Source organism: Lytechinus variegatus, chromosome 12 (genome assembly GCF_018143015.1).
Source record: "Lytechinus variegatus isolate NC3 chromosome 12, Lvar_3.0, whole genome shotgun sequence".
Taxonomy (NCBI): domain Eukaryota; kingdom Metazoa; phylum Echinodermata; class Echinoidea; order Temnopleuroida; family Toxopneustidae; genus Lytechinus; species Lytechinus variegatus.
In genome coordinates this window covers 27,806,678-27,950,856 of record NC_054751.1, presented here as the reverse complement: position 1 = coordinate 27,950,856, position 144,179 = coordinate 27,806,678, and the positions used below count along the sequence as shown (strand labels likewise).

The following is a 144,179-nucleotide window of genomic DNA, read 5'->3' as shown; positions in this document are numbered from 1 at the left end:
CTTGATATTATATCAAGTATAGTGGAGTATCATCCAATCTATTATGTAGTCATAGGTGAATTTTTTTTCAGACTTTGATTCTTCGTAAAAATGTGAATATTTAATTTCTGGATATCAAGACTGCCCTCTTTTGATAATAGTTTTTGTTTTTTATGCTATTTGTAGCTCATCTCCGGCCCGAAGGGCAAGATGAGCTTATGCCGTGGCGTCTGTCGTCTGTCGTCCGTCCACAATTTCAAAATGCTACTTCTTCGCCATTTCAAGTCCGATTTCAATTCTGTTCGCTTTATATGATAGTTTAAGGTGGGGATTCAAAACTTCTACACAGAATTTTGAAATTCATTAAATATGCTAATTTATGCGCATTTTTCAAAGTTCACAAAAAATGTTTCTTCTTTATTTGTTAACCGATTTTGATTTTTTTTTGCTTCCATCTAGTAGAGGTTCATGAGGTCCACCGAACTTCTACACAGAATTTTGAAATTTTGACGAGAACAATTTTTATGCTAATTTATGCAAAATTAATTTATGCATATTTTAAAAAGTCACATAAAATGCTACTTTTTCTTTATTTGTGGACTGATTTTGATTTTTTTCTTACACCTGTAGAGCTTCATGAGGTTTACCAATCTTCTACACAGAATTTTGAAATTTTGATAAGAACAATTTTTATGCTAATTTATGCGAAATTAATTTATGCATATTTTTAAAAATTCACATAAAATGCTTCTTCTTTATTTGTTGACCGAGTTTGATTTTTTTTTCTTCCATCTGGAAGAGCTTCATGAGGTTCACCAATCTTCTACACAGAATTTTGAAATTCTGATTAGAACATTTTTTATGCTAATTCATGCGAAATTAATTCATGCATATTTTTAAAAATTTCACATAAAATGCTTCTTCTCCTTTATTTGTTGACCGATTTTATTTTTTTTTCTTCCATCTGGTCGAGCTTTATGAGGCTCACCAATCTTCCCCACAGAATTTTGAAATTTTGACTAGAACAATTTTTATGCTAATTTATGGGAAATTAATTTATTCATATTTTTTTAAATTCACATAAAATGCTTTATCTTCTTTAATTGTTGACCGATTTTTACTTTTTTTCTTCTTCCATCTTGTAGAATTTTATGACGTTCACCAAACTTCTACACAGAATTACAAAAACATGTTTTTTCTTCTTCATTTGTTGATCAATTTCAATTTTGTTTGCCCTATATAATAGCTCGAGGTGGTGATACAAAATTTCAACATAGAATTTTGAAACTCATTAAATATGCTAATTTATTCATATATTTTCAAAACTCACAAAAATTACTTATTTATTTGTTGATTGACTTTGGTTATTTTTGTTCCATCTGAGAGCTACATTAGGTTCACCAAGGTTCTACACAGAGTTAAGAAACTTTGACTCGCTAATTATTAATACTTATTTCATATGAAATTTATTCGTTGATCACAAAAAATGCTTCTATGTCATTTCTTCATCAATTTCAATTCTATATCCTCAATTTATGTCATCAATATAATTCACTACAGTGTGAACTGAGCTGAAATTAAAATTGTCTTAAATTTTGTTGCGAGATGCCGGATGAGCTCCACATCATTGATGCGCTAGTTTTTGTAAAAGATGGTGATTTAATTTACTATCTTTTATTGAAATTCCAGCCAATGTAAGCGCTCAGTTAGATATTTTTTTTAGATCGGTTGAGCTGTTTTTGCAACAGTTTCTAGAACGTCGTTAATATAGCTTTCACTCATTCTTTCAAGGACTTAAAGAGGAGGATCAACCTGAAGAAAACTTTGCTGTAAAAATAGCAGAAAAAATAGTAAAGAATATTGGTGAAGGTTTGAGGAAAATCCGTTAAAGAGTAAGAAAGTTATTAGAGTTCAAAGTTTTGGATTTGTGACGTCATAAACGAGCAGCTGCCCCATGTGTTATGTAATATAAAATGCATGGATTTCAAATTTTGTATGGTTCCTCATGTCTTAATTTTGTTTTTTTATTCATGAACGGGTGTGAAATGAATTATCTATTGATATACAGAAGGTACAGTGAAAACCATTTTCAATTTTCTGAGAAAATGACATTTCATTGATTTTTTACCATTCGCTATGTAGGAATGCTGCTCGCATATGACGTCACGAATCAAATAATTGAAATTCTAATAACTTTAATTAATTGATTATTTTTTTCTCAAACCTTTGGCAATATTTTTTATTATTTTTTATTATTTTTTCTGCTATTTTTACAATAAACTTTTTGTCAGGGTGAACTTCCCCTTTAAACATGTTAATAAAAGGGTGACGTGATTTGAGAGTATATAATGATTAGACAAGGTCTTCGCTGGGGTTTATTTCCATTCGTCTAATGCTAATTCGTTCAATTGCCAACTCGTCTACTATCTATTTTGGTCTACCATCAGTTCGTCCACTTACCTCATGGTCTACTTTCATTTACTCTAATGCCATTCCGTCTAATAACCAGTTGGTCTAATAGCCATTTTGCCCATACCAAATGGTCTAATTGGACGTAAGTATTGTCCAAAAGGAACGAAAATGAAATGGATATTTGACCAACTGAAATGAAATGAAAGTAGACCATGTGATGAGTGGACGAGTTGGCAGTAGACGAATTGGCAATTTACCTTCTCTGGATATAGAATAGTAAGGATTCAAGCAATCAAGAGCGACGCAATCAAAGTTGAATAGAACCATATAAATCTGCACAGGACATGTGACGTGTTGCAACGTGTGTTCAGAGCAGAGTGATCTTATACCTAGTTTCCACACTGCAAAAACTCTGGTGTTGATAGCCCGGAATCTATATATATGATAATGTCCACGCCAGAGAAGTGTTAAACAACACCAGTTCGTTTTGGTCTAACACCAGAAAGGTTTTTATACAACACCAATTAGTATTAAAACATCATCGGTTTGATTCCAAAGTGGTGTTTTTTCAATACTTCTCTGGTGGGGACATTATTATGTAGATTCCGGGCTGGTGTTAAATTAACACCGAAGTTTTTTCAGTGCACTGTCACGATTTGCGCCATGATTGAAACGGTGATCTTACTCTTGGAGTAATCGTGGTCGTATCAGATCAGTCGTGGTATAATCGTATTGATCGGAGAAATATTTTGAATGGTTAAAAAAATTCGCGATCAGTTGCGAATGGTCAATCGTGGCACCTCGGAAAGGATCGTACGTCAGTGGGAAAGACGTGTACAACATCATTGAAATATATTAATTCCAAACAGCTTCGTTAGTATAAGTGTTACATAATATTTACTTCAAGTTAATTAGAGACTTAGGCATCGTTTGGTCCGGGTTTTTTTTCTATCTAATAATATCCCGCCACCGATTTGGTGACATAAAGTAATTTAAAAAAGAATTGTGGGCCTTTTCTCTCGTCAAATTTCTCATGGTGTACTTTGATAAGTGTGTATTCCAAAAGTGAGCTTTGTTTTATGTTTATTATAATAATAATAATAATTCGCTTTTACACATCGGAACGATACAGATAATTACCCCGGTCATCGGATCCTGGCATCCCCTGAACATGTCGTATTAACATTGTTTAATTGGTCCTTATCGTCAAATCAATAAAAAAAACCCAGGAATATTGCATAATTCAAACAATAAAATACAAAAGAAAAGACTGAGTGACGGACATCATCAATTCTAACTTTGGAATAAATATAACTGTTTTGTGAAAAATAAGCGGAGCTTTAAAATGTCAGAACTTTCCTATTTTACATCCGATTTTGATGAAGTTTCCATATGCTCGTCTGATATTTCTCTATTGATTCTAATCAACGTGCATTTTTTATGGGGTAGATGAGATAGATATGCCACGATTGCTACTTCTAATGCTACCTGATGCCGCTATACTACTACTTCTTCTTCTTTTCCTTCTTCTTCTTCTAATACTACGATGATGATGCTGCTGCTTCTACTGTTGCTACTCTATAGCCTAGTTGCTGCTACTGCTACCAGCTGCTGCTATAGCTTTTTTTCTGTATACTGTAATTTCTGCATTTAATATGTTGCTGTTTTAAACCAACAAGTACGTATAAGAGTCTAATGGCCTATTATTGAATGTCTTCCCAAACATGTGCAAAAGGCCAATCACTAGTTTGAATACGTGTACAACCAAATTTGTACACTATTCTCTGCTACCAAACTTAGGTGTTTCCTAATTTTAGGCAATATTGTGTCGAATTCACTGATACTTCCTTCTATAGTTGAATGATAGATCAAATATGAGTAATTTTGCCGGGGCGCGAAAGAGGGAGGGGGGATGGGTTATAACTCAACTTAACAAGAAGGACCGTGCAAGTTTATACATAACCATGGAGGTAAAAAAATCAAATGATATTGGGTTCATCGCAAGTTTGCATCATTATAAATGATTCTGGCATGCACCATCGCGCTTTTGGTGAGCAATACGATTTATTATGCCATGAATTAATTCGCTCATTTCAGAGGGGCTTGTGGGGGAAGCCCCAAGTCTTCACTGGGTTAATTCATCGCAAATACAATACAATGTTAGAACGAATTCCCAACATTGGTTTGTACGTGGGAAGCTGTGGCCATATAATTCAGTTGTGGTTGATGACAATCATACCAATACAGTAGACACAATAATTCATGACCGCAAATAAAATTTGAAGATATGCATGATATAAATCAGAGAAGTCGATAAAAAGTTAATTGTTTAATATTATGAAACCGGAGCTATTCATAAGGCCTTTTATTTATGTTTTAAAGACCTAGTTTAAATCTGAACTTTTTCCAGTTTGGTTTGGGTGTTGTCTTGATAATCTCTGACTGGGGTTTCATAATTCTTAAACAGGATAATTTATGCATGCACTAACTTCTACGAACATGACGAAAGCAGAGTGCTCATTGTATAACCCATTGCTTGGACACGCTTTTTAACTTTTATTCTTATTTGGAAGCCCCCCCCCCCCCCTTCCCCCGTTATTAATAATCGTTCAACTATATAAGTTATAATACATTGAAGTCGGAAATGGAACATTGCATGATGAATTATTCTTGTATTGTTCCATTGTATGCGTTTAGGTCTTTAAGATGCTAAAGCGCAGTATACTTGTGGTGGTGGTGATGATGATGGTGACGACGACGATGATGACGATGATGATGGTAATGATAATAATGATGATAATGTTATTACTAATGATCACCATCATCAGCTTGCGGATGTGACCGCGTGTATGCTTGATGATTATATAGAAAGGGCGTCAAAACAAAAACAAAAAAACATAAATACCGCACTATACCTTGTTGTTGTAAGAAGTAAATCCGGCATATATATTTTACAGAGAATGTCATCGATACATTATGTGAATGATAATGTACCCATGACGATGGCGGGATACTGGTAGTCTGGGTTTTTTCCCCTGTAAACTGATATTAAGCTTCTTAAAAGAAGATCATTCCTGGCACTAAACCATTTCAACGTATTGCGACTGCGGTTCTTGATGCGGGCATTTTTTTTTGTGGAGATAAACATTATTTTAGAATATACATACATGCAATTAATCAATATATTACCGTTCTGACTTCATCATGTTGATGGAACTGACTATGGTTAATTATTATACCGTGGACCTACTAGAGAACGCCAATAAAATATTATATCCTAGGACAGTGTTCCAGCTAGACCCATTTTGGTGGTGGTCGCTATATTTCACGGCATTACATTTTTTTCAGGCCGAGTTGGCGGTCTTCAGCCAAAAGTGAAGAAACGTCAATGTAATAACAATCTAACATTGGCGGATCTTTGAAAATAAACTGATATTGACTATAATAAGTTTTGATGTAAAATTATGCAAATAAAATAAGTTTAAAGATGGAAATAAATACAATGGAGTTAGAATTGAAACACTTATCATTTGAAATAAGTGGTGGAAGGGAGCAGTGTTTTTCATGATGAGTGGAGTTCAGAAATCTTCTGTGCCGGCTGAGCCCGACCAATGTCGTCCACTGTAGCTACACTCTTAAAATGTTGGGCAACATATTGTCCACACAACAAACAATTGGTTTTAAAAAATATCAAACTCTGAGTATTTTTTCAACCAATACAGTGTAGTTTTCACCAAAAACAGACATTATTGGTTTAAAACTAACCAGAATTGGATTAAAGTTTTAACCAATTGTTGTGTGGACAGTATGTTGCCCTACATTTTTAAGAGTGTATAACACTGTCCTGGGGGCTGTTTTTTAATTCTGATATATGGTGAATTATACTGTCAATAATGGATAATTTAATTGAATTTACAGGGTTTTTCAGATTTATTCAAGCTCATTTTCTTTATGAACGCAAAATAAGATTCATTGACGAGCGAAATGATGTACATAGATTATTTTTTGTTTGTATTTGAAGGAAAATATCAATAATGCTGTCAATATAAACAAGTGAATCAAATAATCGTATTGTCATACAAAATTAAATAATTGACAGCTCGATTGCCATAACGAAATGTATAGTTCTTTAAGATAGATTCTTTGAAGGGGAAATCCCTAATTCGTGCTGTGTGTTCCGTATTTGTGGTATGACGTCATTTTGTGTTGACGTTCAATGTATATTGCACAACATATACAAGGATTCTATCAGGTAAGTCAATTTCTGGTGCCTGGCTGGATGAATCACCCCCCCCCCTCTCCCTCTCTCCTTCTCTTTCTCTCTTTCTCCCTCAGTTTTTCTGTCTCCTTCCCTTCATCTATCTAGTACCAAAATCAAATTCTTGTCGTGGGCGAGGGTTTTTATTGTGTGTTTTCTCTCCTTTTTTTTTGCTTGAAGCAAACATGTTACATATATATAATCAAGACGTGATGTGACAAAAAAAAGAGAAAACACGTCTGTTCATGGGCATACATAATATATATATTGATTCAATGTATATATATGTATATATATATATATATATATACATATATATATATATATATATATATATATATATATATATATATATGATATATATATATGTATATGTATAATTTCTATGAAAGAAACCGTATAAAAAATAAATTTTGCCCTTAAAGGGCTTCAAAATGTTAAGAGAGTTCGGTTTATTTCATAGCCACTGGTATTTATATCCCATCGTTAAGAACGAAAATAAGTAATTTGATATTAAATAACTTTGTGTGGGGTTTTATCTTGGGTGAAACAAGTTTTAAACAATGGCATTGCCCGCTGAATATTGCGCACGGAGGACAAATTGTTTATAAAATATATATATATTCCAACACATAAACATCACACAAGGCTCTTAACCTATGTAAAGAAAAAAATGAAAGCTCATTCTGTTAAGGGTATGCAGTATATTTTTTTTTGTATTTTTCCCGACCGACTTCTTCGTGTCTTTTTGCCCTATTGTGTTTTTGTTATTCACTTTTCTTTAACACCTTCAGGTTTTCATTAGTGTAGAAATGTCGATTATTATGCGAAGTGCTCGATGCAGAGCAAAATACCCATACCTATATCATGTGTGTATATTGTAATCGTACACAATCATATCTAACCACCATATTGAATTTGTGGTTCTAATAGGACTTGATTTTCATTTGGGCAATTCCATAAAATGATCAACCGTCTTGTATACGTCCGACCTCCATTTTTCTCAAGTCTTACTTCACTTCATAAATATTGACCAATTCATGGTACTTGGGTAAAAAAAAACAAGAAATCAAAGACAGAAAATGTCATGAAGGTCTGTATATATACGGCACATAATGGGGTCGGACGTATATATTTTAGGGAATTGCCCATTATTTTGTGATGTAGGTCCAATGATTTTTTTTTCTTTTCCTTCATCCTTTTTTTCTCTTTGGTCGAACAATGTCAATGGGCTAAACTTGATTGTTTGTCAATTTGCCAACTGACAATCTTTCGTTGTCAAGTTCACATTTACCCGTTGTTGTAGGCTGGGGGATATTTCGTTGACTTGGTCAGGGGGAGATTTCCCGGGAAAATTTCCCTTCATTGCCCATTATTGTCTGAGTCGTCTGGATAGCAAACATATAGTTTCTAGTACGCATGCCCAGTGGGCGTGTCGAGATTGTGGCGAGCTACGTCACCGACAGGGATTTTTAGCTCATTCACGATTACTCACTCACTCCCATGCATGATAACACATTTTGTATGGGTTCACAGACAATGCACTGCATGCGATGCAGGCGACACTGGACGCGGGTTTCTAATAAAAAGGCCGGTCGGTTGCTTGTCGTGTCATTCTGCGTTGCTGATTTCAAAACAGGAACTTGTGAGCTCAAGTGCACCTGAAGTTGAGCATTTTAGAGAGAAATCTTTGATTTTGGGAACTGGAAGAATTCATCATCGATTTACAATTTTGCACCGAGTGCCGAACTATTTAAATTGATTTTATCATCATTGTGAGAACTTTGCAAATCATCTGATTTTTTTATTCTCTGATTAACTGTTGTCCAAGGAAGAAGAATTTACTGCTATTCCAGTGCAAGACAATATTCCTGAACATTTTAACAGCAAGTGAAGAAGAAAAACTCTTCCCAATTTGATTATTCGTGATATGAGCATAGTTTGCCAGTACACAGTCATGTCTCCAACCGCTGCATCCGCACCAGCCAGCCAGCAAGCCAGCCGCCTCAACCAGCGGCGTAACGCCATGCCCAACGTCTATGCCGGCATCTCGGCTGACGACATCAACCAGATCAAAGAGCAGGCCCCAGCCTGCCTGACGACGGCCCGGCCGACATGCCTTTCAACCACGGGTTCGCCCACGATGCAAGGAGAAGCGAGCAGCGAGGCGAGTGGACTGTCCGCGATGGCTTTCCAGGCTGGAGATCACCCGTCATCATCCCCTCTGCAGAGCCCGACCCTCAAACACCGCCGCAACGCCGTGCCCGATGTGCTTGCCGTCGTCGGTGAGGTAAACCTTGGTCGCATCCGAGCTGCCCGAGAAGCATCGCTCCACAACGAGCAGGAGGACGACCACCAGCATGAATTCACCTTCTGAGTGTCATCGATCTCTGGGGGATCATTATGAACGAACAATTGAACTTTTGTACTACTTTTTCCACGCATCATTTTTTACGTTGTTATCATATCAGGCACTAGTAATTAATTTCATTGTTTATTCTGAATTCATTACTTAATATTGTACAATCTATATCGATGCATTGATGATTAAGTTAATGCATTTAATCATCAAAATTATCAGGCCTACATTATGTTTATTAGGCGGGTATCATAATTATGAGCCGAATGTGAAAAGCTCAATGGATCTTTAATTTTATAAACATTTATTTTACCAGGTATGTCACGACACTCAATGCAACCGTTCAATTATTTTATACGATGTCAATTCGATGTATATTTCCCTCATTTTGCTAACCGAATTGTACCACTTGTAATTTGATTATGCTTACAACCATAATGCAAGCCGACATTAAGTATGACGTCACGCGGTCTCATGAGAAATGACCCGGGGGCGGAGTGGATGTCATGGTCTGATTTCCCTGAGGAATACTTCACCATAACTCCCCGTTTAATTTATGACCTTTTCTAATATCAAATTCATTATATTTACTGAATGGATGGAAGGGATCCAAGCCAAAGTGCCTGCGAGCAATTTTTGGTCACATTTCCATCTATTCTTTAGTGTGATGATGACGTCAGAAGAATTGAAGCGAAGCATTACAAATGAATCTTGCATTATTTTTGTCTAAACCTTCTAACTACCTTGTGCACAGCGGAGATGACTGAAGTCGTATCATCGCTGAGCAAGCGTAATGTGATCGTTTTAGTTTAGATAAATTATATGAATACATCATGCTAAAACTGTATTTTCCTATCATGTATCAAATTAGATCGCACAATAATGAAACAGTACTACATGTACGTCAAACAGAGATAGTGCGTTGATGGCATGCAGATAAGCCTTTAGAGTTTAGACTTTAAATTCCGTGACTCATAACGAGGAATACGGTATATGCATGTCCTAATCTTTTTAACTGATTGAATGTCAAGAAGCTTCTCATGCGTAACGATTTGGGCACAATGTACTTCCCGATCGATGACACTATATTGTTGGAATGTTATTGATAAAAGAAGTGCAAGTAGTTTACTATGTAGGCGTATGTATACATTGCCCGATCTGCTGTTCGCACAAACACTGTTTGCATTATGATTTACGTATTGAAGTTGAACTTTGAATGGACCTTATGTTTGTCCAACGATGTGCTGGTTCTTGGTCCATGGCTGATAAAAAAAGTCGTTTCATCTTTTCTCATTTTGTGGTTGGGTCTAACCGCATTTTTCTGATCAATTTCAGAGTGCAAAATTGTGATTTGTCATGCATGGAATGAAAAGAAAGTGTGCAATGATTAACCATGAATCACTGATACGATCATGAATTGTCTATGAATCAGATCACAACGATTTGATTTCATTTCGTTGATAATTGTGATGCTAATTTTTAAAGGATTGTTGATTTGATACTTAAGCAACTTTGTGTAATATAAATTTTGTATGTGTGTTCCTAAAAAGCATTTTCAATATGCCTACTTGAAATCAATTTGTTGACAGAACTATACTTAAAACGCATCTGATAGATATTTAAAAAAACACTCATCGATATCCATACTTCAAAGTCAACCCACTATTTAAAATATTTTCATTAATTGAAAATCACATCTATTAACCGCCATGATTGTTTATACTGAAATGATTATTGTACTAGCTGATGATATTGCCGACAACTTTGTACTATTTATTGAAAAATTGGTGATGAATATTTAATCACTTTCATTAAACTTGAAAAAAATATATAGATTGTTTTTCTGTCATCTTTAAAAGTATGGTCATGTTTGTGGATGTTGTATTTTAAGGCTGTTGAAATGAATGGAATCGGAAAATACTTTGATTGTCAGTAAAGGAAAGAAGATTGTGAGATGAGGAAACAGATGAGAAGTTATTTGTGGAATAATTGGGGGTAAGTTTGAGAAATGAGAGAGATTGGGGAAGAATGGGGAGTATATGCTTTGTACCTCCAAGATTAATATGTTAAATGAGATAATGATAGAGATGAGCAGAAATTTGTTGAATGGTGTGTTTAAGTTCGAGAACGAAGAAATAAATTGGGAAGCAACGGAGAGTGGGATGCGTGTGGAGAAAAACGGCTGCTGGTGTATATACGATCCAAAACTCAAATAATAAAGCTTTAGATGTAAAGCGAGATTTTCTTATTTGCTGACGAATCGAACGACCCCTCCCCACTCCCTTCCCCAAAAAGGTTTTCAGAACAATAATTCGGTCGGAAACTATAGTTGCTTTATTTTGGGGAGAAGAGGTGTGTATAAGCCTTAATATTATATGTCACATTTTATTTTTAAATTTTCAGTGGAGTATCTTCTCTGCATGTCGATCTCTTTCCCTTTTTTTTATCTCTCTCTCTCTCTCTCTCTAGGCCTATATTTTATATTTATCTTCCTCTTTTCATTTCTACATCTTTCTCCTGCCTCTGCTGCCTTGGTCTCTTTCTGTCTCTGTCTCCATCTACACTCTCGCTCTCTCGACATTTTTTATGATAGCCCCCTCCCTCCCCTTCACCCTCTCCCTCCCCCTCCCTTCCCCACCCTCTCGAGAGCCCTTTCTCAATCCCTGTCTTATCTGTATTTTCTCTCAACACTGCAAAAACTCTGGTGTTGATTTAACACCAGCCCGGAATCTATTATGTCCACACCAGAGAAGTATTGGAACAACACAAATTATTTGTGTTGTATAAACACCTTTCTGGTGTTAGACCATGAAACTGGTGTTGTTTACCACTTCTCTGGTGTGGACATAATATAGATTCCGGGCTGGTGTTACATCAACACCGGAGTTTTTGCAGTGCATAGACCTTTTTTATAGTTTTTTTAAGAGTTGGATATGTCCTCCTATGGCACTTCACTCTCCCCATACATTTCGCCATCCTCAAAATAATAAAAACTTACATGAAAATATGGAAAATACATGTCGACATCAAATTTTACAAGTCTCAAATACATCCATTTATTTCTGCCTTGAAACTATTCTTTTGTTTGAAATAAGAAGCTTTTAAAGATTTTGTTGAGCTGAGTCATAAGGTCTTAAATGTTAGACGCAGTTTTGTTATCGAATATTTTCTTCATTTCCTTCAACCTCACGCCTTATGGCGTCAAGATTTTACGATAATGAAGAAAAATAGAACTTACGTAAGATATGCCTGGAAGTTATTGGAATATCGCGATACATAAATGATCCTTCGTCATTATGGCGTAAACGAAAATAATGAGAGGATAATATTTTGACATGTTTGACTTGTTTATCATGTTTATAATGACCTTCTAAATTTTCGGTCAATATTTTTTTCCTATGACATGAAAGGGAAATTAATTCTAGTGAACTTTTTTTTCTCCCCCAAAAATCAAAGACGCAACAAAATTGGTGGTTGTGGTGATATTGAGGGTATAGTGTTTATATTGGTGGTGGTGTTTATCGGTTTTGTTGGTTTATTGTGTTGTTGATCTTGGTGTTATTGATGATTGTATTAACGATACTGATGATCAGGGTGTAATTGTCTGTGGTGTTAGTGTTGATGAATTTTGTTGATGATTTCTGTGTATTTTGATGGTGATGCTGCACAACATCGTTGTTAAATGGTGATGTTGATGTAAATGATGATGGTGCTGTTGGTGTTTTTTAAGATGGTGTTGATTTTGGTGTTCTGTTGACGTTGATGTTATGTTTGCATTGGTGTTTTTATTATGGGGGCATTGATGTTGATGATCTTTGTGTTATTGATGGTAATGTTAATGCGGATTATGATGAAGGTGTTTTGGGGTGATGTTAAGCATGTTAATGTTGATTTGGGCCTATTAACAATTTGGTTCATTTGCCGTTGATCACTATATACTTTGTAAAATGAAAATTGGGTTTAAAGAGGTTCATCCAATTGTCAGGACAGGTGGATATTCGACGAGATAGCTTAACAAGGATGGTTAATTGTTAATTTGTCTATTGCCTAGCTGATGCAAACCAATGGGCAAGTCACCCGTATTTTAACCAACTTTTGGGTTGATTAAACTTTTTTTTGAGTTCCAAGAGGGTTGCTCAAACTCACCATCAAGTAAAGCGATAGAGGGGGTAAATCATTACGTCATTGTGATTTGCCAGGTAATAAATTACAACCTAACGTGAATGACAAAATGTGCATGGGAAAAAAATCATCTTGATTTTGCCAAAGTGAAATAACACTCGTTAATTTTGTATAATCAATCAGTTAAAATTCGGTCAATATAATGGCATGTCTCGTGTCTTTACGTCATTTGCCATCGAGTCATCTTGTGAAAGTGGTACCTCAGGTTGAAATCAAGAATATCTAAATAAATAGATTAAAATTAAAGTGACTAAAGACTGAAAATTCATCAAAATATGACAAAAATTATTGAATATGTATATAAGGTCGACATCTTTTCAAAAATCAGTTTAATAAATGCCTCCGTGAATATGCAATAGGCGGACTGATGATGCCATGCCATGCCTTAATTCCCTTTCCTTATTCTATTACATGAAATTATAATTACTCAATATTTTCATAATAATGTGTGTAAAGCATGCCTCATTTATTGTAATGAAATACACAAAGGGTATCCTGAAATAATTGTCAGTCCATTCCTTGTTTGAAGATTGTTTATAAATTGTATATAAATCAGATGATTTCTAAAAACGCATCTGTTTTATTATTAGTCGGGATCCGGATTAAAAAGAATTCATGTAACATACACCCGCTGAAACACGTTTATATTTCATGTCATGTACGTATGGAAGCTTAAAAGTGCCACCGAGATGTTGAGATAATTATCTCGGGAAGTCGACATCTTGATAGCAAAAGATAAGATGACGAGATCCCAGATCTCATCATGTCGACATCTTTTAGAAGAGGTGATGAGATGACAAGATCCCGAATCTCATCATGTCAACATCTTTTAGAAGAGATGATGAGATGACAAGATCCCGGATCTCATCATGTCAACATCTTGTAGAAGAGATGATGAGATGACAAGATCTCGGATCTCATCATGTTGACATCTTTTAGAAGAGATGTTGAGATGACAAGATCCCGGATCTCATCATGTCAACATCTTTTAGAAGAAATGGTCAGATGACAAGATCTTCGATCCATGATCATGTCATCTAATCATCTCTTCTTAAAGATGTAGACATGACGAGTTGCGAGATCATGACATCTGATCATCTCTTCCAATTGATGTAGACATGACGAGATCCAAGATCTTGTCATCTGATCATCTCTTCTACAAGATGTCAACATGATGAGATCCGAGATCTTGTCATCTCATCATCTCTTCTTGTAGAAGAGATGATCAGATGACAAGATCTTGGATCTCGTCACGTCTACATCAATTGGAAGAGATGATCAGATGTCATGATCTCGCAACTCGTCATGTCTACATCTTTAAGAAGAGATGATTAGATGACATGATCATGGATCGAAGATCTTGTCATCTGACCATTTCTTCTAAAAGATGTTGACATGATGAGATCCGGGATCTTGTCATCTCAACATCTCTTCTAAAAGATGTCAACATGATGAGATCCGGGATCTTGTCATCTCAACATCTCTTCTAAAAGATGTCAACAAGATGAGATCAGGGATCTTGTCATCTCATCATCTCTTCCAAAAGATGTTGACATGATGAGATCCGGAATTTTGTCATCTCATCATCTCTTCTAAAAGATGTCGACATGATGAGATCCAGGATCTCGTCATCTGATCTTTTGCTATCAAGATATCGACTTCCCGAGATAGTTATCTCAACATCTCGGTGGCACTTTTAAGCTTCCATATGTACGTAAATATTTTGGAACGATGTCATCCTTTTTGAAGGATTTACAATCTAGGCTTTATATTCACGAAATTGTATGAGAACGACATTGCGATTAGTATCAAATTTTCGCAATTTTCCGTTTTGAAGATTGATGGAAACTTTATAAATAATAGTTTATATTCGTTTTTTTTTTCAAAATCCATAGCGGAGACGATGTCAATGCGCTTAATGGTATATTTTAGGGAAAATATCATTTTTTTAACTTTATAATAAAGAAAATGCTATCTTTTCTAAACCATCTAGAATAGAAATTGTGTTACACGCACATGATACACATAATTATTAAAAAGATACTATATAAAGCTTTAGCAACCGTTGTCTGGATGTGGGTCGGAAATGTTGGGGGTGAATTTGAAATATACACTTCAATTTCCCATCTTCCAGAGCAAGCTTTGTATGCAAGAGATTTTCTTTTTATAATTCTTCGTTTCTTTCGTGGAAAAATTCTTTCAGGATACATGTTGTGGGAAACAAGGATATGAGTCGAAATAATTTTTCCAAAATAGTGAGAAAAGGCAATGGTGATATGAAATTTTATGCAGAATAATATATATATATATGTGTGTGTGCGGTTGTATCTGGGGGATGTCTGTGCATCGTGTACTTGATTTGTTGGAAAAGTGAATTTTAGAATCTGGGACCGGCTTCGTGAGGAGTATAGCCCTTCTGTTTGAATTCGTTGCGTCACTAGATGTGCGAAGAAGCTGTTGTGATGACGCAATCAACACTACTTCACGCGCAATACAACTTCTGTCTCTTTTTACAGTAACCCCCCCCCCCCCGTCCTCGCGTTCTCCTTTTCTATTCCTTTGTATATCTAAACTGTCTCTCTATGACTATGTCACTGTCGTTCAGTACCTATGTCCCAAATAATTATGTTCCAAAATTATCTACTGCCCATTACTTGTGTGACAGCCGAAATATGTAATTGGTATTTATGTTCTTTTGTTCAGAGCGATCTTGCCATTTTTTTTTCAGTCCATGATTTCTCGGAACATAGGCCTAAAATATATTTATAGATTTATTATTTAGTATTTCTTTATAAGGTCTTCATTTCCTTCTTTCCATTTCCGTCTGTGTCTCGAGCTCATGATATTCCGACTAAATATAGGCCTACACAGATTGTTTCAGTCATAAAATTAGCAAAAAAAAATATGTGTCATTTTCTTGCAAAATGATTTATGTCCGTCACGCTTTTCTTAGAATTTCTTTTTTTTTTCTTTTTTTTTGGAGTATATATATTTTATGGCATCCTCGGTATTTCATTCCTCATGAACTTCCGTTTTATTTATAATCAAAAAGTGAATTTTAGAAGCAGATAACAGACAGTGTGGATCACTGAGATCGGAAGAACAATCGACCAAGAAAAACCGCTTTGGAATTGCATAGGCTGCATTAGTCTGCAATTCAATCTGTATAGAAAAAACAGAAATGAATGCATCATAAGTATTTGTTCAATATTTGCACAAATAAATGTTGACTTTGATTTTACATATCAAATATCTCGAGTCATTTTGTCATTTTATAGAAAATGAACAATAAATTGTAAGTCAAAGGCTTTCACCTCAATACGAATAGATAAGAGGCCTCTAGTCTTAGCCATGTCATAATTTGCATGTACTTTTCAAATGTGGAAAAGCAAGCGTTTGGTGTATAACAAAACACTTCAACTTTTATAGGTATGCTTTTTGCATAAATTAAAGAACTTCATCCTTATTGAAGGTCACACATATTATTCTAAAATACGAGAATCACAAGTGCTTCATCTTGTTAATTATGCTTAACTTGCCTGTCATTTTAATATGACTGACTTTTTGTGTGTCACTTTAAATTTAAGTCTTGCATCCAAAGACACATTCATAAATAAACACACCAGTCTTGAATAAGACTAATCAAATAAAACCTGCGTTACACGCATTCCATTCGATCATTTAAAGCTAAAAAATATGGCTTGGCAATTTCTAATTACATGAGCCTCTTTCCTTAAGCTCAAATAGCATTTAACCTCCAAAAGAAACATTTGACCTTGAGCTAACCTTCACACTTCCTTGAAGGATAATCTAAATGTGACTAATGTAAATGTATATAAAAAGTAGACGTATCTGCAACGCATCATTTCTATGCTTGTTATAGATTTTATACAAAACAATACACAAACTATTGTTTCTATCTTTTTGATAAATAACTCACAAATGCTTGGCTTTTATCCTTTGTATCAAAGCTAATAAAAAGTTAATGGCCTATTATCAAAAACCTATCCCTAAACAAGTAGGCTTTCATTGATAAATTATAAGCCTCAGAATATCAATATAACACTTCATCGTTCATATCAACGTAAAATTCAAACTTCCTTTTCTATCTGTTTCCACAAATTAATCGAAACCTTCAGTCAATATGAAAACTATCGGTATCTTTTTATATGAAACGACTCATTCATTGTTTCATGTTTGTTTATCTGAGAATGTAGTCTTCTAACCACTCTATGTTTGTAAAATAAATAATCGTTCTATCACACAGAATTCTGAACCATTTCTAAATTGACCTTATGAAATTCAATATCTTTTATCATAAAATGAGCGACATTTATCTCCATGTCATGTCTGTTTTATACCAAATTGATACATGTTATAATTTCAACTCCACCTACGTGTACGAGTACCAATATCGGTCACGTATCGCTTCATTTTTTATGCACAGCGAATTACCGTATCGTACTACGCACACATAGGTCAAGTAAATTCCAGTTTTCTTCCATATCCAACCAAAATATACATTTCTGGTTTATACATAATTATTAAATGATAATTTATCTTTACACTCACTTCTTGGGCGGCATTTCTCGGCAACTAAATTTCATCATAAGATGACTTTCATCTTTCAAACATCCCTTCAGCTTGAACATAACATGGCTTCTGCGAACACGTTTTCTACAGAACAAATTAGCATAAATTTCGAACGACTTCGTAGCCGTAAAATTTCCAATGGTGTCTCGTAAAAAGGAAAATGAAAAATTGGGAGATTCACAACAAAACACAGTGCATGGTTTCCATGACGAAACGTCGACTCTCGAACGGCTTTTACCTAGATTTGGTGATCTTTTCTTCCCAATTCAATTCACCATACTTTCTTGGCGGGAAGCCATCAGTACAACTACAGTATTCACTTTAAATGGAAAAAGGCCAAGGAGTGGCAGCGTTCTCTACTCTTATAAATTCAAAATGCTATCACTCCTCAACCCTTTTAAAGTAGTCTGTAAACGCAGACTCATAATTTGACAATTTAACTATTAACAGGTCTAGAGTTACGACAAGACGCTGTCTAAGAGCCATGCAGCAGTCATGACAGTATACATAGTGAATCTAGTCTCACTACTTCAGACTCTGAATTATGCAATATGCAAATTGCGAAAGCCAAGGATCTGTGTCTGCAGACTAATTTTTAAAGAATGATTTAACCCTTTCCATCCTTTCATTTTTTTAGAGTGCTCCTATCGACATGCGTGTCGCCAGAGTAAGTGGAGTTTGAGGAAGAGCGCTGTTGACAGATCTTTACCCACCAAAGATGTTCTTAAAAAGTCATTATAACTCCAGTTGCAAAAAACAATAATGATTTTTTTTCAAAATGATGAGTGAAAGTTACAGACTAATTTGTTACATGGGATGTCAACAACCACGCACGTCCGTCCCCATCCCATCACAACTCCAACTTTAAAGGACAAGTCCACCCCAACAAAAAGTTGATTTGAATAAAAAGAGAAAAATCTGACAAGCATAACACTGAAAATTCCATCAAGATCGGATGTAAAATAAGAAAGTTATGACATTTTAAAGTTTCGCTTAATTTCACAAAATAGTTCACATCCTCGCTGGTATGCAAATGAGAAGACTATGATGTCATCCACTCACTATTTCTTTATTTATTACATGAAATATTCTAATTTTCTCCTCATTGTCAAGTGATACTACAAATAATTCCTCCCTGAAGATGTGGAATTAGCATTGGTTAATATTAGATGGTTCAGTCAAGTTGGTCCTTATTTATTGTCAAATCCATAAAAAATGAAATATTGTATAATTCAAACAATTAAAACAAATAGTGAGTGATGGACATCATCGACTGACTCACCTAGTTGTGCATATCACTGTTTTGTGAAAAAAAGCGAAACTTTAAAATGTCATAACCTTATTTTACATCCGATTTTGATGAAATTTGCTATAGTTTGATTTTTCTTTATTAATTCATGTCAGCATATTTCTGGGGTGGACTTGACCTTTAATCTGTTTTTACATCGTTTGTGAAAAAAATAAAAATGATATGTAACAGAACATCAAGGAATTACGTTGAGATTAACAAAGAAAACCCAACGATCACAGGATATCGATTATAGGTCCCATTTCAGTGGAGGTGCCGTGGCCGAGTGGTCCAAGGCGCCTGGTTATACATGGAAAGTCCGGAGTTCGATCCGCGGCCGCGGCACCTATGCCTGTGAGCAAGGCATTTAATCTACAATGCTCTTTTATCCTGCTTTCAAATGAATGGAAATGCTATATGCATTATTGGTAACTAGGTGTGCACTTGTTTGTTTTTTGTTTTTTTTTAAATTGCGGAAGTCAAAGTGGACATTATTTCATGTAATAAATACATAACCAGGGTTCCGTTGATGTCATACCGGATTGTAATAATAATAAATGCACAATTTCTTTAACAAATTTACTATCAGTTAATCAGATTGAAGGATTTCAGTACCTGTAATAACATTTAATTATAAAACGGGCACGTGATTAAGAACTTTGAATAGAAACCTGTGTAAGATTCTCTAAGAAAAAATATTTTTCCAAAATCGATACGAAGTCATAGGCTTGATAGATCGGGTAATTAAGTCAGATGGTTTTATTCAACTAGTCTTATATGTTATGTTAAAAAAGAGTAATTTTACGATATGAACACTGTAAAAACTGTGGTGTTAAAACTGACACCAATTGGTGTTAATAGAGGACCACACCCTGAGGTGTTAAAATTACACCCTGAAGATTGAACATAACACCAAAGAGTGTAAATGTAAACAACCAAAGGTGTTGTAATAACACCTATAGGTGTAAAACTAACACCACCAATTTAACACCGGTGTAAAATAACTGGTGTGGTCCTCTATGTACACTGGTTAACACCACAGTTTTTGATGTGAAGGTGTGTTTAGTGCGCAGACATCCCCACCCCTTTCCACATGCATGCGTCCCTCGGTGACGCCATTACGAACCTTGGGTGTATATGCTTGAAGATGTTTAAGGAATGTCAAGTTGACGAGTCGCGGAGAACATGGTGTCATCGGAAAGCAATTGACAATGACATCATCATCAAGTGCTACACAAGTGTACTATATACAGTGGGTCCCAGAAAACAGGAAACCGTTATTTCCATGTCTTTTTTCTTCAAAGGAAAATGAATTATGATATTTCATTTACACGTCATCTAGTTCAAGTTCAATTTATTTATTTTCTCGCTAATTTTAAAAAACAATATACAATATGTACAAGAATGAAAATTACATGTATAAGAGAAAGACAGAGACTACTGTTTCTACAGTTGTAGCTCCCAGTAAATTAACAAGTCAATTTTGTTATTCCTCTATATTTTGATAAATAATAACTAATATAAGACGAACACTTCACACAAGACGAGTTTTAAATTATAATGTCCAAATCAGGTTGCGAAGATACGATGACCGTGCTTATTCTATAATATTGGCTCATCATTTCTTTTTGTATTCTTTGTCAAGTTTCACTCGATGATCCCTGAAATGAGAGTGGATTCAGGTTCACACGTGAGTTTCTGCGCAAATCATTTCTGACATGCCTCAATATCTATTGTTTAAAATCTGTCATGCGCGAACAATTTGCTAAGATATTGGCCTCATAGCTATTATTATTATTATTATTTTAGAGATGAGATTCCACTCTTATCATAAATATGAAATTTATAGCAAACACATATTTCAATAATTGTGAAATCTTTCTCTGAATAGGAGTTTCCTTTTTGGGGGGCGTATTTTAAAGCCAGCAAATACCTGGATCTTACATGCTCTCTTCGAAGAGGCGAAGTGTGCTGCCGACCTTCTAACATTGTCTGACCCATTATTATGCCAACTATGTTTGTGTCCAATGCCAAGGGCTCTTGTCACAATTTTTGCTGTGAGCTGCCGACCTTCTCACATTGTCTGACCCATTATTATGCCAACTATATTTGTGTCCAATGCCAAGGGCTCTTGTCACTTCAATTATTCAAGAATCAAGGTTAAATGCTCAAGACGATGTACCCCTTGACAGGAGACACAAAATACTTCCGTTAAGAGAATAGATTGGCCAACAATATTCTGTATACGTTCGGGAGACCATCTCCTGTGATTTTTTTTACAGGGAATGAAACTAACAGAAAAGAGAAGGAAAGGAAATAGAGGTGAAGAAGCGTGAAAACAAATAAAGTGGTTTGCCCCCCGCCCCCCCCCCATCGATTTAAAACATTCTGGTGCCGCCCCTCACTGTTGAAAATAATTCCTAAATTATACAAATTATTAATGAAGTATAATTAGAATTCTATTTAATAATAAGAAGTACAAGTCGAAGAGGTTAGCATATCCCAGGTGTTCAGGCAGTGGAATCACACAAAGGAATTTCAAAGTAATTTAAAATTCGAATGAGGCATCGAGCCCGAGTCTCTATAAAAGGACCCGCTGTCCGTACGGTATTCATCGTTCAAAGTAGATTGAAGGTTTAAAGAAGGTAAGAACAAAGAAGAAAGAAAGTTGATAGGTAAATATTTTCTTCCTTCACAAAAGGGAGAAAACACTCCCACTGTATCGTATTTTATTCATATAACAATCAAATCACTTTAGCATACCCTCAGACAATCTTTCATTCATGTTGAGAATTCACTCACGCACAAAAAGCATTCTTTCATGATAAGATATCACACACAAAACAGACTTTGTCATCTTCTGTGCTGAGTACGACATGAAAGGGAGGGGAAACAGAAGGAAAATATTTCCTGATTGTGAAAAGGGTGGGACCTCTTCGACTTGTACTTCTTATTATTAAATAGAATTCTAATTATACTTCATTAATAATTTGTATAATTTAGGAATTCTATTACATAACACTCGTACAAGTCTTCAGAGGTTAGCATCTTCAAAGCAATCACGCACAGAAGATGGCATGTTAAATCTGACGAAGATAAAAAGCACATTGAAACAATAAGATTATTTATTTAAGTTTATTTCATGCAGTCTCAATGCCGTGAGAACACGTTAAACTGATTTTTCTTCTTCAATTCCTTTCTTTCTTATTTGTTTATTCTCAAAAAATAAATACACAGAAAAGGAAAACAGTAAAATTCCTTACAAACAAGGACTCTCGTTTGTATAATGGAAACTACATAAAAATGATCATCTAGATGTTTGAAGCACTGTTCAGAATTGTAACGCCAAAAGATTTACTATTATCAGGGGGTTTTAGATAAATTCGGCAAATGTCCGAGCGTTAGACCAATCGGCTGTCTTCAAAATCTCGTTTAGGGTAACACCTTGAGCAAAAGCTAATGATGTCGATGCACTACGGAAACTATGAGCAGAAAAAATGCTCGTATCTATGCCAGATGTTGACAGAATGGCTTTCATCCACCTTGCTAAGGTACATGTAGTAACAGAATTATGTGGCTTTCTTGATGAGATGAAAAGCTTGGTCTCTTTGTTTACTTCCCTAAGAGGTTCAGTACGTTTGATGTATTCTTTTAGGGTAGTCAAAACACAAAGTTTTTGATTAGCGGGGTACGCTGGTAATTTTACAACTTGCTTGTTGATACCCTTTCGGGGTGTTGAAGTCTTAAGTAATTCTTTGACATAAAAAACTGCAAAGTTCTCAGACATCTGCATTGAACTAATATCTAGATACATAAGAGTCTGTGTCCGTTGGGCAGAAACAAGAGCCGTTAGGGCTAGTAACTTTTGACTCAAACTTAGTAAGGACAGGTTAACATTATCTGGGAGCGAAGAAAGGTAATCTAACACGGTAGACACATTCCAAGTATGATTATACTTTGGTCTAGGGGGGTCTCTGTTAAATACCCCTTTTAGTAAACGAACAACTAGTGGATGTTTCCCAATAGGAAAACCATCGATCGCCGTTAAAATAGACGAAAGTGCAGAACGATAAGAGTTAAGGGTTGAATATGTTTTCCCTAAGGAATGTTGATATGCAAGGAAATTAACAATGCTGTCTATAGATGGGTTGTACATATTAGTCGACCGTTCAGTACACCAACTACGCCATATCTGCCATGCAGATTCATATTGTTTGTTCCTGGTCGCCAAGAGAATTCAATGAGTTCGGCAGCTTGTTCCGAAATTCCTGTTGAACTCCATTGTTGGCGGAGATAAGCCAGGCGGCTAGTTGAAGTTTGAGTTTGTGTTGAGGGTGGGGTATGAGGCTGTCCTCTGGAAGCAGGATGGGGGGTGCTACCAGTAGGTCGAGGAGTATTGGAAACCAGACTTGTGCTTTCCAAACAGGTGCTATGAGAATAGCCAATTGTGTGTTGTCCTTTCTCACTTTGTTCAGAACTCTGCATAGAAGACAAAAAGGGGGAACATGTAAGGAAATAAATCTTCCCAAGACAAAGAGAAGGCATCAATAGCTATTGCCTCCGAGTCTTGTTTCCATGAGACGTATTTGGATAACTGATTGTTAAATTTTGATGCAAACAAATCTACATCTGGCAAAAGTTGAAATCTGTATAACAATGACTTAAAAACAAATGGTGAAAGGGTCAATTCTTTATTGACGTCGCGACGGGATAGTACATCAGCAGTACAGTTATCGGTACCAGAAACATGTGATGCAGAAAGCCAATTGTTTGATTCAAAACACCAAAGCCAAATTTGTGCGGAAATAGAATTTAATCTTGGTACACTCCCGCCTAGATTATTGATGTATGAAACAGCAGTACTATTATCCGATTTTACATGAATGTGTTGGTTCACACATGTGCCACACAGAGAAAGCAGTGCATTCTGAACTGCGAGTAATTCTAACCCGTTGATATGCAAATCTTGATGCTTGGATGGCCAGGCGCCTTGCGTAAAAGAGTCATCTTCATGTGAAAATGCACCCCATCCCGATCTACTTGCATCTGTAGATATTGTTATGCTAATAGAAGGATGCTGAATAGAGGATCGGAATTCCTCTGGTGTTTTAGAAAGCCACCATTGAATTTCAGCGCGTACATGGGGTTCGAACACAAAATACGCATCAAAATTATAATCAGAATTTTGTAAGGCTTTCGTTTTCGCAAATTCAAGAATACGATAATGTAATTTGCCTGGTGGGAAGGCCTCAAAAAACGAAACAATTAAGCCAATAAACTTTGCAAGATTTCTGATTCTGATCTCGTGGCTACTAAGAATAGTCTTCCCAAGCAATTGAAAATTCTTTATCTTTTCAATTGGCACACTGATCGTCATCTGCATTGAATTGACGACAAAGCCGAGAAATGTGATAGTAGTCTGGGGCATCAAACTTGACTTGGCATAATTAACGGCAAAGCCTAATGATTCTAACAAATTTACAACATATGACGTGTTATCCAAACTTTCCTGTCTAGAACGAGCAAAAATTAAAATGTCATCCAAATAAATCATTGCTCGTATGCCTCTTTCTCGAACTGAGGCAATGACAGGTTTCATAATTTTGGTGAACACCCGAGGAGCTGAGCTCAATCCAAAAGGAAGACATTGAAAACAGAAGAATTTTTCGTCCCATGAAAAAGAAAGATATCCATGTTGGCTAGGATCAATGGGTACAGAAAAATATGCATCTTTAAGATCGATCGTAGTTAGGAAATCGTTAGAAATAATCAAATCTTTGACCAAATTAAAATGCTCCATTTTGAAATGTTCGTATGTCACGAATTTATTCAAGTTTTTCAAATTGATTATCGGTCTCAAACCTCCAGATTTCTTAGCAACAGTAAATATTGTTGACAAATACATGCATTCACGTAATGGAATTTCTCTAACAGCTTGTTTCATTAGAAGGTCGGCAATTTCTGTATCTATTGCGACTTTTTCTTCCTGAGTAAATGAAATAATACTCGGATGATAAAACTGGAAGGGAGTAGATAAAAAATCTATCTTGTAACCCGAAATGGATGTTAAAATCCATGGGTCGGAGGTGATCTGAGACCAGGCATCTTTGAAAAACTTGAGTCTTCCTGCAAAAATTGGGGTACTCACTACTTTTTTGCCTGTCTATGAATCGAAGAGCCCTGACGATTCTGGTCCGCTGGAAAGCGTGGGGTGAAAGCGGTGGACGAGACACCGTTGCTGGAGCTCGAGAGCGGCTCCACTGAGACGATCGTTGTCCCTTGAAGTCATGGCGACGGTGAGTGGAAAAATCGGTTTGCTTCCTCTGGGTGTGGCGACGTGGGGCCTTCCCATGATGTGAGACTTTTTGTCCCACATTGTACGCTTCAGCCACATTTTTTAGGGTACTCTGTATATCTTTCCCAAACAACTTCTCATCCAAGGGAGTATTCCGGCTACACAAACCCTTGTATTTGGGGTTGATATAGGGCTTGATTTCCGCCCTCCGATACATGCTTAACTCATAAGAAGCATGCCCGCTTAAAGTGAGCCCATCAAGAGAAAACTCTTTAATGCGTTCAATGTTCACTGGCCTCTTCTGAGAAGTTGCTGCGTGTAATTCTTCCAAAATTTCCCCGTAGGGAAGAAGTCCCTGCACAACATTGTTTTGCAGTTTCTGGAGGCGAACATCGTTAGACCGAGCTCGACCCGAAATAGTTTGCCAAACCTCAGGCACAACGCGTGGCGTACAAGCTTCAGGGGCATTGCTGGGGGTAAGATATCGCGATGAAATCTTCTCCAAACTCTCTTTCTTGGGCGGGAGAGTAACCGCTTTAGTAAGCCTTTCGGCCAGCTTATCAAATTTGGCAGGGCCAACACTGATGCCAGTGTCGTATAAATCGGCATCCTCTCTGATATCGAGCTCCTTGGGTTCCAAATCGACGTCTGGGTCGTAGTGGACTACTGGGGTCACGGAAGATCCAGCATCCGACATAGCATCCAGCTCGTTGGGCCCCGCAAGGAGGCTTAATATGTCGTCATCACCCCGAGGGGGATGTTGTTGCTGCACAGCGTGCCAAGCACGTCTGCCGAAATGCTCACTAGGAGCTGAACTTTCATGATCCATATACCGAGACAACGTCTCAGTTAGCCGCTTAATCTCAGCAGCCTGAGAAGTCAGGCGTTGGTTAACATCCTCTCCTAAGGAGAGGAGCGGCTCTGCTCGTTCCGGTTGGGCTTCGTCGGCCATGGAGAAAAGATGTTACTGGTGTAGAACTAACGTCACTGCCTGCACACAAGGAAAAGATGAATACCGTACGGACAGCGGGTCCTTTTATAGAGACTCGGGCTCGATGCCTCATTTGAATTTTAAATTACTTTGAAATTCCTTTGTGTGATTCCACTGCCTGAACACCTGGGATATGCTAACCTCTGAAGACTTGTACGAGTGTTATGTAATAGAATTTTACATTAAATTCAAAATTTTAAGGAAAAGGAGGAAAAGAGGAAGAGGGGAGGAAGGAAGAGGACATATAAGTGAGATATTTCTAAGTGTATGAATGTAAACATATTTTAAGTGTTCCTCATCCTGGGCCTTAGTTTAAGATTAAAGGAGGATGAAACCTTTGGAACGAGATAGCTTGTGTGAAAACAGAAAAATCAAAGAAACAGATCAACGAAAGTTTGAAAAAACCGGACAAATAATAAGAAAGTTATGAGCATTATTGGGATCACTAATGCTATGGAGATCCTTATATTGGCAATTCGACAAAGATGTGTGATATCACTTGTTAATAAAGAGTTGTGGATAAAGAGTTTGTATCCAGTGGCGTAGCTACTGGGGGCACGCCCCCCCCCCCAACCTGAGATTTGGTGTGCCCCCCAGGTCCCCCCCCCCCCCAGAAAAAAAATGGCAGAGCCAAAAAAAGGGAGAAAGAAGAAAAGAAAAAAAGGAAAAAAAGAAAGACAGAAGAAAAAAAGGAAGAGGAAAATAAGAGGAGGAAGACGAGTGAATGAAATAATGTGAGGGGAAGACTTGCAACAAAAAATTCATGTTACTATATAAAACTTTTGCTTGCACTTCGCGCCAGAATTGCCTGTTCGATGAGATTCATATCTTGCTCAATATGCTGCTATGGAGCAAGTTTTGAAGTCAATATACAAAACATATTTTAGCTCAGACATCGAGCTTTCATTATTTTTTCATTTACAAATTTAAGTGCTCTGTAAAATGTCCGCTTTATGGTCTACATATCAGCATTTTAAGCTCACGCTGCGTTGTCACATTGTTTGATTTGCCAAGTTCTTATTGTCCACGTGTATTCCATAATGTTCCATTAAACAAATGTATTCAGAATGCCCAGATTCTAGGTCTAAATCTAAAACATGCGCGATAGCCTGCATGTTGTTTATTCAAAATGTACTTAAATTATCCAGTTTCACATCAGAATATCAATAATTGTCTGCTCACGCTTCTTGATCGCATTATTAATGATACCCAATTAACTATTATCCTATTAATGATTTACAAAATATGAATAGAGTGTCCTGCTTTTAGGTCTAAAATTTAAATTTTCTTCCTCTCGCGCTCGCATTAATAAAATTGTTTAGTTACATACCTATCCGATTTATTAATACAAAAAGTGCTTAGAATAACCATTGTTTAGGTCGGAATGTAAAAAAAATTGCTCGCGCTACGCGCTCGCATTATTGAAATATATACCGTCTTCGTGGGTAACTGTAAGCAGTCCTTAACAGGTACATTTTCGATAATGCTAGAACAGATAATACAAATTTCTGCTCGTGCATGGCGTTCGCAGTAACCATCTAGTTACATACGAATCTTGTTCATGAACAGGATCACACATAACATTGCCCAGAATATTAAATTTGGGACAAAGTACATGAAAAAAATTGCTCGTGGTTCGCGCTCGCACTTTTTATTAGGCTCTCGCGCTACGCGCTCGCATTATTGAAATATATACCGTCTTCGTGGGTAACTGTAAGCAGTCCTTAACAGGTACATTTTCGATAATGCTAGAACAGATAATACAAATTTCTGCTCGTGCATGGCGTTCGCAGTAACCATCTAGTTACATACGAATCTTGTTCATGAACAGGATCACACATAACATTGCCCAGAATATTAAATTTGGGACAAAGTACATGAAAAAAATTGCTCGTGGTTCGCGCTCGCACTTTTTATTAGGCTCTCGCGCTACGCGCTCGCATTATTGAAATATATACCGTCTTCGTGGGTAACTGTAAGCAGTCCTTAACAGGTCCATTTTCGATAATGCTAGAACAGATAATACAAATTTCTGCTCGTGCATGGCGTTCGCAGTAACCTAGTTACATACGAATCTTGTTCATGAACAGGATCACACATAACATTGCCCAGAATATTAAATTTGGGACAAAGTACATGAAAAAAAATTGCTCGTGGTTCGCGCTCGCACTTTTTATTAGGCTCTCGCGCTACGCGCTCGCATTATTGAAATATATACCGTCTTCGTGGGTAACTGTAAGCAGTCCTTAACAGGTCCATTTTCGATAATGCTAGAACAGATAATACAAATTTCTGCTCGTGCATGGCGTTCGCAGTAACCTAGTTACATACGAATCTTGTTCATGAACAGGATCACACATAACATTGCCCAGAATATTAAATTTGGGACAAAGTACATGAAAAAAACTCGCTCGTGGTTCGCGCTCGCACTTTTTATTAGGCTTATGAGATTATTTCATGTTTATGTTGTTTTATAAGAATAAAACTAAGAAGTGACTGATCGGGGAAAATATAGGTGAAGATAATTTCAGGCCCCGTCCCCTATTGGCGAAAGTCGGATCCGCCCTTGTGACACACACACACAAAGACCCACCGGAAAAAATGACCGGTGCCCCCCCCCCCCCGAAAAGGCAAGGACCCCCAGGAAAAAAATCTTAGTTACGCCACGGTATCACCATAAGAAAAGCAAAAAGAGACATTTTGGGTGAAATTTTAGTCCATCAAAGGAAAAGTTGTTCACATGTGACATCACACATCCTTGTCGCATTGCCAGTGGGAGGGTCTCCAGGGCATTAGTGATTGCAATATTCAAATGCTCATAACTTTCTCATTATTTGTCTGATTTTTCTCAAACTTTCTTTGTTCTTATTCTTTGATTTTTTTTGTGTTTTGACACAAGCCTACGTGTTCCAAGGGTTTCATTCCCCTTTAAGACAGATGTACAGCACCCACGTACACTCCCACTCCTTCATGCGTGAGATCCTAGCTGACCTTGTGTATAAAGATCAATAGAGTGGTATGTTGAAGGATGATGAACAGGTGATCAATAAGGCAGTAACTTGAGAAAGAGACTGAACGTTCGATACGTGTGAGGGAGGAGGTAGAAACGATAGAAACTCCAAAACACTCTTTTAGCTCAAGGAGACTTGTACATTCAGGGGAGGATGTAGAAAGGATAGAAACACCATATCAACCTTGAGAAAGAGACTGTACATTCATGGGAGGGGGTGTAAAGGGTAGAAGCACCAAAAAAATCTTGAGAGACTTGTACATTCAGGTAAGGGGTGCGGGAGGGGGTAGAAAGGATGGAAGCACCAAAACAATCTTGGAAAAGAGACTTGTACATTCAGGTAAGGGGTGCGGGAGGGGGTAGAAAGGATGGAAGCACCAAAACAATCTTGAGAAAGAGGCTTGTACATTCAGGTAAGGGGTGCGGGAGGGGGTAGAAAGGATGGAAGCACCAAAACAATCTTGGAAAAGAGACTTGTACATTCAGGTAAGGGGTGCGGGAGGGGGTAGAAAGGATGGAAGCACCAAAACAATCTTGGAAAAGAGACTTGTACATTCAGGTAAGGGGTGCGGGAGGGGGTAGAAAGGATGGAAGCATCAAAACAATATTAAGAAAAGGGACTGTACATTCATGTAAAGGGAAGGAGGGTGTACGAAGGATGGAAGTACCAAAACAATCTTGAGGAAAGGACTTGTACATTCAGGTAAGTGGTGCGAGAGGGGGTAGAAAGGATGGAAGCACCAAAATAATCTTGAGGAAAGGACTTGTACATTCAGGTAAGGGGTGCGGGAGGGGGTAGAAAGGATGGAAGCACCAAAATAATCTTGAGGAAAGGACTTGTTCATTCAGGTAAGGGCTGCGGGAGGGGGTAGAAAGGATGGAAGCACCAAAACAATCTTAAGGAAAGGACTTGAACATTCAGGTAAGTGGTGCGAGAGGGGGTAGAAAGGATGGAAGCACCAAAACAATCTTGAGGAAGGGACTTGTACATTCAGGTAAGGGGTGCGGGAGGGGTAGAAAGGATGGAAGCACCAAAACAATCTTGAGGAAGTGACTTGTACATTCAGGTAAGAGTTGCGGGTGGGGGTAGAAAGGATGGAAGCACCAAAAACAATCATGAGAAAGAGACTTTAAAGTTTGAAACGTCATGAAATAATTATTTCCGTCTGTAATAGTGCCATTACGATATTTTACTTTCCCTCTTCAACCACATGCCCAACCCTACACAGCAAAAATTGTGGTGTTAACTGGTGTACATCAGTTATTTTACACCGGTGTTAAATTGGTGGTGTTAGTTTTACACCTATAGGTGTTATTACAACACCTGTGGTTGATACATTTACACTCTTTGGTGTTTTAACACCTCAGTGTGTGGTCCTCTATTAACACCAGTTGGTGTCAGTTTTAACACCACAGTTTTTACAGTGTATGACTTTATTTAACATGTACTTGACTTTAGACTACCGACGCCTCTGCCTCAAAATCGAAATCAAATTGTCGAGTTGTCATATTGCTAGTTCAAGGATCATGCGTGCTCACTTGGGAATGAAATTCAAGAGTCAAAAGCGACCTACATACATCTCAACCGCCCCGCTCGCGATTTATTGTTTGTTTTCAGACTTTTAACTTGAACGCATCACGCATGCATCTCGTCCAAGTTCGATTTATTTATTTTCTCATCATAAAAGTGATATACAATACGTGAATGACATGTGACAAGTATTGGAGAAAAACTCCAGCAAAACATGCATGTATACATCATGGTTAGGGCGGGCAGCAGTGGACATAAAATTCGAAGGAGGGGGTTCTACCAAGGAGCTCCTTGATTCTTCTACTTTGTAAATTCACCTTCATATTCCTTATCTTTCCTAAAAGCTGGGTTGAAGATCATGATCTTCAATATTCTGATATGTCTTCAAGGACAATCCTTTACGAGTGATTAAAACTTGAAGTGTTTTTTTTTTATTATTTCATATATTGGATGCATAGTATCCTATTTATATTTTGATGTTTGTCACTGCATGGCATACAATAGGGTTTAGGAGCCAAATTAGGAGAACACGGAGAAAAGGAAAGAAAATGAAAGGGAAGAGGTGTGGAAAATTATATTTTTGTTCAACAAATTATCATAATTTATCACAGCCTCACGTTTTCATTTTAAGAAGGTCGAAATTTTCCCACATGGGCAATGTTGTGCCCCTGAAAATGTTATACACTGCATGATGTCAGTATGCAAATATGAGGTTCTTAAAACAATGAAAATTAATTCTGTGTCACTTCTCACAACCCTTAGAACTTTCAAATCTTGTTCCTTCTTTCACTTTGGCGAATATTTTATCGCGAATCGTTAAATATTAGATAGAAGTTAGCATAATTGTAAACTCCACGACGTCTTGTTTGCTGAATAGATTATAATGAGTCACAATTATATCCCACTGCGATTCGGGAAGGCTCATGACGTGGCTATGAAATGTCATACCAACATTGTTTTCACATTCAGTCAGTATGGTTATAGTGGCATGATAAGTTAAACAATTTTGAGGGGGGTGGGGGGGTTCTTGTAAACGCGAGCGAGCGAAGTCAGCCAGCAAAATAAAAATCGAATTAGAAATTACTTTGTGACAGTTTTTGAACACGATATTTTGTTTTTCTTGCGAGGGGGAGACTGCCCCCAGGTCCCCCTTTCTGTTCGCCAGTACAGTGGTACCAGCGCTGTGTATCCATTGTTTATCAAATTTAATATAGGGAGGAGGGGATATACTGTGAATCTATGAAAACTGATAGAAATTATTTGATTAATATTGTTTTATATAATTATAATGTACTGTTATGATTAGTTACAAAAGTTATAGTTATATAATGAAGTTTATAATAACATTTTAATTCAAATTCAATGGGGATGCTGATATCCCCAAATAAAAAGAAATATATGTTTTGCACTGGACATAAAATCTGTTTCCCTGCTCCCCTCCAGTCGTTCCTCATGTTTCAATTCAATTAAAAATGGTTTATTGAAGTAAAAAGTTCCATCGCAGCTCAGCGCCGAATTACAAAAAGCTTTTACTGTACTAAAGATTGAAATCATAAGGAATATGCATATGTGTAGAATATAACAACAAAAGCATAATACAATAAAGCAACAACTGCTTCTTCCTATGACACTCGTCACGGGTTCCCTACACAAACTTGAAGAAAAGCAGCATGCGCACCGATATTGAAATATATTGCATTATAATTTTATTGATGGCTGGTGTGCTACCAGGAACACAGTCATGACAGTGGGCCTATATTAACTCATACTGTGACATGTCCTTCACTCAATATTGGGTAAAAATGATCCATAAGGGTAATTACGTGTCCAACCAACATTGGGAATTTCTTTTGGGCATTTTTATTTACCCAGTGTGATGAAAATCTTGCCCATTCTAAAGTAATTGCTGCTTCTTCTCTTTTTAACTTACTGGACAATATGCTTCCCGCATTGGGTACGATACTGCCCAAAATTGGTTGGACACATAATTACCCTCGTGCTGGTTAAGAATTTACCCAATATCTTTTACAGTGTTGTTAATAATTATGGGCAAGGGTGAACCAATCGAATTCAAAGTTTATTGATTGAAAATGAACTTCATGGATTTTTTAAGCATATTTTTTCAGAAGAAGAAGAAAGGAAAAGAAAGAGAATTAATTTACCAATTAAGTAATTAAACAATTAAGTTCATAATATTTCTAAAGGAAAGGGAATTATTGACAATGGGAGACAGCTACAAACTTATACCAACAATGAAAACATAATTGAAAATCATGAGAGGGAATGAGAAGATATACAACTTGACCTGATCGAAAATTCGTACACATAAAGACGCATGAATGTCATAAATCATTGTCCCTAAAGGAGTTAACTCCGATGTCCTGACGACCCCTGTTGACCCCGAACTACCTACGTCATCGGTCAATGTGCAGCTCTATATAGAGGAGATGATGAGCGCATCCTCGAATCTCTGTATCATTTTCCTTGTATATACGGGGGAGTGTACATTCTTGAGAAGATACAATGGGATATCAACTTCACCCCCCCCCCACAAAGAAATAGAAATATAATTCAAAGAAAGTTGCCCACCCCCCCCCCCCCTTTCCACTTCCATGGCTTTCATAAAAAGAATACCATCTGTATATTGTGTGTTACATATCACACAAGATTTATATTAAAGCCGTTTTCCTTTTTTTTCTTTCTTTCCAAGTGGCCACCTTTGTGCGATTTGTATATAAGGTCATGAAAGATCATCATGTGTTTTGTATAAAGGGATGGTCCGGGCTCAAAATATAATAAATATAGTAAAATTCACAGAGCAAAATTCTGAGAATTTCATCAAAATCGGATGACATATGCCGAAATTATTGAATTTTAAAGTTTATCAATATTTTGTGAAAACAGTTATATGCACATCGTCATGAATATTCATTAAGAGGGATGATGATATCATATCCCCACTTTCCTTTTTCTCTATGTTATTACATGAAGTCATAATTGTTTAAAATTTTCATACATGTGTAAAAGATGTGTCTCCATTATGATGAAATAAGTTGCGGCAATAAATAACTAATGCTCTTAATCAGCTGTCAATCCAATTGTTTTAGTTCTTGGTAGAAAAATTTTGAATAAACATAATTTCATGTAATAAAATACAAAAGAACAAGTGGGGATATGACATCATCGGCCCACCTAATGAACATTCATGAAGACATGCCTAGAACTGTTTCTCCGGAATAATGCAAATCTTTAAGATTCTATAATTTCATTATTTGTTATCCAATTTTAATCGAATCTTCAGCGTTTTCTTCTGTGAACTTAATCTATTTATTGAGATATAAATATCTCCAACCTGGACCATCTCTTTAAGTCGGCAAGCAGAGAGTAATCGTTCACGATTATCGATGGCGGGTTGATTTTAATAAAGGGATGAAAATCATCAAACGCGCATAACACTAAAAATTTCATCAAAACCGAATGTCAAGGAAATAGTTACATTTTCTCTCATATGTGACATATTGTCATGATCCAGATCCGATAATATCACACAATCGCCAATATTCTGGTTATATATTTTAATTTGTATAAGATGTTGTAATGAAGTCTTTGAAGTATCCAAATCAGTTTAATATTAGGATGGATTTGGCTTCAACATTTTAAGCACATTACATCAATAGACAGTCATGACAGTGGCATACCTGAAATCGGGTGCCAGGTTCTTCTGGTAACCACAATTTCAGAAGGCACAATGATAAACCCCTCCCCCCCCCAAAAAAAAAAAAAAAAAAAAAAAATTGGGGGTCAAAGATCAGCTAGTGGTAATTTGTAACTGATATCAATATAGGCCTAGACATAATTGTGCGAGTTCGTTGACTGGCTTTCGAATCCATGTCAATCGGTTGCTATTCCATTGCTTTACCAATTTAATGAACCACGGGCCCTGTCAAACTCTTACTTGCCTTCGATTCATAACCATCACTCAGTGATCTTATGAAATAACATGAAACTTCATCATTTTCATCGATCACTTTCAGAATTTTGAATAGTTTGTGTGAGTGCGTCAGAATAACCACAGTCCCGGGTCCCGTCAACACAAAGATTAGCGATTAATCGTATGCTTGATTTTAAGATTGATTATACATTGTAGTCAATGGAATCAATCGTAGAAAAATGTTCTACGATCATTGCTTAGCTTTGTGTTACGGGCCCCGGGTTATAGTACGAATCAAACCATTAAAAGCTGCCACTTCTGAAGTCTAGACGTTTTTGCGTGGGTTTAATGAAACAGTATACTTCATACTGATAGTCATTATGATTTTATGACCACACATTAATTTGATAACGGCATTCTGCCGGAGAAAATATTCTGAAACAAACAAAAATCTTAAGTTTGCGGTTTCCTTGTACGTGTAACTATATTATCAAAGGAGAACAAAAACAAGTTTGCACGAAGAAGGGACAGATTTAATGAATAGAAAGGACAGATCCTGCTCGAGTTTTGGGTCACATGGCCAAGGTCAAAGGTCATTTAGGGTCAATAAACTTTGGTCAAGTTGGGGTAGTTGAATTACTATCATACCTTTGAAAATTTATGGATCTAGCTCATAAAACTTGGGATATAAGAGTAATCAAGTATCACTGAACATCCCCTGCGAGTTTCAGGTCACAAAACCAAGGTCAAAGGTCAGTTAAGGTCAAGAAACTTAGGCCATGTGGGTTAATTGTTGAATTGCCATCATAACTTTGTCAGTTTATGGATAGAGTGAATGAAATATGAATACGGATGTAGTTGACAAGTCTTAAGTCACCGTTCAAATGTCATGTATGGTCAATGAACGTGGTATTGTGTCATTGTATGAATGGTGTTTTTGTGAATGATTATTTTATTGTAATTTTCAAAGTTAGCACTGCTGCTATATCTAATCACGTAATGCAGGCGAAACTGCCAGAGGCGTTCCACTTGTCATAATACCTCGGTCACATTTGATATACAGCGAGTCGAAAACAGCCGTTTTATCATTTTGTACCAGCTGCACATGTGGTTTGAATGCAAACGAATAAAACGGCTGTTTTCGACTCGCCGTACGGCCGCCGTAGAGCAAATGTGACTGAGGTAACGCGATATATTTCCTTTTTGCTGTATATGAGCAGTGTTTTGGTCAATAAAATGTCCGACCAAAATATTTGTAAAAATGACCAATACCAACATAATATCAGTATTACCAGATTACTGTTCAAAACTTAACCAGAACTAGAACTTTGGTTGACATTGAAAAGTTGTTTTTGTCGGACACATCACTATTCACAAACACATTAGTGTTTTTGCCAATTCTGAAAAAATTTACTTTTTTCATAAAAAGTTATTTACGCCAGTGGTTTGGGCTCCATATACCTGCATTACACTTATAATCGTAGACATTCTATATCCGTTTGCCATATATAGTAGACATCTGTTTGTTTTTTCAATTCTTCAAGTCCAGACAATAATGAAGTGTGGTGGTTTCGCGTAAACACCCCTTACAGAATCAGAGACGAATTCAACGATCAGGTAACGATATAAAAATGGATTGTCATCATTGAAAACAAAACAAGTATCGCTCGCAGCATCATATTTCTAATTGCAATTACTTTTATATACAGAAGTCATTAATAAGCGTTTATAATGCATTTGTGTTAAAGCTTCAAAGACTTTGTTTAATTGTTTCGTTCATTGTATCTTTGTGTGCCTTTGTTGTTGGTGTTTTTTTTCAATCAGTTGGTTCTTCATCGCTCAAAAAACATTTGAAAAATTATTTGCGAATAGCATTGGCTTACTTGTTAGGGTTGAGGGGACTTCTGCCACCCCCCCCACCATTTTCACTACATTAGTTTGTTTACATATTATTATATTTTTCTGGATCATGATATTAATGAACTTTCTTTTGATGAATATTTGACCCATTAGAGATTAAGACGTCAAAATTTATCACTAATTCAAGATAGTTTTTTTTTCGATTTTGGACTTGCTCGCTTCGCCTCCTCGTAACACTACATCGTATCCAAAACTCGCCACCCCCATTTTTTTATACGCCTTATTCGTTTGAATTTTCAGAAGCTGAACCAAACATAAGTATTTCATGGTAGATAGATGTGTTTCCTGAGAACCCCTTTCCCGTTTGATGTATGTATTCCTCGAACTTAACCTTTGTCAATCATGTCAATGAGTATTCCATCCTGTGTGATGTTGGCAGCTCGGGATAATGAGAATATTACTGGCAAGTTCGTCAAAATAATATGAAGAAAGAAGCTTTATAGGCTGATGTGTTTATTTCCAATTCATCGCAATTGCCAACTCATCTATTATATCATTTGGTCTACTGTCAGTTCGTCCACTATCCACATGATCTGATTGCCAATTCGACCACTCACCATTTCGTCTATTAACCAGTTGATCCAATAGCCATTTAGTCCATATATACCATTTGGTCTAATTGAACCAAGTGTTAATTGCGCAAAATGAATTAAAATGAAATGGATATTAGACCAAATGGTTATGAGACGAAATGGTCATAGACGAAATGGTGATTAGGTGAAGTGATGATTGGACCAAATGGTTGTTAGACGAAATGTTGATGGACGGAATGACATTAGACTAAATGAAAGACCATGTGAGTGGACGGGTTGTCTGTACATAGAGTCTTAGACGAATTGGCAATTTATACCTTCTGATAGTGGGTATATTGTAAATACTATTATCAAAATAGCGACAAAGGTATTATTTCATTAAACAAAACATACGTCGAAGATCGAACTAACTTTGGAGTCATCATTACGGGGTGGTTGTGGGGTTGTTTTGGGGTTTTTTTTTGCAAATACGACGGACTTTTTCTACAACACAGAACATCTATTGTTAAAATCCCTTCATGACAAAGAAGTGTTTGTCGAACATCAGCGAATCAAAACAGCAGTTTCGTCCTGAACTTCGAATCGGACAAACGACATGATTTTCAATTTTTCGTCAGATCCGAATCTAACGACGATCAGCTGTGCCGGGTTCACAAATTGTTCATTGTGAATTATGACAGACATTTTCATTGATATTTTTTCGTAGACGTTAACTGTAAATAATAGAATGAATCCATGTAAGAAATTTGTATTGAAGGGGCGGTTCTCCCTGAAATGAAAGTTCATTTCCATTTTTTTTTCTAAAAGCACAAAAAACATTGCTGGTGAATGTTTGACGAAAATCCTTATAAGAATAACGGAGTTACCGATTTCTGGGGTTTTATTTTGTGACGTCACGTGTGAAGGTCCATCATGTCATGAGGTATGAAATCCATAAAATAGGACATTTTCTCAGAATGTTAAAAATAATTTTATCTCCATCTGGATTCAATATATCAACAGACATATGGTTTTCATACCCGCATTTTTGCGTGAGAAAGGTTTTTTCTGTCATGAAACATCATGGAGTATGGTATTTAGTTACAGTATGAGGCAGCTGCTTGCATGTGGCTTCAAGAAATACTCTTTTGGGCCCGGCTTTTGGGGGGTCGTGATTCTCTTGTTCTTTTATTGATTTTGTTCAAACCTTCACTCGTATTTTCTCCTTTGCTTTAATTCTTTTATAAAAAAAAACAGCGACGTTTCGGTTTATTTCCAATTCGTCCAATAGTCAACTCGACTAGGCCTACTATCATAATGGCCTATCTTCATTCGTCCACTATTCACATGGCCTAATTGCCAATTCGTCCACTTACCATTTCGTCTAATAACCATTTCATCCAGTAGCCATTTAGTCCACATACCATTTGGTCTAATTGGGCTAATAGTTACGAGACGAATGATCATAGACGAAATGGTAACTAGACAAAGTGATGAATGGACCAAATGGTTATTGGACCAAATGGTTGTTAGACGAAATGTTGATGGACGGAATGGCATTAGACTAAATGAAAGTAGACCACGTAGTGAGTGGACGAGTTGGCAGTAGACGAATTGGCAATTTACCGACTTATCGATGGAGTGGGAGCGAACGAAGCACCTGGGGAGCGTTTCTTGAAAGGATTTTATCCGACAAGTCCTGTTTCATCCAACAGTTACCATAGTAACAGCACTTCTCAGCCAATCAGAATCAGGGAAAGCTGTTAGATCTGACAACTTGTCGGATAAAATGTTGATGAAACGCTCCCCTGATTATGGTTCGAGTACTACTTGACTTATTGAAGGCATGGAAAGCGCTACATTGAAAGGAAATTCCCGATTATCTTTACCGCGAAATTCCTCACGTCAATTGGTTGGCATGCAGTGTAGTTTTTTTTGAAAGATCATCTAGAACTAGAAGGCAAGTAAGTAGCCTATGATAAAATACTTCAAAAAATAATAAAGAAGATAGGCTACTCGTTCACTACTTCTAAAAGTATTAGGAGTTCGGGCAAATCAGGCCAATTACATTAATGTTTTTTTTTATCAAGCGAACTCTCATCTTATGCGCATTCAAAACAAGAAGATTTTAGATATATTATTTCCCCATTTTCTTTAAGAATTATTGCTTTATTATGATTGTGAAGTTACTTATGCCCGAAAACGTACACTCTAGGCCAGATCGGCTATGGATAGTGACCAGCCGGATGTTGTATTTTTATTTTGAATCTTGAGGATTAAGTTTCAAATTTCAAAGGATTTTAATTCGAATCTCTTTTAGATTTATATTTAAATCTACAAGGTTTAAAACTAAATTTAATATTGGCTGGTCACTATTCACAGCCGATCTGGATTTATTTTAAATCCTTGATTTTTTTAGAGTGTATATCATGAAAACATTGAAAAACACAATCGTCGACAGTGTGATAATTATTTTAGGGGGCAATTATACTATGGACAGATACGTAGACCATCGTGTTGTCAAATTGTGATTGATTGCAACTTCCAAATCTATTTTGCATTTCATTTTCTGGTTTTCTTTAAAGTTAAGTGTAAATGAAATCGCCCGCTTGTTCCTCTCTCTCTCTCTCTCTACTTTTTTTTCTAACTTGTAGCATCTCAGGGCAGGGGCGGATCCAGGATTTTCCAAAGGGCACATTTTCCTAGAAGAAAAAAAATGACAAGGAAAAAAAGTTTTTCAACTAAAATTATGGAGATTTCCGTCCAAGATATAATTCAACAAGAAAAAATGGGTCTTCACTTTCACGGGGGGCACACTTCTGTTTCTACGGCATTTTTACATTACAAATTTTAATTTTTCATATCAAAAGGGGGGCACAGGCCGGCAGTCCCCCCCCCCCTGGATCCGTCAGTGTCTCAGGGGATCACATGTTGGTGGGTATAGGGTGGACGATAGACAAAAACGGTTTTCGGAAATCTCGGAAGTATTGTCGTCACTTTCTTCAGTGCACGGGTCTCACGAGCACGCAAAAGTTTTGTGAATGTGTATATTGATGGATGCAGAGAGTAAAAACAACTATTGTATTCTTCGAAGATTCGCGAAAATTGGCGCAGGTTTGGAAGTGTTGTCAAGTCTTGTTTGAGGGATGTGTGAACGTTTTTGGAAATTATGTGTAACTTGGGACAAGGATTAAGCGATTCGGCCCGATCCCCGTTTATTTTCAAGGATTTATTCTTCTTCTTTGCATATAAATGCGAATGTTTGCCTCAAGTTTCCCCTTCATTTTCGTCGACACTGAATCGTTCGGGTGTCCCATGAAAACCGCACTTACGTCAATGCGACACTGTTAGTTGCAGTTAAGTTTACTTTACCCCCCCCCCCCCCCCCCTCCCTTCCCACAATGAAAAAGTCATGAGTGTTTAGTTTACATCCAGCATGTCCAGGCAATCATTTCTCCATCCACATCCCTTTCCCTTTCATAGAAAGACGGCTTCCTCCATTTGGTTTCTCCTATCCCTCGCCTCCGAGACAAATTCAAAATGACAATTGTACCTTGCATGGGATCTTGCTTTGCAACAGTATTGCAAGTAAATACAATTAATTATTGACCTGACGTAGACATCTAGAAGATCTCTGAAACGTTTTTAGGTGGATTCCCCTGTTTTTTGCATGTCGTTGGAATGGTTTAATATCTATATAATGCTCCAGTCCTTTCTTAGAATCTCCCTATTTTTAATTTCTTGGTATTGAGATGTATTTAAAGTTCAATGATTTTTCGTGTTCTTCATGTTCTATCTCTTTTCCTGACACATGATGAAAACACACTGGTCAGTGACCGACCCATCTGCTGATGAAAAATAAAAAGAGTGAATTCTTCTTATCAGAAGCTACTTTTAAATAATCATTCTCCGTATAGCAAGTTAGGGGAAATGAATCGTTTGGAAAGTGCATTGAAAATTCACCTTTGTTAGAATGTGACATCACTCCTAAATTTCTTTCTACTCCTTACACCTCCTTCCCCTTCTCCTCTTTCTTCTTCTTCTCCTCCTCCTTCTCCTCCTTCTTCTTCTCCTCCTCCTTCTCCTTCTTCTCCTCCTCCTCCTCCTGCTCCTTGTTCTCCTTTTATGTGTTTTTTTATATTTTCTTAATTTCTTTTGTCTCTCAACTTTTCTGTTTTTCTTTTTTTTTCCTTTTTTTTCTTTTTTTTTCCTTTTTTTTCTTTATCTCTTCTATTCCTATTGCTATTTCTCCCTTTTCGAATTTCACTTTGTCTTTATATTTTTTCTTCTTTTTCTATTTCTTCTTCCCCTTATTCAGGGTGACCAGACGTCCCGTATTTCCCGGGATTGCTCCTTTGTCCCGGCGTCCCGACAAACCCTTCCCGGGACGCCTTTTTGTCCCGTATTTAAGAATATTGAACAAAATGTAGTTTAATGCATTTAAAGGGGTAAATTTTCGTCAAATAACCAACAAGGCAACAGATGACGAAGCAGAGATAACAATGAAACTAATTTGGAGATGTAATCGGTGGAACAAATTATTGAGTTTTCATAACTAGATCTTGTTGTTTCAGCTTTCATTTTGAGTCTTGTTGTGTATGATGCCGCTAGGCGCTATGTTTCATCTAATTTTTAAGGTTGACAATGTTTCACTTGAAATTTTACTCATTTCTAAATAATTTTAGTTTTTCAAAATTCTGAAAATATATTAGAAAACACCAAACTTCATTAGGATTTTTTTTAGATGACTTGATTTTTTTGTTTGCTTGAAGTTTGAACTTTTTTCCCTCTTTCTTTCTTTTGTATCATTCTTTGTTCATCCTTATATCCTTCCTGCTTGCCCTTTTTTGTTCCATCTTTCTTTATTTCTGATCTTTTTTTCCTGAACCGTTCTCTCTCTCTGTTCATTTGTCATTCTTTCCTTCTTTCTGTTACTTTTCTTTATTAAATTTCCATTTTTTATTTCCTGAATTTATTCATTCTTTCTTTCCTTAAACTTTTCTTTGCTTCCTTCTCCCTTCCTCTCCCTTTTTTTCGTTCTCTCCTTCCATTATTTTTTCTTTTTGTCATTCTCTCATCTCTTCATTCTTTCCTCCCTCTCTTTCCTTCTTTCTTTCATTCTTTATTTTATTTTTCCTTCCAATTCTTTTCCCTTATCATTTCTTTCCCTTCCTTCCTCCCTTCCTATTTTCTTCTTTGTTTGTTTCTTTCTTCCAAAGAATGAAGGAAAATTCTATTTCCTTCATTCTTTCTTTCTTTCCTCCCCTTTTTTCTCACTTTCTTTTTTCCTTTCTCTCTTTTATTTTGTCTTTCACACATCTATTCATCTTCCCTTCCTTTCTTTTTTGTCTTTCTATGTTCATTTCAAAGAATGACGGAAACCTTTTTTTCTTTTATTCTTTCTTTCATCCTTCTTTTATTCTAATTTTCTTTAATGTTTTTCTTTTCATTTTCCCCTTCAGTTCATTTTTTTCTTTCTTTCTTCATCTCTTTTCTTTTATCTTTTCTTTCTCTCCTTCATTCTTTCATTTACCCTCCCTTTCAATTCTTTATATTTTTCACATCCCATTGTGTATCTTTGTTGATCTTTTTTGTTGATTGTCCCGTATTTCATTTTGTGAAATCTGGTCACCCTGCCCTTATTTATCTCCTGTCTCTTGTTCCTATTACTTCTTACCCCCTCCCCTTGCTCACAAGGTTTGAGATTTCATTAATGACAATTATTCATTATTAACTATTTATCCTCTGTTGCTTCTTTAATTCATGTGCTTATAGGTTTTATCACAGATGATTTAATTCGAGTTGAAGAAAAAGGAGAGCAAAAGAAGTACATGGGTGTTTGTAAGCTTCCTGGAGACGATAAGAAGGTAATTTCTTGCCAATTTATTGATTTTTGTATAAAACAATTCTGAGCAGGAATTTTGGAAAAAGAATATGATTTGAGGTTTTCTTACCTCAATTCTGGAGGGGGACTAAATGGGCGTTTTGCCCTCTCCCGAGTCATAATTTTTTTCACTTATTGAGACAGGAAAAAGCTCTTGTGAGTTGTAACTCTAAACATATTGCCTATTAAGATGCATTTTCTTTTCTACTTTGAAACCCAGATTGATTATATGAAGAAATCAACATCCATAATATACAGTATGTCCCAGAAAAGAGAAAACCAACGTTCTCATTTATTTTTCCAGCATGAACAAATGATTCATGATATCTTATTAGCATTTCCAGGAAATTTTCTTTTGATGATTTATTTTGATTCTTAGTTTGATACAAAAAGGTTATGTATCAGTTGGGCGGAGGGACCATCAGGTCACAGTGATTAAGTTTGCTCTCCTCTTCTCTGGCCACCAACTGATACACTGGGCAAACTGCTATCAAATATTGCAACTTGTATAATTTTTTATGTCATTTTATGTAATGATTGATATTGCTTTTGTAATCTTGAATATGTTTGAAGTGCCGAATAATGAATAAATAAACAACCAGTGTGTCAAATTTGACAACAAAATAATGATAAAATTTGATAATTGTGATATATGATATGTCCCTGAAAGAGGGTTTCCTTCTTGAGGGATCCACTGTCTAACCAAAACTTTGTTTATTTCATTATTGATTGATTCAGAGTGATTTGTGTTTTGATTTTGTTGTTAGCATCGTCGTATTGACATCATAGTATCACCGTATAGTGAATACCCTTGTGCCCTTGTTCATTTCACTGGATCTGGCCACTTCAACCGATCCATGAGGGCGCTAGCCAAGAAAAAGGTAAATGGAAGTTACACTCCTGGTGGGTGGCTCACTGGCAGCTAAAATAAAGATTTGAAAACTTCAGATCAGTCAACCTATGACATGCAGATCATAATTTCTTGCTGAATACTGTGCCAAATTCTAGATTTCTGTTAAGATTGTATTTTAGATTTCCATGTAATGCTGAATGTGTATTTCAAATTTGTAAATAAATCTATCTGAAAAAAAAAGAAAAGAAAATGAGAATATGTAATTAAATCTGTCAATATAGCTAAAGAAAGTCCTTGATACTTTATCCTGAGATATTTCTTGATAGGATACGAGTCAATAATGCACTTTCATAGAGAAAAGAATGTATGTAAAAGAATTAAAGTGGAAGCGCCGTGGTGTAGCGGTTCTGACTCTCGCCTTCTAATCAGAGGATCATGTGTTTGAATCCTACCATGGCCTAGCGCCCTTTGGCAAGGCGTCAATCCGCACTTTGCCACTCTCACCCAGGTGCTAATTGGGTACCGGTAGGAAACAACTGTCATTGTGGTTGGTTTAGCAGGTTTGTGCCTAACAGGCTGCTTGGAATGCTATGAATCAGTGACCGGGTAATAATAATTGTGAAGCGCTTTGAACAGTCGTAGATTGATAAAGCGCTATATAAATGCCAATTATTATTATTATTATTGCTTAGATTTATTGTTTTTACATATATGTAAAATTGATTTCTTAAAGTAATTTGCCTCTTCTGTCTGTCATATCTGTGACTAAAAATATTAAATCATTCTTATTAATATTCGTGATTCTTTAGTACATGGTTCAAAGATTTGAAAATTGTGAAAGTTTTAATAAGATTTTCAAGTTATTTTATATTTAAGTTCATTTTCATTCTTGCTTTTATTTTATGTTTATCTGTGTCTGTATGTCTCTTTTTTACTTTCCCCTCTACCACTATTTATATTTAACATATTTGGAAACCCGCACTGAGGATAGCTTTTTAACTTACATTTCTGGGAAAAATCCCATGAAAAGGAGGCAAAATTAGAATGAAAATGGGAACCAATATGAACAAAGCACATAATAGCTTGTCAATGCTCATTTCCTTTTTATATTTTGTTTTGCCAAACGTCTTTTCTTTACATGTTCATCCTTTTCTTCCTCTGACAGGGAATGTCTTTATCTGAGCATGCATTACGGACAGGGGTCGTCCGGAGAGGTCAAGAGAAGATTCATGAAGGCACTCCTCTACCAGTACACAGTGAGAAAGATATCTTTGATCATCTTGGTTTAGACTATAGGGAACCTCAGGAGAGGGATTATTAAAACATAGTTTGACCTTTCTAGACAGGGGTTATCCAAAGGTCAAGAGGTCAAGAGAAGATTCACGAAGGTACTCCTCTACCAATCCACAATGAGAAAGATATCTTTGATCATCTTGGTCTAGACTATAGGGAACCTCAGGAGAGAAATTATTAAAACATAGCTTGACCTTTCTAGACAGGGGTTATCCAGAGGTCAAGAGGTCAAGTGAAGATTCACAAAGGCACTCCTGTACCAGTCCATAGTGAGAAAGATATCTTTGACCATCTTGGTTTAAACTCCAGGGATCCTCAAAGAGATTACTAGAACATTGATTGACCTTTCTAGATAAAGGTCATCCATAGAGGTCAAGAAGTCGATGGAAAATTCATGAACGTGCTATTCTCTATTTGATTGTGTGAAAGATACTTTGATCATCTTGGCTAAGACTAGAGGAAACCTCATGAAAGATTACAAGAACATTGATTGACCCATCTAGATAAAGGTCATCCATAGAGGTCAAGGGGTCAGTAGGAAATTATGAGAGCACCTCTCTCCAGTTGATTGTTTGAAAGATATCTTTGACCATCTTGGTTAAGACTAGAGGGAACCTCATGAAAGAGGTAACTAGAACATTGATTGACCTTTCTAGATAAAGGTCATCCATTGAGGTCAAGAGGTCAATAGGAAATTATGAGAGCACCTCTCTCCAATTGATTGTTTGGTTTAGACTACAGGGATCCTCATGAAAGAGAGTACTAGAACAAAGATCTGATCTGCAGAGGTCAAAGGTCAAGAGAAAGTTCAAGAAAGAATTCCTCTCCGAGTACAGTGAGAAAGGCCTCTATGATCATGATAAAACATTATTGTTTGTGTGGTGACACTCTTTTATTAATGAAATTTGATAATTTACTATTTAATGGCTCTTGAGATTGACACAGATGAAATCAATGTTTTAAAGTAATTTCTTGTTCACTTCAGCTGTATCGATGACAGTTTTAAAAACAAACTCAATTTTCATTTTGTATATTTTTGTAGTGAAACATTAAATTGAATTCATATTTAATTGCAGTACTAAATGAACAAATTCGTAATGACAAAAGTATAGTGTGAATTTTCATCCTAATATCAATGAATTCATGCAAATAAAATGATGCTTAGAAATATGACGTGCAATATGTTAACAAGTAAAATCACTTCAAACCCTGTAAAAAGAAAGTAACATTCTTAACTTGATGTCATTCATATTTGTTTAAAGCATAGGCGGCGGAAGCGGGGGGGACGTGTCCCCCCCTAAATTTTAGGTGGGGGGGACGTTCCCCCCTAAATTTTGTTTTGATAACCTTTTTTTTTTGCTTGTCAATTTTTTTTCCTTAAATTCACGTGGACCCCCTTGACACGTGTGTTGTCCCCCCCTAAAATTTAGGTTGATGACCTTTTTTTTTTTTTTTTTTTTTTGCTTCTCAAAAATTTTTGGGGCGCTTGTCCTATTTTTTACATGTGTCCATCCCAAAATTTCAGGTGGACACCCCCTAAATTTATTGGCTTCCGCCGCCAATGGTTTAAAGGCCACCGCACACTTTATGACCCAACTGGTCTGCGACTGGCTTGCGACTGAGTGAGGGGAGATGAATCGCAGGGTAGCCATAAGCCTCGACACCGTACACCTTGCGATCCGACTACCATGCTGTCCGCGACTCACGCATGCACTTTATGCTTTTTGTCATAGCGCTTACTACCGCATCAGGAGTTGTATACCATATACGCATCGTACAACTCTGCTGTCTGACTGGCTGGAAGTTAGATTGAGCTTAGGATCCAGTCATAAGGATTCCACATGTCAAATCCTTACAATTTTCCTTGTGACTTGTCTCTGACCGGTCTGCGACTCTCAAGCTGACAAGAGCTGTGACGTCACATATCCCCTCACTCAGTTGTAAGCCAGTCATAGACCAGTCGAGTCGTAAGGTATGTGGTGGCCTTAAGACATCTATGTGTGTAATGATATATAGACAGAGCTAACAGCCAGTGCTGTAATAAAATGCTTAACCCTTATGTGGTAAATGTTAGTAAAAACAGACTCCAACTGTGTGTGAACAGAGAAAATATCATAGCAACTGTCAACAATCCATTTTGATGTACTCAGTTGTGATTGGACATGAAAGATGCTCCGTTATCCCCCCCCCTCCACCCCGTTATCCTCTGTTAGCCCCCCCCTTGACAAAAACCAAGAATGATCTCCATTTATTTCTGGAAAATGCAGCCAAATGGATTTAACATTAATGTGGAGTAACCTCGCTATGTCAATCAGTGTTTAGTACAATATAGGATATGATAAAGAGAATGAATAGTTGAAAAGATAGATAGGCCAGGCATAGAGGTCCTTTTTAATAGGGATCATGTATTATCATGCAATTCAGTGTAGTACGACTGACAAATCTGTATTCCATCATTGTACAGTTATTTAGATGAAATGTATTAGTATCAATTCTATTTTCAATCAATTAACTCACTGAATATTGATCTCTTCATACATGAGTGTGAACATCGCATATAAATGTTTATTTTTGTAATAAAAATGAAAGTCAAGAAAATCACTTTGAAGTGAAAGTTATATGCAATAATTGCAGGTGTCATGAAATTCTGTTTTATTGTTGTTACATTTCAATTCAATATTTTCATCAAAACTTAAAACAATGGTAATACGTACATAAAAACAATTGACAGAAAATGCCCCCCCCCCCTCTCTTTCTTCCTCTTACTCTTGGTCTCAATACTGAATTACAATAGTCTATTCTGTTCTATTTTTCACTGTCTCACACTCAGTTCTTTATACCATTTTGTTTGTTTCTCTTGTTATTTCTGTTTTCCTCTGCCCCCCTTCCCCAACAGTCCATTCCCTCTCCTCTAAATCTGTCTGTTTTGTTTCATAATGATATCTCTGCAGTTATAACAAGTTAAAAATTTACACAAATAAAGTACTTTCAACTATAATCAATACTCTTCTATAAATCGTCACTAAAGCTAAACACCACTATATTCACTTCAACTGAACTATAACTGGAAATATGACTACACCTCATACAAGCTAATATTCTTGGGGCAACAATTATGTTTATTTCCAACAAGCATGTGTAATTTTGCATAACATTATCAAGTAATCAAAGTATATGACAGTTGAGAAATAACTTACAAACTATCAATGAATACATTTTACTAGTGGTGCAGGATTCATCTTTAATCACATGTTGCCAATCGAACCAACAATAATCAAAATCTTTTATTTCTCTGCAACCTGTACCCCAGAAAATGACTATTTCTATCGACAAAATATCACACCGAATTTTCAATGCTCTGTGCTAATATTACACTATGTAGTCAGCAGTGTATGTATGTACAAAATTTTTAGTTTATTCTATTTTACAATAAAGAGCAGCAACAAATATTTACACACTACACAAGTTGTTGATATTTTATCCAAGTCTTCAACAAAAGCCAAGTGGATGAATTTGGCAAACACACACGATGTTGAAATAAAATTTGACGGGTCCTCCTGAATTGAAGCCAAGATGTGATATACATACATAGAAAGGCCCATCGATAATACATTAAATGAGTGAAGTGCAATGAACTGAGCATAATGCGCAAAAACATGCATTCCTCCACTAATTTGACTTCAAGGAGAGGAAACTATCGATGTAAGGTCTGTTTTAAAGGTATAAAAGTTTATTGACCCCTCAAAGGAATGACCATTGGTGAAATAAAAAGACCGGCATCATTCCCTCCAGAATCTATGTCAATTCTTCGGCCTAACTGCATGCATGCAAGAATCTTTGACATACAAACAAATGAAAGAGTAAAAAAAATGAATAGTGATAAAATCAACAATTAGAACAAGCACTGCAGCACATTTATCAGTGTCACATTTTGAATCATGCATGTAACCTACACTGACTTCTTAACATTCCTAAACACAAAGGGAATTCCCCTCGCTACATTTTCTTAGAGTGCACGCCTGTCCATGACAAGACAGCAATAAAATGAGGAAAATAGCATTACAAATAATTTCCTAATCAAGGTAAATGGCTAAATTTCATGAATCTCAGCTTTTATCTTTTTTCACACAACTTTACAGCCTATTTTCTAATCTGTTGTCAATTCGATGATAAAAAAAGCCTATCATAATGTGCTCAATTACATTAATACCCAGTTATTATACCCCTTAACCAAAAACAAACAAGTAACTTTCAAAGCACCACCCACACTAAAAAGCTATACTTGTATGAAATATTATTAATCAAAACAACATGATCTTGACCCGATATTTCCTTGTCAAAAAATCATAATTTTGGTCCATATCATTGGGGGGACATATTCTTGGCTAAATACGAGTAAGACTTTCGGCTATTTGCACTTTTGAATAGAAAAGCAAGGATATACCTTTACTATACATTCCTTTAACATACATGGCATAATCTAAAGATAATGTGAGTACATCATATAAAATACTACAGAACCTGGCCAAACTTTGACCACAAACTGTCTTACACGATGGATAACATAGTGTACTGGAGACATGCTCATCTTGGGTAATTTCAAGTTTGGTGTTGACCTTTTTTTTGTGTTGGTGTTGTTGGATGATTTTTAACATGAGCAGTGAGCACAGCACCAAGCTTTCAATCAGGTTTGGTGTTGATGTTTTGGTGTTGGGACAGTTTTAACATCAGCCATGAGTACAGCACCAAACTTAAAGTTAATCTTATAACAAAACTCACTTTGTGTCAAGCTATTACTAACGAGATATGTTGGTGAACTCAGATTAGGTGTTGAACCTAGGTGAGGCAATCTAATATGTACTTCCAACACCAAACATAAACCAACCATCCATGGATAATGGTTCAGTCAAATCACCAAGTTAGTTGAACATTTCTGCTTGAATGCAAGTACTTTGGCGACCGAGCATCTTTTGGCTTCAAAAATAGAGGGCGCACTTGTATCCAGTTAATCAGAGCCATTAATAGAGAGTTCGGCCAACCCAGTTTCAAAGGGTTACCCACATGGCAAGTAATGCTTGTTAGGCAAGCCCAATTCAAAAGAAATTGCCCAAGTTGGTATTACACCCACTGAAAATGGGTTGGCCAAACTCTTGCTGTTAAGTGCTCTGCAGTTAATACACGAACAAATGACTTTTAAAGCAAGGAAAAAAGGTATGAAATGTAACAAGACTATTAATGAATTGATAACACTGGATTATAATACACATGCAATAACGTTAATATAGTATAATACCCAATCCAAGCCTCAATAAATCCAATTTGTTGTATTTGAATATGCCATAGTAATCACTGATTGTGCATCCTAGCTCATTTTCGATAGGATTTAACACCTGTTCTGAAATTTCATCATCATAAAACATTAACATGTACTGCTCCATAATGATGCCAAAAAAAAAATTTGCATTTTCAAAAACTTTTATCAGCAATTAATATCCAGCATTTTTTTAGCTCAGCTTGCACTTTTAGGACATTTTCATGAATAGTTGTGATTTTGAAATTCATAAAAATATGAATCCATGCCTCAACTATACAGAAATCCAGTATTTGCATTGTGGGGGGAAATTTGAAAAAAATTATCGGTTTTGTTTCTGTGAAACAGTTCATTTTCTCTCTGTTATTGAACCCCTTCTATGACTTCAATGATCCGGGGCCGATTGCACGAAAGGGTTTTTCCAAGGACCGTCTTTCGTGTCGCCCATCTTTTATGATACGCTGCAAGCAGGGTGTTTCTGAAATTTATGATAAAGAATAAGATTCGTTAGCTTGCTTTTAAATCAAATTTTATACAATTTCATGATATATCACATCATTTTATAAACAAATATTTTGTTTATTTTAGCGGACGAATGAAATGTATTTGCAGATGATTTATTTAACATGCATTTCACATGGCGCATCATAAAAGATGGGCGAAACGAAAGACGGTCCTTGCAAAGACCCTTTCATGCAATCGGCCCTAGGTTTATTTCTCGTGAGCTGTGATTTCATAATTAGACACATGGGCCTGTATTCTGAAGTCAGGCTTAACTTAAACGCTGGTTCAAAGTTGTGGTTTAAGTATGGCAAGCCAAAAGTATCAAAATTTTTATTAAGTTGTATGTTTCTTATGTTTACTGTGCTCTTTCCTGATTCATCAATGGTGAAGCCAATCATCTGTTTATACTTCCTACACTATTATGAAAGATTTGAGAGCCGAATGAGCTGAAGTATGGCATCTCTACTGTTAGTGATGATGTAACAACTGGCTGTCCATACTTAAACCACAACTTTCGGCCTGAGTTAAACCTACTTCAGAATACGGGCCATGGGGGTTGGTGTGACTTCAGGATATTAACATAAAGGCAAGTTTTACATTGGCTGTGGAATGCAAAGAAAACACATTAACGATCAAACCTATATTTACAAAATATTTGAATACAGCCAGTCTGAAGCTAAACGCTTCCTCTTTCCAATTCAAATCAGACACTACCAATATCAATGATACCAAAACATCAAGATCGAATCTCTTCCATAATGAATCAAAGCATTTCTTTTTTTTTTTACAAGATTTCAAACAAAGACACTGTACTAAATCTAAAGTTCTTAACATTTAACAAAATTCCTTGAATTCTAGATGATTTTGCAAGCGGTTGAATTGAAAGACACCTTAATTTTATACTCCCCTGAATACCTTGCACTGCACACCAAAATCTATTCCCACACTGGTAAACTAGTCTTGCAAATAAACTACAAAATACATGTAACTTCTATGAGCAAGACTTCTTCTAATGCCTTTCGTGTTGATAAAAGCAATGTTTTCAAAAGTCAAATATGATTTATACATCTGATAACCTCCATCCATTTGTTGTGTCCATACTTCAGACAGAAATAGCAAGGTTGTGAACCGGCAAGTCCACACCATTCGTGTAGTAGCCAGAGCATGGTCGATCAACTGATCAACCCTGATGGCCTTTATAGAACAAGCTGGCCCGACCTAGCACCAAATCGACTCCTTGATCGGGCCTGATCCAATTGGCAGATTAAGGGTTGGAGCTTAGTTGCTAGTAGCATAAAATACTACTAACAATTCTGAAGTAATGCACATACTAATATGAAAATTTTGCTTCTAAATCTAAATAAAGGGGGATATGATCTTAAAATGGAAATAGTGGATTAGCCATCATTGAGGTACATGTATAACCTAAATGAATGTTTGACGTCTGCCTTTTACACACACATTCAATGATTTAAAAAAAAGGATGGATGTTGTTTTCAATGTAGTATATTGTACAACATAATCCTTCTTGATGAGTGAAAAAAAAGACAATATATAAATCACAGTGGAACAGATACCAAAAAATTAATATACAAAGCCTTTAGATGATATAAAGCCATCTATTCATTTATGAGACAAAGATTTTGTTTGACTTAAACTTATAAAATTTTTCCACAGGCATGAACTTAAAGCATATCAATAGTTTACTACAGTACACTTGAAATTTGAAGAAGCGAACAATTCAAAAGACCCATTTCATGACCATTCTAATTCAATTAAACACTGCTTTCAGGTGCAATTTTATCGCGTTGATTTCTGGGCATATTATCAGAGGAATAATTCTTTAATTTTAAAACGCGACAGCAACATGGAAACCCCAAAACACACACAAAAAAAACATAAAACGGCGATATGAAGACCCAAAAATATATACCACCACTCCATTGAATCGTTGAACATAAATCGCATGATCATAGCCTTATTGTGTATTTACAAGAATTTTCTACAGTTTGGCTTTAACTCGAAAAGCTTTCCCAAAAATTAGCACTAACCCGTCATCATACTAGTAGTACAAAAATATACAAGGAGAGAATAGCCTAGCCACTCGTCGAGATATGCATTTTCCTAGAATGTCTACGGCTAGTCCAATGTAATAAAATAAATAAGACATCCATGTACAACATACTAAGCATGTGAGAGAAGGTACCCTAATTAATTTCTTAATTCTTATTCATTTCAAACGCGAAGAGAAAATGATATTATTTGAAAGAGCTATGACAACAACACACCATTTAGGGGCCTGTTTCATAAAGAGTAATTACAACTATGGTAATTTTGCCATGCTGTCAACTACCAAGGCTTAGCGGCCAATCACAATCAGTTTCTATGGCAGGTGCAACAATGGCAAAGTTGCCATAGTTGTGAAACAGCCCCCCTGGGAAGTTTCATAAAGCTGCTTGTAAGTTAAGAGCAACTTTAAGAACGTCTGGTGAACCTTTCTTACGCGCTAAACCATCGCCAGTGAACGTTTAGGTGTATACCATTTACCACAAGAAAGGATCACCAGTCGATCTTAAAGTCACTCTTAACTGACGAACAGCTTTGTGAAACACCCATCAGGTCTCATAAAATTGAAATTTATGAATGTTACCTGTTATAAATGTATTTCCATCCGCTCTACATCAGTACCTACAAATTACGTCTCCCATGCATACAGATTAAATCAAATCTATAGTCAAAAAGAAATACTGGTACATTGGATTAGTATCAGTATTATGTACGCTGTATTTTTAACCACGGGTTATCAAAATACAACAATATCTAGTCAGTATATGAATTTTTTTTTTTTTTGGGGGGGGTAAGGTCAGATATGTTAAAAATCCTAATCTATTCACTATTCAAAATCAGGCAATATTAATAAAGTTTGGCATTTCAAAGTGAAAAGTATTTCAGACCGCAAATGTAAATGGGTATACATGTGTTGAGACGGGAATATATCAAAGAAAGGTTAATGTTGTATACTGAAGATTAATTTCATTTTCTACTTTTCTAATTTTAGTGGCTCCAAGTTGTTTTGTAACGTACTGCCTCCATTAAAAATCTAACTTTTACAGTGTTCAGGGTGGTGGTGTATGTGTGGGGGGAGGGGGGGGAGTTTGTCCTGTATTATGACACCCTGGCAAGGTTGCCACCAGTGACTCTTTACTGGTGGAAATTTTCATCGGGCGACACTTTGTCTTAGAGGACAGAGCAACAACAAAAATAATCGGTTGTTATGCCTTAAACACCAATAGTATGATTTTCATATTTTTTTCTTTGTCATTGGGGAAATTAGAGTCTATTGGGAGGGTGTGATATTGCAATGAATACCAGTTGGAAAGGTTGAGTTGTAGAGAATCGTGACTGGTGGTGTTACAAGGACCTCCATTGCAGAATAATCAAGATGTCAGAAACTGAAATCTGGTGAAAGCCTGAAGATTGGTCTCCGATCAATTTGGACTGGCTTTACTGGCTTAAAGCCTCTAGCAGGTGAAACTTGGGTGTTTTTTTTATAATACCTTCACAGATAAACAGGCAGGTACAGATACATCAACTGGGCCCCGTTTAATAAAATACTTGCGATTGATCCAATCAATCAACGCTATGGAGAGCAAGTAATGTCAGCTTAGGAATGCATGTCGGTTGAAAATACTCTATATGAGTAATACTCATGCATTTACAATTTTCTTGACATATCTCCGTGTTCCTCATTATTTCCAAAGGGAGGCTTTTCACATTTCTTGTATGAAAAATTATGACAGTGATGAAATTCCATAGCTAAGATCAATTGGATCGATCGCATCTCTTTGTAAGACGGGGCCCTAAGAGATCTACAGGTGTTAGCTCTGTTGTATTACTCCAACCTATGACTGCTAATCTGTATGACAGTGTTTAACCTTGCTTTGATGCTAAACCATGCAACATACAATAATAGGTGATGTTAAGTTTGGTGTCGACCTTTCTGTGTTAGGGTTGGGTTGAGCATTACAAGAGCAGGGACCAAACTAGAAATGAAGCTGGTGTCGGGATTGATCTAATACGTGTTGAGTTTTCTATTTCAAAACTCACATCTGGTGTTAAACAATCTGATTGTGCTTTTAACACCAGCACCAGCGCCAAATTAGAAATCCCCAAGTATCAATTAATCTGACATCCGAAACCTGCTTTGACCTGAAAGAAAAACTTTCTTGAATCTTGCAAATATCTCAACATAGTTGAATAATTTGTTTTAAAAAGTGATGAACTTTATCTAGCCTTTATGCTGGCACTTGCAGCCCCTACTACCAGAACATAGGATAGACAGCCTTCCCGATAACCAAATACATCGATCTCGGTAACCAAACAGGAACATGAAAAGAAAACAATGATGAGTGCTGTGTATTGCCTTTCGTGGTACGTGGCGAAGACTGAATTGCCAGGTACAACCTTAAATAGGGCTATATAACAGTTCTTGGAGCAGACACAATTCATCAACCTTCAAACAGCCGATATTCTCCATGCTTCAGGCAGAGAAAATATGTAGAAAACACAATGATAGAAATAAATAATTAGCTAGACACCAACTACATTTACAAGATAGACACAATAATGCCAGGGCGTGCAGAACGATTTCCTGAAGACCCTCGGGAAAACTCTTTGGTGTATGTACAAGAAGAAAATATCTCCAGTTTGTGACAAGATACAAACATTTATGATCGTTCAGGTGAACACACGTCTCAGCGGCCTATAGTGTTCATGAAACATGCAGGGATGATGGATTGTGTCTGTTCCATTTATACTATAACAAAGTTATGTCTCGTGCAACTCTCATCTATCCTCTCTCACTCTCTCTCTATCTCTCTCTCTCTCTCACTCTCTTGATCAGGATTAAGTAGCTAGAGAACGTTTGTCTCTTCACGGTTTACTCTTCTTGCTCTCCGACATTCTTTGGAGGTGGCGGTAGTGATGGTTTGCATGTTGCATTTGGTCGTGCGGGGTCTGCGTGAGGGTGAACTGGTTTCCCGACACTTTGCTGGGGTTGTTCAGCGTCCCTCCCTGATTGGCCGACACCTTGCTGGTGTTGTTGAGGGCAGCCGCCTGATTGGCTGCCTTCTGCTTGAGCAACGTCCAGTCAAAGACGTAGTCATATTGATAGTTGAGGGTGCGGAACAGGATGCGGAACAGCTGCCTCAGGTACATGTAGTCCGGGGCTTCCTCGAACTTCATGTTCTTGCAGTATTTCAGGTACATAGCGAATTCGGCAGGGAAGCTCTGTATTACAGGATGGAAAATACAAGACAGCAGATTGATATCACATGAAACATAATGTACATGTATAAGAATTTAAGCAAGATAGACCATACATGCCAATCCTCAAATGATGGAATGGGAGAAGATATATCATACACATAAAAAAAAACTAAATTTATTTCTTCCATGTAAATACAGTTATACATGAACTAACAGGCCAAGGTTGTACAAGTATTTCCTTTCTGGTCAAATCTTATTTCATGGGTGCTAACATTTTCTTTTGAACAAATAGAACCAAATGTACATGGGATCCTACCACCCTGTCATAACTTTATCTACTACACTTGCTCCCATCTTCTTTTAAAACCCTTGTAAAGATTAAAACAAGTTTATTTTCAAGAGTACAATGTATTGAATAAATCCATAGAGCATACAACTACCATGTTGCCTCCTTTGTTCATTTTACTGCAATTGTCCCACAAGTGCATCATAAGCCAGTTCGTACTTCCTTTCAGCGCATGATCAGAGGAAGGTCATTGGTACTAAAGTGACATGGTGGTTTAAAATTTAATGAGATAAGCACCAACTTGAATGTCTTGATTATTCATATATTCGTTTGAATTGCGTTTTTCATTTACATCCACAAAAAACAACAATGCATCCACAAACGACTGGTATTGCACAGTTTGCCAAGTACATTGTGCAACATATATAATATACATTCAAAGTAGAAGTGCAACAAATACCTTCACAAAAAGTTCATAGGTGTGTTATTCTAGTCACCTGGTGGGTGTTTCATAAAGCTATTCTTAAGTTAAGATTGACTTTAAGAACGACTGGTGATCCTTTCTTACGCGTAAACCATCGCCAATGAACATTTTGGTTGTATGTCATTTACCACAAGAAAGCATCACCAGTCGTTCTTAAAGTCGCTCTTAACTTACGAACAGCTTTATGAAACACCCACCTGGTCTATTCAATTTCTTCATCCTGCTATGTAAGGCATCCTTACATAATATCTTGCTTTGAATCTGCCTATCTCAATGAAAGAAATGAAAGGTCATTTGACCAAAATTATCCATGAAGTATCTATGAACTGGTCTATTGTCACGTGTTTATTCAATGATACCTCAGTCGCTTGAAGGAACATTCCTCCACCTTTTCCAACCAAATGGCATATCAACATGTTGTCCTTTGAGCCTCAAAGGACAGTATCGATTTGTCTGCCTGGCACAAGAAGCTAGATGGGAGGAGATTTTTTATTACCTTGCAGAGTGTTTCCGGTGACGTTGACATCTTCTTCTCACTGATCTTCTCATACTTCTGCTTCTTGGTGGCAGCCTTCAGACCCTGCCACGGTAGACTTCTCCTATTGAAGTACATCATGACGTAGCCGAGTGATTCCAGATCATCTCTCCGCCTGGACAAGCAACAATCGGCAAACACAATGAGTAAGTAAAACCTTGTATCTAATCTCGTAATAATCACACTAAACATTTTTTTGTGTATGAGCCAATAATGCTGACCTTAGAACATTGGGGATGTGTTTCACAAGTAATTTAGTATGATTTTCAGTCGCACTTAAATGCCTCATTGTGTGTGTCATAAAAGGCAAGACCGTATTGGTCAGATCATGCCAAGAGGACACGCACTACTGCGTATTAATCAAGAAGATTGCACATTGCTTATCACATAAACGTCGGCATTAAATTGCGACTCTTAAGTCATTCTCATATCTTTGTGAAACACCCCCCTCCTGGACTGGTGCCATTTCATAAGGATGGTTCTAAAGTTACCCATGACTTTACCAATAATCAGAGACTCTTTTTTCTTTTTTTGAAATGAGCTACAGTACTCCAAGTTTTTCCTTTTCACGTAATGTGATTCAATTTCCTACATGAATATCGAAACCCTAATCAGACTTTCAAGAAGTCTGATTTGTCATTTATATGTTTCTGAAAAAATTACCAATTTAATCGACAAATATCTGATGTTGAGTTTAGCTGATGGGAATCAAATTTATTGAGAATATGATTTGACACCCAATAGAGGATCACCAGTTTTTCTTAAAGTAGTGTGCACCATCCAAACAGCTTCAAAAAACACCAACCAGCATCTATCCCTCCTAACATCACAGAGACCTGTCTTACAAAGAGTTACAATTTATCCAATCCATCGTAACTTAGACTGTGGATGGACAAGGAAAATGTCTCTAGTTTTTCATTTCCGTGGGGCGGCAAATACAACCACGGTTCGTGGACATGATAATATGTAAAATATTATGAGTGAATACATGCATAATGTTGCCATCGCTAAATTTTGCTCCTGACCTCAAAATTAAAATAATAATATGCAAAATCGTACCATTGATTCGACTGGAAATTCCGCCATTCACCCGTGTGTTAAAGACTTCCGTGAACGCGCGCAAGCGTGCACAATGCATGTAACCTCGTTCGCGTTTTATATATTTTTTTTCGCTGTACACGATATACGCTATATACAGAATATACGATGGCGGATAAGATGTCGTCGTCTTCGTCGTGTTTTGACAGCGAAAATGACGATTTATCACTAGCAAATATATGCTACATGCACGTCTTACCCAAGGAAAGAGGGCCAGTAAATTCCTTTCAAGTAAAGAGTGAGAACAAATTTAAGCCTTTGCTGCATTTGTTGATGTAGACTACCTGGGACTTCAGAATAAAATAGCTATTCGTGCAGCAGAGAAGTTTGCGATTGACTTGCATGCAACCCGGCCCAGTGAGGGAGCAGTACGTGGCTTAACAGTGAAGGGGGGGGGCAAGCTATCCCCCTGGCGGAGTTCACCGGGAACTTAAAGGGGAAAAAAGAAAAGGGCCAGGGAGAATGAAAGGGGAAAAAAGAAAAGGGGGAGAATGAAAGGGAAAGGGGAAAAAGAGGAACTGATGGAAAAGGAAAGAAAGAACAGATTGTCATGAAAGGTGATTTTAGTTTTTAAAAAATAAGCATGCAAAATAATCAAAATCTTGTTTACCGTGGCGTAAACCAAGGAAAAAAGGAAAGAGAGAAGGGTGAAAAATATGTTATCTTCTTTAACATTATGTCAAAATCTAAAATCTGATTTTTGTAATAAAAATGTATAATTTTTTGCTTACTCGATCGCATTGTTTTTTTTTACCCGATACACCATATCGCCCCTCAAAATGTTGCCTCATGACGCCATTGCCTGCCCCCTCCCTTTTGAGAAGCAAAATACTAAAATTTGTAATGTAAATATGCCATTAAAACAAAGGTGTGCCCCCTAGCTCTTTTGAAATTGAAGACCCCTTTTTTTCGTGTACGAGATATACTTTATTTGTGGGTGAAAACCTTTATTTTTTTTCTGCTTGTCAATTGGTTGAAAAACTTTTTTTTTGGGGGGGGGCTGGTCGAAACTTTCCTCTGAAAAATTTGCCCCCTTTTGGAAAATCATGGATCTGCCCCTGATATGACCGGATATTTTTTGCTCTTGCCCCTCCTCAGGAGGGCCTCCTGGCCACACCCGTTACGCTCCTGCCCAGGCCCCAGCCCGACCAGCGTTGCAGCAAGATCCGAATGGATCAAACTAACGTTATAGATGTAACGCGTTACATCTTGCTCAGAGCCAGGTCAAACGTCATTCGTATCACCAGCATTCCAGCAATCAAGCTATCGAAGGTGAAAAAGATACAGAGGATGATTTTAAAACGGTGATCCTTGTTATAGCGATCTTTGTCCATGCCAAATTGTTTCACTTTGTGCTTTTGGCTTTTGCATTTCATTCTCTGCAAAAGTGAAGCAGTACAGGCTTTGATGATTTTTGTATAGGTCTAGATTAGGCCCGTTTCGGGTACACGTGTACACGTGTACACGCACGGTCAAGTCAGTGCACGTGTACTAAATTCCATCACCGTGTACACGGTAGCATCTGCATAAACAAGCTCACAGCCTCACATTAAATCTTAGTTCTCAGACACTGCACATGTTTTAATTACTAATATGTCAACATATTTCAATTAATCCAGAGTGAGTTCACTTCCAAAATCGCCAATTTAATCCACATTCTTTCTGGAGACTCACGTTTTTGTACCACGAAATCGGCACGAAATGGGTCTGCTCCGGTCTCAAAAGCTCGAAAGCGTTGCTCAATCACACTCAGAGTCAATTTGAGAATCACCAATTGCGATAGCGATCATCGCTACAACTTACGTGTTATACGCTCGCACACAAGCCTACAAACAAACGCTCTTCAAATTGGCAACATAATAATGAAAATTAATCGATAACTTCAGTTACACTTATTCTGCAGCGATCTGTGCATGCATGTACGGTACAGTATACAAAATGCGCATCCACCGAGCGTCGGCGATAGCTAGGGCCCTGCACTGATTTTCTTTTGCATTCTTTATTAATTTAATGTGCTGCTAAGCCGAGTAAACTTTTAATTTGCACCAATTTTTGTGGACTGATACTTCAAACTTCTCAGGTAAGCTTTAAAACCGTGACTTAGGCTATATAGACCCCTTTTTATGACATATTGATGCGGGTCCGTGTCGACATGAAAACAGAACTCGCTCTCACAGTGTTTACAACGTGTACACGTGTACACGACCGAAAAACACGCCGTGTACACGTGCATCAAAAATGGACTTTCAAAACGGGCCTAGTCTAGATTGAATCGATACATAATGTGACTCATGTCATGACTTACTTCATCGCCACATTTACAAGCCTATGAATAGAAGACGAAGTCATGAGTCACATTATCCATTGACTCAATTACGAGAAATCTAGATGTAGTCTTGTAGACCTATACAAAAATCATCAAAGTTTGCACCGCTTCACTTTTGCAGAGAGTGAAATGCAAGAGCACAAAGTGAAAACAAATTACCTTCGATCGCTTGATTGCTCAATGCTGGTGATACGAACGATGTTTGACCTGGCTCTGGGCAAGGTGTAAACGCGGTACATCTATATTTCGGATCTTGCTGAAATGCTGGTCGGACGTCGGGCTGGTCTCCGGGGCCGGGCTGCATGCAAGTCAATCGCAAACTTCTCTGCTGCACGAATACATGTAGCTATTTTTATTCTGAAGTCCCAGGTAGTCTACATCAACGAATGCAGCAAAGGCTTAAATTTGTTCTAGCTCTTTACTTGAAAGGAATTTACTGGCCCTCTTTCCTTGGGTAAGACGTGCATGTAGCATATATTTGCTAGTGATAAATCGTCATTTTCGCTGTCAAAACACGACGAAGACGACGACATCTTATCCGCCATCGTACATTCTGTATTATAACGTATATCATGTACAACGAATAAAAAATATATAAACGCGAACGAGGTTACATGCATTGTACACGTTCGCGCGCGTTCACGGAAGTCCTTAACACACGGGGTGAATGGCGGAATTTCCAGTCGAATCATTGGTACGATTTTGCATATTATTATTTTAATTTTGAGGTCAGGAGCAAAATTTACCGATGGCAACATTGTGCATGTATTCACTTATAATATTTTACATATTATCATGTCCAAGAACCGTGGTTGTATTTGCCGCCCCACGGAAAGTCACAATTTTGGCGACCATCCCACAGTCTAACTCTATGGAAATCCATCAGTGTCATCAATTTTTCTACAGGAAATTTGCACAATTCCTTTGTAAACAAAGAGAAGCACAGTGAATTTTACGGAAACAATTAATACATGAATATACAGCATAGCTTGAAAATATTTTGAACAAGCATGCATAATACATGTTGGCATTGCTGGCCCTCCATAGTTGCAATTGGTCGGATCAATCGCAACCCTTTGTAAGTCAAGGGCCCTGATCTTATACTTTGGTGAAAGCAGGGAATGTCTAAAACTTCACGTAGGACAGAGTCATACCAGGGTGTTTGAACGGTGACCACCTGAGATTATTTGTTGTGGATGGGTGGACCCTCAAAATAAAGAAATACATAAGAAAATTCAGTGTTACCAAAGACAATATCAACCACTTTCAGGCCTTTATTGTCCATACCAATATCTATATATCAAAACTAGTTACACACGACACTATATTTCCAAATCCAAATATACCGTAGTATCACATGAAAGTTTTGATAAACAGATGTAGAATTCAAGAAATGACAGGACTGTAAATGGCTGATATTCATAGTCAATGTTTTTTCGTTATATTAGCGGTCCATCAGTCTGCAAGAATTTGCGCTGGTGACTGAAGGAATCGACGGGTAAAGCGGTTGACCCCTGCTTCGACCATAGCCGAATTTTGACACAAAGACTTTATAACGGGGGTATCGGCTACTCACGCTTGCTCTATACCCTGGTGAGCGTTGATACTGGCGTATCTGGCCGTTCCCGTTAGGTTTTTGTCGTCCTTGTAAGGTATATGCTGTCTTGATCTGCTGTCTCTGTACTTCTTTGCCAAGCCAAAGTCGATGATGAAAACCTGTTGGTAGAGGAAACGAATGAAAGCCATCAAAGCGACTGTATAAAACTTAATAAGTTTTCTTTCCATTTTGTCAAAAAAAATGAAGTATTTATATATCAAACTGTTTCAGGAAGTTTTCTAAATGAAAAGTTTAAGAATTGATCAGTGGCATGATAGGAAAAAAAATGTGAGGGTGAAATATGGCAAAACATTCTAAAAAGTGAGATGAAATTATAATAAAAAACTTCTTTCATGACATATTCTGATGTGAATTTAAATAAAACATACATGTATAACCCTCTTTTTCTCTTGGTCATGAAACTTTTTTGGGGGGTGACAAAGCACACCCCCCCCCCTCCCCTGTCTGTAAACCATAGTCAAGGGCAATACCTACAAGTCCAATTACAAGATGAAAAGAAAAGACATGCTCAGTGCTTGTAAGTATTGATTTAGTCTGTTATTGTCGAAACAACTTTTCTGGACCACAAAAACCACCAAGTAATTCTTTACCAACATTAATATAATTTAATTTGTTTAATATACATAAATGGCCCCTTCTTCTTCAATCTTGACTTGTCTGCCACCTGTCTCTAGGTGACTGTAACAAATTGGTTGGGGGATTTTAATGTACAAACCCTTTCAAACTTGTAAGACATGCACATACATGTATTTCGACATTGCAGTTTAGAGAACTACAGTAGAATTTAAATAGATGGGTTGCTAACAATAACAAAAACAATAGCTGGATTTGTATAGCACTCTTTTTTACTTTAGAATTGTTAAATTTTAATAATCCCAAGACCTTTTGATTCACAGTTTAGCCAGGAAGCATTGGTTTTGATTTCTAGGTCTGTTATCAACCCCCCCCCCCCCATGTTTGACTACACAAAAGATCTGCTGCACAAAGATTGTGCATGGTTGCCCTATGTACCTACCAACAATTCTTTAGTGTCAAAACTTTCTCAAAACCATAAAATGATATGTGCACATAAATGACGAAAGGCAGTTTAACTTGAATCATATTTAAATTTGGGCATTAAAATAGTTATTTAGCACCCCCCACCCCCCCCCCCCCATTTGACTGCCTGACCTTGCAACAAATTATTTCTATAATATTTATTCCAATATAAAGAAGGAATATATTGATATTTTTCTAAATCCTTGCTTCATATTATATCTTCTGCTCTAGGAGAAATCTGACACATTATTCAGGAAAAACATTGCTATAAGCTTAATTTCACATGAATAAAAATTTATATTTTACATGTGTGATGGAGGCAACTGGGGCAACCTCCTCTCCCTCCCCCCCCCCCCCCCACCACGTCAGGGGACCCCCTTTATAGTAAAATGGAAGATGAGTGCACCCTATTGGGGTTGTTCATGAACCGTAGAGTAGTACTCTATCTTTCAGTTTCAATGATAATTTCACCCAAATGCACATTAATAGTATGCTGGATCTTTGAGAATTTCCTTGTTTCCAGAAATTCTATTAAAGGACTTTGGTTTTTAAGATTAGATAGTGTAATCATAACACAATGTGTTGTGCATTCTTGAATTATCATGGCTTTTTTTCATAAAACTGATACAAGCCTATGTTTATTTACTCTTTTACATGTAGCAATCACACTTTTGAAATACAAATTTATAATCCTAAACACATTCATCAAAACCTCTATGCACATTTCAATACCGTTTAAACATTTCATAAAAACTATTTTGGAATGAAAATCAGCATACCTGTATGTAAAAGGACATGGATGCATTTTTTTTAAAAAAATTCTCAAAATTTGCCCGGGAAAAAAATTGTTCTCTTTATTTTATTTCTTGTATATTTGGCCTATGACAAATGAACAATATTATTTTGATTTATAATTAGAACTGTGTTTCCTGTCAGTAATGTGAATAATCAAACATTACTCATTCAGCATACAATATACTGGCGCAGAAGGTTATATATAAACAAAAGGAAATGAACAGCTGTTCTAGCAATACTCCAACGCTTTACGGACATCAATCTTAACTGAAAAGTTTGATGACATGTCATCAGATGCAATGTACAGTGTATATTGCGTACTATTCATTTGTTCATTTTGTATAACCATGGACCTACATGGTATAACAACCTGTACACTTTCAATGTCTTGGTACCGTACATGCATACAGTACATGGCTTGGTTTATAATTTCCAATAGGTCTAATGCCAATTTGTCTAATTACCAACTTGTCTACTATCATTTGGTCTATCATCAGTTCAACTACTATCTACATGCACAGTCTTATTGGTCTAATTGCTATTTCGTCCACTCACCCTTTTGTCTAATAACCAGTTTTCAGAAAAAACATTTTGCAAATTAGATTACAATTTGCAAATATATTTTGTATGAATTTGCTATCATATGTAGAATGTACATGGATGTGAGGAATTTTCCTTTTGAATAGAAATTACTTATTGCAAAGTACAGTTGGAAAGTAACATTTGATCAGGGACATAATGCTAAATATCACAAACACTTTGAAACCCACCCTCCTGAATCTCGCCACACAGGACCAAGCGCTAGAAAATGACAATTGTTGCATACGTGTAAATCCTCATGTTTTGCCATGTACACACGTCATCGAAAATATGGTTGCGACAGACATGGGAGACGGAGTGAAATAAGGAGAGAGAGAGAGAGATAGAGAATGGAAGGAAAGGTTTAATCGTGGTCATGTGATGGAACGTAAATACAAGTGTCATCGTGCCCCAAGCCAAGAGAACGGAGGAAGGGCTTGTCTAACGCTCTAGACACGACTTCCTTGCCACCGTCCCCTTCTCCCAATGCCTGAAATGCCAAACTTCTTGAATGAATGACCTGGATATGAACAGCAGCTGAGCAATTTTCTTTCTGCTTTTTTAATGCCCAATGTCCTTTCTTCTTCAGGCTCATCCTCACATGACAACAATCATCTACATGTAAGATGCCAATGATATAGCGTCATAGGGCTGTTTAAACCTCGTAACTCAAAATTGAAACATTTAAAAAGGGCAGCTCAGAAAAATGCTGTCTGTTTCCTAATTATAGCAATAGTGGCAACCTAAAAATTGTCTGAAAACAGTCTCCTAACAATAATAGAAATTTTCATAGGCAAACTTTAAGTGAAAAATCACTTTTGCAGAGCTGGCCTTTATATTTTTTCTACTTCTAAATTTGTGATATAAGGTTTATGAAAACAGAAGAGAGCCCAGCAATGATGAACATGTACATGTAGGTCTCCATCAACCCAGTTTGCTCAAATTCAAGCTTTCAATTAATTTTGTAATGTAGCCTGATGAAAACCTGCCTATGACCATGCATAAACCGAAATGTTCACAATGGTAACAGTGCAACTGATTCAACAGTGCTTTGTAAGTTTCCAGCCCTTTGAATTTTAAACAGAGTTTGCTTTTTAAAAGATTAAATTGCCATTTGGGCATTTCCCTCCATATTCACATTCGGCTTCAAGTCTAATAATCAAGAAGCCTCTAGCCCCCCCCCCTCCTGGAACTTGTAAAAGGGCAGAAAGCAAGTAAAATCTCTAAAATATGCCTTCTTTCATTTCAATTTTTAGAGTGAAAAATCCTAGAATTTCTTACCATTTTCAGTTTCAGTTTCTTTCAGACTTTATTTCCAACAAAAGAAACACATTTGTCAATGATACAAAAGAGGGGAATCTTTGAAAGAGATAGATAATAGGAAGTTACTATACCTGATTGCAATGTCTACCGATACCCATAAGGAAATTATCGGGTTTGATGTCTCGGTGGATGAAATTCTTATTGTGTACATACTCAATTCTTCCAAGCATCTACAAAAAGAAACAAAGATGACAAGAAATGTAATATCAAAAATAACATATACATATATACTTGATGTCTCAATGTGCTTCTTACAATTCTTCCACGCATTGAAGTCTAATAAAAGAAAAGAAGGCATGACAAATTTTCAAGTGTAAAAAAATTAGATAAAATTTTTCTTCATTTCATTAAAAATTGTTATTTACATTTTCTTTGTTTTTACTTATTTGTCATGTGCACTTTAATTTCTTTCAAATTGAATTCACACTCAGTCCTTCCAGACACTGGCTACAAAGGAAAACATGAAAATACATGTATGAAAACATTTTGAATAGCATATATCAAAATCTGATGTAGAAAAACATGTACATGCAAAAAGATATAGTGCTGTATGCACAGTTATAGAATTTAAAATGTCATTTTGTTGTCATAATAAACTGAGCAAAGTATATCACAGGCGGAACTGATAACATTGTACACACTCTTTTAATTTATTTTTATTTCCTTGAATATGTGGGACATCTATTATTAACACATTCACGTACATGTATCGTATGATTCAATCACAAACTTTATATTATTATTAGAAATATGTAAGCTTTGACTTTGATCGACTCTCTCATTCGGATAATAACCTTTACTGTGCATGAAACTATATTGTAAAATAATAACGATGTCATAACTTCCTTATTTTATAAATCAGATTTTGATTAATTTTTCATTGTTACATAGTATGCTTCTTTGATATTTCTAAAAATTCTTCAAACAATTCTGTATTGTAAGATCTTGAGATTTATTAAAGAATTAACACTTTAACTTCCAATTGTTACATATTGCAAGCCATGTTCAAATTTACATGTACATGTACCAGATGAAAACTTATGTAATACAAAAATGTACAACCAAGTTTTAAATGGTCTACAGATTGAAAATGCCAAGATTTGGAGGAAAACTACATGTACATGTATGTATACCAAAATAAATATATTTCAGCTCTAATACATACATTACAAAATCTGTTTATTAATACAATTTTCAAATCTTTTAAATGCACATGTTCATGAACTGTGATCAGAGAGTATATGTACAAGTAAACTAAAAGCTTTGATTAGTCAATCAATTTGCTGATGGATAAAGCATTAGTTTTGAAATAATAAAAAAACGACGGTACACTGCATATCAATCTGACCACAGCCCTTCCTATCGAGAGGAAATCATGGATACGAAGCTTCAATCTAATATTCCCTTCGCAAGCTAATATATTGGAGCACAAGCTTTATGCATCAACATCCAATTTAGATGGTAGAGCCTGCCATAGCATTGTTATTATGTACACAAGTTTAATAACCAGAAATAAAAGGGCCAGTGTTGACTAGGAATATGAAAAAACAGAGCTCCTCTAAACATTGCATACAAAAGGGATATCTGTGTTGGTCTCCTGCAGTGTATTGCTGTTTTGCCTTTCATGAATTCACTAATATGCTTTTTACACTGCATTTCCTTAACCCCATACTATCCTTAACCCCGGACTATCCTTGACCCCATACTATCTTTTTTTCGATTCACACTGTCTTTCTTATTAAACCCCATTCTATTTGCTGAGACATGGTTAACACCTTATCTATCCCACAGCTCATGAATATTGATGATATTAGCAAACAGAGCGTGATTAATGTGCAATTTTGACTTCTGTGATTGGCTAATGCTTAGCCCCACTTTTCCTTAGCCTTGTTTCGGCTAACCCTGCTTTTTTGCAGGGCCAGATAGTACCGTTCTATTTACCGTGCTAGCACACTTTGCTAAAACTAGTGTGAAAACGAAGTGGGCTAAGCTTAAAGGTCAAGTCCACCTCAGAAAAATGTTGATGTGAATCAATAAAGAAAAATCACACAGGCACAATGCTGAAAATTTCATCAAAATCGGATGTAAAATAAGAAAGTTATGACATTTCAAAGTTTCGCTTATTTTTAACAAAATAGTTATATGAACGAGCCAGTTACAGCGAATGAGAGAGTCGATGATGTCACTCACTCACTATTTCTTTTGTTTTTTGTTTGAATTATACAATATTTCAATTTTTACGAATTTAATGACAAGGACCTCCTTGCCTGAAGCACAATTGTTAAAATAATGGAATTCCACATGTTCAGGGAGGAATGAAAGTTCTTCATTTCACATGAGAATGATGCGAAAATCAAAATATTTCATATTTCATATAATAAAATACAAAAGAAATAGTGAGTGAGTGATGTCATCAGTTCCCTCATTTGCATACCGACCGAGATGTGCATATGTATGTAACTGTTTTGTGAAATGAAGCCAAACTTTCAAATGTCATAACTTTCTTATTTTACATCCAATTTTGATTAAATTTTCAGTGTTATGCTTGTTGAATTTTTCTCTTTCTATTCAAATCAAGTTTTTGTTGGGGTGGACTTGTCCTTTAACCCCGGGAAATTGGTGGGGCTAAGACCCCCCTTAGCCCCACCAATTTCCTGGGGTTAAGGGAAAAAAGTGCAGTGTGAAAAGCATATTAGTCCAGGAGCCCGTGAACACAAAGCTCAGCAATGATCGTGGAACAAATTCCCATGACTGATTGCATTGGCTTCAATGTACAATCAATCGTAAAATTCAAGCGTACGATCAAACATTATGCTTTGTGTTACGGAGCGAGCCCTGATCAGAATAATATGACTTGGTAGTTGGTGCAACAAATTACGTTCACGAAATCAGGAGCGGTATACATGCATTTACAGGTTTGTTTTTGTTTGCAGTGCAAGGAAAAAGGTGGCATACATTCTACATACATCATGGTACATGTACATCCATAAAATGCGGTCTTTGCATAAGCCTACTATTAAAGTTAAAATTCTATAATATGCCACGGGGAAGGGGGGGGGGCTACTTCCATTGACGAGTGGATACCATGCATGACCATGGGGTTTCGAAAAGCACCCTAAACAAGTATTTTCCATGTTCTGAGAATGCACCCCTGAACAAGTATTGGTGTGTGAAACCCAACCCTTATCAAGTATTGGAAACAGAACAGGACCCTTGAAAAGTACATGTATTCTCTGAATTGACCCCCTAAACAAGTACAACAATGTCTTTAATACAGTCATGGATGTGATCACGGAAGTTGGCGTTACATGTACCTTTACTTTCACTGGGTTCACCGGTTTAGTACCACCCCATAGACCTCGCTCAAATCGGACCCTAAACACGTAGTACAGTAGTTAAGTCCTAATACACAGTTGTACCCCCACAAATTGGACCGTAAACATGCAGTTTTCCTAGCGAAATTTATACAATTTTTTCATTATTTTAGTGTTTTTGACACTTTTATTATACGTTATAAACGTAATGTGCCCTAAATGTACAGGTATCTTAAAAAAGAGGTCCTTTTTATGTTTTGGGGGTCATGCATGGTATCCACAGGTCTGCAGGCACAGACCCTCATTGGAACTTTGATCAACAAGTGTGCCTCCACGCGAAGACTAGCACATAAAGCCTGCCCTTCAGTACACAAGGCATGAGTAGGCTGCACATTCAGACCCTTGTTTCGAGTGAAGGGTTTGCCCAGCAGACTAGGTATCCACTTGTCAAGTGAAGTGCACTTCATGAATCCCTTGATTGGTCTCACCACATTTCTCATGTTTGTTCTAAAAGCTGAAGGAGGGTTGGTATCATATTATGACATACTTTTATAGAAACACACTGCCAAAGCATCTTTTATCTACTTGTAACTATTTATATATCAATTATTGTGCTTCCCTCTTTCTCTCTCCCTGTCTCTCCTTTTCTTTTGCTATCCCACTATCGCTGTCTTCTTTGTTAACTTTTCAATGTTCTGCAGTGGGTGTGGTGCTGGTATGCTGGGGTGATTGTGTGTGTGTATGAGGCATGTTTACTTTTTATCTGCTTTAATAATACACTATATAAAAGATCTGCTTTGTTTTGTCAATTTTTAAACAGGGCCCCAGCCTCGCAAGCTACGTGTATGCTTTCCTTGGGGTCCTTCCGATATAAATTTTGTATGTATTTATTTTTATTGAATTTTTAATGGAAAATAAATGAAGTGAACTGAACTGAAAACCTCTCTTTCGTGGCCACCAAAATTGTCTCCCATTTTACCCGATTGACCATATCATTTTATGTGTACATGTATGAATAATTGAATATCATTTCTAATATCAATAAAATCAAAGGCTATTGTTTTAGGTGGTCTGCAATGACTGAATTCAATTTGGTTGATGTTTATACTACATGTACTTTTATATACACATATGAGCATTATTTCATTATATAATATGGGTTGTATGAGAGAAAGCTTCTGATTGGTCAATTGCCCTCTTTTTGCAATTACGTAATCCAGTATATGGCCACGTTCTTGGCATATAATATACCAGCAATTTCTGCACAGTAGCTTCTGTACAAAACCTCATAAGGTGATGTATCGATCGATACCTTGAAGAAAACGATTCTGCAATATTTTTTCAATGCAATAAATAAATAAATAAATATTGGCTATTTGTGTTTTACTGTACAACACCTCAGAATTTAGCGAAAATATGAAAAAAAGTTTTAAGCGCGCATGATACATGTATCTAGGGCAGCTGCAGTGGGCACACATGTATTACACCTTCATTTTTTACTGATGAATTGAACTGAATTGCGACATCACCTCCTAAAAAAAACCAGTGCAATAGTACATTTTGTAGTTCAGATTTACTGATACAATTTCAAGTCAGAAGTGTTCCTATCTTATATAGTAGGCCTACTGTACAACATCATGTTGAACAGTAGGCCTACTATAACATCATTCATATACATACTTTATGTACACTGTACATAAATTTTGAATTTCTCTTGTGAGTTTATATTTCAACTCAGCAACGCATGCAAGAAATTTGAAATCCATGGACACTCATGGTATATTGAACTCCGTAGCATGCACTATATGTACATGTATAATAAAGAAAAACATCTATACTTAGACTCATTGGGCCCTACACAGGAGTTGAATTATTCCATATATGTTTGCAAGTTCTGTACAGATACTGTACATGTAGCAAAACAAGTACAGTATTGTACAATAAAAACTCAAATTACAGAGCAATTTGCAAATTTACACACACAACATAAAACTTTCTATTTGACATTCAGCTGTCAAAATATTCCTGACCACGATTCAATACCTGCCCTTTTAACAATACAAAGAATATGGAACTACATGTACATATAGTTTAAGAAAATATATTGTCACAGGGGCAGAGAGCATACATGTACATGTATATTGTTGACTCTCTCCCTAGCCCTCTCTCACCAATCTGTAATCACTGCCAGTCACACAGATAATACACTGTACATACTGTACATGTACACACTCACCCAGATTGACTCCACACTCAATGTAGACGTTCATGTTCTATATTGGATGTGTGTTGACTGATATCTTAAAATAGATGTTTGGGTTATTATGGGAGATGAATACCTACTGTCTCACATGTACAGCTACAGTATGGTGTACTATTGCAACAAATATATATGCCTTTCACTTTTATACATGATTGATAGGGCAGGTATCTTAAAGGGCAAGTCCATGCGTATTTGAAAAAAAGAGAGAAAAAATCAAACGAGCATACCGTGTAATGCAATTTTATCAAAATACGATGTCGAATATGAAAGCAACCTGTCAGGCCTAAACCATATCAAATCTGTACATATGTACATGTACCCTTTTAATATCAAGGAATTTTCAATAATCAACTTTCAGCAACATTATAAATTTCACGCTCACTTCCAATAGTTGGCTGCGCAACAGTAGCATACAGAGATGCCAAGTTCAAAGACCAGCTAGGCAAGAGATTTTCTATGAATCTGAGTGAGATCACAGACATTGTGTACAATGTATATGGAGATAGGCTGTGATAGTTGCGTGAGACAGAGATTTGAGAGGATGAACAAGAGTCCAAAATGCTGGAATCTCACGCATAATGCGTGAGACTTGGTAGCTCTGAGCATATAAAGCCAAAAAGCTTGAGTCAGATATGGCATCAGTAGAGGTGAAATTCCTAAGTGTGCTTTAATATGAAGCGAGAGAGAATAACTTTTTTTTTAATAAAAAATCTTTTAAAAAATTGCAACAGATTTCAACATAATATGCAGTAAATAATAAATTTCACACTTTTTCCATTTTGCTGCCTATTCTCCCTTTTTTTTATTACATGTACTGTACATGTAGATGTTAAAATTTTGTGTGTTCTATGCCCCCTACCCCCCCCCCCCCAACTATATGCCAGTGGTGCCTAGACCTTTGTGCTTGAGGTAGGGGTCTAAGTTGTACTGTACAGCCTATAGGCCCTGACTGGACCATCTCAAACAAGTTGTATTGTGCTGGTCTTGTCTCAAGACACCCCTGTATTAATTTCAAGTTTCAATCAGGGTCTGTGCCTGCAGACTACACACATGTACAGTAAATGCACATTCTATACTGTTACGTAAATGATCATGAAAGATTGCCGTAATATTAGATTGCCCAAGGATTCCCTTGACATGTTAACAGCAACAAGTATGTGTACATGTATGCATTGAAAAATCAAATGGACTCTATACAATACATTAGAGCCTATATCAGACTACATTGTACATGTATAGGGCCCGGGGGGGGGGGGCACTCAGTATATGCATAGTGGGTATGTGCCGCGGAGGGGACCCCCATTTTCACACTCAAATTTCCGTTCCAAGGCATAGCATTTTTGCCTTGTTGAGAAAAAGAAAGCCGCTCCAAGGCATAGCATTTTCTTCCTATCGAGAAAAAAAAGAGAGAAATCTGCTCCAAAGCTTCGCATATTTTTCGTTACGCCGCTCCGATCGCATTGAATGAGCCGCAATTTTGGTGAAAAGCGGCCGCAGAGCTCCCCCGGCGAAGGCCGCGCTAGCTGCATCATGCACACATGACCGTTCCATAGGGATGCATACGCACTCACACGCTGGCGATCCGTTCCAAGGACCCCCGTTTTCACAAACATTTGTCGTTCTGAAGCCCGTTCCAAGGACCCTCCTTTTTACAATAAGCCCGCTCCAAGGCCCCCGTTTTTTGTCTCGCCCGCGGCACACCCCCACCACTTTTTTGGTCGAGTGCCCCCCCCCCCAGTATAGGGGAAGGCGGGGTAAGTTGTGACACTTTTTGCATTTTGCATGTTAGAATTGATATGACTAGTACTATTGTAGAAATAATTATCTTGCCTTTAGATTTGATTCTTGGGAAATGTTTTTCACCTACATAAATGTATACATTGTAACTTTCTACATGTACCCCCACACTGAAAGTCATCGTGACCTTTGAAAAAACCAATGTCAAATGGCTCAACTTGCCCCATATAGTTGTGCCATCGTCTGGGGTAAGTTGAGCCACAAAAACTATGTACAAAATGTATTGGGGGAGAACCAGCATGTCAATTTTTTGTTTAAAGTCTTTACACTTGCTAATTTTCTATAAATACTAACATCCTTTAAAAGGAAAAGAGCAGTCATGTAAATTTGCTCCTTTCAGCCTGCATTTCAATTGATTTTTATGGTTTGTTTTTTAAGATACATTACCATAAGAATTACCATGGATCAACTTGCCCCATGCTGTTTGGCTCAACTTACCCCAGTCCGAACTTAGTGCGATAATTTTGTATCCACACATGTATTATGCACCCATCATATAAAAGACTATGACAAGAATGAAGATCCATACCTGGACTAACAATGTTGTTATCATGTCTAAATTAAACACGTGTGTGTGTATAAAAGCACTTACATGTATCTATTTCACATACTTTTTTACTTTTTTTGGCTGAAATTCATACTTTTCCCTCTAAAAAAATACTTTTTGATTCAAAGTGGAAAACAATGTGAAGGACCCGTAACAATAAAACATTCCTGTTCTTGTTTAGGAATTCATTTTAGCGATTTTTAGGGAATATTTGCCAAGAGTATTGTTTTGTTTCCAATACTTGTTACGGGTAGGATTTAGGGGTGCATTTTCAGAATATGGAAATTACGTGTTTAGGGTGCTTTTCGAGACCCATGGTCGCGCATGGTATCCACTCGTGAATGGAAGTGCCCCCCCCCCCCCGTGCCTTGGTCTACAACTTGTCGATAAAATGTAAAGAAAACTAGAATTTAATTCGTCATGCGGACGAATTAGGTGGTCTGTCATGATTTTTCATTCAGAGTCGGCTAATGTATAAAATGAATAATTTAGATATGATTGATAATCTTGATTCTAGACATCCTAAGAATAAATTTTGACCATTGCTCAATGTGATTATTAATGTTTCCCATAGACTTTACACGTAAGCAATTTTGAGAATTACAATTCCAATATTGCAAGTGAAAAACGGGCATGATCCCGGCATCTGATCAAAAAGTGGAGGGCACATTACCGAAAGCCCAGAATCTAAGCTATAACATATTAAAAGCTCCGGCAAAACTGACCAGAAGAAATGGAGATATGGCTCACGAAATAGAGGAATGTCGAATCTAGTTTTGAGAAAAAGTCATGTCCCATAGAGATTACACACAAAATACATGTGATATGAAAAAAACAATTATAATCTGTTTTATCTTGCTAAATTTTAACTTTCATACCTTTTAATTATCATAAAGGATCATGTAAGAGGTGGCAAAAAGAAAAAAAAATGAAAAAAAAATCATCTTTTCTACCCCAGGAATCGAACCTCCGCCCTCGAGAAAGCAAGTCAAATGCGTTATCCATTGAGCCACGATATTCCCCATAGAGATTACACGTAAGCAATTTTGAAAATTACAATTCTAATTTTGCAAGTGAAATACGGGCATGATCCCGGCATCTGATCAAAAAATGGAGGGCACACTTCCGATAGCCCAGAATCTCAGCTACAACATGTTAAAAGCTCAAGGAAAGCTAACAAGAAAAAATGGAGATATGGCTCACGAAATAGAGGAATGTCGAATCTAGTTTTGGGAAAAAGTCATGTCCCATAGAGATTACACGCAAAATGAGGAAAAATGACATGCCTCTTTTCATCGCTGTTTTACGCAATGATGCGTTTCTCAAAACGAATATTCATCTTAACTAAGGAGAAAGAGTACATTATAAACTACAACATATTGAAATCTGGGCGAAAAATGATCTATATTCGAGAAGTTACAGCCAAATTTGCATAAATTTGATGACGTCATTTTTGAAAAAAATGAAATTTTTAGTTTGGGCGCCTATTTGATGACGTCACGATATAATTTAGGGACAATGGTGACATGAAATCAAATTTACAATTAATACTCTATCGATATATGAAAAAAAAATTGGGGGTCAACGGACTTTTTAAAGAGCTACAGTGAATTTACAATAGGCATGTTTTTGCCCATATATGGCCTATAGTGAGAGCTCGCGCGCACACGTGCTGCAAAGTTTAACGGGTGTTAATTTCGTTATTAATGGTTGTAGAAGGTTGATCAAGGTATCAAATTGCTCAGAATTTTATTAGCAATGCAATGATATTAAAGAAACGGTTTTTCTGCGTTGCGTTAAGGTGTAACGCGCGGAAACGCGCGCGCATATGTGCGCGCGCGCAAATTTTTGAAATGCTTAAAATGACCTGAAACGTACCCAAAAAAATTTATAGGTCATTTGGACGATTTTTTTACCTTTGACGCGCGCGTCATGACCTCTACATGACCTTTGATGACATTGACATTTGACCCTTGACATGAAGTTAATGTCATGTAAATATTGTTAATTTTTGACAATTGATAATGAAGATATGATCAAATGAAGAATTTTACAAAATGGCGCGTAGATGACGACATCATGACCATATGACCTTGAAAAGCTTATTTTGCCGTCTCTATGATAGATTCTATATATGACGAAAAAATCAGCAAAATTGATTCAGCCAATTTCGAGAAAAGTTGGCGACAAAAAATAGGTACAATGAATAAAGAAATAAAGAAAATTCTGACGAAATCAATAGGTGATCTGTCGTAGACAGACCACCTAATTACAGATTTTGCAAAATACTACATAAGGAACATTTTAAATTGTAGACCAGTTCAGCCACATACATGTTCAAGTACTGTAATGTATAACAGCTGCTCTTCCTTTCTGTACACAGCCATTGTAAAGTTTACACAGTAAGCCATACTGCCAGACAGATAAGATTGATTGTAAACAAACAGGTCGAATATCAAACCCTTTCAAAACTGAATGCGAGCCCTTTGCATGACAGAGCACATAAGTGCAGTTCATTTATCAATTTTCTCCTCCATCAGTTTGGACATACAGTGTAAATTCTCCTCATCTATAGGCAAGTACATAAAGAATATAATACATGTATATCAATATTTTTCTTGTATCCAATGAATGTAGAAATGTGGTAAAAGGATGAAAATTTTACCATACATGTACCTACAAAGAAAATATTGAGATAAATGAACTGATTTTTTAAAAACCAACAAATCAGTATTTGTTCCAACTCAAACAACTCAAATCAGTATTTGTTCAACTCAAGCAAAATTAATGTGGAAAATTTGAATGGAAAATAACTTGATTACTTTTAAGCACTTTGGAATCTAGACACTGTACTTTGGAATAGCATGCAAAAATAGACATACATGTATCCCAAGTAGGCCCGTTTTGAAAGTCCATTTTTGATGCACGTGTACACGGCGTGTTTTTCGGTCGTGTACACGTGTACACGTTGTAAACACTGTGAGAGCGAGTTCTGTTTTCATGTCGACACGGACCCGCATCAATATGTCATAAAAAGGGGTCTATATAACCTAAGTCACGGTTTTAAAGCTTACCTGAGAAGTTTGAAGTATCAATCCACAAAAATTGGTGCAAATTAAAAGTTTACTCGGCTTAGCAGCGCATTGAATTAATAAAGAATGCAAAAGAAAATCAGTGCAGGGCCCTAGCTATCGCCGACGCTCGGTGGATGCGCATTTTGTATACTGTACCGTACATGCATGCACAGATCGCTGCAGAATAAATGTAACTGAAGTTATCGATTAATTTTCATTATTATGTTGCCAATTTGAAGAGCGTTTGTTTGTAGGCTTGTGTGCGAGCGTATAACACGTAAGTTGTAGCGATGATCGCTATCGCAATTGGTGATTCTCAAATTGACTCTGAGTGTGATTGAGCAACGCTTTCGAGCTTTTGAGACCGGAGCAGACCCATTTCGTGCCGATTTCGTGGTACAAAAACGTGAGTCTCCAGAAAGAATGTGGATTAAATTGGTGATTTTGGAAGTGAACTCACTCTGGATTAATTGAAATATGTTGACATATTAGTAATTAAAACACGTGCAGTGTCTGAGAACTAAGATTTAATGTGAGGCTGTGAGCTTGTTTATGCAGATGCTACCGTGTACACGGTGATGGAATTTAGTACACGTGCACCGACTTGACCGTGCGTGTACACGTGTACACGTGTACCCGAAACGGGCCTAATCCCAAGTCAAATTCTGAGTTTGTCTTGGACACTTGAGAATAAGCTGGATAATTTACCAAATATAGTGTATAGCAAAAAAATCCTAATTTGGCCAAGGATTATAAATTTCAGATATATAAAAAAGAAACTCTTGGGCCTATTTCAGACTTAAAGGTAAACGTTATTGGTTAGCAACTAGGTAACGATATCAAAATGAGTTCGTACAGAATCCAATGAAATGACCACCAAAGTGTCTGTTTGTAAAATAAAATGCATGTGCCAAAGGATTCTGGAAGAAATTGTGTAATTGCTGAGAAATCAGCAAATAAGCACAGGATTCGGGTAGAGCATCGGGCCCGACGCTCTAAGCAATTATTATACATTGTCCCACGTGCGCTTATCTATGTTGGGGATCTTCGGTGTGAACATTTTTCAGCGTAGATTTCAAGATTTCACAAAGTTCAGTTAATGTAACTGTACCAGATCTAGATCCTCGATGATATTCTGACATTTAAGCCTTGTTTTACAGACTTTCTCATGAAATCAGCGTTTACTGCAACTACTGGAATTTCTCTTTAAAGCGCCATAACTCGGTCTTGGTGCTTTCTCTATCCTCGGAAGCCAAGCTGGACAATAATCATCTGTGAACAGACATGCTTTCTACATTCAAATTCCATGCATCTGTAATTAGTTTCATTAGCATTTACTGTCTAGCTTGGCTTTCCATAGAGATTATGTCAGCTGGATTTACTTTCATGAACGGGCCCCAGTTCGTTGTATATTTGTTACAATATACATGTACAGATGTTAATATGTAAACTCTCATGACAAACAAACATACTGTATCATGCCTGAGCAGCCTGACAAAAATGGCACGAGAAGTTGGAATAGTCATTTACCTGATCTGCAAGCATCAAAACAGTTTTCATTGAGAACTGGCGATCACAAAAGTTGAATAAGTCTTCCAAGCTAGGTCCTAGTAGCTCCATCACTAATACATTGTAGTCTTTTTCTGACCCATACCACCTGCACAAAAAATTTCAAAAAATAATTAAACGGGCTTTAACGTACATTAAATTTTGAGAACCTACATGTACATGTACATGAACAGTAAATATTTGCTTGCACAAGGACTGCATGTATTTACAGTATTTTTGGTAAATCTAAAAATTTCAAAGTTTGGATCCATGTTATACATCACGTGCATGTATTGTTCACGTAGGTAACATTGACAACTTCAGTATTTACATGTAGATTATAAAAAAGTTGAGATCCCAACAATCTTTTTTTCAAATATCCCTACATGTATAAACATTTCACCTTGATTTCACCAAAATTTTAACAGCTACAAAATTATTTAAGGGTGAATTATTTAATACAGACATACATGAAGATACTTGTCCACTAACAAATATGCTTAAGTGTCATTGTATATCAACTTTAGTGGTCAGTTTGATAACTCCTTCCTTCAAAACCGAGTTCTTAATCTTATCTTCTTTTTGTCAACTTTTAACAGAAGTTTAAAGGGATACTACAGGCAGAAGATATTTACCTCAATAAATAGATTAAAATTCACAGAGCAAAATGCTGAATATTTCATCAAAATCAGATAACAAATAAGTTACATGTATTGCTTTTTAATGATTTGCATTATTCCAGTAAAACAGTTCTAGCCATGTCTTCATGAATATTCATTAGGTGGGCTGATGATATCACATCTCCACTTTCCTTTTTCTTACATGTATGGTACATGTATAACATGAAATCATAATTTCATTTTTAAATGTGCACAATGATGTGTCTCCATAAGTTGCTGCTATTGTCAATGTTGTCAATCCAATTTTTTTATTTCTTACATGTACATGTAGTAGAAAATTTTTGAATAAATATAATTTCTTATAATAAAATACAGAAGAACAAGTGGGGAAATTATATCAGCCCACCTAATGACGAAATCATAACTTTTCACCAGAATAATGCAAATCTTTAAAATTCAATTTACTTTATTTGTTATCCGATTTTGATCAAGTTTCATCATTTTGCTCTGTGAATTTTTCTCAATTTATTGAGATATACTTACATGTATAAGTATCCTCAGCCCGGAGTATACCTTACAAAAGACAGCTTGCTACATGTATGTACTCGCAATCTGACAATGGACAGTGTACATGTAAATCCCTTATTTCACCAAATGGGGCATTTTTTTTTCTTTTTTGGTGAATGAACATTGTTCTCTTTAAAATTTATTAAAAAGGGCAGTGACATCATTTATGTATACATGTACACCATTTCAAAGCATTCTGGAACATCCCCTCTCTCAGAAATTCATTTCACATTTTTCAGTGGTTTTTTGGTGCCTGATCACAAATATCAATAGTTTGTTTCATGATGTTACACCAAAATTTGAAGAATTGCATATTAAGTTATTTTGAATCAACTTGCATATAGGGGTATTTACTTTGGATACATGAATGTACAAGCACCAAACAATGTATACATACATGTACATGTACACTGTAGATGCTAAGTCTATAGAAATAAAGTTTCCTATCATGCTGTAATAGTATCAACAAAATAAGAAATTTTAATGTATAAAAATGGATAATCGCTTTTCGAATTTCATTTCCTTTTTTTTCTAAAAACACTTTTTTTGCCGTCCATTTTTTGTTCTTTTTTTGTACAATTTGATGTTTTTATTTGTTTTCAAAAATACCTGTTGATGTATTGATTTCAAAGAAGATAAATTTTCTTGTGTATTTTGGAGTATTATACATGTATAGACTCTACAAATTTGGTTTCGTGTATGATATGTGCATGTAACCCTCATAATAGAAATAATTCAGCTTAATATTAAGGGATAAGAAAGTACAATGTTTTGCAGATTAAACATTCATGCTATGTAATGTGAAAGTCCTGTTAAAAACCAAACTGCTGTTTTATCTCACAAACTATTCTCAGCTAATCAGTTTCTATGCAATCTACTGCACTTGTGGTTTAATTCAGCTACTGTAAAAAAAATTGACGACATGTACATGTTTAGAATAATAATTAGTACCGGTATATCCAAGACCACTAAACCAACGATCATTTGAATAATCAATTGCATTAGAGAGAACTAATGTTCATTGCAATGCAAAGCTGATCGCATTAAATTCACAAACAGAACCTCTTTTGTTGTAAGTACATGTACTTTTTCTTTTAAAATTCCAACTGTGACATGGATATACATGTACACTGTATGATTAAAACCAGAATGTGAGATTTTTCCATTGTCAATGAGGAAATGACACTGCACTATAGAGGCACTGGTTAAATCCAACTTCTCAATGAATTCTTATTTGAAGTTGCTCATACCAAGAACTTTTTATGTCTGAAGCAACAAATTTATTCAAGCAGCTGTTCATTTCCTAAAGCGCTATAGAAAGTACAACAGAAATGTTGGCTTTGATGCCCGCTATTTTAAAGCTGCCCCAGGAGCGACCTTAGGTTAAAATTTTGACTCCCCCAACATGGTCTAAGATCATTGACCCTAAATGACATTTGACCTTGGTCATGTGACCTAAAACTCAGGCAGGATATTCAGTAATACTTGATTAACCTTATGTTCAAGTTCCATGAACTACATGTACATGTAGGTCCATATACTTTTTCTATTATGCTGTCGTTTCAAATACTCAACCTTCGGTTAAGATTTGATGTTGACTCCGCCTGCACCACTGGAAAAGCGGCGCCTAATATAGTCATTCTGCTATGCAGGTGAGACAAAAACTGAAACTTCCAGCCTTATAATACTCACCTAACCTTCGGTATACCAACACCTCCTTGTAATATTCTATACACCTTTCCTTCATAATTGAGCTGTGGATGTCTTGCCTTCGCTGACTCCATTTTGACTGCAATTTCCTGTAGAAAATAAATAAAAAGCATAGTGCAATTTTTCTATCAGTTGACATTTACAGACCCGAGTACTGTGTATTTAAAAGTGTGCCCTGAATCTAGTGTCAATGTCGGCTCTCTGCAAAATGATTCAAAACAAGTTGACACTGAAGAAATTGCTAACTATTACACTGCATAGTAAAAAAATATATTTCCTTTCAGAACACTTAGTATAATCTGTACGTGCCTGACAAATGGTCAAATTTTTGCCAAACAATCCCCAATTTTTTATGTACACTGAACAGTACATGTACATGAAGGGTGCACGTATGATGCACTAGTATAAACTAGACCTGAAATTTGAATGTTTTTAGGTCAAGGTCAATTCTATATTACAGCATAAATAGGACAAATAAAAAGGGCACAACAATGTCTATGGTCAGTGAATTGGGCATTGAGGTCAATCAATAGGGCATGGTATCGGACTCTTGGGTGGCTTTGCTAAGTTTGCTTTGTATTAATTCTAGCCCTGCATAATATCATTTTATGGTTATTAATTTGATGAAGTCTCTATTGCCGAAAAAGTACAAGTACTTGAAAATATCATTTACCTCTAAAAAAAGATATACTTATTTTCTGCTAACCATAAAATGAAATAAAATCAATCATAATTTCCCAATAAAAATTTAGGGCATTAATAAAATAACGGATCGTTTCACTTGAAAATCTAGATGGTGTGCATGGTACATTAAACTTAGAAAATATTATAGGCTTCCAAAGGGTAAGCCCCATTTGAATGGGTAATCGTCACTATAAACATGGGTAATCCCCAAAATGAATTTTGACATACTGTAATGCTGTCTTAATACACAAAGGCGAGGGATATAATAATGGCTAGCTTTTTACTGTGCTCTATAAAAGGAGCTTCCATGTTGCTCTGGGCAAATTAATATTTTCTTTCAATTTTTTTTTCAACAAAATGTTTATTGTAATCCAGTTGGGAACATACACTGTACACAAAGAAGGATTGGAAGTGCTTCTAACTTTCTGAATATTTCAAATTGAAAGGGTACATGGAACAGTATCACACTTTGTAGGTTTCGACATGGAGATAAAATGAGTATTTATTATCGAAAAGGAGATACCTTGTTTGAGTTTTACAAAGACAATTGAATGTAATGGTATATGTACATGTACATGTACATGCATGGCACACAAAAATTATACCAACTGATTTGGATTATGGCACTTCTTCATAGGATGTACACAACGTTCTCACCAGGGTCATTCTGACGCTTGGCGGCACGAAGAGACGCAAGCTATGCAGCTGCCTCGGTGCGTACCCCTCACGACCCAAAGTGGATTTCCTAATCGCCATAAAGATTGTTCAGCCACAATCACAGTAGACACATCCATAAATGAATATTAATTTCATTTGCTCCGAACATTGACTTCTTTTCGCCAATCCCCTTCCCCGTCCCTTCCTCACAAAGTCACAAACATCCCATCATTTTCATTTACATTGCCCATGACCACCCCATTATTCTCTCTCCTATACATGAATTAATTTCAAATGATATTTCATTTTAAATCGAAATTGTTAAGTACATGTACAACAAATTCATAAAGTGTTCAAGTGCTGTGATGACGAAAAACATTTCGTTTATTATTTGATTGGCAGACAAAGAGCAATAAAGAACAATAAAAATGTAAATACAATGTACATACAACTCACATTAAAAATGAGTAGTGATATGATAAAAAGTATGAATAATATTTTTTTAATTTTTACTTGTGAAAATTATAATAGATTCAATGAATATTTAAAAAAAATCAAATTAAATTAGTTTCTGACCCCATCTAAGTTTGGAAGACTCAGATCAAGGATTTTGATGCCATGTGCGATTTGTATGCTGTAATGTATACATGTACGTAGCTGATGTGGCGAGTGAGACAGAAATTGGTAAACACACCGTCGCAAAACTAATCCACACTTTCGAAAGATCGATGTAGAGATCAAGACATTGGAAATTATGGAGTAAATTCAGAATATAAAAGTGAATAAATCATTTTGCTGTAAGTAAATGAGTTGGACATTATGTCAATCCATTCCTTTGGCTTTGTCATTATTGACATGATCTTTGAATCATTTTCTCAATTCACTCTACGGCAGTGTCATTGGAAAAGCATTCATGTAAAGGCTGGGACTGGATGAAATTAAATTTCGATTGAATTTTATTTTTCACTCTTTATTTCACTTATTTTTGAGCGTATTTTCTACCATTTTTAACACGAAAATAATGTGAGCAATGCGATACGCAAACACTACGTGTAGGTAAACACAAGGGTAAACATCTTCGCGCTTCCTAAAAATAGAGTTTTGGCCCTCGAGTCGAATTGTATAACATACTTCGCTCTGAGTCAAACTGTCAAAGAAATCCCGGGAAGAAATCATGGACGAAATAATCGACAAGTTTATTTTAGGATCTGAAAAATATAATCCAGTTTTCGGTGTAGATCTACATGTAGGCCTGTTTTACAGTTGTTGGTCACAGTTGTTGGGGAAGTTAACGGGTGGCGGCTTTGCCCTGAAAATTTTCAGGGTAGTCGGCGTCCGCCCACCATGACGCGTGGTAGCGAGAACGTTGGATGTACATATCAAAATAGCTGTTTTTCCAGGAGTTTCCATTTTTCTTGCTCATTTGTCAGAGGTCAGGAAAGTGGGTAAGAAAGACTACATACATGTAATACATGAGTACACAGTACTCTAAAAAGAGAATGTACATGTACTCAACAGAAGAAGAAAATCTAGAAAACTGAGGACACAGTAATAAACCATGTGAGCTTGCTGTTCAGCATACATGTACATAAAATGTACTTTTTTGCCTAGACACCTCAAGCGTTACAAATGCAGCACTGTTCCGAAATCATGCATGATACCTGGTCTCCAGAGTATACCTTATGAGCAACTTCAGAGGGCCTAACCTTCATTCACTGTTTTATAGAAGACAAAGGGGAATTATGATCACTGTTTAAATACATGAATGTAAACTGTTAAAAGGAAAGTTGTGACAAAGTTTTGTTTATAAAAGGCCAGGTCCACCCCAACGAATAGTTGAGTTAAAATAATGAAAAAGAGAAAATCCAATTAACATAACACTTAAAATTTCATCCAATTCGGATGTAAAATAAGAAACTTACGACATTTTAAAGTTTCACTTATACTTCACAAAACAGTTTTATACACTCAGTGAAATGCAAACGAGAAAGTCGATGAAGTCCTGTCACTCCCTCACTGTTTTTGGTTTTTTTATTTAGATTTTTGAATTACACTGTATACAAAATTTCATTGTTTACAGATTTGACAGTAAGGACAAACTTGAATGAACCATGAATATCAATACAATGGTAATACTAGTGCTGCAAGTCAGGCAGCATGTTCGGGTTCGGTAGGGTTCGGCAATTTTTTTCCAAACTTTGGTTCGGTTCGGGGTTTGGCAATTTATTGCAATAAATGCCAAATTAAATTTAACATATAAAAAATCAAGATCGCCGACCCACTAACAAGTAATCTCCAGGATGATCTGTAATATATTTATAATAAATTTTTATTTCTAAAAAGAAAAGTTATGAAAATTGTTGAACTTTCTTTTGTTTTAATCTTTAAACAAAAAATAAATCATTTCTACTTTCATTTTTAAAATTAAAATAAAAAATCAAAAGAAAAAAATATTGATGAGAGAATAAGGACAGAAACAGAATTACAAAGATCAGAATATTTTTTTTCATGTTGTGCTTGTTGGATTTTCCTCTTTTTATTAAGAATTATATTTTTGTTGGGGTGGACTTATCCTTTCAGAATCAGAAGAAAAATTCAGAAATAGATTAACACAATCGTTTTGCCAATCGCTAGACCTAAGGCATTTTTGGTCTCTTTTGGTCAGTTGGTCTACAGGACTACATTTTGTTCCACTATGATGATTTGATGACTGAAGACGTATATTTGTTCTAAAGCCATTTCCTATTTGATTTCTTGGTATGAACAGCTACTTTGCAGTGGGGTTCGGGTCTGGTCAATACAATTTTGATTAATTCTACAAATTCCCCACCATTTTATTCCCCCTTTCCTTTCGTAAAATCGATTCTGATCGCTCCTATTGACACTGCGCCTACTCTCCCTCGCTTAGCATAAAAAAATATGCAATAATCTTAATATGTGCAAGGTGGTTGGTTTCAAAAGCGGTAGTCGATATGTGGTTAGCTCACTATCATGACTTTGATACTCAATTATACCCACCACTTTTACAAAAATTGTGATCGAGAACGACTGTATTTCGGCTTTGATCTCGATGTCATCATTCAAATTCTCTGTCGGGCATCACTTTTGGGAGAGGCTGAAGTTTGCTACCAAAATTATGCAAACATGCAGCAAATAAACAGGTGAGCTACCGCAGGCAAATACATAACCATGCCCATGTTAGATGATGTGCTGTGCTGTGCTGTAGTTACTGTAGGGAAAAAATCTCATAAAAATCCAACTAAATCTGTGTGATCCTTCATTTATTTGAAAAGTTGGTGGTCTTTTTGGATTTATTACATCCTAAAACACTTTCTGGAGAAATTTTAGCAAGATTTTGTTACTTGTTTTTGGAAATATTTTGCTTGATCTCAGGATCATTTCATCTCCAATTGTGAGTATTGCTACTGTGGTCCCAGACATATGTTTTGGAGTCTGCCTGAGTGACAAACCTGAACACTGTTGGTCAACACTTAACTGCCTCAACTGAGCTGTACACATATGGAATTGATCCTAAACACATTCTGGATGAATTTGGCAGGATTTGTTTGCTTGTGTTTTTGAATTTTTTACTAGTCTTCTAACCTATAATAGTCCTATTGCTACTATTCTACTTCCAGACATAGGTTTTAAAAGGAAGAAAGACTACCTGAGTGACAGACCACGAACATTTGTTTGTTGGCCAACACTGAACAGCTTTAATTAGCTGCTTAACTGCTGTAATTAGCTACATACAGAGTTAGTTGTAATCTTTCAAATATGAGATCTCAGAGTCAGAAAAAAGCACCGGAACAACAATCTACCAAAACACCATCCCAAGTATGTTCTGATCTTAAGTGTAATACATGTAAAACTCTTGTGTCTGCCCTCGTTGGATGTGATTTATGTGACACATGGGTGTGCTGGAAATGCTCACACTTGTCAAAGGCTATGTTTGGTGAAATAGGAAAATTTGATAATGTTCACTGGTATTGCACCAATTGCTTAACAAAAGTTGATACCTTACTCCTGAATGCTGAGAGAGGACATAATGACAAGGAAAAGAATCAACAAGAGCAGATAATGAAAATTGAAAATGCAATACTATCTCTTGAATCTAAGATACACAATGTGCAAACAAGTTGTGAGAAGTTACTGGATAATCAGAGAAATGTGGAAGCTAAGCATGTCACAGAAATTGATGCTCAAGCGATGAAATCGCCAAGTAATAAGAGACCTTTGCTATATTCTGAAGTGCTCAAAGAAAGTAACAAAGAGGCTGATCATATGGCACTCCTTGAAGAGTATGCTGACAGAGAAAGAAGAGGGAAAAATCTCATCATTCACAATGTTCCAGAGAATGAAAATGAAGATCCCAAAGTCAGGCGAAAGGAAGATGCTGACCTTGTGCATGCAATCATCAAGGATGAACTATTGATTCAAGATATAGAGGTGAAAAAGGTAGTGAGACTTGGTGGTAGAAATCAAAACCAGGCTGTACGACCAAGGCTACTTCTAGTTGAGGTTGAAGGACCTAGAGATAGAGTATTGGCTACGGCAAAAAATCTACGGCACTCAGAAAGATGGAATAATGTCTACATAGATCCAGATCGAACCCCACAGCAAAGGGTACAGCACAAAGAGCTACGATCTGAACTAAAGAGGAGAAGAGAGGCAGGTGAAAGAAACATAGTGATAAGATTGGACAAGATAATACAATCCCAAAGTAAACCCATGAGAAAAGGTAGACGACAGCATGTTGTACAAGAAACTATTGAACATGAGAACATCAACATCCAGTCAGATTCCCCTACTGTTGGGAGTGATGGTGCTTGTGGCTTTTGACTAACTCAAAGCATTAACAACAGTGTAGGAACTGAATGGATAGATATGGAGGAAGAACATATTGGTGAGTTTGATTATGAAACTGAAATTGCAAAGTCATCAACCTTTGATACAATCAAAGATACAGAAAACAATTCTTTTTCTGAGGACACCGAAACAGAGAGTGAAACTGAGTCTGAAAATGCAGAAATCGATTTTGATACAGAATCATCTGATGTAGAGACAGATAGTGAGACATTCTCAGAGGATACAGACAATGAGAGCGAAAGAAACTTGGATAATACCAAAATAGACAATGAAGAAGACTCGGATGATACAGAGACAGACAGTGAAAGAGGCTCAAAGGATGATACTGACACAACTCCAAGGTTGAAGCAGCTGAAAATACTGTACACCAATAGTGATAATCTTCTCAATAAAATGGATGAACTGTTATTATTAGTTGAAGAACATAAACCGGATATTATATCTGTTTGTGAAAGCCTTCCAAAAAATTGTGTGGTTCAACCAACACCGCAAAACTTTCAGTTAAACAACTATGTCACCTTTACAAACATTGGAGAAGAAAATGTCCGTGGAATTGTCACATATGTTCATGAAAGTTTTGCAGATCAGGTTAGAGAAGTCAGTTATGCTGCAAATTTCACTGAATGTGTTTGGGTCAAGGTGCGACTGAGAGGAAAAGACTCTTTGATACTGGGAAGTATATATCGCAGCCCAACTTCTAGTAGAGATGATGCCAGCTCAGAAAAATTGAGCGAACTACTACGAGAAGTCACAAATGGAAATCCCTCTCATCTTCTAGTCATGGGTGACTTCAACTATCCCAATATTAATTGGGAAAATTGGACATCTCATAGTTCCAATGAACAGTTGTTTATAGATTGTCTCAGTGACTGTTTCTTGTATCAACACGTCAACGAGCATACTCGTTATCGCACAGGACAGCAGCCAAGTATCCTAGACCTTCTAATTACCAATGATGAAGGAACTATAGATGAAGTATCATACCTACCTGGCCTTGGACTTAGTGATCACATGTGCATCCTATTCAATATGAATCTATACATTGAATCGACATCTGGTAAAGGAGAACGGTATCGTTACCATAAAGGAGACTATCAGGCAATAAACAATGCAATGATGGTTGTGGACTGGGATGAAGAAATGAATCAAATGAATGTAGATGAAGCATGGAATTTCTTCTCATGTAGTCTTCAAACTGCCATTGACCAATGTATTCCAAAATCTAAGGGAATTCGATTGAAGAAGAAGAAATTATGGATGACGAGGAAAGCTCTGAAGCAACAGCGTAAGAAATACAAGTCCTGGAAAAGATTTAGAGATGGTGGACGAGCAAATATGATTGACTACAGAAAATCCAGATGTGAAGCTATCAAACTGCGTAAGATGACAAGAAATCTCAGAAGGAAGTTTGAAAAAGACATTGCCCTAAATGTCAAGGCAAACCCAAAGGCCTTTTGGAAGTATGTGAACAGTTCCCTGAAGTATCGTTCAAAATGTGGAGTGATGCAGAACAATCAAGGAATAACTGCTGAGAGTGATGAAGAAAAGGTAGAATTGTTCAACGCCTTCTTCAGCAGTGTCTTTACAGAAGAAGATTTAGAGCAAGTCCCATTGCTAGATCACAGACACAGAGGGAACATGTTGTCTGATGTAGAAGTAAGGACAAGCATGGTAAAGAACAAACTCAAAATGCTGAAGACCTGTAAGGCAGCAGGACCTGATGGGTTTCACCCAAAAGTTCTGAGAGAAACGGCAGAAACGCTATGTGTACCCCTTACACTCATCTTCAGGAAGTCACTGAAAGAGGGTGTCCTCCCACAGGCATGGAAAGATGCCAACATAACACCCATTCACAAAAAAGGTAGCCGCAGTGCTGTAGAGAACTACAGACCAATTAGTCTAACTTCAGTCATTTGCAAGATTTTGGAATCAATTATACGAGATGCTGTTGTTAAGCACCTTGTTGAGAATGATGTCCTGCATGACTCCCAGCATGGATTTCTCCCAAGTAGATCATGTGTCACACAGCTGTTAGAAGTCATGGAGCTCTGGACGTCAACTCTTGATGAAGGATACAAAGTGGATGCAATCTATCTCGACTTCAGTAAAGCTTTTGACTCCGTGCCTCACCAGCGGCTCATGAATAAACTTGAGTCATATGGTATTACAGGTTGTATCAAGAATTGGCTACGTAGTTTCCTTTTAAGACGCAGACAGAGAGTTGCCCTTAATGGAAAAGTTTCTCGGTGGAGGCCCGTCCAAAGTGGAATTCCGCAGGGAAGTGTTCTCGGCCCCACCTTGTTTGTGATCTTCATCAATGACCTGCCTGAAGTTGTCGACAGCATTGTCAAGATTTATGCAGATGACACAAAACTATTTCGTGAAATCAAGCAAAGGAGTGACTGTGACCGACTTCAGGATGATCTAGATAAGCTGGTGGAGTGGTCAGAGAAATGGCAACTAAACTTCAATGCATCTAAGTGTAAGTCTCTTCACATAGGAAAGCAGAGCATACACTTTCAGTACCAGATTGATGACACTGTGCTTGAAAAAGTCAGCGAAGAGAGAGACCTAGGAGTTATCATTGACTCTGACTTGAAGTTCCACTCCCATGTTGCAAGTGCCGTACTGAAAGCCAACCGTGTACTTGCTCTGATCAGGCGTACTTTCATTTATAGAGATAAAGATACCATTGTTAAATTGTACAAAGCATTGGTGAGACCTATTCTTGAGTATGGAAATGCTATTTGGCACCCAAGGTATGTCTGTGACCTTAAAGCCATTGAAAAAGTTCAGCGACGTGCGACCAAGTTGGTGCCATCATTGAAAGATCAAGAATACAGTAGAAGGCTTCGTTCCTTGAAGTTACCTTCCATTCAGTACAGAATGCGAAGAGGGGATATGATACAGACGTACAAGATCATCAATGGCATTGATGATTTGAACAAGGACATGTTCTTCACATCTGCATCAACTCAGACGACACGTGGACATCTATGCAAATTGTATGTGAGGAGAAGCAGACTGGATGTTAGAAAAAATACTTTCAGTGCCAGAGTTGTAAATGACTGGAACTCCTTGCCGGCAGAGATAGTTACTGCATCAACGTTGAACAGATTCAAGTCACAGTTAGACAAGTTTTGGTCTGCAGTGCAATATGCTCACCCATGGGAATAGTAACTCTAGCACAGCACACAGGCACACATTATTTTAATAGTTAGATGAAGATAGCAACAGTGATAGACCTGGAAACACGACTGCATAATTAATTGCATTTTTCCAGTAGATCCGGTAATAAGGTAATAAGATAAGATTCGGACACTAATTACAGTCCATATCAAAACTATGGCGAAGTCAGTCAAGTGAAGTGATGTCTGACCGAGTATTTGAATGATAACGTTGAAATCGGACCCGAATTACAGGCATTCCCGATCGCAATATTTGAAAAAGTGGTGGGCATACTGTTTATTGACCTCGAAATGGCTTCATTTACACGCCCGGGGTGGACTCAAACCCACGATCTTTGGTTCGATGGGCGGTTTACCGACTGAGCCAACTTCGCTCTCCAGTGAAGTTGCGCGACAGCCGAAGCAAGTCACTGTTTTTTCCCGTTTTGGTGCATTTCAGGCCAAAACAGAATAATAAATAATCTTTATTTTGGTAGGATGGGGGGTCAGGTGTTCGGACACTTATCTTTTTGAAGCCTTTTTTTTGTCTGTGGATTACACTAAAAATTACTTGTAATCATCTTCTATTTTGATCTTTATAATATTTCCTAATATTTTGTACTAAAAATTGATGAAACTTTGCTTGTAATTTTTTCCAAATGGCTTTCTAAAATTGGTCGTCCGGACAAACAACCCATCTGGTCACACAACAACCGGGTATACATTAATACAATTCTTTTTACCGTATATATTTTAATAACAAAAATCAACAATGAGCCCCGTCGGGGAGATTTTGCAATGGTTGCTGCACGATAGTGATAAATTTAAAAAAATTTAAAATGTTTAAAAACTCCTCGAATCGAAACAGACGGCTGCCAGCTGTCTAAAGTAACGACCGTTAGGAATTTGTCACCAGTCTATTCACTGCTGAGTGCTGTTCATTCTGAATGTTGGCTGTTGCACTTGCAATGAATGAATTTCAATGTAGCTTTGCCTTTGATTGAATTATTGACACTGAGATTCAATTTCAGGGCCAACAATTTTAACAACACAATAAAACCAAGAATTAATCAACAATTCACCCTGATCATTTTCATCACATCAATAAAATGACAAATTAAGTTTCTGACTTTGCGTGCAACATTGTAAAACCTACTTCGCCATTGCCAACGTTGATTCCTAAATAAATATCGCCGAATGATCCACTTCCAATTTTCCGAACGAGCTTGTATTTGCCCCCTCCGACCAAGTATTCTGCCTTCTGTCCTTGGCTTCCAGCGCTCGACATGATGGCTAATGTGCCCAGGAACTTCTCAATATTAATGTTTTTCTCAAACTACAATCTTATCACGTAGAATTTCCAGTCATTTTTAGATTTTCCATTCGGATTTTTCTGTGTTTCGTCGCAGAGTTGTCGCCAGTGAAATATCACTCATCACACACGGAAGTAGATGAGGGGATGATGGGAAGGTTCACCGTAGAAACGTACCTCATCGAGTGAGTGCGTTTTCAATCGTCGAAGCCTTTTGTTGTACAACTTTATAAAAATCAATTTGGGGTCAATACAATAGGTTCTTCCAAATGAAGTCCTCCCTGAACAGGAAATCGATTGTAACATTCTTTATGACATCTTGCTCCAGTATTCTAAAGTTGATAGGGAACGACCTAAATGCCAAAGGTGACTTTTGTTTCTTTTCTTTTGCTACACTACTATAAAAGTCATAAGGGGCAACCCCCCCCCTGTCGCCGAATATGAAAAGATATTTTTTCTCAATTAATTGCTAGGCTTAGACATTTTCACGGCACAATAATTTCTTCAAGTTACACTCGTTATCATAAAAAATTTCTTTGCTGTATTTACGTTATCATTGGCGTAATGAGTAAAAAAAAAATAGGGGACTAGATATAATTGCAAAAGCAAGCCAGCAAAAATATCATCCTTTAATTCGTGTTACGAAAATCCAATGTTATGATAGGTTTTGGCATATAATATTCAGAAAATGACATCATATTTCACCCTTATCTCTTTCCTTTTGTTTTTTTTTCTTGGTCGTGAAAATTTTGAGGGGCAAGCGCCCCCCCCCCCCCTAGCCCCTACATGATCTTTATTTCATGGTTGATAACAGTCTACTTGATTCAATTTAGCATCATTGAATTGGTTGCTTTTCGACCTCGTTTCTTATATAAACTTTACTTCGAAGCTCATTCAATCTCAATATCACTTTGACAGAGCCCCTATTGTATATAACTATTAAATTTATCTTCGCAATCAGTACCCCTCTTTTGCCCCCCTCACCCTTGTAACCCACTAAAAAATATAGGGGCTCAAATATGAGCCATACGGTGCAATAACCACTGATTTATGCACTTTTAAGGTGCAGTTAGCTTCATCAGGAGCAGAGTTGTACATTTTCAGTGTGCAAAAGATGGCAAAAATGTACATTTTTTGTGGCCTTTTTTTCAATTAAGGTGCAATTACACCCAAAGGATTGTGTTTGTAGGTGTTTCATTATTTTGGCGTGCAAACTTGATGTCAATTTAGAATAAAAGTTTTCGGAGTAAATACCCCCTCCCCCACCCCCAAAAAAAAGGTGAACAGGAGAAAAGGAAAAGCAAAGGGTGTTTCTCTCTTGAAATATTTTTTTCTCAAAAGAGTAATAAGCTACAATAGACAAGTTCTGTCTGTCTGCATTTCCCCCTCTCTTTCCTCTCCTCTCTCCCCCTCTCTCTCTCATTTGGAAAAAAATACTTCAGCGCTTCGCGCAGGAAAATGACAAAATGCACCTTTAATTTTTTTGCCATTTTTTTTCTCTATTCCTCTTTTCCCCTCCTCGGTTAGAACCAGCAACTATAAAAGTATACATTCTGATATCCAATTAGACCGACGTATCAAAAGTCAACTGTCCTTACTCCCTTTCAAAGTGATAACACGGAAGTTATACATGAAACATTTGTTTACTTTGATTTGTTTGTTTTTAATTTTATTACTGCGTTCTAAATAATATACAATATGATTTTTTTACATATACAATATACAAAATAATCCATATTATAAACAATGTACATGTACATAAAGAATACAAATAACGATGTGAGCAGTTTTTAAAGGACAAGTCCATCCGAACAAAAAGTTATTTTAATAAAAAGAAAAAAATCCAACGAGCATAACACTGAAAATTTCATCGAAATCGGATGTAAAATAAGAAAGTTATTACATTTTAAATTTTTGCTCAATTTCATACACAGTCATATTATGCACATCCTGGTCGGTATGCAATATGGGGAGACTGATGACGTCATCTACTCACTATTTCTTTTGTATTTCATTATATGAAATATTAATTTTCTATTTTTTTTCCTCATTGTAATTCTTCCATGAACATGTGGAATTAGCATTATGTATATGGTTCAGTCAAGTTGGTCCTTATTGTCAAATCTGTAAAAAAAAATTAAATGAATAATTTAAACAATAACAAAAACAAATGGTGAATGAGAGACATCATCGTCTGTCTCATTTGCATGTCACTGCATTCTGCAAAATAATATTATCAATGTTTTGTGAAAAATAAGAGAAATTTTAAAATGTCATAATTTTCTTATTTTACATTCGATTTCGATAAAATTTTTAATGTTATGCCAAAAATATTTTTCTTTATTTATTCAAATCAACATTTTTTTTTGCTCAGATAGACTTCACTTGATCTATAGAGGGAAACATTTCCTGCCGCGGGCCCACGATTTATTGGGCAAATCACTCCTCCACCATAAAATCGTGGATAATTATGCGTTTGCTTTGCGGGACCTCCTTCTCCTCCTCGTCCTCCATTTCCTTCTCCTCCTCATCCGTTTTTTTTTCTTCTCCTAGATGAGGGGAGGGTAATAGAATTATGAATCCTTTAACAGTGCCACCTCAAGTAAGTTCTTTTGATAACGCAAAACATGAGGCAAATGGGGGCATGATTTGAGCACGAAGCACGAGCTTCGTGCTTCAATCCGACAGTCACTGAGGAACTACTAATAACTTAGCCAATTAAAATAAAAATATAGTTGTCAAACAAAAATGTGAAACGCTCCCCAGTGAGTGTTAACAATATAAAATGAACGATGTTCTAACAGTTAACGTTGATGGCGCAAGTGGATTGTCCCAAGTAGAGTACCTACATATAGGTACTCTAGTCCCAATTAAGGCCCTATTAAATTATTAGAGTATACCAATTTTATCTTTATGTTTGGATTTTTTTTCGTCATAATACAATACCGCATTATTACAAGTGTTCTCTGTTTGTATTATGGTTGTGATAATTTATGTTAAAAAATATTTATCATAATGTACAATATTTTTTGGTTATGTATGTACTTCACTATATTTTATTTATCACCCTTGTATGAATGAAAATGTGATATTTTCTGAATAAAGGCTAAAAAGTATTAGGAAAATGTATGTATATATTAGTACTCATATTTGTCCATTACTGATTTCTGATGGTGGATTCAAAGACAGCTTCTTAATATGAACTTCCAAAAGACTGTGGAGACGAAAGAAAAATGTTTAAAAATTGTTTTAAGTGATGTTTATTCTTCCTCTTAAAATAATCCCACAAATTCAGATTTAATCAATATTATCTCAAAAGTCGTATATACATCAAAGGATAATAATATGTAAAACAAACAAATTATAAATCAGAATCAAAATCGGATGTGAAATATATTGCATTTTAAATTTTCGCCCAATTTCACAAATAATACATCCTGGTCTGTATATGCAAATGAGGGGACTGATGACATAATCCGCTCACTATTTCTTGTGTATTTCTTTATAAGAAATATAAAATATTTCAATTTTCTTCCCAAAGTTGTATTCCTCCCAGAAAAACGTTGGATTACCGTTGTTAGAACATTTTGTGGTTACGTCGATTGGTCATTGTCAAATCTGTAAAAAATGAAATATTTTTTAATCCAAACAACACAAAACAAAAGAAATTGTGAGTGAGGGACATCATCGACTCTCTCATTTGCATATCCCTGACTGTTTTGAAAAAAAGCGAAATTTTAGAATTTCATAACTATCTTAATCTCATTTTACATCTGATTATGATGAAACTTTCTGCATTACATTTGTTTGATTTTTCTCAATTTATTCAAATCAAAATGGGATGGACTTGACCTTGAAGGGCTATTCCCCCTGGCCTAGAGCTAGGCAATCTATTTCTAGGGGCCCTTCTATTATGTAATACAAATTAAATTGATAAAGGCCATTAAGGGGATGCTCCTAGCTTAACTTCTAAATAAGAATAAAGCAAAATACTGAAAATAGCAAATAGCGAAGTTTTAAAGATTAGCAATACTGTTTTGAAAACAGTTCGTCATGAATGTTCATATTGGTTGATGATGTTCCCGGGGGGCCACTTCCATTCACGAGTGGATACCATGCGCGACCATGGGGTCTCGAAAAGCACCCTAAACACGTAATTTCCATTTTCTGAAAATACACCCCTTAACAAGTATTGGCGTGTGAAACCCTACCCTTAACAAGTATTGGAAACAAAACGATACTCTTGGCAAATATTCCCTGAAATGAACCCCTAAACAAGTACAGGAATGTTTTATTGTTACGGGTACTTCGGTCGTCGGCTTTACCTTATTTGGTTTAGTACGACCCCACCTTCTATATACACCTCGCTCAAATCAGACTCTAAACACGAAGTTTTGGGGCAAAAAGGACATCCTTTATAAAACATTTTAATTTTATTTTATCATCCCCGCATATTCGACCCTAAATACGTAATTTTCCTAGCGAAATAGATACCCTTTTTTCATTATTTTTGTGTTTTTGACACCCTTATCACGTTACGGACGTAACGTGCCCTATCGTGAAAAAGACATCCTTTTTACGTGTTTTTTTGGTCGCGCATGGTATCCACTCGCCAATGTAAGTGCCCCCCGGATGATTTTACATCTCTATACTTCCCTTTGTCTTATGCTATGATATCATATTTTTTTGTGTGAATTATGTCTTAAAGGGGAATGAAACCTTTGGAACAAATAGGCTTGTGTAGAAACAAAAAAATCAAAGAATAAGAATAAAGAAAGTTTGAGAGAAATCGGACAAATAATGAAAAAGTTATGAGCATTTTAATATTGCAATCACTAATGCTATGGAGATCCTCCCATTGGCAATGCGTCAAGGATGTCTGATGTCACTGATGAACAACTTTCCCTTTGGTGGACTATGAAATACCCTCAAAATGTCACTTTTTGCTTTTTCTTATGATACAAACTCTTTATCCATGATGTATTCTTAAAAAATATGTATTACATGCCCTCATGTAGAAAGAACACATGATCTATGGATAGATGTGATAAAAGAGGCAATTCAAGTGAAATATATACTAAAGTAATGGGGAGAGTCGTTCACAAGTGACATCACACATCTTTGTCCTATTGCCAATTTGCTATCTCTATTGATTGCAATATTCAATTGCTCATAACTTTCTCATTATTTGTCTGATTTTTCTCAAACTTTTGTTGATCTGTTTCTTTGATTTTTCTGCTTTCACACAAGCTATCTTGTTCCAATGATTTCATTCACCTTTAATTTCTTTTAGGATACGCTGCAGCAATGTAGTACTACTTATTGCACTTAATCAGTTGTTATCCCAAGTCATGGTTCTTGAAGGAACAAATCTGAATAAACCTAATTTCATATAATGAAATACAAAAGAACAAGTGGGAATATGATATCATCAGTTTTCTCATTGAATATTCATGAAGACATGCCTGCTAATATGTTTCATCGGGAGAATGATTCAATACCTTTGTTATTCCTTGTCGGCTGATTTTAATTTTAAGTGTTTTGTTTATCTGAATTTCCTTGATTTGTTCAAATCATATTGTTTTCAGCATGGAGTAAAACTGCGGTGTGATCAACATACAGAGCATTCATAAATTCTTTCCTTTCATATAAAATTAATTGGAAAATTGTTTCTGCAAACTATGTACGATAATACGGGGGGGGGGAGACAAAACATCTTCGTATACCCTAGTGGGTGGAAGAAGCAATGTGCCCCTCCCCCCCCCCCCGTACCCGGATAGTTATGTCACCCATTTAATCCGGGATTACTAATCCAAAACTTGTGTGGTGTAATACCTGAAACCTCTTTGGAAAAGCTTGTCTGCTCCCACACCATTCATCAGGGGCGTGCAGCTCCCTACAACAATAGGACTGCATGCTATGCTAGCGTGTGCAGGCGTACAATAACAACCAGGGCGCAATCAGTCCTTTTGACTTTATTATCAGATATGTCTAATTCATTTAAAAGCTTTCAGCCATCACATCCACGTCAATTTCTCCATAATTTTTATTTAGATATAGTATTCCTTATTTTCTCATGAGAAAACAGGTTTAGGATGGTATATTTAGTATACTTTGATATTGTCAGTGACAATCAACAAAGATATATCTAACAGGGTCTTAATATATTAGAATAGTGCTTACGACAAACAACTTACACGCATGCGCGACCTCTTTTGGTAAACAAATTGCGTTGACACATAAGGAAAAGTGGAGAGTGGAAAAGGAGGCAAATTTGATCGCAGCTCGCCCCTTATTCCCGCTCTAATTATCTCGCGTTTTATGTATATTTACAGTATCATCATGGCGTCTGAAGATAGAATGTGTGTCTACAATTTTATCTCTCTGACTCAAGGGTTAAATCCCTTTCAAACTAATTGGGTGAACTATATATATTACTGTAAGAATAAAATTGTCTTTTTCATATTTAATCATCATGTATCGATGAAAGTATATAGAGGCCTGTACTTCATTTATGATGCACACGGTTTAATTAATTCATAAAACTATAAATTGCAATTCAATGGTTCTAGAAATAGATCACACAAATTCCCATCACAGTCAGTCAATCCTGTACCCAAGGCCCTTGCCCTGGGGACTGAGTCCAAAGGTCGATTGTTGTTGTGTCAAGCTGAGCTGAAACGAAATCAATTAGACTTAAGGGGGGAATAAATAAATTAGATAATAAAACTTCACCTTTTTATCCTATGTTAAATGCATGAATGAAAATACTGATGTAAAATTGTAATAAATATATTACTCATATATATTTCACTCTGGCTAATTTTCCCGTGTTAATATCAATACGATTTCACAACCGATCAATACCCCTATTCAATAATAGAATGACCCAAGTTAAAGACTCATTTACATAGAAAGCGAATATGATTAGCGGAAAGGTCGATTGATGCTTTGATCGTTTAGAATGTTAACAGCTGATCCTTAACTCTTGATTTTGACGGCGAGTATTAAACCGTTTCAGACACGATTTCACTTTAGTTCAGAGAATGACACTGAGGTAAGGAGAATCATGAACAGTCTATTACTGTGTTATGGTCTGATTTTTGCCTTCTCGGTGAATATCTTGCGATCAGAAGGGAGGATTTTCTACCATAATGTCACACTCGTTTACGGTTCTGAAGAAGCCAGTGTCGAGGCACTTCGACTTCGCACCGACGGTTTTGGCTTCGATAACACAGGAACACTGGAGTTTCATGCAACTTGCCCATTATACGAGGTCAGTGTGCAATTTTTTTTTATTTTTACAGGTAACAAACTAACATAAAGAGCCTGTGATTCAAGTATGTTTTGAAAAATAAGAAATATTGAAATAAAAGAGATTTTTTGTTTGAGAACTACTGTCCGTATGTTTGTTTACTTCTAGTTCGTGTTATATGTAGCCTAGAATAGATGATGTAGATCTACATGTAGATCTAGGCTAGAACAAATAGAAATGCCTCGGCTCAAGGTAACTAAGTTAATAGTCTATTATTAAGTATTATTACATCACAATCTCATTAAGATTTAAGTTTAGGAGATAGCAGTATATGCTCATTGCCTACTCATTTTAATTTCATTCTGTGTATGACAATTAACATTGGTTTTCATGAGTTGTCTGGAGAAGCATAATAATGGAGAATAAAAATAAATCGCTAGTGCAAGATTTCTTTCCAAAGTGTTTGGCACTTGTTTACACTACAGAGCAAGAAATAACTCAGGTAAACAAGATGAGGGATACCATCTGCCACCAGCAGGTGGTAAATTAGAATTCTGAATTTTTGGCAAAGTGATTAATTATTGAAATTTCTTCAAGAAATGGTAGACCAAATTTATTTCTGGGAACCGCAAGAATACTTTGCTGATGGTACAGTAATACAGTCACTGCCATCTTTTCTTGTGTCATGGAAAATCATTGCGCAATTGTTGGGCTGATCAGAAAGTCGGATGTCCAGTTGTGTCTTGATTGTTCAACTTGGTGATCGGCCCATTGGTGTTGCACAAGTAACTGCTCCCCATGCATGTCCAGACCAAAAGTACCCACTGAAAAACGTGTGATGTTGAATCTGGTCATTTGGCGGTATAGAAAACATATTTGTGTTCATTTTGCTACCACAACTCAAGACAAACACAAGGTCCGTCTGCACCAGCCCGAGTTCAAATAATCGCCCTATTTCTAATCCACCAAATTATCCCGATCTTGAGATTACATTCATGTATTTGTGATGGAGACGCAGTCATCGGGATTGGTCACTGGATTAATCTCGATATTTTTTTTTCAATGTACATGGATTCTTTTTTGAAAAGTTTGAATTAACATAAAGAATATTAAAAACTTCTCCTGGTAATGGTTTCATCTACATGTACATGTGAAAAGGAGAAAAATGCTTTTGAACACTCTTCAGTTGTTGCTTGCAAGACAGCTGGTGCATGTACATTGTACATGTAAATTTTCAGCTCATTCCATGTTTGAGAAATACTTTTGTACCAAAATGGAAAAAAAGTTCTATTTAGTGGGATTGCAGTGTCAGGCACTAAGTTTATGAATCATGTGAACACATGTGAAGGTACATGTACATGTATTTTTAAGAAATTGCAAATATTTCCCGCTGCATTAAACACACCACACCATAACAGATTTATTCTTGTATGTTGGCCTCCCGTGTTCCATCAATGTAATTTGAATAATCTTTTATTGACATGCATTGATCTTAATCTTAAGGCCTGGGGTGTAGGGTGATTGACATTTGGAAATGCATAAATATGGAATGAATTTGACCAAGAAAGGAATGTGTATGTGGCTTGGGAAACCTATGTGTTGGCGAATACAGGATTTAATAAATGGGGGGGGGGCAAAGAAATCAGATTTTTTCTCTCAGAATTTCTAACAAAAAATAAAAGAACACACCTATATGTAAATAGATATTTCCAAACCAATTTTAATTGAAGTGGCTTGTTGCCCTGAACAATATGACACCATTTTTTAGGAATCAGATGAAAAATCGGTCAGTTCAGACCAAATCTTTCAAGTAACAAAAACATGAAAATTATGGTACAAAGTAAACTTTACCTCAAACTAAAGAGGAGGGGATATTTCTATATATGTTGTTGTCGTCCCTTTCATATTATCATAGAGCTATTAATAGCTCCATGATGAGAAATTTGTATTAAAAATATTTTAAATGATTGCAATGGAGCTACATGTACCAAGCTACATTTGTGTTCCTTTTTTCCCTATATCAGCGTTAATCCATGTTATCCACCCTGAACTGGAGTGCTGTTCTGACAAACTCTTCATCTTCCTCAGAGGCTTTCCAAAGGATCCAGGGATCAGATCAAAGGAAATGTCTCTCGGCACGCTTCCTGTTATTTGTGATCTTATCAGATATTTTGATACTTTTATCTTCTCAAACATCAATAATAGTAAATTTAAATTGATAAGTCCTTAAAGAAGCTCTAAGCAATTGATTTGAATATACAAAATTCCATACAAACATTTCCTTTCTTGAGGTTCATGGACCTCTTTCACATTCAAGGTTAATTTGACTTTATTAACTTGTAATGTTATTTGATGATTTTGTTTTTATTAGGTGGTCTGTCATTTATGACAGATCACCTTTTAATTTCGTCAGAATTTTCTTTTTATTTCTTTCTTACTTTCTTTATTTCTTTCTTTATTTTTACGGATTTTCTTGTCGCCAAGTTATCTCAAAATAGACTTGATCAATTTCATTGAATTTCATGTCATCTATAGGATCTGTCATGGACACGTCAAAATAAGCTTTTCAAGGTCATCACGTCATGATGACGTCATCTAGGCGCCATTTTGTAAAATCACATTATCAATCACATCTCCATTATCAATTATCAAAAATCAATCAAATTTACATCACATCAACTTCAGGTCAAAGTTCATTAGGTCATGTCATCAAAGGTCACCTGGAGGTCACGACGCGCACGTACGCGCGCGTCAAAATTTAAAAATGCTCAAAATCACTTTTTGACCAAACAAGAGTACGTTTTAGGTCATTCTAAGCATTTCAAAAATTTGCGCGCGCGCACGCATGCGTGCGCGTTTCCGCGCGTAACGCCTAAACGCAACACAAAATCACCGTTTTTTTTACATCATTTCATTGATAATAAAATTCTGAACAATTTGATACCTTGATCAACCTTCTACGACCATTAATAACGAAATTAACACCCGTTAAAGTTTGCAGCACGTGTGCGCGCGAGCTCTCACTATAGGCCATATATGGGCAAAAACATGCCTATTGAAAATTCACTGTAGCTCTTTAAATAATCCGTTGACCCCCAATTTTTTTTTCATATATCGATAGAGTATGAGTTGTAGATTTGATTTCATGTCATCAATGTCCCTAAATTATATTGTGACGTCATCAAAATGGCGCCTAAACTAAAAATTTCATTTTTTCAAAAATGACGTCATCAAATTTATGCAAATTTGGTTGTAACTTCTCGAATATAGATCGTTTTTCGCCCAGATTTCGATATGTTGTAGTTTAGAATGTACTCTTTCTCCTCAGTGAACATGATTATTCGTTTTGAGAAACGCATCATTGCGTAAAACAGCGATGAAAAGAGGCATGTCATTTTTCCTCATTTTGCGTGTAATCTCTATGGGACATGACTTTTTCTCAAAACCAGATTCGACATTCCTCTATTTCGTGAGCCATATCTCCATTTTTTCTTGTCAGTTTTCTTTAAGCTTTTAGTATGTTGTAGCTGAGATTCTAAGCTTTCGCGAGTGTGCCCTTTATTTTTTGATCAGATGCCGGGATCATGCCCGTATTTCACTTGCAAAATTGGACTTGTAATTCTCAAAATTGCTTACGTGTATTCTCTATGGGGAATATCGTGGCTTTGACTGCTTTCTAAAGGGCGCGGGTTCGAGTCCTGGGGTGAACAAGATGAATTTTTTTTTTCACTTTTTTTTTCTTTTTGCCACTTCTTACATGATCCTTTATGATAATTAAAAGGTATAAAAGTTTAAATTTAGCAAGATAAAACAGATTATAATTGCTTTTTTCATATCACATGTGTTTTGCGTGTAATCTCTATGGGACATGACTTTTTCTCAAAACTAGATTCGACATTCCTCTATTTCGTGAGCCATATCTCCATTGTTTCTTGTCAGTTTTCCCTGAGCTTTTAGTATGTTGTAGCCGAGATTCTAAGCTTTCGAAAATGTGCTCTTCATTTTTGATCAGATGCCGGGATCATGCTCGTATTTCGCTTGCAAAATTGGAATTCTCAAAATTGCTTACGTGTATTCTCTATGGGGAATATCGTGGCTTTGACTGCTTTCTAAAGGGCGCGGGTTCGAGTCCTGGGGTGAACAAGATGATTTTTTTTTTCAGTTTTTTTTTTCTTTTTGCAACATCTTACATGATCCTTTATGATATTTAAAAGGTATAAAAGTTAAAATTTAGCAAGATAAAACAGATTATAATTGCTTTTTTCATATCACATGTGTTTTGCGTGTAATCTCTATGGGACATGACTTTTTCTCAAAACTAGATTCGACATTCCTCTATTTCGTGAGCCATATCTCCATTTTTTCTTGTCAGTTTTCTTTAGGCTTTTAGTATGTTGTAGCTGAGATTCTAAGCTTTCGCAGGTGTGCCCTTCATTTTTTGATCAGATGCCGGGATCATGCCCGTATTTCACTTGCAAAATTGGACTTGTAATTCTCAAAATTGCTTACGTGTATTCTCTATGGGGAATATCGTGGCTTTGACTGCTTTCTAAAGGGCGCGGGTTCGAGTCCTGGGGTGAACAAGATGATTTTTTTTTCAGTTTTTTTTTTCTTTTTGCCACTTCTTACATGATCCTTTATGATATTTAAAAGGTATAAATGTTTAAATTTAGCAAGATAAAACAGATTATAATTGATTTTTTTCATATCACATGTGTTTTGCGTGTAATCTGTATGGGACATGACTTTTTCTCAAAACTAGATTCGACATTCCTCTATTTCGTGAGCCATATCTCCATTGTTTCTTGTCAGTTTTCCCTGAGCTTTTAGTATGTTGTAGCCGAGATTCTAAGCTTTCGAAAATGTGCTCTTCATTTTTGATCAGATGCCGGGATCATGCTCGTATTTCACTTGCAAAATTGGACTTGTAATTCTCAAAATTGCTTACGTGTATTCTCTATGGGGAATATCGTGGCTTTGACTGCTTTCTAAAGGGCGCGGGTTCGAGTCCTGGGGTGAACAAGATGATTTTTTTTTCAGTTTTTTTTTTCTTTTTGCCACTTCTTACATGATCCTTTATGATATTTAAAAGGTATAAATGTTTAAATTTAGCAAGATAAAACAGATTATAATTGATTTTTTTCATATCACATGTGTTTTGCGTGTAATCTGTATGGGACATGACTTTTTCTCAAAACTAGATTCGACATTCCTCTATTTCGTGAGCCATATCTCCATTGTTTCTTGTCAGTTTTCCCTGAGCTTTTAGTATGTTGTAGCCGAGATTCTAAGCTTTCGAAAATGTGCTCTTCATTTTTGATCAGATGCTGGGATCATGCTCGTATTTCGCTTGCAAAATTGGAATTCTCAAAATTGCTTACGTGTATTCTCTAGACTATGGGGAATATCGTGGCTCAATGGATAACGCATTTGAATCGCTTTCACAGGGGCGCAGGTTCGAGTCCTGTGGTAAACAAGATTTTTTTTTCATTTTTTTTCTTTTTACCACCTCGTCCATGATCCTTCGTGATAATTTAATGGTATAAAATTTAAAATTTCGCAAGATAAAACAGATTATAATTACTTTGTTTCATATCACATGTATTGTCATACATGAAAGAGACCCTTTTAACAGTGCTTTATCATCTCCCGTCTTTCACAAGTATTCCATCCATAATGAATATTCCGTCGTCATCATGAAGATCATATTGATCTGCATGAATATATGTCTGTCTATCTACCTACTCTGTATATGTATCTGTCTATCTCTCTGTCTAATATAACATATTTATCTGTTTAGATATGTATATCTATCTATCGTTCTATATATCCATCAATCTATCTGCCTGTCTCTATCTATCTTTCCATATGTATGTCTGTCTGGCTATCTATCTATATCAATCTATTTGTCTCTATCTATCTATCTATTTATCTATCTATATGTCTGTCTGTCTATCTATGTTTTATTAATATAACCACCTATCATTTATCTCTCAATCGATCACTTGATCCATCCATCGCTCCATCCACCACTCCATCCATCTATATGGTATGGGGTCCTAAAGCTACGCGGGTCCTAAAGCTACGCACCACTCATCGCGCATGCAGTTCAATGGCAAATGCGCACTCTGTGTGTGTGAAACTGTGACTGCAGAGTGACGAACAATTCCTATTCATTTTTTGTAACAGAGGCTGCAATAAATCTCTAAATGCAGAGAAAACCAATGGCTGTTTGGAATTTCGCAGTTATATTCACTTTAATTTCATATATCCTATAATAATGTGAACATAATTTAAAAATTGAGGCACGGGAAATACTGTTTTGTTGCATGATCAATCGAGTGCGTAGCTTTAGGACCCCTTCTACATCGGGCGGCAAAATCAGGAGGTGTTCGGAAAACACAGCGGGGTTTTCGTATTAGTGAGTTCTGTGATATTTTCTTCTATGGACTATGGTTATGATCTTTAGAATATTTACCACAAATTAGTGAAAAATATTTTGTTCAAATATTGAAATTGGCATAGTTTTTATCGTTTGAAAACAAACTGCGTAGATTTAGGTCCCCCCATCATATATAATCATCTATCTTGTATGTATCTGATTGAAGCTGTATGTTTGACGATTGTCATCATCACATCAATAATCACATTTAGCAATGGTCAAAACTTATTCTTAGGATGTCTACGATCAAGATTATCAATGATATCTATATGATTTATTTCATACATCAGCCGACACGGAATGACAAATCATGACAGACCACCTAATTCGTCCGCATGACGAATTAAATTCTAGTTTCAACTTATTATTCTTAAATTTGGGAGAATTATATCTAGGGATGCAAGTCTTGGTTTTATGAAGTGAGAACTTAAACTTGAAATGCAAAGGGTCTGGTTTGGGTAGGAACATTTGTCAAAGTATTTTTAGTCTTAAACCTGTTCTGATAATTTTTACAATAGGCCCAATGTGCATCAAGCACCTCATGTTAAAAATTACTTTAAAAAATGCTTTTGTCATTTACTTGAAATTGGGGAATGCACATTTGGCTAGATCGCCATGTTGACAACTCCCTTCAGATATGTTGTAAAGAAAATTAAATGCTGTAATGTCACATAACAAGCATGTGTAGTCAAAGGCCTAATTGGAGAGAGACTTAACCCTAAAAAGTTGGGTAAGGGGGGGTGGAATATGCCCCCCTTCTACATTTTTTACAATAAATCCGCCACATGAAATATTTCAACTGCGCTGCTCGCTTTTTAATTTCAGACCTTGCACAACTTTGAGACCAAATTTGCGATGCCCGGGTACGCGGTAGCGAAATTATGTAACATTATTAGTGCATGTCAGACCCAAATTCTCAAAAACATGAATTCATGTACAAATCCAATTCAAATTGTGTATTTAGCCAAAATTCATAATCATTATTGTTACTTTTACTGTTTAACTTAATTGATTTTGTCTTGTTTATGATCAGAATTAAGTCTGCAACAATTTCTAAATAAAACAAAACAATGAAAAACAAAAAGTCGAAAAAAAACAAAGAAATACATAAGAATAAATTTCCAATACCAATTTTTTGTAGCACATTTGATCGGGATCCTACTAAGAGTCTGAATAAAAAGTTAGCACTTTTGATGCGGTATGATAGTTGATTAGAGCAAATGTTTTGTTTCATGAATAAATTAGAATAATTGATTCATTACGGTAATGAAAAAAAAAATAACCATACAGTCTTGTAGATTACATCGCACACTACCATTATGCAAATTTTCCTGGCGATCGAAAGCCAAGATCTCAGGGGGGTGGGCAAAATTTGCCCCCCCCCCCCTCGGCTGTAAGATGGGTCCAAATATCCTGGCTCTTTTAGGGTTAAGCATGCCCCTGTACAGTTTGACATTACCAAGGATAAAGTGGGTGTTTGTTATTCAGGGATCTAGGAAGAAATCACAATATTCTAGGTTTTCTTGGATTGCATTTTGTTTGTAAACAAATTGGTTTAAAGATAAATCCAGTTTTGGTAACGATCTCAAAATGACTTTTTACAGAATATAATATAATGACCACCCAAGTGTCTGTTTGTATGAATAAAAAATATGTGCCATAGGATTCTGGGAGAAGTTATGTAATTGCTGAGAAATAAGCAAAATAAGCGCGGATTCGGTCACTTCTGTCGGGTCTTTATTCCAGCAATAATAAAACACTCCCACGTGTGCCTATCTTTGTTGGTGATCTTCAGTATGAACGTTTTTCAGCGTAGATTTCAAGATTTCACAAAGTTCAGTTTATGTAACTGTACCAGATCTAGATCCTCGATGATATTCTGACAATTAAGCCTGGTTTTACAGATTTTCTCATGAAATCAGCGTTTACTGCAACTACTGGAATTTCTCTTTAAATTGAAAGCAAACCTTATAAATTTCAAGAACATTTTGATTATATCAATTAATCTTGAAAAGTTCAATGGCAACAGTTCTGAAACTTTCAAGAGCTGCGATTACAAGGGGGTGTAAAATGTCATTTAAACACAAAAACAAGAAATGAAGTTCATTTTCCAAGTAGATTCTTGCATTATATATATGATATTAGTCAAGGGCAGTACCAGTGTATTTTGATTGGGGTGGGGGAGCACAAGAACCTGAATACATTACCAGTACCTTTTCTTTTAGAGTTACATCTGTAAGTTAAATAATAGGGGTTGAATTACATACACAATCTACACCTCTCTTCAAAGTTTTTTTTTTCTCCTCCTTTTTTCTTATTCACTTCTTGAACTATCATTTGCCTCTAGCGCTGCCCCTGGTATCGCTCAGAATGTGTGTGCCAACTCTTTAATTTGACACAGATTTACATGACCTATGTATGTGACGTAAAAAAGTGACCTCTTTGCGAAATAAAGGTACTCGGCTACTTGCTCATTTTGCGCACCTGCGTACTCTCTTCTGCTTCAGATACCAGGGAACAGCATCTTATAAGTGTCTATATGAGAAATACATGTACAGTACATGTATAATTGGGAATGTTCACACTACATAGATGTCGCTTACAGTGCACACATGTAATTGGTACAGAATTTATTAAAGGACAAGTCCACCCCAACAAAAACTTGATTCGAATAAAAAGAGAAAAATTTGACAAGCATAGCACTGAAAATTTCATCAAAATCGGATCTAAAATAAGAAAGTTATGACATTTTAAAGTTTTGCTTCATTTCACAAAATAGTTAGATATATGCACATCTCGGTCGGTATGCAAATGAGGGAACTGATGACATCGCTCACTATTTCTTTTGTATTTGATTATAAGAAATATGAAATATTTTTATTTTCATGTCATTGTCATATGAAATGAAGTTTCATTCCTCCCTGAACATGTGGAATTCCATTATTTCAACATTTTGTGCTTCAGGCAAAGAGGTCCTAATCATCAAATTCGTAAAAAATTGAAATATTGTATAATTCAAACAATAAAAAACAAAAGAAATAGTGAGTGAGTGACATCATCGACTCTCTCATTTAGATGTAACTGGCTCGTTCATATATAAACTATTTTGTTAAAAATAAGCAAAACTTTGAAATATAACTTTCTTATTTTACATCTGATTTTGATGAAATTTTCAGCATTGTGCTTGTCTGATTTTTCTCTATTGATTCAAATCAACATTTTTCTGAGGTGGACTTGACCTTTAAGTTGAAGATTTTATAATTTTACATGTACATGTACATGTATGTACTACAGTGTAGATTGCATAGAAAAACAATAAATTGACCATAACAATTAACAAAACAAACTACATGTAGATTGACCGAGCAATCATTCAGGAGAGATCCTTAATTACCCAATTTTCTGCTCAGTACATTTTTTTTTCCAAATGCCCACTTACATGTATTGATGACTGGTCAGGAGTCATTATAGAGTGCACTTGTTGCTGATATTGACTTGATTTCATTACTAGAGTTCTTCTGTGACATAGTTCTGATGACCTACATCCTAATTAACAGACAGCTACCCCCTCCCAACTCTTCCTGCAACAGGCCTTAATTTTCATCAACCATCCGTACAATTTGTACATACAAGTTATTAGAATAAATTGCACACTATACATGTACAAGCTCTGACACCTGGGCCCTTATTAAAGGGGAATTTCACCCTGATAATAAAGTGGGTGTAATCAAAACTGAAAAAATAAGATCAATTTTTGTATTGATCAGAATCTAGCAGAAAATTTTCAAAAGCTTTAATTTGTGACGTCATATGTGAGTAGCTCTCCAAGTCCCCATAGTTATAAATTCCCTAAATTCTAATTTGAAATGGAACATGATGAATAAAAGTGTTTTCTTACATGTATGGGGTAGACATGTAAAGTGGTGTGTGTGATAATGCATAATATCCCCTGCACAAATAAATTTACCTTCATTTTTTTCAAGAAATTGAAATCGTTGGAATCTACCACATGAAGTATGGGGGAGCTGCTTGTCTGTGATGTTGCAAAATAAAAAAACAAAATAAAAGGTGTCATATTCTTTTAGTATTTTCATCAAGCCTTCATTAATGTTTTCTGCCTTGATTAAGTTTCCTACATGTAGATCAGTCAGTCAAATCATGGACCTACTACATGGTCAAATTGAATGATTTCAGTAGCTTTAAAAGAGAATCGAACCCATGGAATAAGTTACCCTGTCAAATAAACAAATTAATTAGAGTTTGAGAAAATTAAACTACTATTAAGAAAGTTATGATCATTTGAAAGTTTATTAAGGTGACAATGTCATTGAAACATGCAGAAACATGGGTACTAGAGATGCTCAAAATAGACCAGTTCGTAGTTACTTTATGGATAATTTTGGTCAAATGACCTTTTATTTCTTTCATTATGATAGGCAGATTTCAAAGCATGATATTACGTAAGCTTGCCCTGCGTAGCAGGATGAAGAAATTGAATAGACCAGGTGACTAGAATAGCACACCAATGAACACTTAATGAAGGTACATGTATTTGTTGCATTCCTACTTTGAATGCATACATGTATCATAGCAAGTTGCACAATGTACTTGGCAAACTGTGAAATACCAGTCGTTCGTGGACGCATTGTTGTTTTTTGTGGATGTGAATGAAAACCGCTTTTCAAAAGAATATATAAATAATCAAGACATCAAAGTTGGTGCTCATCTCATTAGATTTCAAACCACCATGTCACTTTAGTACAAATGACCCTCCTCTGATCATGCGTAGAAACTTTTTATCATGTGCAGAAAGGAACTACGAACTGGCTTATTATGCTGAGTAAATACAGTTATTTTTACCAAGGCCATAGGCAGAGCTGTACAGATCAATGTACACTTGTAACATCAATTTCAAGAAAATGGTATATGTTTGCACTTTCATGTAGTGTTTAAAATATTAAAGTTTAATCAGTATATAAACATCTTTTGCTCATTCTTGTTATAGATTACTGGTCCAAGGCCTGATCTATGGCTTCTAACCTGCACATCACAAGAATTAAGAGAGGTAAGGTGACAAACATGGTGAATGTTTCAAAAAGCTGTTCGTAAGTAATTTGCAACTGTACGAATAATTGGTGATTGTTTCTTAGGAGCTAAATCAACACCAATGAATAGTTCGTGCACAAAAAAAGTACCACAAGAAAGGATCACCATGCAGTCCTTCTAAAGTAGCTCGTAACATGCGAAAGCTTTATGGAACATCCCCTTGGGGACTTTTGCTAAAAAGAGTTGCAATCAAATAATTAATGCTCATCATATTAAGGATTTGCACTCAAGATTTTTTTATTTTTGTTTAAACACAACTCTTTCTGTAACATCTTCCCGATTTATTTTTTTGTTATTTATTTTTAAATTCATTTATTTATTTACTTAATCTTTTATTTTTTTTTGTACTTATTTATTCATTTGTTTGTTTATTACTTTTTTTAAGTTAGTAAAGTTGTCTTCTTTTTTTGGGGGGGGGTTATGTATGTTTGGTTGCATAGTCCTACTTGTATGTGAAAATTATTATTAGGCTCAGTTACAATGTAATCTTTACATGTAAATGAACTCTTAATGCAATTTTCTATTAAAAGTCATTACATTCAGGATTTATCGCAAAAATAAAATGACCACATGTCAGTAAATGGGTCAATGTACTGTCCAAGCAATTTGAAAGTCTGAAAACTGGATGAATTGAAACTCCTATTGGGTCCAATAGATTAGAGATCCCAATAGCGAAAAATGTCTAATCTATTATACAACAAAGTGAAACCCCTAAATCACATGTATATTGTTCATTATGTAAGGAACTTAATCTTCTGTTGGTTAAATGATAATGGCTAAATCATCCTTAGTAGGGCATTGAGCCAAAAAAAATTTAAAGTTTTTAGGGGGCTAGGCATGGTATATTGGAACAAAATTTCTAAAAATATGCAAGCAAGCAAAATTTGTTAACTTTTTAATACAATGATATACTTATGTTATAAATGTCTTTTTGAAATACTCTTCATAAAATAACATCATATTTCACCTCTTCCTCTTTCAATTTGTGTCTTTTTCAATGGGAGGGCCCCCCCCCCCCCCGTCTGTATATGCCAATGATCGTCCCTAATCAAGTTTCTTTTCTCTTCATGTTTTAAGGTACTTGAGCCAAGAACAAGTCGTCTGAACTCCGTCTGCGAGTCACTGCAGTACAATGGATTGTCCTCCCAGAAGCCGACCAGATTCTGCAAGAGTCTCCAAGTTCTGTGCACTGATCGCCGCCAAGCCAAGACAGGGAACCCCTGTCACTCCTGGAGGCTGAACGCCCTTTTTCGAGAGCCGGAGTACTATAAGTTCATGTTACTCCAGTGCCCGTGGCAAGGAGCGTACAACGGAACACGCACCCAACAACACCAGGAACCATGCTGGGTAAATTGACTTGATTGAGATGGAATTCATAAACAAGCATGTTGAAACCTTTCCAGGGAATAATTTTCCTGGTATCGCATCGCAATTTGCTCCACATTTTTGAAAGACTGCTATGCATAAAGTCTTTTGTATAGCATATCTTTACATAGGACTGTACATTACTACTTTCAAGAGCTTTTCTTTTATCATCAAAAATGCTGCTCAAATTTGTAAAGCAAAAATATTCCCCGCCTTCTTTTTGAGCGTCAGACACTAGTATTCCTTTGTAGCATACCAAGTTTCCTACTCATAACCATACAGTCATGACATTGTATGCCACAAAAAATCATGCTGGCTTAGAAAGATTCTAGCTGTTGTTTTTTTTCTCCCTAAATCAAATAGGACAGATTAAAACACATCAAAGCATTGTTGAATTGAATGCATTTATCTAGAGTTATCATGAAATGATTTGAATGTACAAAGACACTGATCTATTGAGATGAAAAAAAATAGAAAAATCATTACTTCTTCTGCATGTGGATATCCTTTTGCAATCCAGCTTGCTCCTTATTTTATTCACACCACCAATTACATGTAGCTGTAATTCAAATAACTTTAGAAGAATATTTCTGATTCATGTAATTATGATGGTTTTGAGCCCCATCTCTTAAAACTTCCCTTCAATATATGGATTATAATTATATCAAACCCCAAAATTAGCAAAATCGTCATCTACTCGCCAGTCTTAGATAACCAAGTATTCACGCACTATAGTTTTCTTTCCTTTCAAACTTTCATCATTCTATGCCCTTCTTTGTCCTTTCACACAAACAATTTTTATTACCAAGGATGGATTCCCCCTTTGATGGAGAATTGTTTGCTACATGTGTGTTCCTCTGTTTGATGGCATGAATGAGTTTAAGTGGAAAACCTGAATAAGAACCTTGGTAATTACATGTAGAAGTACCGGTATATAGGGTGAGGCCAAAGGTTGCAAGAAAAGAGGGGAATATGGACTATTGCTGGTCTAGAAAGATCATGGCTCCATTTCATGAAACCTGCATGAACTATTGCATTTATATTTTTGTGACATTATGCATTGATATCATTGCGTCACCATCCAAGGAGGGGGAAGCCGTTGCCTCGTGTTGGTGATCTGCCGCTGGCACATCTCTGACAACTCCACTTACACATATTCCTATATCCTTTGCGTGAGGGCGCTGTGAGATTATGACGTCATATGAATATAAAGGTCTATTGCTTTAACAATTAATTACCAATAACTTCTTCACATTACTAATTCCTCCAACGTATTCTTCCCCCTCTTCTGCTCCTCCACCTTCTCCTTTTATCTGTCAGTTTTGTTTTACTCCACATTTCCAGTTCATAGGAAGCACCATGTGATAGTTGACAAGTCCTCCTTCCTGTTCTCTCCATTGAATAATCATATGTGTTGATATCAGCTGTCCTGATAAAAATAATGTTCTGTTTTATCCATACATGTAGGCTAACCTGACCCTGATGAATAACAATGGGCATAGCCACCTCAGCCAGGGTGAAGAACCGCTGCTACTGATTCATAAAGTACTCATTGTTGTCTGGGGAACGTTACTCTTTATATGGATTGTCAACTGGATCAAGTATTACTGGGTGAGTTATTCCCATGAAATGAAAGTAATGAGAACAAAATAGATTGGAATCGATGAATGATGAATAAAATGGAGGAATAAATGATGAATTGATGGATAGGTAAATAAATGGATAAAGTGAATGAATGTAATAAATAAATGAAGAAATATATAAGTGTTCATTGTATTTACAAAATGATATACAAATGAATGAATAAAAGTAAAAGAAAGACTGATAAACAAAGAAATAAGCTGAAATAAAGAAATGAAATATGAGAACAGAAATAACTATATTGAAGATATTTATATTTCTGCAAATTAAGTGGATTTCTAAAATCAATTCACAGATCTTTACTTTGAAAATTTTCGAGTAATTTTATGCCACAATGTAATGGGAATTGTTTGGTATATTAACAGTGGGGAAAAACCATATTGACTAGCTTGGATTTCTAAATGTTTTTTACCCAAGATCGTTTGCACTTGGCTAAATACTGTAGTCTGCAAATACAGACTCAAGTTTGACAATTTAGTGAACTATAATGGGGTGTTGCAAGAAACTTACGGTCGATTGCAAGTCAATTTTGGGTCCCTAAATCAGTCGTATCTCTTGCAGTTAATTTCAAATTAGTGATTGATTGCTAATTTGCTCCTTGAAACAAGAAGTTTAGTCTGATTTGCTACAGCTAATGTTGATCTATATTAAAGTTGTAAAATTGCAACAGAATATTTGCAATTTATCGCTGATATTTTCTTGCAACACCCCCTATGTCTAGAGTGAAGACTAGACTCCAAACAGCCACAGTACATAGTTCATCTAGTCTCACTTCCTCAGACTCTGCATTATGCACTGTGCGAAATGCAAAAATGAAAGGTATGTACCTGTAGACTAGAATTCACTTGCCAGGATCCAACTAAAGTGGTTCTTTCATTCATTTCTGCTAACAGATGAGCACATTTTTCTTCTTCCTTTCCTTTTCCAGTACTCCAATGCTCTCCACAAGTTGTTGTTTGTAGCTCCAGCTCTCAAGTTTGTGATCATTGTGATTCTGATCATTAGATGGGAATTCATCAATGCAACAGGTATTTATTGTTAGGTTATAAAGTGTATTATAATGATAATAATAATGATAATGGTAATAATAATGAAAATAATGATAATAATAGTAATAATAATAATAATAAAAACAATAAAAATAATAATAACAAGTAGGTACATAACACACATAAGTTAGAGGCATTTAAGAATTGGACGGATGAAGGACCTCTGGAACAGTTGTAACATGCCTGATATATAATAACTCGAGGATGTTTGGACTATTTCAAACTTAACAAGATTATGTAATTATTCTGATCACCAAGCAAAATTATGAAATTTATGACTCAAATCAATTTTCATTACTTTCTACTCAGACTAATAACATGTGCACAATTTTTATTCACTTTATTTTATCTATATCTGCTATCTTTCTTTTAAAGGTCAAGTCCACCTCAGAAAAATGTTGATTTGGATAAATAGAGAAAAATCAAATAAGCAAAACACTGAAAATTTCATCAAAATCGGATGTAAAATAAGAGTTATGACATTTTAAAGTTTTGCCTTTTTTCACAAAACAGTGATATGCACAACTCAAATGAGATGGTCGATGATGTCCCTTACTCACTATTTCTTTTGTTTATTGTTTGAATTATACAATATTTCATGTTTTATAGATATGATAATAAGAACCAACTTGACTGAATCATATAGTATTAAACAATGCTCATTCTACATGTTCAGGGAGGAATTATAAAGTGACAATGAAGAGAAAATAGAATATACCCTATTTCATATAATAAAATACAAAAGAAATGTTGAGTGGATGACGTCATCAGTCTCATCATTTGCATACCCACCAGGATGTGCATATAACTGTTTTGTGAAATTAAGCTTAACTTTAAAATGTCATAACTTTCTTGTTTTACATCCGATTTTGATGAAATTTTCAGTGTTATGCTTGTTGGATTTTTCTCTTTTTATTCAAATCAACTTTTTATTGGGGTGGACTTTTCCTTTAATGAAGTTTGCTTTTTTTGTAATGTGAATTCACCCCTAGAAAGTAATATATATTATTATTTTCTTTAATCTTCAATTAAAGATTCTTTAAAACAATAAATGTAATCTGAAAAATCTCAAATTTTTATTGCCTCAATTATACCAACACATTTAATGATAATAAATGTGCTCTTGAATTACAAGGGCCATCTCTGTGGCTGATGATGAAATTTTTGTTGTTGGAAGACCTACATTCATGAGCTAGAAAATAGTAATACATCATGTATAAACAATATCGTAACCTTTGTATGAAGACCTAATTCTAATCTTTTACAGATGTTATTTGTATACTACTTGTGCCAAGTATGAACCAAGGTTATGCAAATAATAACAGTCTTAAAAATAAAAATAAAAAAAACCCTAGGGTCAAAACACCTCCAATGTACATGTATCATAACAATGACTTCACCTTTATTCTTCCTTCAAATGTAATTAACCTAAAAATTCAGGATATTATCCTTCCTGAGCCAAATTGTGGCAATCCTAGAAGTGGCTGAACAGATTGGTGAAATGGTATTATTTGGCCATTGTATTGAATTATGAAATGGTGGTAAATTTGACCTTTAGAGATTCTATGACAATTCCAAGGTACCTATTCATGTTTTCATAGCTCAATAGTTTAGCTGAATATGAATTTCTCCAGAAAGTTTTAGAAAACCTGACGAGATATAGAAAAATAGAAAATTGACCTCTGATTTTTTACCTACATTTGAATTGTCAAATTACCAGTCGTATAATGCTTTGGAATATTTGGCATTGGTAACTATGCAAATCAGAAAGTTTACATACCGTCGTATCGGTGTAGGAACGCCCTTAGCACCACACTTCTGCACATCTCGCGACTTCTGCACACCTCGCCACTGCAGAAACTCCCCTATGCAGTGCCTTTATGCATGCAACTAAGGGCGTTTCTGCGTGCATACAATGCGTTAAAGTATGGTGCTTAGGGCGTTCCTGCAACGTCAAAACGAAACTAGCCCTAAAACATGTTCAGACCCGATTTTATATGAATTTTTATTAATACTTATCATATTAAAAGAATGAAGGTTGTTTACTCTGCTCAAATTCAATATTCATATTCAATTGGTGCACAGCTGTAGTGAATTACTGTATGAACTGAAAATGTTGTGATGGTTTTATTTTCGCTAATTTTGCGAGTCAAAGATTAATTCCACTTGATCATATTGCCAATGCTGCATATGAAACAAAATCAAATAAGTAAAAATTAACTCTTGATGCTGAATCAGTATAGAACCACAAAAACATTTAGAGTGCTAAAATATTTGTTTAATACAGTTTCACACAGTATAATTGATTGAAATTGAAGCGGTATTTTATTGTTGTTTAAGTACAGTGATTTAGGTTATCCTTAATAGGCACATACATATTTTGACCAAAATCTCATTGATCATAGAGATTTTATTAAACATATGTTTATTGCATAACTATTGGGTCCAAACATAACATGTACTGTAAAGGTTACTACATGTTGTGCCATATGGTAGAGGTTTCTTCACAAATCTGTTGTGGTTCTTACATGCAGCTGGCCCTTGTATTCTCTTATGGAATTAGATCATTCAGAAGTCGTTCGGTTGCAGTGACAGATAATATGAACATAAGGGCACAATGGGTCAATACTCAATAGCAGTGTGATATTATTGTGACGGTGTGACCGTTAAGTGAAACTAAACATTGAGAAGTGCCCTTTCTTAAAACTATATGCAAGAAATAAGATGACATTTAATGATAAACAATCATGTCCATAAGATAAGATTTTTTTTGTACACATGCTTATAGATATGCTTCACAAATTGCCAGCCAAAAAGGGGACAGACTGTTAAACAATCAATATATTAACATACATCTCTAATGGTAATCCATCACCAGGGGGGTGTTTCACAAAGATTTAAGTACGACTTAAGTCGCACTTAAATGCCAACGTGTACATGATATGCAACATGCGATCTCATTAATAGATACGCAGTAGTGTGCGTCCTCATTACATGATCTGACCAATGTGGTCAAGGCTTTCATACCATATACAATTCAGTATTTAAGTGTGACTCTACATATAAGTCGTACTTACATGTAAATCTTTGTGAAAACCCCCCCAGGTGGCATAAAACATTGGGTGAAGTACACTTTTGAGGAATTCAGATTTCTTTTCATGAATTTGTGGGTGCAGACTATAATAAGCAAATTAGTTATCCACCAATGAATCCACAAACAACTGAACAATTTGAATGCTGCTATCTTCAGTAGAATTAGGGCCTTTTCACATGTGAATCTTGAATCATCTTTGTAATGATGATTGCTATTGTAATCGTGACTGTGATTAGCGTCTAGGATTCTAATCATGTTCTAGTTTGGTTTCACATGTGCTAAATATTCGTCCTTAGCTTTATTTTTCACTGGAATCATCATTCAACTTACAATTTTTTTTACTGTGTGAAAGTTAATGTGCTGGGTTCTGGACTAGTGCAGACTCTGTGGTCAAAGGTTGCCACATGGAATTTCGTTTGAATTGTGGCCTGCACTGTGTACAAGCGATCCCATCAAACATCAAATATTTCACACATTTTCGCCAGCGTTTACCATGCCCTCATAAAAATAGTACAGGCTATTTTAAATATAATAACACAGTTTTGATGCTGGGTCTATATTGTTCTGGGGCCCGTTGCAGAAAGAGTTGCGTTTAAACGCAAGCAAAAAAATCAGTCGCAAGTCCCAAATGTGCGCTGTTGACAGGTTGAAAATCAAGTTGCGAATGATTTTAGAGTTGCTGATGATTGCAACTCTTTCTGCAACGGGTCCCTGGTCAGGACTATTTGATGCTGAATTAAAGACAGCAGTATGAGTTGCTTTCCATTGCATAATAAACCAGTTATGGCATCTGTACATTCAAACCTGCTTAAAGTGTCCAACTTAGTCCATAAAAGGTTTTCACTCCCAATTGAAGGTGCATGATTTGGGCAAATCTGTACATTATAGCATACAACCTACTTTCCAGGGGGTTCTGGGGCCCGTTGCAGAAGGAGTTGCGTTTAAACGCAAATAAAAAAATCAATTGCAAGTCAAAAGTGCGCGCTGTTGATTGGTTGAAAATCAAGTTGCGCTTGATTTTTTTAGTTGCGTTTGATTGCAACTCTTTCTGCAACGGGCCCCAGCACACCCCTGAAAAATCTCTACCCAAAGCCATGTTTGCACTGTATAATACATGTAAGTCAACTTTGATGTTGTAACCCTCTGGATAGGTCTTGAGTGTCGTTGGCTAGAGATCACATCCTATGTCCTGAGGAGTGCAGAACAAGCGATGCTATTCATGGTTATGATGCTGGCATCAGAAGGCTGGTGTGTCGTTAGGCCGAGGATCAGGAACATTCGACATGCGCTCCTACCAGGTGAGAACAATAAAACCAATAATCCATACAATTTGGGCATGAGTCAATAGAGGTCATTGGCCGTAAACCAGAATATTGCTTTGAAATCACTGAGATGAGCATGATTAATCACATATGTAATTTTAAAATTTGCTTCTTATCCCAGGTGGCAACGGGTAAAGTGGTAGCCAATAGTTTAGAGTGGGCTGTAATATAAGCTTTCCCAATAAATTGTGAATTAACATAACCCACAAGTCATATCACCTGATGTATAAGGTGGTTCCTTCAGTAGAGTCAATTATCGATTGATATGAAAGCTAGCTAACTACAGTGTTCATAACATCCTTCTTTAAAGGAAAAATTAATGAAACAATTTATTGGGTTCCTATCCAATCGAAAACAAAAGGAAAGGTCATTTGCAACAGTTGATCTGGAGCTAATTACAAATTGGACGATTACAAGTTTGGTGTTGGTGTTGGATCAATTAAGCGCAATCGAGAATGCCTAGCATACCCCCAGCATCTAATCAGTGTTCATGAAAATTTATCCAAATTTAATTTGGTATTGACAGCTTAAAAAATTGCAGTACTTACTGCATTTTTTTATCTTTGAAAGTTTACCAAAAAGGAAAGTGGCATCACAGGATATGATGAACACCGTTTTCCTATTCCAAATATCCAAGTTTCACTCCTTTTATTTCAGAATGGGGATCCTTTGACTTTTAAATTTTATAGCAATGGAATACGGATATCATGAGTGCACATCCTATGCAAAGTTTAGAAGTTCAAAGGGAAATGGGGAAAATTTCCTTCTGCAGACATTTAGAAGGAAAATGGAAGCATTTCCATATGTTTAAATTCAAGAGAAGGAAGGAAAGATTTCCATCTGTTTGTAATCCTCTTTAACTGATCGTTATCAGAAAAAAATGAAGTGTCACATCATAATGTGAAAGACAGTCCTGGTGGGCCTACTCGTGACCTTTGCATACAACTTCTATTCTTTATTCATTGTCTGTTCTTGGGCCTTCATGATATAGAAAAGGGGGTCTTATTTCTCATATGGAAAAATCTGCATTTGGAATAATTGCATTAGGAGCAGCATGTACGTGGCATATTGTATTAAGTAAACAGTAATATTAGAATCCTATTTCTGGGTTGTAATTTTGTTGGGTTTTTATTCTGCTCGATATATGCTTTTTTTAGATTGCAACTCACAATCTTGGCACATAATATATAAAATGTAATGAAATCACATAGATTAGAGGTGGAATTTTGTTGGCATGTTCAAATATTCGGCAGGAAGCCTTCTTTGAAGGTTATTTCAATTCCTTCACCAATTTGAGGCACTGTCATACTTCTCAGAGTTTTCTCCAAAACAGATTCTACATATTCATATGCCCTTAAACGACAACATATGCAAGTGTTTTTTTTTTTTTTACAAAGTTTGGATAATAGTTTCTGATAATGCCATGGCAACGAGCCAATCAGTTGGTTATGAGTTACTTGGTGTATATTCCAAGATATAAACAAAGGAAGTTCACACAGGAAACTTACCCAGAACAAAAATCATGCATTCGAATTTGAGGCTGAAAGTGTGTCGAATGCAGTTTTAAAGATGAAATCCAGTGAAAGAATGTGTAGTTATTGAAAGCTGAAGGAATAAAGAATGTTCGTGAAATAAAAAAGAGCAAACAAAATCTTGTTTTCCAAATCATGTAAAATTGTAGCTCTACAAAGGCTCACATTTGTGGCAGATTTCGGTTACTTACATGTTCTCTCCTTGTGATAGACATAGAATTTTGTCATCTTGAATTCAAGCTTTTAGTGGTCCATTAAATTTTAAATTGATGTAATTTTGTTTTACTTGAGACAGGATTATGTTAGATAGGTTTCTGTTCAATTGGCAAGTGATACTCATAATTCTTAATCATTATTATGAAATAGGTGTATTACTTCAAGCATCGCGATTGGCCAATTTACGTGACATGACATCCAACTTTTTTTGTGCACTGCACGGCAGTGCAAATGGTGTGCAACGAAAATTGACATTGCATGCTCAAGGAAAGCATTGCGGGAGAAGTCAAACAAAACTGTCTTGTAACTTTTTAAGAATTTGTTTCTGTGTTGCTATTTTATAAAACAAATAATGCACTTGCTCTGTAGTGCGTAAAAGTAAATGCAGAGAAAGCTTGGTTTCTTCAGATGGTGCACACTGGGCACTCACCGCAAGCGGCTCGTGCCTAATGCGGCACCTATCTAAAGAAACCTCGCGTGCTCTGCATTTCCACTAAGGCACTCGGCTGCATGCATTATTTGTATACAAGAGACCTGTAGTTCAATGTCACATAATTCATCAGTTTTGCTCTCAGCTCTCATCACAATTAATCAAACTGAATAATCGTAATAGGTATATTAACCTTCATAATTATACCATGAGAAAAGAATACTATGCTTTGAATGTAGGCCTATTGATTGACTTCTAGTGTATACTAACCTGTAGCCATATTGCATTTATTAAAGCAGGAAAAATTAAATTTGAGAAAAAAAACGCTTATCTCAAAAAAATAATAATCAAGCAGGCAGATTTGTTATGATTTGCATGCTTCCAAATTGCTTTATATGACCACTCTCTCCTAAACTTCTTTCTCGACTATCAGTGGATGTACTACACAAGATTTGTAACATTGTAATCCTTAAATTGTGGTATACAAAGGACTACCTCATTGGCCAGACAATGCTCGGGGGGGGGGGGGGGTGTGCTGCTGCGTTTTCCTCATTGAGATAGCATGTTCATGTTTGCGCTTGAGCATGACATTAAGTCATACTTAGGGAGTGTTGCAAGAAAATATTTGCAATCAATTGCACATTTCTGATGCATATTTACAAGTGATATATCAATCATAATAAGAACAGATTAATTCATATTGTTGCGAGATGCAGATCTTCAATCAAGTACAGATTTTCACATAATTTCAAGACTTTTAATTTGATTTAGGACCCAAATATGACTTGCAATTGATCGTAAGTTTCTTGCAGTGCCACCAAAGTCTTTGAGAAGCACCCTCTACTGGTACATTTGCTATGAAACTGTGTGATGCTATGATACTCTGTATGCTTGATGATTCATATCCTTCTTTTGTTTATATTTATTTTCAGTATTATTTCTTGCCTTCCTTGGGTCTGTGATCTGTGTGGTCTGGGTTCATAGCTATTTTATGGTAAGTATTTAGATAATCGATATTATGCATTTCATGAAAATTGTCAGTTCTGACTATTTCAGTGAAATCCTTGGTTTTGATTTGCTGAGAAGCACTTGCCTCTGACTGTTACTATGGTAACAGTCAGAGAAAGAAAACTTGTCAGTGCTGACAACTTTCATGAAATAGTCCCCAGATGTTGCCTTCCTAGAGTTTGAATGTAACATTTAATTTCCCCCAAGGTGTTACATTTTTGCCAAGTAAACATGTATTTTGCCTGAAGTGCACATTGCTGAGGGTAAAAAGGAGGTTTGAGGAAGGATGAAATGAAATTAAACAGATAGACCAGGCAGCACCTGTTATTTTATCTAATCTATTTAGATTTCCCATCATGCATTAGCTTTAGGATAATCTTGCAACATTTGTTCCAGATCTGAATAGAACAGACAGCTAGTGCGTAAATCATGCAATCTACCTGATTATGCAGGTGATTTGCAGTCAGTGAATATAATGCAGGTGTATTACCTGACATGACGTCAAAACTTAGAACATAACAAATGTGATCCTTGCAGCTCTGGGCCCCGTCTTACAAAGTGTTGCAATCACAACTATGGATGGCCAGCAAAGCGAACATCTATTATGCATGTTTGTTCAAAATATTTTCTAACTATGATGTATTTCCATGCATTCAATGTTTTCTTTAAAATTTGCTGTGCTTCTCTTTGTTTACAAGGGACATTGTGCACATTTCTTGTAGAAAAAGTTATGACACCGATGGATTTCCATAGAGTTATGATTGATTAAATCGATCAAAACTCTTTGTAAGACGGCCCTGGTCACATGATGGCTTTTCTTGTTTTACTTTATATCACTTATTTGAATCTGTATCATAATCTACATAATATTTATAGAAGGTTGTGAGTAAGTTCTCATGCAGGATTTGAAATAATATACACAATCCCACCTACTGTTTTGTCGAACTTTTAATGATTTTGAAATTATCGGGTCATGTAGGAATCCGTGCTTTACAGACCAAGGGAATGTTAATACGTTATTAAATATGTCTACTTGAGCTTTTTAAGGATACCACCATGCCATTTACTTTTGTAAATGGTACAACAATTAACTCATCAGGATGAACTTCTACTTTATCACTTTCTTTATGTTTTGAATTTTCAGGCATTTGCTGTGTGCAGCATTGTCTTTGTCATCTATCGTGCTCTCAAATGGTGCTCTTATAACATCGAGCTGATCAACAGACAGATCGTGATCACCCAAGCCATCATGACACAGAAGGAAATCACCTTCAGGGACGGACTGGGCTTCAAGGAACAACTCATCAAGAAACGGGACATCTACCTCAGGCTACGGCTGGTCTGTGCCATTTACACCATGGTTTTTGCCATTGTCACCACCATGGCAACGTTCCTCTCCGAGTTCACCTGGGTCAAGGAAGTCACCTTTGAGGTTCCAGAGATCCTTGTCTTCACAGCCCTTGGACTGATCTTCAGGTTACGGGACTTCCGCGTCTACGAGAACATTGAGATCATCGTGCCACGGGAGAGGTCGGCAGTGATGTTCTTACCCTACCCTGATCTACACTGGCCAAAGAGACAGAAGATTGTGATGGCCTTTCCTCTGCAGCCTGCAGAGGAAGTGGCTTGTGAAGAGGAGAAAGCCTTGCTCAAGGACACCTGAAGCCATGATCAAAGATACCAACGGGTTAGTGTGTGAATTCAAGTTGTATTTGCCATGTACTAGACGTCGACGAGCTTAGAGTGTACAGCTTCACGACTGTACGACGTCAGTGGTTGCAACGGTCTCATCTAAACTCTCCTGCTAGATCTGTACTTCTTGTGTGATCCGATCCAGGGGAATGTACCCTGAAATGTGAGTTCAGGAAGTTGACTGGCGAGATTCGCAGCCATGGGATACTGTGTTACTACATATAGGATGACAGAGTTTAACGAATGTCCACCTTCTTTCTCGCAATCAAGCTGGCGAGACTGACTCAAGACCGACCAGTGTCACCTCCAATGACATGCTACCAGTCAGTTTTGGAGTCAGGTTTTGTTGGTGAGGTCGTAATATTTAATGATAACTGCATGCCTATATTTCCATAATACTTGTATGATATGATTTGTCACCATCCCACTTTATCGTGTCCAACTCAGTAACATAAGAAGCGGTTGTCGCATGTTGTACAGCAACGTAAAGTCACAATGCAACTCTACAAGAAGGCCTTGTATCATATTATATTCAATAGGTGTAGTGTGGCCTTTTTATACTCAAAGAAAGTTGGTGTCTTTTTCCGAAGTGGTTAGGTCCTTACTGTCAACGTGCCATCTATTTCCTCTCCTGAGTTCAGCATTTTATTGATAAAACTCAAGGGCCCGAATTCACAAAGGTGGTGTTTAAAACCATCGGTTGAACTCATGGTTTATGCAGATTTCTTGTATAATTACATTTCTTTACCGTGTGTATTAAAAAAATTGTCCAATGATGATGCGCGCTTTTGTCACAGTGTGCAAAATTGACACATGTTGGCATGATTAAGTACGCTATTTGATTCATGAGTCCACTGTTTGAAGAGTGGACTCATGAATAAAATAGAATGAATAACCACGGCAACAGGCGTCATTTTCGTCCACTGAGACAAAAGCGTCCATCAACATTGGAATTTTCTAACAGACAAGTAAGGAAGCGTAACTTAAACAGGAAATCTGCATAAACCATGGGTTCAACCAATGGTTTTGAAAACTACCTTTGTGGATTCGGGCCAAGATGGCTAGATTTGGTGCTGCGATTAGTTTATGCCCTCGTACAGAGCTCTAGTTGTAATACAAATCATTTCGAGTTGCACATCCAGTATTTTGGTTACTCAGTAGGCGTTTGCAATTGCTGATCTACGCTGTAGATGTACATGTATGTTCTTGTACACAGCTGCTTCTACCTAGTAGAAGAAGAGTGAGAAGAGAACTAGAATTTTTGCATTTAATGTACGAGTCAACACAAATTTGTGTATAATTTCAAGGTGGTGTTCCATAAGGCTGTGTGTAAAGATGGGCACGACTGGAACATGCTCTTATGTGCTAAGTCCGCTACATAGGGATCATCTAATTAGCACAAGAGAGTCACAGGTTGTACATCAGCTTTTAAAGTATCATCCACGTTTTGAGGGAAATACCACCGATGTATTAAGTTGCATATTGCAGGTATGCCAGGGCCCTGTCTTACACGATTGATCCAATCAACCACAACCGTGGAAAGCCAGCAACGTCAACTTCCAAAAAACCAGCTTGTTTAGAATAATTTCTAGATATTATGTATATTCATGTATACAATCATAGTTTTTATGAAAATTTGGTGTGCTTCGCTTTGTGTACAAAGGATATTGTGCAAATTTCCTGAAGAAAAAATTATGACGTTGATGGATTTCCATATACTTGAAGTTGATCGAATCAATCGTAACTCATTGTAAGACGAGGCCCAGATGTATATTTACCACCAAGATTATTGGGAACAACCTAGGTTTAGAAGGTCACATTGTGCACTGATACCTACAATGCAGCCATCACTTTTTGTATATTGTAATATACAGGTGTTAGAATATAATTTTCAGTATTTTCAGTATTCTTTTGAAGCTGTTTTTATAGTATTGTGAAGATCCATTCATAATAAAAATCACAAATGCATTCAGAAAAACTCTTTTTTTTTCAGGAAAAGTGTTAGTAAATTACATCCTTTTCATCATCAAAGAGAGAACTTGACAATTGATTTCTGTTCTGCGATCACCTACTTTGAACATACAATCTTCAATTATTTTCTTTAACATCTTTACGGAAAGATATCTTGAATCTGTGTCATTTTTTGCTTGTTTATTCACCTGGAAAAAAAATTGGAAAAAAAGATGGTCACAGATACACATGTAATTAACTGTACTTTTAGATTTTCATACTAATATGTTGTTTGTATTGAAAAACGATGTATGTGAAACTGTAGTTGTATAGCCTACAGTACATGAGCTTGTATACTCATAAAGGGAAATGGAACCCTTTGTACAGATTACCTTGGGCGAAAATAGAACAATCAAAGAATACTTTTACAGAAAATTTTGAAAAAGTTTTTAAAGAAAGTACTGAAAGTTTGACCTTTTGGATGTTGAGGGCACTAATGCTTTGGAAATCCTTCCAATAAAATATTATTAAAAAAAAAAAAAATTGACAATGTGACTTACATGTAAAGGTGTTGGATGTCACACATGAATAACTCTCTCTTTGATTAAAAAAAAGTTAACCTTGTGATCACAACTCGCGAAGAAATCTCTGAAGAGTGACAATGCCTCAAAATGTTTGGCTTCTGACTCCAGCCTTAACTCAGTGATGGGACCTGTAAAAGGTATAGCGCCACCTCTTGTCTGAGTTTATACATGGTCAAATATATGTGACATGATGTTAGATTCGCCTTAGAAATGTGATCTTTCTTAGATCACTTGTTAGTAGCCTGAGAACCTGAATGACATATCAGCGACGATATGTTACAGGACCCAAGTTGACCTTTAGTGACTCTCCCCTCTTTTATATGTACCCCTAAAACATTTCTCCTCGCTTCTTCTGATGATAGCTCAATCGCTTTGTCAATTGTGAAACCTGCATTACATGTCTTCCTATGACATTGTCACAAGTACATCTATCGATGAATGTCATAAATATGAGGATTGAAGTGAAATATACACGTACAGAAATACATGGGAAGAAATTTGGGGAAGATTTTCATGTTTGACATTGCATAGCTTGATCATATCGTCTATGGGATAATGTGCATAGCATTAGTGTTCTCAACATTCAGATGCTCATGACTTTATTATTAGTAAATTTTTCTAAAACTTCTGTCAATCTTTCCTTTGTTTTTCTGTTTTGAAGAATGCAGCTTGTTCTAGGGTCTTCTTCTCCTTTCATGTATTTGTTTTTAAAGGGAAGGTGCAAATATAAAGGAGCATAGGATATTTAGCAGTAAATTCTTTATTAAAAACACAATAAAAAGCAAATGGAGGGTTTGGCTGCTCTTTTTTCTACTGGAGTCCAAGCAAATAAACAATCAAGAAAATGTTAGTAAATGTTCAGTATTCAAATTTCAAATCATGAATTGAGATTATTAGGTACAAAATGGTACCTGAACTTTATTTTTACAGTTCCAATCAATTGATCAAACTGGAACTATTTGTTATTCATATGATACTATGTAGAAAGGTGTTTGAATGCTCACTTGTATATTTAAATGTTAACAGTAATAGAGTTTCTGTGGCCCAGATTAAAGAAATTCTCAAACTTTTTTTAGTTATATATCAGACAAGAATGAACATAATGTAGAATCAAAGCGAAATGAAAGCTAAAATGTAGAAATGGCGCAAAGGTAGACTGAGAAGTACTCCAAAAATTTGTAAACCCAGTGGATAAAAACTGTTTATACATCCTGCATACATGTATGTATCAGTGATTTTGATATATGAATTTGAGCATGAACCAAAGATATTTTTATACTATACATGTAGAATAAATGAGTGGAGTATTTTTTTTCAATGTCTATCAGTATCTGTTACAAACAAAAATATTGTTATTCTTGCTGCATTTTGGTTATAGTCCTAAAAATATATAGAACTATTATATAGCTTCAAATTTCAAAATTCTTTTTTTTTTAGAACATAGTAACATAGGAAAGTGTATCATTTTGGGGGGTGTTCAACAAAGTTTGTTTTATCCCACAGTTACCATGACAACAGTTAGATTTGTCAAATCTGAAAATTTGTGAGATTGAAAAATGTTGGTAAATCACTCTCCTGGAAAGTCATTAGACAAATTCCTTGGTTTTTATTGGCTGAGCTGTTACCATGGTAACTGTTGGATATTTCATGTTAAAACTAACAACTCCTTTCATGAAACACTCCACTGATATCAAAATCTCCTTTAGCAGAACTTAGCTAATTCTTACATGGAATGATTAATTTAAATGCAAAGTTGATTGAAATAAACACATTCATACAGCTGGAATCGATGTATCTTAAATCAATGCAATATATGGAGGATGATTACTTTTAGTGTTAATTTTTTTCTTCTTTAATTTCTATGAGTCCCACACAAAGCCTTAGGAATTTGTTATTAATTGGCATATCGTATTTCATTAATTTTTGGTTCTTTTTTTTGGGGGGGGCATTAGTTGTCTACATTGATGAGTATACGTAACTCTTATAAGTCAAGTTTACTGGTACCTGTGATAGGTACTCTTCTGATGAAGAAAAAATCATTTTGTTAAGTCTTCAACAACAACAAAAATGATTCTAAAGAAAAGAATCTCATAGTTTATGTGACTTTGCCAATTACTGACATGTAGGCAAGTTAGCTTTAATATCAGGGTTAGCAGTATTTTTCTTTCGGTATGTGTATATTTTGTATCGTCCTGAGTTCAAAATTAGTTATTTATTGTAAATGTAGAGGTATTGTTCTTATTTATACTACTCAAATATTTGAAACATTCTCAAGCCCATTTATAGGTTTCTATTGTTTGAATATGCATTTTCATGTTTCTTCGATTTTTCTTTATTTCAAATAATTTAGCAGTCTTTGCTTAGGTTCACATTATTTTGGTAGTTTTTGCCAATCCTATGATATACCAGTAGTTGCTATTCACTGAGTAAACATTTGATTTTTTTGTGTTAAGTGTAAGGGTGTAGGGCGCATGGGCTAATTTGACCAAGTCTATATGCGCTAGTGCTATAGCACTCAGTCTCCATGGTAACTGTTGGATATTTCATGTTAAAAAAACTAACAACTCCTTTCATGAAACACTCCACTGATATCAAAATCTCCTTTAGCAGAACTTAGCTAATTCTTGCATGGAATGATTAATTTAAATGCAAAGTTGATTGAAATAAACACATTCATACAGCTGGAATCGATGTATCTTAAATCAATGCAATATATGGAGGATGATTAATTTTAGTGTTAATTTTTTTCTTCTTTAATTTCTATGAGTCCCACACAAAGCCTTAGGAATTTGTTATTAATTGGCATATCGTATTTCATTAATTTTTGGTTCTTTTTTTTTGGGGGGGGGGCATTAGTTGTCTGCATTGATGAGTATATGTAACTCTTATAAGTCAAGTTTACTGGTACCTGTGATAGGTACTCTTCTGATGAAGAAAAAATCATTTTGTTAAGTCTTCAACAACAACAAAAATGATTCTAAAGAAAAGAATCTCATAGTTTATGTGACTTTGCCAATTACTGACATGTAGGCAAGTTAGCTTTAATATCAGGGTTAGCAGTATTTTTCTTTCGGTATGTGTATATTTTGTATCGTCCTGAGTTCAAAATTAGTTATTTATTGTAAATGTAGAGGTATTGTTCTTATTTATACTACTCAAATATTTGAAACATTCTCAAGCCCATTTATAGGTTTCTATTGTTTGAATATGCATTTTCATGTTTCTTCGATTTTTCTTTATTTCAAATAATTTAGCAGTCTTTGCTTAGGTTCACATTATTTTGGTAGTTTTTGCCAATCCTATGATATACCAGTAGTTGCTATTCACTGAGTAAACATTTCATTTTTTTGTGTTAAGTGTAAGTGTGTTCCTAGAATCTTTTACTATTAGACTTGTTCAGTTTAATAACAATTCCTCAACAATCTGCACAAATGGTGATTAATCTACAAATTTGATGACGTGGAGTTTTTCTTCTAAAAATACCTTTGACAGCATCGGTAACTGTAACATCTGAATGATAATAGTCTTATATACCGTACTTATGGTCTAAAATGATATCAAGTTGCTCAATTGTCAAATTTGCATGAAAGAAATAAAAAAAAGTCTTGTGAAATAAAGGGACATGCATTCACAAAGCAACTGTTACAATACTTCTTTCTATTATACTTCAGAAAAAAATAGTGATTGACAATTGAGAATACTGGACACCTACATTTGTACCAGTATTTGTAAAATATATATATTTTAGGTCAACTTTGTGTATTTTTTTAAAATATTGTTTAATCAATAAAAATATGTGCTATCGGGTATAGCAAATGTAATATGTACAAAAATGAAAATTGTTTGATAATGGAGGGTAGACTTAAGAGAGAGAGAGAGGAATGTGCTTTTAACAAAATGCTGTCATTTTAATTGATACAAAATTTCTTTAAGCTTGCAGCTACCCACTCATTTAAAAAAAGATATTTTATCAGTATTGTAAATTTGATTACTGGTGTTTCATTTCATTGTAAAACCCATATACGTTCATATTAAAATACATTATATTATATATTCATTGTGTTCATTTGCAAAATTGGAATAGTCAATTGTAAATGAATGGGGGTGAAATTCTATGTACTATACATAAACATCAGTATGCTTAATATGATTTTATAGAAACTATATACCCTTTTGTGGGCTTATTAACAGTGATATACTGTATTTTTTAATACTTATGTAAGTGCATCATAATTATTACCGCCTGTGTTGTACACTCAACTCAAAGTTGCATTGTATAGAGTAGTAGTATTACTTGATGTTCTTACATATCTCGTTTCATGCTAGATATCGAGGTATTTGTGACTTATATTTGTTATGAGAACAAGCTTTATGTATTCGTTAACAAAAGAATATAAATTGTGCCTATTTCTGAAAATTTCTGTTTTATTATATTTTATTGGTGGTCTACTTTTTAATGAAAAAGAGATTTAGAAGGGGAAGCAAGAGAGAATGCTCGAGATATTACAAAAAAAATCCAAGAGAATTAAAGAAACAAGATGGTGGTTGAAGCAGAAGAGATGAAGCAAAATAAATTGAGTAAGGAGGAATGTGAACCAAGGAAATAGCGAGGACAAGGCAAAAATAGGGTGAGCATGGCCATCCCGGTTGGGGGGCAAACCGATAAAAATACTTCAAAAAATAACCAGAGGTTGAAAACCACGGTTAAATATCTACTGTAAATTAAACTTTAAAAATGACATATATTTGATTGATTGATTTGGTTTTTTTCCACATTCCAATAACAAAAGTATATACAAGTCAAATCATTTTTCCAAGCATAACATAATCAAATGAATAATATATGCACACATACATTCTAACAATCTACTTGAAATATATTTATACCTGATAATTTTTTTTCTAAATTATAACAAATAGTAGTATCCCGTAATTAGTAACCATCTGCAATAAAATTATTGGAAATGTGTTTTTTTTTACTGATTTGAGTAGGTATGGGTGTTAACATTTACCCCCAAAAGTTAGGAGGAATACGGGTTGGGGAAAGTGGGTTTTTTTTCAAGGTCAAAGGTCAATGACATTTTTAAATATATCGTATCATGGTATCTCCCAGATGAAATATTATAGGTTGGTGATCATGGTGTCAAAATGCAGAGGTTCTTACAGGAAGATAAAATAAAATTAAGTACCCAGAATGCACATTAAACATTCAAGGTCAAAGTCTTTCAAAGGTCAATGACCTTTTTCAAATTATGTATCATACTGTGTAATTGCATCTCTGAGATGAAACGGCACAGGTTGGTGATCGTTGTGTCAAAATGCACAGATTCTTACATGAATGTCAAAAAAGATAGTTAATCACCTAGAATGTATATTAATCCATAAAGTTTAAGGTCAAATGTCAATGACATTTTTACATAGGCTATGTATTGTAGAATGGTATCTCTGAGATAAAACGCTGCATGTTGGTGATTTTGGTGTCAAAAAGCAGTTTTTGCAGGAAGATAAAAAGACGCAAAATAATCATAAAGAATAATCCTTCACCTTTGATATCCAAAGTCAAAGGTCAAAAGTTAATAAATATTTATATACCCATGCATGACTCCCCCAAAAAAGAAATTAATCCATTATATTCACATTTTATTTGTTGATAATAGAAAGAAAGATAGCTATTTGTTATGAAAACTTGGATGTTTAATAATTTCGCTCTGAAATAATAGCCATGAAAGATATATTTAGGGTTAGAGGTCAATCAACTATGTCAATAACGTTAGGGAATTTAAGTAAATAGGTCGATAACTTGATTTTGGCATCAGGTAGGTATATAGTGACTCTGATGGGATAAAGACTGGCCTGCGTGGAAAATGAACACAAATGTAATAAATGTAATAGTTGAATCCTTGACCAATGATGATGTCAAAATACAAGTTCTTGGTGAAATTGAGATCAAATGGAACTTTTTAATATATATTGTGTAATGCATTGCCAAAAGTGAAAAAAAAAATCAGGTATGATATAATTTGAAATGGTGAAGTTGTCTAAAGTAGCAGCATTTCGATATGCATTTTAGAAATCTAAATCAATGTACTAATTTCTCTGTATCAATTGGTCACTAATATGTCACTAACCTCAAATGCTACAATCAATATTATAAACTATAACTTAATCTGTAAATGGAAAGGATAGGCCTAACTCTCATTGAAAGCATCATCCGAGAACATTTTCATATAAACAGAGACAATGATGAAGAATTAAAATAAGACTAGAGCTACAGCTTTTATCATAGTAAATGAAGTTAAGTGTCTCAACTTCAGCAAAGAGTAATCAAACTCTTGAAAACCTTCTGACATTTTCAGAACTTTGATCTGGATCATCTGACCCATTCAATGAAAGCCTAAAGCGTTCTGTCAAGGGATATCAGATATGCCTACATAGTACAGTGCGTCCCACAAAAGAAAAAACGAAACCGAGATTTCTCGATGATTTATCATAACTTAATCACAAATACAACAGACAAGTGACCTACCATTGTAAAGCTTAGAATCTTCTCTTTCATTTAAAATTACTAAGATTAGTTCTCATTTAGGCATAAGTGAGCAAACACAATTTCAGGAAAGGATACCAAAAAATCATTTGGCGGGGGTATCTGAATTTCAAAAAGAAAATCACAGGCCTAAAAAGTTCAATATCTGCTCTTTTATTTGATACCTTAATCACAGCAAATGGTCAAGAAGTAAAAGAGTTCTGTTCCCTGGAAACAATTCTTGTATTTCCATAATTTCATTAAATAATGTGTTTTCACCGGTTTCCCACAGAAACTATCGCACGGTTAACAAAATGCAAGGCTGATCGTCAACGAAACGGAGTGTCGAGTGACTCGGAAAGCTAGCCTGTAAAACCTCTTCATTTTATGAAATTATTGAAATTCAAGCTTTATTTCAAATAACCAAAGCTTTTTTATTTCTTGGCCATTTTCTGTAATTTAGATATCAAATTAAAAAGCAGATATTGAACTAATTAAAAATATGGTTTTCTTTTTGAAACCCAGATACAGCCCGCCAAGTTCCTTTTGGTATCCCCTCTTCAAATTGTTTTGCTTACTCATGCGTGAATGAAAAAAAAGTTTCGGTTTCGTTTTTTTTTCTGGGACGCACTGTATTATTACTGATATGTTGCACAGCTTGATTCTCAAGAACTAGAAGTGCTGCTGTGGGAGTGTTGTCAGTTAGGTAAATGGATGTGTACTTGAAAGCTGTTATCTCCGTTTGAATTTCATTATTATATGCCTAATTAGTGCATGGTAACAATCAGTTGTTCTGGACAAATTACATGATCCTTGTACAAACTGATACCTAGTAGAAATAGCATCATGGGTGACGTAATTAAGGCAGAGAGTAGATATGAAGTTGTGTCCTGTGGCATTAGCATCTCGAGAGATTTTGGAGAAAGTTGAGATACGTAATGCCAGACACTTAATGCCATTTACTATGACAGAAGCTGCAGCTCTGATGGCCTTCATTTCATCCTCATCATCCCTCTGCTGTTTGGAAATGCTCTTAGCTCTCAGATGCTCTCATGTAGCTGTGACACAGTGGCGTAGCTATGGGGGGGGCCTGGGGGGGCACGTGCCCCCCCCCCTGAGATTTGGTGTGCCCCCCCCCCAGGTGTCCCCCTGAAAAAAAATTGGCAGAGGAAAAAAAGGGAGAAAGAAGAAAAGAAAAATGGAAAAGAAGAAGAAAAAAGGTGGAAAATAAGAGAAGGAAGACGAGGGAATGAAATAATGTGAGAGGAAGACTTGCAAAAAAAACTTTCATGTTACTATAAAAAAAAATTTGCTTGCGCTTCGCGCCAGAATTGCCTGTTCGATGAGATTCATATCTTGCTCAATAGGCTTCTATGGAGCAAGTTTTGAAGTCAATATACAAAACATATTTTAGCTCGAACATCGACATTTACATATTTAAGTGCTTTGTAAAATGTCTGTTTTATGGTCTGCATATCAGCTTTTTAAGCTCACGCTGCGTGGTCACATTGTTTGATTTGCCAAGTTCCTATTGTCAACGTGTATTCCATAATGTTCCAATAAAAAATGTATTCAGAATGCCAAGATTCTAGGTCTAAATCTAAAACATGCACGATAGCCTGTATGCTCTTTATTTAAAGTGTACATAAATTATCCAGTTTCACATCAGAATATCAATAATTGTCTGCTCACGCTTCTCGATCGCATTATTAATAATACCCAATTAACTATATCCTATTTATGATTTACAAAATATGAATAGAGTGTCCCGCTTTTAGGTCTTTTAGGTCTTTTCTTCCTCTCGCGTTTCGCGCTCGCATCAATTGTTTAGTTATACATACCTATCCCATCGCGCTCGCATTATTGAAATATATCATTTTCGTGGGTAACTGTAAGCAGTCTTTAACAGGTCCTTTTTCGATAATGCTAGAACAGTTAATAAAAATTTCTGCTCGCGCATGGCGTTCGCAGTAACCATCTAGTTACATACGAATCTTGTTCAGGATCACACACAAAACATTGCCCAGGATATTAAATTTTCAGGAAAAAAAACATGAAAGTAAAAAAATATCGCTCGCGATTCGCGCTCGCACTTTTTATAAGGCTTATGAGATTATTTCATGCTTATGTTGTTTTATAAGAATAAGACTAAGAAGTGACTGATAGGGGAAAATAATAGGTGAAGATAATTTCGGGCCCCGTCCCCTATTGGCGAAAGTTGGATCCGCCCTTGTAACACATACACACACACCAGAAAAATGGTGCCCCCCCTGAAAAAGCAAGGACCCCACAGTGCCCCCCAGGAAAAAATTCCTAGCTACGCCACTGCGGGGGGGGGGGGAGCAAAAAAAATCCCGGTAACTAAGTCCAGAATCAGTGGCTTTGCTAGGATTTCATTTTAGGCAAGTTAGAAGGCGGTGTTGAGCATGCGAAGTGTGGGAAACACTTAATTGAATTGAATTTATTGTCCAATCAAATGGAAATTTGGTGTTCGCTGGTTACCAACACATTTACAAAAATAATGAGCGCGCGAAAGGCGATCCATATTTCAAGGGGAGTTTCCCCCTCCCCGCGAAGCACGGAAGCTCTGACTTTTTCTTCGAATTGTTCCTTGCCCGCTCCTGCTCTTCTTACGTTCTCTGCCTGTTAACGGAGGGGGGGGGGGTTGAATTGCGAAAGCTCCGACGTTTCTTCGAATCGTTCCTTGTCTGCATCCGCTCTTATACGTTTTCTGCCTGAAATGGGAGGGACACAGCCAAAATTTCCCATTAAACAAGTCTAAAATTAGTGGCGAAGCTAGGATTTAATTCAAGGGGTGGTAGTGAGCACGCGAAGCGTGTGAAACACTTACTGAGCAGCGTTTCGGGGGGGGGATCATGAATGGAGGGAGGAGCTGTGACTGCTCTCGCTCGTCTTCGGTTCTCTTATACCTTTTTTATACCTCTGGAGGGCGACTCCCCCATGACAACTCACCAATGAATGACCATTCTCCCGAGGACAGGCTTCCCGGAGGAAAACTGATTTAAACCGGCACTTCCAATTGAGTGACAAATTAATGTACGTTCTTTTTTTTAGAGTTTTCATCTTCTTGTTCTTGTTATTATTCTGTTTAAATTAAATGATAGGATTGCCAATAATGAAGATTCAATGTTCCAGGTGCATGTATTTCCATACTATTTCCAGTTTTCTTGTTAAACATTGAATGTTCAAGTGAAATAAGGCATCGTAAGTTTATACTGTAATAATATTACGTACGTACGTACGTAATAATACTGCGTACGTACGTAATAATGCTACGTACGTACGTAATAATTTTTTATTTTTTCGTTGTCAAAAGTGTCCAGTTTGGGGCTTCGCAGTATTTATATCTGAAATGTTAAAAAAAATAAAGGACTGGATCTAGCAAGATATTGTGATCCTGTACAAATACGAACTGCTCTTTTTTGTAATAAGAAAATCGAATTAAGTTTTGTATTACCGCAATTAATGTATATTGGGGTAACTTTTGCAATTTTTGGTAAATCCGGACAAATACCTGACGAAATAGATTGATTAAAAAAATAAGTTAGTGGATCAACAATAGCATAAATAATTTCCTTAAGCATGGATGTACTTATCCTATCATGTCCTTGTGACCTCCTAGAATTCAACGATTTCGTGATGTTAATTATTTATTATTCTACATTCGATTTCGATGGAATTTTCAGTGTTACAAGTAAGTTGGGTTTGATTTTCTCGTTTTATTAAAATCAACCTTTTTTGGTTGGAGGGTGGATGTGCCCTAATGGGACGGATTAACATAATTTTAACATTTGCATTTTAAATTTAAATCTTATGTAAAAAGTTGCATTTAAGAAAATCTTATATCGCCATTAGGCGCGTATTCAGGATTTTGCAACCCAGGGCCCGACCTAATTTTGGCGCCCCTGTGAACTTTTGGAAAATGGTGCCCCTTCCCCTCTCGTCAGGCAGTGGCATACCGTGGGTCACGGCATGGGGGCACCAGCAATTTTTTTGTGCCACCTAGTGGGCGCACGAAGCGAACTCGATTACCTGGTATACCGACCTAATACAGACATTTTAAAGACTGTGCCATTACAAGGATATGTATCTCCCTGATCAAATAACGCGAGCGCGAAGCGTGAGCAATTTTTTTTATTTATATATAGACCTAAACAAGTGAAATGCCTCTGGCAGTCTCACCTGCATCACGCGATTCAATATAGCAGCAGTGCTGACTTTGAAAACTACTATAAAATAATTATTCACAAAAAAATCATTCATATACATGTATAATGATACAATACTACGTTCATTGACATTTGACCTTGATCATATGACCTAAAACTTGTCAGTGATACATGTACTTGATTACCCCATGGAGCGCTCTATGATTACCCCTTTATCCACATTTTATACACTACATCTATAAACTTTGAAAGATCATGTGACCTGAAACTCGCACAAGATGTTCAGTGATACTAGGTTAAACTTATGTCCAAATTTCATTAATCAGATCCATAAACTTTCAAAGTTATGATGGTAATTCAACAGATACCCCCCCCCATGGCCAAAGTTCACTGACCTTTGACGTTGGTCATGTGACCTAAAATTCGCACAGGGTGTTCAGTGATACTTGATTACTCTTATGTCCAAGTTTCGTGAATCAGATCCATAAGCTTTCGAAGTTATGATGGTAATTCAACCAATATCCCCTACATAGCCAAAGTTCATTGACCTTTGACCTTGGTCATGTGAACTGAAACTCGCTCAGGATGTTCAGTGATACTTGATTACTTTCATGTCCAAGTTTTATAAACTAGACCAATACACGTACAGAGTTATGATGGTAATTCAACAAATACCCCTAACATGGCCAAAGTTAATACCCTTTAATGACCTTTGACCTTGGTCATGTGACCTGAAACTCACACAGGATTTTCAGTGATACTTGATTTATCTTATGTCCAATTTTTATGAATCAGATTCATAAATTTTCGAAGTTATGATGGTATTTCAACAAATATCCCCAACTTGGCCAAAGTTCATTGACCTTAAATGACCATTGACCTTGGTCAAAGGTCAATATATGAGAATGTACCCTCTATGTGGATGAAAGGAAAAGGTCCCTCGCCAACCTCCCCACATCTCCAACATGATGTTGCCATAACTCCTGTGTCACAAGTCTCAGCAGCTATTACTAATGTTGTACTTCTTGGATTGGACACTAATGCAACTTTCTAGTATACCTGTTGCTTCAGCTCCCCAACTTCATTTCTTGCATGAGCTTCATGTCTCACGTTCTTTGCTGGTGAACAACAACTAGACAGTCCTGTGATACACTTTATGCCACCCTCTTCCTGAGCCTTGCTACATTCAAACCACTTTTTCTGCGTATCCACTGGATCCCGCAGTTCTCTAAAACTGGAGGAAATTAACAGATGAAGAAGAAGAAGAAGGTCATGTGACCTGAAACTCGCACAGGATGTTTAGTGATACTTGATTACTCTTATGTCCACGATTCATGAATCAGATCCATAAACTTTCAAAGTTATGATGGTAACTCAACAGATAACCCCAACTTGGCAAAAGTTCATTGACCCTAAATGACCTTTGACCTTGGTCATGTGACTTGACACTCAGGCAGGATGTTTAGTGATACTTGATTAACCTTATTTCCAAGTTTCATGAACTGGGTCCATATACTTTCTAAGTTATGATGTCATTTAAAAAAACTTAACATCAAATCGCACCGCCGCGGAAATGTGACGATTTTTATTTCAACAAATCAGTAATCATGGTAATTCGAGCGCTTTTAGCAATCTTAAATTTTGTGTTATTCCGACCTTAAAACTGGACATTCTAAACAGTTTTTAAAATAATGTACAGGATAGGTACGTATAAGCAGAACACGAAAGTGTCAAAATCTTTATTAAGTTGTATGTTTCTTATGTTCACTGTGCTCTTTCCTGATTCATTGATGGTGAAGACAATCATCTATTTATACTTCCTACACAATTATTATGAAAGATTTGAGAGCCAAATGGGCTGAAATGTGATATCTCTACTGTCAGTGATTTATGTAACAATTGGCTATCCATACTTAAACCACAACTTTAAACCTGAGTCGAAGTTAAACCCGACTTCAGAATACAGCCCATGAGTTCACCTCATAGAGATATATTACTAGTTTGTTATATCTTTATATATGGTTCACCTTCATAACACCATGACAGTGCATGTGATTTTAGACATTGGGTTGTATAATGTGAGGTACCAGGATTTTAATTGCCCTTCTAAAATCAGAAACATCCTGGCTAAGAAGACATTTTTTCTATACAAGAAAGCAAGCAAAGAGAATACTTTATTTTATTATAACATTATGTATTTCTAATTATGGTCTAAGCATCAAGTGAAATTTTAGAGATCTTTTTCTTGGTTCATGTGACAAAATAATGATAATGTGTATGTACCGGGAGAATGTATAATATATTATGTGCATTTACAAACTATAGCAGGCTCACTGCACCCCTTTGTAAAAAAAAATAAGACTGATAGTTGATATTTATTATATGAAGCTACATTTTGTACTACATTATATCAATATCAACATTAAATCAATATATATATATATATATATAGAATTTAGTTAAGACAAGGCTATTCAGGTATGCCAAAGAATTTATGTTGCTCTATTGGTATTAAGATGTTTCATTTTTCTGGTATTTATGATTCATTTTCTTTATCATTGACTCCACAGTTTTCACGGATTAAAAGGACTACTACTAATTGGATTTAATTGAATTAATGGGATATTGGATTGATTCGATTGGATTGATTGTACGGAGTTGATAAACTAAAACAACGAAATCCTGTAGAGGCCTTTGTTACGCTTGTCTTTTGTTTGTCGAACTCGCTACAGCCACACTACCTCTCTAAAGATGACGAGAGATGTATAAGGCTCATTATAATTTATGTTCAGATGTAGCAAATTATTGTAACACCATAGAGCTATTGCTAGCTCCATGGTAACACATCAAACTTTACAATTATTGGTGATGGGATGACACACGTTGTCCAATCAACTTTAATACTGTTTCAGGCGAGACGAAGATTGAAATATTCCGAATATAGATTCTAGGCGAGATGAAAATTGAAAGAGTAAATCTTAGCACCAAGGATGAGTGCCTGACTCTCGATACCTATATGCACTTAGTGAAAGCGACAAACAATTTACAAATCATGGAGAAATCAAGGCTAACCCGACTCTGCTGCATGCATGGGGGTGTTATGTAATAGACATCGGCATATCTAGGAGGTCTAATCATAGCTCTATTTAAGTCTAATATAGGAGAGCAATTAGTCCCGGGGGGGGGGCACTTACATTGACGAGTGGATACCATGCGCGACCAAAAAAAGGACGTCTTTTTCAAGATAGGGCACGTTACGTACGTAACGTGATAAGGGTGTCAAAAACACTAAAATATTGAAGAAAAAAGGGTCTCTATTTCGCTCGAAAAAAATATACGTGTTTAGGGCCCGGTTTAGGGTCAGGTATGCGGGGATGATAAAACAAAATCAAAATGTTTCATAAAGGATGTCCTGTTTGCCCCAACACTATGTTTTTAGAGTCCGATTTGCGCGAGGTGTGGAAGATGGGGCCGTACTAAACCAACATAATGGTGTGTTAAGGTAAAACCGACTACCGACGGACCCGTGACATGACAATAAAATAACGCTGTACTTGTTTAGGGGTTCAATACTTGCCAAGAGTATCGTTTTGTTTCCAATACTTGTTAAGGGGTGCATTTTCAGAATATGGAAAATACATCGCTGTACTTGTTCTGGGGCTCAATTCTGGAAATACTTGCCAATAGTATTTGTTTCCAATACTTGTTAAGGTTAGGGTTTCACACGCCATTACTTGTTAAGGGGTGCATTTTCAGAAAATGGAAAATGCGTGTTAAGGGTGCTTTTCGAGACCCGCATGGTATCCACTCGTCAATGGAAGTGCCCCCCCCCCCCGGTAATTAGTAGACTAACAACCCAGAAGTAAACTGCGTGTTTTCACTTTGAAACATGCTTGGAACTTTACAAAAGTAGATTATTTATTTTATATACTTATACTTTGAAGATAATATCCATCGTCTCCAGTTTTATCCGAATATTCATTGATATCTTCATGTACTTCGAAATGCAACTGAAGCTGATTATTGATCAATAAATACCCTGTGATTTTGAACTGCTTATAACTTTCTCAAGAGTCACCGATTTCTTCAAGTTTAAGGTTCCGGACTAAATTATAACTCAAGATTCCATACACGATATTATATATCATAAATTATATGTATTAATGGTAAGTTCTTTCAAACCAGAAACAGCTTAGCAAAGAAATAAGTACCCTCCTTTGATGCGAATAACAGTGTCGCTAGGGCAAGCACATAATATACGCTTGCCTGTAACGCGGAAAATGGAGTTGGTCAAGCAAGAAAAGTGGAAGGTGGGGACTTGACCTTTGACATATTTAAGCTCGCTGGGAGTGGGATCCATGCTAGTATCATATACTTTAAATCATATGAGCCTAGGTCAAGTTAAACTGAAGTTATCACGTTTAGAAGAACTGCAGAAGGGTAAGATAAAAACATGTCACTGTGAACTTTACCTTTGACCTTTTGACCCCAAAATCACTAGGCTTCATGGGATCCATGCAAGCATCATACCCGGTATCATACAAACCAAATTATTAGGAGCCTATAGGTTTAGTTAATCTGAAGTCATCGTGTTGACCTTTGCCATTTTACCTCAAAATCAATAGGCTTCCTGGGATCCATGCTAGTATCATACACCTTAAGTCGATATAGCTTAAGTTAAACTGAAGTTATCACGTTTACAAGAAAAAGTTAACGGACAGACGGACAAGACAGACGGACGGACACTGAGCGTGACACCATACATCCCGTCTATATAGGACAGGCGTACGACAAATATCGTACTTGACACATTATTAGATTATCAAGACACCGGTGTTGATAGCATTAAATTACATAAAAATTGTTTTTAAAAATACATGACGAACCAAATCAAAAACTTCAAATTCTAATAACTTCCTTAATCCTGGATGGATTTTTCTCACTCCCTCATCAATCCTTTTTACTATTTGTTTGGTATTTTTACAACAAATTTTCTTCAGAGAGAACTTCCCCTTTAAACGTATTTTGATCATTATCAAAGGTCAAGTCCACCCCAGCAAAATGATGATTTGAATAGATAGAGAAAAATCATACTAGCATAACGCTGAAAATTTCATCAATATCGGACGTATAAAATAAGAAGTTATGGCATTTTAAAGTTTCGCTTATTTTTCACAAAACAGTGATATGCAAAGCTCAGTGAAATGCGAATGAGTCAGTCGATGATGTCCATCAATCACCGTTTCTTTTGTTTTTTATTGTTTGAATTGTACAATATTTCATTTTTCACAGATTTGACCATAGGGACCGACTTGACTGAAACATATAATATTAAACAATGCTAAATCCACATGTTCAGGGAGGAATTAATCACTGTTTCACTTGACAATTAAGAGAAAAGTAGAATATTTCATATAATAAAAAGTAAAGTGCTAGCAAGTAATTTTGTTTTCTATCTTTCTTTTGTTTGTAACTGAAGATTAAGAATTTAACTTTGTTGAATTACTATACCATATATTCATAACAATTTGAAACTTAATTGTTATATTTCGGCAGTCTCTTACATTCTTCTCTTTCTTTCCTTTCTTAATCATTCTTATATTTTTATTTTTGTTTGCTTGGATGCAAAACAAGTTTAAAGGTGCTTCAACCAGTCAAGCTTTTAGCTTATATTGCAACACCTTTGTATGCTCATTATTTACTTGTGTTTCGTATTTATTTATATATTTTCTGTGTATTCTTTTACATTGTAAATCGTGAACATGCATGAATAAATGAATAACTAAATAAATAAATAAATAAATAAAAGAAATGGTGAGTGGATGACGTCATCGAAACTTTAAAATGTCATAACTTTCTTATTTTACATCCGATTTTGATGAAATTTTCAGTTTAGCTCCCTCATAGCAATATCAGAACGAAAAGAAATACCATTTGTCATAGAAATCCAAATTACATACGAATCTAAGTATAGATATAAATTTGGAATGGATTCCAAGCCACTATCGTATTGGTATAAACTACAATTACAATAAACTACAACCACGATAGCTTACAATGTGTTTACAGTCTTTACTGTATCATCGCGATAATTTAAAATATGTTTACAGTTTTCATTACAAGTTTGTAATATTTACTGAATCAGCATGATCACTTAGAATAAGTTTACAATCTTCATTGTATAAAAATGATAAT

General features: G+C 36.1%; 4 protein-coding genes across 4 annotated transcripts; 2 read left to right on the top strand and 2 right to left on the bottom strand.

The window, feature by feature from the left end:
• Positions 1–23,290: 23,290 nt before the first annotated feature.
• LOC121424677 lies at positions 23,291–26,523 on the bottom strand. Its single transcript, XM_041620420.1, has 2 exons — positions 25,220–26,523; positions 23,291–23,550 (listed from the first exon to the last, which is right to left on the bottom strand). Exons 1-2 carry the CDS (start codon positions 26,316–26,318, stop codon positions 23,543–23,545), a joined length of 1,107 nt encoding a protein of 368 aa, XP_041476354.1. The 5' UTR covers positions 26,319–26,523; the 3' UTR covers positions 23,291–23,542.
• A 12,629-nt stretch (positions 26,524–39,152) lies between these two features.
• On the top strand, positions 39,153–46,558 carry LOC121425204 (DNA polymerase lambda-like). The gene is made up of 4 exons (XM_041621211.1): positions 39,153–39,225; positions 43,037–43,128; positions 43,913–44,026; positions 45,164–46,558. Exons 2-4 carry the CDS (start codon positions 43,093–43,095, stop codon positions 45,317–45,319), a joined length of 306 nt encoding a protein of 101 aa, XP_041477145.1. The 5' UTR covers positions 39,153–39,225; positions 43,037–43,092; the 3' UTR covers positions 45,320–46,558.
• A 7,400-nt stretch (positions 46,559–53,958) lies between these two features.
• Positions 53,959–92,742, bottom strand: LOC121424749 (casein kinase I-like). Its single transcript, XM_041620514.1, has 7 exons — positions 92,430–92,742; positions 81,879–81,985; positions 78,982–79,108; positions 66,528–66,626; positions 62,680–62,819; positions 57,641–57,794; positions 53,959–56,395 (listed from the first exon to the last, which is right to left on the bottom strand). Exons 1-7 carry the CDS (start codon positions 92,559–92,561, stop codon positions 56,039–56,041), a joined length of 1,116 nt encoding a protein of 371 aa, XP_041476448.1. The 5' UTR covers positions 92,562–92,742; the 3' UTR covers positions 53,959–56,038.
• Positions 92,743–99,508: 6,766 nt separating this feature from the next.
• On the top strand, positions 99,509–124,721 carry LOC121424921. Its single transcript, XM_041620810.1, has 8 exons — positions 99,509–99,861; positions 111,288–111,347; positions 112,466–112,735; positions 114,221–114,364; positions 115,323–115,422; positions 119,689–119,835; positions 122,970–123,031; positions 124,190–124,721. Exons 1-8 carry the CDS (start codon positions 99,655–99,657, stop codon positions 124,706–124,708), a joined length of 1,509 nt encoding a protein of 502 aa, XP_041476744.1. The 5' UTR covers positions 99,509–99,654; the 3' UTR covers positions 124,709–124,721.
• The last annotated feature ends 19,458 nt before the right edge of the window (positions 124,722–144,179 follow it).

Bases quoted from the DNA above. Each gene is read 5' to 3' on its own strand.
- LOC121424677 (XM_041620420.1), bottom strand. From the start codon at position 26,318: ATGGCCGACGAAGCCCAACCGGAACGAGCAGAGCCGCTCCTCTCCTTA.
- LOC121425204 (XM_041621211.1), top strand. From the start codon at position 43,093: ATGGGTGTTTGTAAGCTTCCTGGAGACGATAAGAAG. The intron at 43,129-43,912 runs GTAATTTCTTGC...TTTTGTTGTTAG, and splicing joins TTCCTGGAGACGATAAGAAG to CATCGTCGTATTGACATCAT. The intron at 44,027-45,163 runs GTAAATGGAAGT...TTCCTCTGACAG, and splicing joins GGGCGCTAGCCAAGAAAAAG to GGAATGTCTTTATCTGAGCA.
- LOC121424749 (XM_041620514.1), bottom strand. From the start codon at position 92,561: ATGTCGAGCGCTGGAAGCCAAGGACAGAAGGCAGAATACTTGGTCGGA. The intron at 66,627-78,981 runs GTAAATGACTAT...TTCTTTTTGTAG, and splicing joins TTTTGATGCTTGCAGATCAG to ATGCTTGGAAGAATTGAGTA. The intron at 56,396-57,640 runs GTAATAAAAAAT...CCTGTAATACAG, and splicing joins CACCGGAAACACTCTGCAAG to AGCTTCCCTGCCGAATTCGC.
- LOC121424921 (XM_041620810.1), top strand. From the start codon at position 99,655: ATGAACAGTCTATTACTGTGTTATGGTCTGATTTTTGCCTTCTCGGTG. The intron at 111,348-112,465 runs GTAAGGTGACAA...TCATGTTTTAAG, and splicing joins CATCACAAGAATTAAGAGAG to GTACTTGAGCCAAGAACAAG. The intron at 112,736-114,220 runs GTAAATTGACTT...CCATACATGTAG, and splicing joins AACACCAGGAACCATGCTGG to GCTAACCTGACCCTGATGAA.